The sequence below is a fragment of the Sarcophilus harrisii genome, chromosome 4 (genome assembly GCF_902635505.1).
Source record: "Sarcophilus harrisii chromosome 4, mSarHar1.11, whole genome shotgun sequence".
NCBI classification, from domain to species: Eukaryota; Metazoa; Chordata; class Mammalia; order Dasyuromorphia; family Dasyuridae; genus Sarcophilus; species Sarcophilus harrisii.
In genome coordinates this window covers 454,392,402-454,534,472 of record NC_045429.1, presented here as the reverse complement: position 1 = coordinate 454,534,472, position 142,071 = coordinate 454,392,402, and the positions used below count along the sequence as shown (strand labels likewise).

General features: G+C 48.9%; 2 protein-coding genes and 2 long non-coding RNA genes across 8 annotated transcripts; 1 reads left to right on the top strand and 3 right to left on the bottom strand.

The window, feature by feature from the left end:
• Positions 1–15,934: 15,934 nt before the first annotated feature.
• RNPEPL1 (arginyl aminopeptidase like 1) lies at positions 15,935–44,987 on the bottom strand. The gene is made up of 12 exons (XM_031968761.1): positions 44,614–44,987; positions 44,186–44,369; positions 25,597–25,737; positions 24,597–24,748; positions 22,843–22,960; positions 21,278–21,406; positions 20,774–21,077; positions 20,468–20,580; positions 19,716–19,824; positions 19,114–19,344; positions 18,592–18,734; positions 15,935–18,329 (listed from the first exon to the last, which is right to left on the bottom strand). The coding sequence occupies exons 1-12, from the start codon at positions 44,943–44,945 to the stop codon at positions 18,051–18,053; spliced, it is 2,235 nt and encodes a 744-aa protein (XP_031824621.1). The 5' UTR covers positions 44,946–44,987; the 3' UTR covers positions 15,935–18,050.
• A 24,709-nt stretch (positions 44,988–69,696) lies between these two features.
• On the bottom strand, positions 69,697–72,833 carry LOC105750561. The gene is made up of 2 exons (XR_002770330.2): positions 72,466–72,833; positions 69,697–70,224 (listed from the first exon to the last, which is right to left on the bottom strand). It is a non-coding gene; the product is annotated as an uncharacterized LOC105750561 (long non-coding RNA).
• A 5,481-nt stretch (positions 72,834–78,314) lies between these two features.
• ABCC5 (ATP binding cassette subfamily C member 5) lies at positions 78,315–128,986 on the bottom strand. Of its 5 annotated transcripts, none has more exons than XM_031968123.1 (30): positions 128,805–128,986; positions 124,674–124,857; positions 112,354–112,514; positions 111,996–112,151; positions 111,292–111,439; positions 106,666–106,899; positions 106,382–106,555; positions 105,887–106,034; positions 104,071–104,219; positions 103,353–103,460; positions 101,806–102,159; positions 100,085–100,156; positions 99,190–99,314; positions 98,992–99,064; positions 97,391–97,594; positions 96,447–96,590; positions 95,423–95,525; positions 92,424–92,608; positions 91,800–91,946; positions 91,189–91,318; positions 90,455–90,608; positions 90,215–90,343; positions 89,492–89,678; positions 86,080–86,169; positions 84,083–84,272; positions 82,200–82,359; positions 81,278–81,356; positions 80,901–81,014; positions 80,529–80,693; positions 78,315–79,691 (listed from the first exon to the last, which is right to left on the bottom strand). In XM_031968123.1, exons 2-30 carry the CDS (start codon positions 124,800–124,802, stop codon positions 79,590–79,592), a joined length of 4,314 nt encoding a protein of 1,437 aa, XP_031823983.1. In that variant the 5' UTR covers positions 124,803–124,857; positions 128,805–128,986; the 3' UTR covers positions 78,315–79,589. The 5 variants fall into 5 exon arrangements, with proteins under 5 accessions (XP_031823983.1, XP_031823984.1, XP_031823981.1 ...); XM_031968124.1 differs by having other exon boundaries at positions 112,354–112,511; XM_031968121.1 differs by lacking the exon at positions 128,805–128,986 and adding an exon at positions 128,267–128,369.
• A 7,211-nt stretch (positions 128,987–136,197) lies between these two features.
• LOC116423790 lies at positions 136,198–140,710 on the top strand. Its single transcript, XR_004234312.1, has 3 exons — positions 136,198–136,434; positions 138,478–138,547; positions 140,510–140,710. It is a non-coding gene; the product is annotated as an uncharacterized LOC116423790 (long non-coding RNA).
• Positions 140,711–142,071: the final 1,361 nt, after the last annotated feature.

The following is a 142,071-nucleotide window of genomic DNA, read 5'->3' as shown; positions in this document are numbered from 1 at the left end:
ATATTTCATATTTGTTTCAAAGAGGTATCTTTCCTTCACAGTCCTTAATTTTTTTTTTCACATTTTATTATCCTAAATATAGCAATTAGGGTTTCTGTATGAGAACTGAATGGAACAACAAGTCACATGGTGGCAAAAATGATTTGCCCATGGCTATCCAATGAATGGAGAATTCAGGGAGGGAGAGATCATAAAAGAGAACTAAATTCTAGCCAGGCCTTCAAAACCAGGATTAGGCTCTGATACTCTTTAATCAAGGATTTAGGGAATTTGGGAAGTACTTCTCATTCAAATAATGACAAGTATTTGAAAATTAGCCCACTAGGGGCTTATATATGCAATTGGGGAATTCTTTAAAGTTACGGTTCATTAATAGAATATTACTGTATGTATTTTCTTCTATAAGAATTATAACTATAATGGATCTAGAAAAGCATGGAAAGACGTGAACAGATTCAAAGTAAAGTGGCAAAAATCAGGAATATCATCCATATAATGAATATAACAATGAAAAATAGAGAAGGGAATACAATAAGACAACCAAAACTGAAAGTTACAAAAGTATCATGATCAAATTGGATCTCCTAGAAGAGACATGAAAAGCACCAAGAAAAGTTCTTGATCGAGGTTGGAGAGGATGAATGAATGAAGATTTATTAAGCACTATGTTCAAAGCACTGTGCTATGGGTTGGGGACACACATAGAAAAGTCAATGTGTGTTCTCAAGGAACCTATGTAAGAGTAACAGAGAAAACCCAAATGGAACGTTCCAGCTGTAAGTCAGATGGCAAGGTCCGAAAGTCCTCGGACTTTCTTCTTTATATTTTTTCACTGATGAAATCATCAGTTTCCTGTATCTTTGCCAAGAAAACCCCAAATGGGGTTATGAAGAATCAAATACAGCTTAAAAAAAACCCAAATGGAATAGCAAGGATGGTAGAGGGATGCATTGTAAAATGTAGGTGATATAAAAACAAACCATAGCAATAAAATATATCAATAAAAATATAGCAGGACAATAAATGTCTAAGATGGCATAGTCACCCCTCAACTTGTTGCTTGGCCAGATATGATAATAATTTTCATCAGCACGAGGTGGTATTTCTTTTACTTTTACAAAGGGACATTTACTTAAAAGATTTTTCAATAAGAGGAAGCATATAAAAATGTCTCCCAAAACATAAAGACAAAACCTCCTTTTATTACTCCTCTCTCTGTAGGATAAATAAGCCCGGTCCCATGAACCTTATACTCAGATACAGCAGGACTGCCAAATGATCCTGCAGCTCAGATCAGCACGAGTTCTAATGTAATCCAGGAGTGTGTTTGGATATTTCTTGATTAATCACTAAGGTTGCAGCTTCTTTATTAATTAATTTGATGTCAAAGAGGGCCCATCCTACTTTATCAAGTATTTACCAAACCAGAAAAACTTCTTCCCATAAACACTTGTCATATTCTTTCCAAAAACCCTACTCTCCCAAGCTTCACTGAATATCAATGTTACTGACTATACAACTGATTAACAATGTTTAATACCACCACAACATACATATTCATGGTGTTTTAGTTATGAGAAACATCACATCTAGAGTTACCTTCAGACATCTTCAGCTGTAAATAACTGCTCCTCACTTCTAGGAACAAGAGTCCCACAATTTGGTATACTCAAGATATCAATTAATACCCTTTTAAAAGAACTTTTCAACCTCCTCATGAGATAATAGTTCAAACATTTTTCTCAAGAAAAGAAGTTCTCTTCGAGCCCTTTCTCTGTGTCTTCCTACAGTGGCTCTCAAAACATTCTTTTTAAGATAGTATTTTATTTTAAAAAACATCATTCTTAATGTGCTTCCTAGACTGATAGTTAAATTGTACCTATCTATGTACCATTCAAAAACCCTCTTAGGGTGATTTCAGTAGGAGAGGCCATTTAATCTGGTTTTATTCAAATTTGCTTTAAAAAAACACGGTTGATTTTTAAAATTTAATGATCTGAATTTTTTGTAAATCCTTTTTTACGTCTTCTCCTGTTGTTTCAGAACCCAAATTCTAAGATAAATTTTGCAGATTTCACAATTTCTCAGCTCTCACCTGGGTTACAGCAAGTAGAAGTAGAATCAGATGACTTCAAGGTGAATTTTGATCATATCATCCTAGATCTGAAGATAGGTGTCCTTGATCATGTAGGGTTTTTTTTTTTTTCACATTCTATAATGGGTTAAATGGAGACCTTCTATTCTACTTCTTTGATTCATGGTTAATAGCTGCTAAAACATAAATCACAGATTGGTTCTTTTCTTTTTCCTAATGCAATTGGGGTTAAGCGACTTACCCAGGGTCACACAGCTAGGCAGTGTTAAGTATCTGAGACCAGATGCTGCTCAATCCTAGGTCCCTAGGTAGGGACCACCTAGCTGTCCCCACAGGTTGGTTCTTTCAGAAAACAACCACACAGGCTGAAGGTCTGGCGTTAGGGAATAGAGAGGGACCACAATGGATCCGTTCTGGATCTTCAGTGGCATAGGAAGAAGGCATCTCTTCTGAGAGTTGGCCACATAGGTGACTTTAAAGGAAAAGAAATGGTTTGGAGAAGGTGCCGTGAGAAATGTGACAGAATGTGACCAACGTGGATCAAAACAAAGTGGTAGAATTAGCATGCAGGAGCTGCGGTTGATGTAATATAATAATGTCTTCCTGATCTTTGTGGAGGGGGGCCACCTGGCCTGTGGATCCCCCCCACCTGGATCTCCTTTGGGAAAGCCATCTGGTTCCCACAGGAATGTCCCACTTCCAATACATCTGATATCACTTTGGTCTAGGAAACAATCACGATCCTTTACTGAATTGAAAATTAGTCCCTCAAATTCATCTGCAGATCACCTATCATCCCAGGGTCATAAAAACCCAATATAATCAAAGGCTGTGCCCCAAACCTTTGCTAAAACTCCTTTCAGCATTTGGCCCTCTGGGAAATTGTTTGTCAATGTAAACCCATCTTTGCTAAAAACCTACCTTTGCTAAATTCCTTTGGAACTAGCCCTCTGGGAAGTTGTTTCTCAGTGTAATAAACCCAATTTTTAAAATACCCCCCCCAAAAAAAAAGTTGTCTGTATTCGGGGCTGTGAATTTTTTCACAAAAACCTGCGACATCAGCCTAGGGATCTCTCATTCCTCATGTCTCACATCTCAACATAGTGAATCACAAGATTGTACCGAACCCAGTTCACACAGTAGTGCAATTTCCTCCACTATCTAGGAGTAGGAGGAGAGAATGTGGGTTGGAGAACAGAAAGGGATGAGTAACAGGACAAGGAGACAAAGGACTCGAGAAGAAAAGGCAGTAGAAAGTTGAACTGATTAAAATGTATTGATATTGAAGGGACCAAAGTGATTCCAGAGCAAGGGTGAATGTTTAAGGAAGTAAAAAGAAGCCAGTTCTCAAGAAAGAAAAAATGACAACATCTTCTGAAGAAATGCTGGTTTCTGTCCAAAAAGTATCAAGAGATCTTGGTTGAAGGGGATTCTATTAAAGAATGAATCAAATTCGAGAGGATACTTTAGACCGGGAAGACAACAGAAAGACATGAGAGATGAAAATGGGGGAAAGGAGTTGGATGGTCTGTACTTGTAAAACTATATAGCGGGCGGACCCCCACTGGTGAATGAACCCTTACTCTTGTCAGTCAGCAGAGACAATTACTTCAGAAAAAAAAGCCTTCATAAAAAAAAAAAAAAAAAAAAAAAAGAGGCAAAGCTTTTATAGTGGAAGGGAAAAGGGGGAGAGAGGTAAGTGAGTGAACAACATAACAAACATATTCAGGAGGGGGATAGAAATCTATCTTACCGTGCAGGAAATTAGGAAGACAGTGGGATATGGGAAGTGGGAGAAGTGATACCATTCTTCCAGCGACCCACGTCTGCAAATTTGGGGTCATCTTCAACTCCTTACGCTCGTTCGTGTCGCATCCAAATTGTTGCCATATCTTGCTGTTTCCATCTTTCCAGTGACTTTCTCCTATGTCCCCTTCTTTCCACTAATGGGACCATGACACGAATTTGGGCTGTAATCCTTCCTTGCCTAGACTATTGCAATGAACTATTGCACATCCCTCTCTTCTCCAATCCATCCATCCATCATGTAGCTGGCAAACTTATTTTCCAAAAGCACAGATCTGGCCGTGTTACTTCTCTACTTCCATCTTGGATAAAAAATAAATTCCTCCCTTGGACATTCAGAGCTTTCCATGACTTTGTCTCATTCTTCCTTTCCAGTCTAACACTTTTTCCCCTCCCTGCTCTCTATCGAATCCAGCCATTCTAGGCTATTCATGCTCTGCACATACAAAGATCATCAAAGGTTCTCTTTTTGCCCAGAATGCTCTCTCCCTCTTTGCCTCCACCTCTTGAAATTCCTACTTATCTTCAGAACTCAGCTCAAATGCACCTTCTGCATGAGGTTTTTCCCAGTCCCCCCCCTTCCCAGCTACCCAGTATAGGGTGAGCGTAGGATATCCCACATCAGGTTCTTATTGAAAGACCAGGATACTGGCCACCTAATGGGAAATTTAAAATAAGTAAAATTCAGGGCCCCAATAGGGAACTTTATTATTGAAAATTGTGTCAGACAGGAAAAGGTAATGATAAATAGTTGAGGGGGTGTGGGAAAACGGAAACATTAATGAATTATTGGTGGAGTTGTGAAATGATCCACCATTCTAAATCCAAAGAGCTATAAAACTATGCCTTTGACCCAGTAGTCACTGGGTCTGTATCCCAGAAAGATCATAAAGGAGGGAAAAGGACCCACATGTGCAAAAAATGTTTGTAGCAGCTCTTTTTGTGGGGTAAGGATCTGGAAACTGAGTGGATGCCCATCAATTGGGAATGACTGAATGAGCTGTGGTATATGAGGGTAATAGAATATTATCGTTCCATAAAAAATGATGAACAAGCTGATTTTAGAAAGGCCTAGAACGATTTAAATGAACTGATGCTGAGGGAAACAAGCGACCCAGGAATACATTTACACAATAACAATTAGACTGTGCAATAATCAACTAGGAAAGACTTGGTTCTTCTCAGGGTTTGGTGATCCAAGGCAATCCCAAAAGACTTTGGACAGAAAATGCATCTGCATCCAGAGAGAGAACTAAGGAGACTGAATATAAATCAAGACCTGCTTTTATTCACTTCTTTTTTCTGTTTTTTAAGATCTTCCCTGGTTTTTCCCTTTCACTCTGATTTTTCTCTCCCAATATGATTCATAAAGCAATATGTATTTAAAAATAAATAAATTTCATAGAAAAAAAAGAAAATTGTGTCAGAAAGAGCTTTAGAACTACAAATATGGATTCAAGTGATGACTCCTTAATTTATTAGCAACTTGAAGTCATGTGATCCTGGGCAATCCATTTTTCTTCCTGAGAATCAATTTCCTTGTGTATAAAATGCAGGTATTTGACCTCCAGACCTAGAGCCAGGAAGATTTGCTTTGTGAGTTCAAATGTGTCCTCAGACACTAACTCTTGGGAAAAATCACTTAATCCTGCTTGCCTCAGTTTCCTCATCTGTAAAATGACCCAGAGAAGGAAATGGCAAACCATGCTAGTATCTCTGCCGAGAAAACTGCAAATGGGGTCAGGAAGAATCATATCCTACTGAAAAAATGAATTATTGTTGCAAGTGACCGTCCTGTCTGAGTGACATTGGGCAGGTCACTCACCTCTCTGGATTTCCATCAGAAATGAGACCAAATTCCTGAGCCTCTGCAGGACCACATTACAGTGTAATTGGAAAATATTAAACAAAATAAATAAAATACAACACGACATAGAAAATGCTAGTTTGTGGTTTTCTAAGTCAATAAGCTACTCATAAGGATCCATTTCCATTGGAGTTTGACAGCACTGGACTAAAAATTCCCTCAGCTTCCTTCTAGCTCCAAATCTTTGTGAGAGGATGGCAAGGATGTGCTCACCACACCCCCCAAAGGCAGATAAGTAAATTGCACCATCGCATTGTGGGTAAAAGTCAATTCTGGATAATTAATTAATTTAGACATAAGTTCAGCAAGCAGGCAGGGAACAGAGGCAGTGCGTGTCAGTAGTTAGTGACCAGGGTTAGTCAAGGAAGCTAAAACAAAGGGCAAAGAATATGGTTCCAAACAAGGGGAATGTTGCAGTGATCTTCGGAGATTGAGTAATATTGCAGCAACCACGGGGCACAACGTGGTGGCGCGATCTATTCTTGAGGGATAAACGGTCTTCTCTAAGTAAGTCCCAGGGCTTCTGGGGCAGAGGGAGGTCCTGGCCTGTAGGTTAGGAGGGAGAAGAATATGTCACAAAGAAAGAGATGGAGGATTAGACATGGTGGACTAAGGAAGAGTTATCAGGATCTTTCCATAGAGGAGGGTTCTAAACTTTTCCCACTCATGCCCCTTTTTGGCCAAGAAATTTTTACAGAACCTTGGGAATTTGGATATATAAAATGGGGCACACAAATCAAACATTTACTGATAATAAATCATAATTTTGTGAGCCTCACATTCAGTTATGTGACCCACATATAGGATCACAACTGACTGTTTAAGGAGCTTTGCTATAAAGGGAGTGTGGGAGCTGCAACAACTCCATGAGAAATGGAGTGAGGATATGGATCTGTGTGGCACACAGTAGGCACTTCATTTATTGGCTGACTGAGAGCTGTTCCTTGAGAAGCCACATAGGATTTCTGCCTAAGAAAGGTTATGATGCCCAGGGATGGGGAGTTGGACAGAAAGCAGGAAATGGAAGCCTAAGTTGGATACTTACAAACAGTACAATCCACAGAAGCAAGCAAGCTCACTTCCCTGAGCCTCAGTTTCTTCATCTGAATCATCGGAAAGCATCTTTGCAATAATAATAGCAAAAATTTGCATAGCATTTAAAAATTTGCAGATCATTTAATATATATTATCACAATCAATCTTTACAGCACACTGGTGAGGTGGGGCTGTTATTAGTCCCATTTTACAGATGAGAACACTGAGGCTGAAAATGTTAAATGACTTTCCCAGTCATACAACTAGTATGTGTGAAAGGCAGGATTCCAACTCAGGTTCCATGCTCTAACCACTATATAGCAAGGCTTCCTCATTTAGTCTCGCACATTTTAAAGCACAGCATGTCACTATTATTATTCTTATTAGGATCATGGATTTACCCTTGGACAAAACCTCAGACATCCCAAGTCCAATTTTCTCATTTTACAAATAAGGAAAACTCAGAGATTTTCAGGGATTGTTCAGAGTTGCACAGCAGTGTTAGCAGTATAATTTGAATACCTGACTCTTTAAGCTAGATCTTGCATCTTATGCCAAAATTACCCAGAGAAACCCGTATCCTAGTCCCAGGATCCTAGAGCTAGGAGATATGTCAGAGGATATCCAGTCCCGCTTTCTCATTTTGCAAGCCAGGAAGTCAGTAACTTTGCCAAAGTCACACAAGAAGTAAATGTCAAAAGTAGGATTTGAACTCCACTCCATTGCAGGTCAGAAACATTTAAATTCAAGCAAGGTTTAGGGTAGGGTGATAGCAGTGGGAGAGAGGAAAGCAACAATTGGGGGAAATTCGCTTTAGAATAAGCAAAGTTAAAATACAGTTTAAAAATAAAAGTTAAATTAAATTAAAGCTGTAAAGAGTGTATATGTTTCTATCTCCCATTCTCAATCTCTTGTCTATCTGCCTCTCATTATTTCTTTTTTCTTTTTCTCTCTTCTCTGTCTTTCTGTCTGCATCTCTCTGTTGCTGTCTTTCTATCTCTGTCTCTATATGTCTCCCCCACTTTCTCTCACTCCATTTTCTGTCTCACTCTATCTCTCTGTCTCATTCTGTCTATCTCTATCTCTGTCTGTCTCTCTGTCTATATGGCTCTGTCTCTGTCTTTATCTCTGTGTATATGTTTCTGTCTCTTACTATGTCTCATTATCTCTTCTTTTTTCTCTCTTTCTCTCTCTTTCCTTTCAATCTCCCTCTGTCTCTGTCTCTTTCACACACACACACACACACACACACACACACACACACACACTTATTGTGATATATAACGGTAATGGATAGTTTTAGAAGACCCTGGGAAGGCATCTGTGAATTAATGCAGAGTGAAACAAGCTGAAAAAGATCAGTCACTAGAGTGATAACATTATAGAGAAAAACAACTCGGAAAGGCTTCAGCATCTGATTAATGTACTGATAAACTATAAATTCAAAGGAATGAAAATAAAACATTGCACTCACCTCCTGACAGAAGTGTTGAACTTAAAATGCCGAGACATCCATTTTTCAAACATGATTTCTTTGTTTTGCCAGACTATCCAGATATGTATTGAAGGCTTTATTTTTCAGGATTTTAAAATATTTGCTCAATGTGGGAGGAGACAGGGTGGTTGGAGGGACAGACGGATCAATTCTTCAAAATGCTTAGTTGAAAAAAAAATTTTTAAGTTCATGCCCATTCTCCCCAGGGAGGGAAGATTGTGCTCCCAGTTTAAGACACTAAGGAGGACACACAGATGGGAGCTCTTAAATAATGGCAGCAAGCCTAGACCCCAGGTCTTTCCTGGGAACCTTGAGGGAGATGCTGACATACCTGACATGTTAATGCTAGTGTGGGATGGGAATTGAAGCACAGAGTCTATATGATCCACACTGTCAAAGGAGTTAGTGACATTTTGCTTGGATAAGAAAACATTCATTTGGGGGGAGATGGTGAAAGCTGTCAAGGATTCGAAGAACTGTCACATGGAAGAGGGAATAGAATCGTTCTGCTTGGCCCCAGAAAGCAGAACTAGAAGTCAGGGTGGAAGAGATAGAAAGACAGACTTAGTCGTGAGGTGGGGAAAATTTTTCTGGCAATTAAAATTGTCCCAAAGTAGAATGGACTTTCTGAGGAGATGGGGAGTTCCCGCTCCTTAGAGATCTTCAAGAAATTGGATGGCCACTTGATGGAAATATTGTGGAGCTTCTTATTCTAGTAATAATAGTTCATAATAGTAGCTAATATTTCTAATGCACTTATTATGTGTTAAGTACGGGGCCTTAGCATTTTAAAATTATTACCTCACAACAACCAGAAGGGGAGGTGCTATTTTGACCCTCATTGTACAAATAAGGAAAATGAAGTAAGTGAGTAAAATGACTTGCCCAGGATCATCCAATCAGTATCTAAAATCAAATTATAGGTAAATTGGGATAGTTTCCACAGCTCCTTCCTATTCTCAAATTCTTTTGACTTTACACTTACTCTTATTAAATTGTCATACATTTATCATGGAATATTGAGTATTAAAACTGCTGAAATTTCAGGTTTTTGACATAGATTATAACAACAAAATCTGTCACATGCATCAAATTTCTTGGAGAGTATCACAATAATATAAAAAATGAAGGGGATGAATTAGCTAACCTTCAAAGTTTTTCCTGACTAAATCTATGACCCTAGGAATCTGGGAAAATAATAATTAAAAAAAAAAAAGATTTCCTTGATATAGAGAAGTCCAGGGATCAGGACCTTCTTTGGCAACTCCAGATCTTAGTCTCCAAAGGGGTTTGTGATCAACCAACCAGAGGATAGGAAGATGGATCCACCTTGTCTTCGACACAAGAACTCCTATCCTCTTCCTACCTGGTGATGATATGTGGGTCAGGGTTGGGACTTAATCCAACCCCAACTTCCTCAGCTATCCTGCTACAAGTCCTTGACCTTCCCCCTTTTCTCCTCTGCCCACCTCAGGGTGTCCACAGCCTGACCCCTATCTGTTCTGGGGGATAAATCTTCACATGCTCCTCATTTGAAGGAAAGGAGTAGTTAGGGATGAGGAGGTCCCCTCCCCCAACCTGTCCCTAAGATGTGGGTCAGCCCTCTAAGGTATTGACAAAAAGAAATGTCTATCGCTGAAGACTGGAACCATGGAAGGCTTTCAAGGTCACAATAAGAGAAGCTGCAGAATATGGAACCCAAAGGGCTATCAAACTGCTCATACCCCACCCCCACCCCATTCCTATTAAAAACACTAGAAAGCATAGGAATGGAGTTTTCCTTAAAATGATCAGTAGCATCTATCTGATACCATCAACATATTATGGAGCTAAACTAGAAGCATTCCCCAAAAGTTTAGGGGTAAAACAAGAGTGCCCACTATCGTCACTGCTATTCAAAGTGTGCATAGTCAGACTTCTGGCCAAGATGGTGGAGAGAACGCACACGTCTATTTAAGCTCTGTCTTGCTTTCAGAATATTTTTTTTTCATGATAAGGCCTTGGAATTAGTGCTTGACTGAAAAAACCCACAAATAATAACCAACAGAAGACATCCTCAAAATTCACCAGAAAAGATCTGGTTTTGCTCTTGGGCAGGGATGGTTAGATCAGTTGCAGACTGAAGGGAGTCAGTGAGAGTTGTAGAAGGCAGCTCATGCTGAGCAGACCTGAGAGGGGTGGGATGTGATCTCAGCCATCTCTTCGGGGAGAACTTTACCACAGTGTGGCTACTTTGCCCTGGCAGTAAGCCAGTAGATCAGCAGAGAAGGTATAAGCACAGAGGGTAAAGACTATAACCCCGAAAAGCTAGGGTCTCTTGGGACCTGGCCACATCTACCTGGAGTGACTCAGCATGCTCTCAGTCTCAGAGTGCAGACGCAGTGCAGCCATTACTGTCCTGCTACTGCCTCACTGCTGCCCCTGCAGTCTGTAGAAGAAGGCTCAATAATACCATCCAGCCCCCCCCCCCCGCAAAAAAAAAAAAGCCAACTGTGTTTTGTTTTGTTTTTTGTTAGTTTGTCTTCTTTGATTCTTCATTGAAAAAATGAGCAAAAAATTAAAACGGGCTGTAACTATTGATAGCTTCTATATAGATAGAGAGCAGACTTTAAACCCTGAGGAGATTAAAAACAAAATGTCTCCAGATGAATCCCCAAAGAGGAATATGATCTGGTCCTCAATACACAAGACTCTCATAGAAGAAATGAAAAAGGCTCTCACAAAAGAGCTAGAAGAAAATGGGAAAAGGAAAGGGAAGCTTGGCAAGAGAGTCTGGATAAGTCAGCCCACTCATTTAAAGATGGAGTGGATAAAGAAATCAAATCCTTGAAAAACAAAATTAGTGAATTAGAAAAAGAAAATAGTTCTCTAAAAAATAAAATTGGCAAAATCGAAAAAAAATCCATAGAACAAAACAACTCACTTAAAAACTTAATTGGATGACTCAAATTTATAAGAAATCAAGCCGTTCTCCAACTGATAAATGGTCAAAAGATATGAACAGACAATTCTCAAGAGAAGAAATTGAAATCATTTCTAGCCATATGAAAATATGCTCCAAATCATTATTGATCAGAGAAATGCAAATTAAGACAACTCTGAGATACTACTACACACCTGTCAGTTTGGCTAGAATGATAGGGAAAGATAATGCGGAATGTTGGAGGGGATGTGGGAAAACAGGGAAACTGATACATTGTTGGTGGAACTGTGAACACATCCTGCCATTCTGGAGAGCAATTTGGAACTATGCTCAGAAAGCTATCAAACTGTGCATACCCTTTGATCTAGCCCTTTGGACTTATACCCCAAAGAAGGGAAAGGGACCTGTATGTGCCAAAATGTTTGTGGCAGCCCTGTTTGCAGTGGCTAGAAGTTGGAAAATGAATGGATGCCCATCAGTTGGAGAATGGTTGAGTAAATTGTGGTATACAAATGGTATGGAATATTATTGTTCTGTAAGAAATGACCAGCAGGATGAATACAGAGAGGATTGGTGAGACTTACAGGAACTGATGCTGAGTGAAATGAGCAGGACCAGGAGATCATTATATACCTCAACAACGATACTGTATGAGGATGTATTCTGATGGAAGTGGATTTCTTCGACAAAGAAAAGATCTAACTCAGTTTCAATTGATCAAAGATGGACAGAAGAAGCTACACCCAAAGAAAGAACACTGGGAAATGAATGTGAACTGCTTGCATTTTTGTTTTTCTTCCCGGGTTATTTATACCTTCTGAATCCAATTCTCCCTGTGCAACAAGAGAACTGTTTGGTTCTGCACACATTTATTGTATCTAGAATATACTGTAATCTATTTAACATGTATAGGACTGCTTGCCATCTGGGGAGGGGGTGGAGGGAGAGAGGGGAAAAATCGGAACAGAAGTGAGTGCAAGGGATAATGTAAAAAATTACCCTGGCATGGGTTCTGTCAATAAAAAGTTATTTAAAAAAAAACTCAATTGGACAATTAGAAAAAGATAGTTTTAAAAAGTGAGTGAAGAAAATAATTCATTAAAAATCAGAATCGATGGCTAAGGAATAGATTAGTTGATCAGTGGAACAGGTTAGGTTCAAGGGACAAAACAGTCAACAACTATAGCAACCTAGTCTTTGACAAACCCAAAGACCCCAGCTTTTGGGATAAGAACTTACTGTTTGACAAAAATTGCTGGGAAAATTGGACACTAATATAGCAGAAACCAGGCATTGATCCACATTTAACACCGTACACCAAGATAAGGTCAAAATGGGTTCATGACCTAGGCATAAAGAATGAAATTATTAATAAATTAGAGGAACACAGGATAGTTTACCTCTCAGACCTGTGGAAGGGGAAGGACTTTATGACCAAAGCAGAACTAGAGATCATTACTGATCACAAAATAGAAAATTTCGATTATACCAAACTGAAAAGTTTTTGTAAAAACAAAACTAATGCAGACAAGATTAGAAGGGAAGCAATAAACTGGGAAAATATTTTTACAGTCAAAGGTTCTGATAAAGGCCTCATTTCCAAAATATATAGAGAATTAACTCTAATTTATAAAAAATCAAGCCATTCTCCAATTGAAAAATGGTCAAAGGATATGAACAGACAATTCTCAGATGAAGAAATTGAAACTATTTCTAGTCATATGAAAAGATGCTCCAAGTCATTATTAATCAGAGAAATGCAAATTAAGACAACTCTAAGATACCACTACACACCTGTCAGATTGGCTAAGATGACAGGAAAAAATAATGATGATTGTTGGAGGGGATGCGGGAAAACTGGGACATTGATGCATTGTTGGTGGAGTTGTGAACGAATCCAACCATTTTGGAGAGTAGTTTGGAACTATGCTCAAAAAGTTATCAAACTGTGCATACCCTTTGATCCAGCAGTGTTACTACTGGGATTATATCCCAAAGAGATTATAAAGAAGGGAAAGGGACCTGTATGTGCACGAATGTTTGTGGCAGCCCTTTTTGTAGTGGCTAGAAACTGGAAACTGAATGGATGTCCATCAGTTGGAGAATGGCTGAATAAATTGTGGTATATGAAAATTATGGAATATTACTGTTCTGTAAGAAATGACCAACAGGATGATTTCAGAAAGGCCTGGAGAGACTTACACGAACTGATGCTGAGTGAAATGAGCAGGACCAGGAGATCATTATATACTTCAACAACAATACTAGATGATGACCAGTTCTGATGGATCAGGCCATCCTCAGCAACGAGATCAACCAAATCATTTCTAATGGAGCAGTAATGAACTGAACTAGCTATGCCCAGAAAAAGAACTCTGGGAGATGACTAAAAACCATTACATTGAATTCCCAATCCCTATATTTATGCCCACCTGGCATTTTTGATTTCCTTCACAAGCTAAATTGTACAATATTTCAGAGTCTGATTCTTTTTGTACAGCAAAATAACGGTTTGGTCATGTATACTTGTTGTGTATCTAATTTATATTTTAATATATTTAACATCTACTGGTCATCCTGCCATCTGGGGGAGGGGGTGGGGGGAAGGAAGGGAAAAATTGGAATAAGAGGATTGGCAATTGTTAATGCTGTAAAGTTACCCATGCATATATCCTGTAAATAAAAGGCTATTAAATAAAATAATAATAATAATAATAAAGAAATGATCAACAGGATGATTTCAGAAAGGCCTGGAGAGACTTACACAAACTGATGCTGAGTGAAATGAGCAGGACCAGGAGATCATTATATACTTCAATAACAATACTATATGATGACCAGTTCTGATGGATCAGGCCATCCTCAGCAACGAGATCAACCAAATCATTTCTAATGGAGCAGTAATGAACTGAACTAGCTATGCCCAGAAAAAGAACTCTGGGAGATGACTAAAAACCATTACATTGAATTCCCAATCCCTATATTTATGCCCACCTGCATTTTTGATTTCCTTCACAAGCTAATTGTACAATATTTCAGAGTCTGATTCTTTTTGTACAGCAAAATAACGGTTTGGTCATGTATACTTGTTGTGTATCTAATTTATATTTTAATATATTTAACATCTACTGGTCATCCTGCCATCTGGGAGAGGGGGTGGGGGGAAGGAAGGGAAAAACTGGAACAAGAGGTTTGGCAATTGTTAATGCTGTAAAGTTACCCATCCATATAACCTGTAAATAAAAGGCTATTAAAAAAATCAGAATCGAACAAATAGAATTGAATGACTCGAGGAGACACCAAGAATCAGTCAAGCAAAACCAAAAAAAATGAAACAATGGGAAAAAATGTCAAATACCTTCTTGGGAAAACAACAGACCTGGAAAATAGCTCTAGGAGAGATAATTTAAGAATTATTGGACTTCCTGAAAAATATGATGAAAAAAAGTGCCTGGACACTAATTTCCAGGAAATTATCAAAGAGGTTTGCCCAGAGGTTATAGAAACAGAGAGTAAAATAGACATTGAAAGAATTCATCGATCTCCTACTGAAAGGGATCCTAAAATCAAAATTCCAAGAAATATTGTGGCTAAATTCCAGAACTATCAGACCAAGGAAAAAATACTACACGCTGCTAGAAAAAATCAGTTCAAATATAGAGGAGCTACAATAAGGATTACTCAGAATCTAGCAGCATCCACATTAAAGAATCAAAGGGCCTGATATCTGATAATCTGATATTCTGAAAGGCTAAGGAACTTGGTATGCAGCCAAGAATAACTTACCCAGCCAAAATGAGCATTTTTTTTCCAACGAAGAAGATGGACATTCAATGAAATAGGTGAATTTCATCTATTTCTGATGAAAAAAACCAGAACTAAACAAAAAGTCTTATTTCCAAATATAGAAACGATGGGCAGGATTTCAGAGAGGGCTGGAGAGACTTGCAGGAACCGATGTTCAGTGAAGTGAGCAGAACAGGAGATCATTGTACATGGCAACGAGATTAGATGCTGATCAATTCTGATGGATGTGGCTGCCTTCCACAATGAGGTGATTCAGACCAGTTCCAATAGTCTTATGATAGAGAGTCATCTGCACCCAGAGAGACTGTGGGGACTGAGTCTGAATCACGACACAGCATTCTCACTTTCTGTTGTTTTCGGCTTACTTTTTATTTTCGTTCTCATTTTTTTTCCTTTTTGACCTAATTTTTCTTGTGCAGCATAATTGTGGGAATATGTATGGGAAAATTGCACATGTTTAACATACATTGGATTACTTATTATCCAGGGGAGGGGGGAGTAGGGGGAAGGAAGGGAGAAAAAAAATTTTGGAGTGCATGCTTTTGCAAGGGTGGATGTTGAAAACTATTATCTATGCATGTGTTTCGAAAATTAAAAGCTTTACAAGTATAAAAAACGAGAGAAAGAAGCTGTAGATAGCATCTGAGGTGACCAATGCAGCAGAGATGGAATAGCGGAGTCTCAGAAGCCAATGAGCACCTATGTGGGAAGGGAAGTGCTTATTAAGCACCTACTGTGTTCCGAGCACTTTTCTAATCTCATCAGGCCCTAGAGTGATCCATAACAATGTCATGAGAGAACAAAGAGGAGGAACATGGAGAAATTTCAGATTAGGAACTGGAAAGCCTCCAGGGACCCTGGAGCAAGCAAGGGGTTTCTCAGAGCAGCAGGAAGACCAAGGATGAGGAAAGTGTTTAATTCAACATTTATTAAGCACCAACTGTGTGCAGAACATGGTACTAGATTCCGTGGGAGATACAAAATTTAGGTAAGACACAATCTCTGCCCTCTTGGAGCTTACAGTCTAGTAGGAATTGATGGAATAGAGAGGGACCAGCAAAGCCCACTCCCTTGAAAGGTTTGACCCGGAATGGAAGGGCAATGCTGAGACCAAGGGGCTTTTGCACTCTTGGGGCTTTCTGTCTGGGACAAGCAGGGTTAAGGAAAGTATATGGCCCTGCCGGAATCCCAAGAGGAATTAAGAGGGGAAAGCTCATAGCTCTGTAAACCCTGGAGCCATCCGCTGTGGCCGGAAGCTTCGCCACCGCCACCCCCTGAAGCCTGGGCCCTTCTCACCCTTCCCTTCCTGCCTATCCCCTGCCCTCAGGAGGGTGCCAGGCCCAGGGCCCGGGGTCTGCAGCAGGGCATGGGCAGCTCCCACTCAGGTGCTGCCCACCTCCCATCTTCCCCATGCCTCCTGCCCCCGGCCCCCAAAGCAGCAGCTGCACAGTCTTAGTGGTCATAAGCCTCCTCCAGGAGGAAGCGGCGGTTCTCAGGGCCAGACCCCTGCCCTCAGGTCAGGGCTGGCCGCCAGTCTGCGCCCACAGTCACCCCACCGGGCGCCCGAGGAGACGCAGATCCCGCTGCTGAGTAGGATGGGCCGGGCCAGGGGTGGGAGGCCACAGAGCGGCCCTGAAGTGGACGGTGACCGGGGCTCTCATGCCAATCTTGCTGCCTTAGTCCTAGGCTGGTGCAGGGTCCGCAGGTCAAGGTTCCGGGCAGGGCACGGCCCCTGCAGTGGTGTCTGGGGCTTAGACCCCTCAGTGGTAAGGCCGGGCCTGGGGAGGATGCACCTCCCCCCAAAGTCTCTATTCAATGGGGAACAGCAAGGCCGAGTCGCACGTTCCCCTCCCTGACATGATATCCCTATAACAGGGGAATGAAGTCAAACAGTCATCACAGGGTTGGTGCAAGTTGGGGGAGTTGAGGGTTGGGGGTCAGGGGAGAGTAGCATGGCTGGGGAGGAATCCTGTGGGGACTTGCGGGGGGGGGGGTCTTATTGCTTTCACCGCAGTCCGGCTCCCAGACGGGCTAAAGCCGAGGTACGAGAGAAGAGGCAGGGGCGGCTCCCCGCGGCATCCCTGGAGCTCAAACTCCCGGAGGCCCAGGCTCCTCCTGCCTCCCGCTGCACCTGGGGCAGCTTCCCTGTCTGGGCTGGGTTCTGGGGCTGGGCTGGTGGCTGCTATCCTTGCCAACCCCCCCTGGGATCCTCTGCGGTGCCGTCCCCTTGCTAGCTGCCCATGGGGGGCGGGAAAGGTGGAAAGTCGCCTCCTGCGGGCAGCCTCTCTGCCAGGGCCCTCATTCCACCCCCGCTCCGTGGGCCTGGCCCCGGCCCCTGCCTCTAAATCACCCCGAAGGACAGTCAGGAATGGAGGGGAGGGAGTCGGGAGCCTCGGCTCCCGGGGGGCTGAGGGGCGTGACTAGAAAAAGGCTCATCCTACGCCTTCTCGGGCAGACGTAAGGCACAGTGTGGTGGTCGTCAGGTCAGGGAGGGGCCGGGCGGGGAGAGCGTCCCTGCGGGAGCGGCCAGAGGAGGGGGGTCGCTCTCGGCTGCTGTGCCCCCATGGCGGGGGCCGGGCCCCCCCTGCAGACTCTCCAAGTGCAAACTCGGGGCAGGCCGGAGGCTCCGGGCTCACGGGGGCCGCCCTCCTAGCTTTTCACCACCCCAGGAAGTGGTCATGAGGTTGCTTGTTTCCCAAGGGGCTGAGAATCCCCCCGGCCCCTAAGCAACCCTGAGCCCTGAGGTAAAGGGCCAAGCGCCCATGACAGAAGCCTGTCGCTGCTGGGAACTTTTCAGAGGACCGAGGAGCCCCCTCCGGGAGCCCTGCCCACGACCCCCGCTCTGGGCCGGGGACACCCGCGGCAGGGCCGACACTGTGACTCCCGGACCCCGTCCGGCTCACGCTCGGAAAGACCCAGAGCCCCATCCAGGATGGGCCGGGAAGGCACATTCAGCTCGGTGGCTGGAACCGCCAGGCAGCCCCCCACCTCCCAGCGGGGGCCGGGCCGCTCCAGAGCGGGGCTAGGCAGACACGTTGACGTCCCTGAGAGAGATGGCACCATTTGTGGCTTCGGGGGGCTTGTCCTCCAGCAGCAGCGCCGGCGTGTCCGTGGCAATGGCCAGAGGGGGGGTGTCCGTGGGGGCGGGGGAGGCCAGGCCCTGGGCCAGGATCTGCTGGATGGTTTTACGAAGGTTGGGGTGCAGTCGGCCCTGGGTCTGGTAGAAAACCTCCAAAGCGAAGGACTTGAGGGCCCCCGTGCAGAGATCCTCGTAGAGTGGGATGGTGTACATGCGGGACATCTGCAAGGCAACAGGCTCGGCTGGGGGCCCGTGGGAAGGCCGGGGAGGGGGCTGCAGCCGGGGACCCTCCGGCCTCCCCCGGGAGCCCACCACGAGGACCAGCCAGCCCCGAGCCCCAGAGGTATCCCCAGGACGAGAGGTCCCCTCCCCCGGCCCAGCCCCTCCGCTAGCGCCCCAGGCTCCCTCCCAGCTCCCCGAGTCTCTGCAGCCAGTCCCTGCTCCGCCTCTCAGACTCCTCCCTCTGCCGGAGGCCTTCGGGTACCTGGCTCTCCAGGAAGCGCCGGACTTTGTAGAGGTCGGGGTAGTAGTCGTTGCGGACGACGATCTGGAGCCAGCGGATGCGGATCTCGGCATTCATGGAGTCCAGCAGCGACGAGTAACACTTGGAGAGCCTCATCACCACCTCTGAGGGGCCGCACAGACGGGGCTCAGGGGGACATCCCCTCAGGGGCTCGGCCCGGGACAGGGCGGACGCCCTCGGCCCAGGGACCCTCGGCCACCAGCCACCAATCTCCTCGGGCCGACATGGGCCCGGGGTCACGCTTGGCCAGAGCTGCGATCTGAGCCCCCAGGAGCGGGACACATGGAGACCCCAGGCACCCAGGGCCCCTCAATCGGGGCCCACTCTGGGACCATGGAAACCCCCACCCAGCATCCCCAAGGGGAAGCGCTCCCCCGCGCTGTGAGGACCCTCAGCACTCGCCATCCCAGCCACCCTCTGCTGCCCCCCCCGGGCTCCCGGCTGCCCCCGTCGCACTCCCTGGGGGCCCCTGGGCAGACTCACCCTGGGGCAGCGGGGACCCGTCCAGGAGGCGGTCCAGGAAGAGAACCGTCTGGAACGTTTTCCACTTGGTGATGTCGATGCTGCTGGCCGAAGCGGCCGCCTGGTCCAGGGGCTCCGCCGTCCACAGGTGGAAGAGGGTCTCCACGGGCCTGGTCAGGCTGGAGCCCTGGGAGAGGTCTGGCTCGGCGAGCGGGGGACCCGTGGCATTGAGCCAGCGCTCAAACTCCAGCCCTGAAGGAGGGGGCAGGCGAGCAGTGAGGAGACAGGAGCCGGGCCGGGCCGGGGGCAGCAGCCAGGGGCAGGGGCTGGAGGACTGGGACGGAGGCAGGAGCCAGACAGGGGCAGGGGCTGGGCTGGGGGCAGGAGCTGGACCCCGGAGGTGGGCAGGGGGCCTGGGGCTTGCGGCGCACTCCCGGTGACCCCCATCTGGAACCCCCGGATGCCCTGGGCCCCGGCCGCCGCCCCCGCTCTCCGCCCAGCAGCAGGAAGCTCCCCGCCCCTCCCTCGGCCTGGAGGCCGGTCTGTGGGCACCAGGGACAAGAAGTGTCACCACTTCCCAGAAGTGGGAAGGACGGAGCCGGGAAACCGGGGCTGGCCCCCACCTGCTTTGCTGTCCACGCTCTGTTCCTTCAGCTCGGGAAAGAAATTCAGGAAGGAATCCAGGAGATCTTGGGCCACCACGCTGCTGAACTTGTACTTCTCCACGTAGGCCTGAGGGGGGGGGAGGGCAGTGAAGAAGACCGCTGGGTCTCAGTGGGGCAGTGAAGGGGGGGCTTCCTGAGCACAGAAGGGAGGCCTTGGGAAGCCAAGCCATGTGGGAGGCTTGGGGAGGCAGGACACGCGCGGACCCTGAGCTTGGGCGCTGGTGGAAAAAGCGCAGAGAGCGGCAAGGGCCCGCCTGAGGCCGCAGTGACCCCCGTGACGGCTCCCCGGCCTGGGGCATCTCGGCCCAGCCCCCCCCTGAGCTGTTGGCTCCGCGGATACCCGGGGAGGAGGGACGCCATTGGGGGAGCACTCTGCTAATACGGCTCCTCCCTGTCAGGCCTTGGATCCCAGCTTGGATCCGATGGAGTCCTCAGGGTCTCCTGGACAGGCCTTAAGGACCCTCATGCAAGGGGCCAGCACAGAGATCCCCCCGAGCCAGAACGGCCGAGAAGGCACTGCATTGACTCTGGTTTCACAGAGAAGGAAAATGAGGCTCCAAGAGAGGGTGGGACCTTCCAGGATCCCAGAGGCAGAGAGGGCCTGGCCTGGGACTCCTCCCCCAGTCCTCCCCCGTGCTTGGGGCCCTTCCCCAGCTCACTGCCCACAGGGTGGTCCCCGAGGCTGGGGGGGGGGGGGAGGGAGCACTAACTCGGAGGAAGGAGTCGAAGTTCTGGGGGTCCCCGCAGAGCTGTGACAGGTAGTAGACGAAGCAGTAACCCTTCTCGTAGGTGAACAGGTTCATGAGGTTGCTGGGGTTCACCCCTGCAAAGAGAAGGCAGCCCCTGAGGACAGCCTTGCCCCCACCCTCACCGGGGGGCACCAGGAATGGGGGGAGGTGTGTGTGGAGGTGCCGCAGACCAGGGGAGACGGGGGGTGAGGTGGGAGGAGAGGGCTGGGGACCGGGGGAGACGGGGGGGGGCACAGGGGGCGCCAATGTGGAAGGCCGGCACGCTACCTGGCTCCAGTTTGACCTGCAGCTTGCTGACCGGGTTGTCCTCCCCGAGGAGCTTCATCTGTCGATGGAGAGCGTCGAGGCGGAACGCGGTCTCCAGGCACGTGAAGGCGGCGCCTAGGGCAGGGAGGGGTGGATGGTGGGCGAGACCCCGGTGGGGGGGGCAGGCGGGGAGGAAGGGCAGCAGAGGCCGGGGAGCCTCGGGCACCAGGGCCTGCCCCCCCCCTCCCTCAGGCGGCTCTTGCCCTGCACCTGCTGTGCTCCAGGAGCAGCAGACGGAGAGAAAGCTGCCCCCAAAGCTACTGTGCTGTCAGAAGGGGGCACAGAAGGCAAACATAAAGGAGGCGCCTCCCGGGAGAAGGGCCCGGCACCGGGGAACAAGACAGACTCCGAGGCAATGAGACTTGCACTGGGGAGGGGGAGGGTCGGAGGGGAAGGGCCCGCGAGGAGGAGGGACGAGGAGGAGGGCACGTGGGCTCCTGCAGAGGCGGGAGCACCGGACCCCACAGGAACGGCCTCGGGAACGAGGCCTCCCACAGAGGCGGCCGAGCCGTTCAGTCGGGATTTCTGGGTTTGGGCCCCGGAGTCCCGGAGGGAGCCAGTCAGGGTGGGCCCTCGGGCTGCCCTTGGGACACCCTGGACAAGGCCGGGCCGGAGACGGCAAGAAACCCCCAAAGCCGGCGCGGAGCCGCGGAAAACTGATCTCCTGGCGCTTCTTCTCAGGGGTGGGAGGGGCGAGAGGACCGGGGGCTCCAAATTTTAAAAGAACGTTAAAAATGAACGGATGATAAATTAGAAAGTTTCGCCAGGCCCAGAGCCCCAGAGCGGCCGCTGGCAGGAGGGCCCGCTCCGACCTGGGCCCCCCTCCCCCACCGGGGTCCTGGCCCAGAAAGAGGCGGGGTCCCGAGGGGAGGAGGGGGTCCCCTCGCCGACCCCCCCGCCAGCCCCACGCCGCACTGAGGTCCCCGGGGGGATCCGCCATGAGGTGGCCGCCCTCGCCACACCCTCCCACGTAGCGGGACCGGCCAACCAGCCGCGCCCACCGTGGGATTGCAATGATGAGAAACTACCTTCCAGGATGGACGATGAGAAGGCAGGGCAGGATTTCCATGGCCAGATCGAAGGAGGGGGGAGGAAGAATGCTCCGCAGGAAGAGGATTGGGAACCAGCCCACCCCCAGGGTCCGGCCCCCGGCGGAGCCCCCAAAGTTGAGAGCTGGGGCGCAGGCGTCGGGGAGACCCAGATTCAGATCTGCTCTCGGACGCAGACGCTCCCCGGCCAAGCCACGTCCCCCACCCCTTCCCTTCTCTGGGCTTTCCCGCAGCACTGACGGGCCAAGTGCGGGCCTCCCCTCCAAAAGCTCCACCAGGACTTCTGCCTCAGTTTCCTCAGCTGTGAAATGGGGCCGATAATAGCATTTCCCTCCCAGGACTGTGAGGATCAAATGGGACCATAGTTATAAAGCACTTAGCACCGTGCCTGGCACACAGTAGGTTAGCCATTATTCCACTACAAGCTCCCGAGCACTGGCTGAACCTCTCAAAGGCCTCTGGGGGCTCCAGGGCTCCCGCGGCTGGCTCCTATCCTTCCACTATAAACACGTCAGAAGCAGGGACACGGCCCCCCTCCCCTCTGTACTCCCCCAGAGCTTTGCACAGGGTTACGCACACAGTAGGTGCCTAATAAATGTTTGGCTGAATTGGGATTTGTCACCGAGCTGATCCCCAAGAGGAGCCTGAGAACGCACTTCCCTCCCTTGGAGGAGGTGGCGTCGGACGGCAGGTCCGGCGCCTGCTGAGTTTTACTGTTTCTTTTTTCCAAGTTTGTGTTGTACGAGATAATTCTCCAGAGGGTGAGGGAAGAGGGGCAGAGGGGAAGGGAGGTGACATAACATGTATCGACTGCGATGGAGCAGATTAAAGAGAGAATCCTTTTTCCTGAGATTTGTGCAGCGCGCCCATCCTCTGGGTGCATGATGGCGGTGCCCTCCCCTTCCTCTAAGCTCTCCCTCCCCCAGGAGATGCCCGGCCCCACCCCTTCCCCAGGAGGCGCCCCACAGCCCCCTGCACTCACCTGCCCCACAGGTAGGGCCCGTAGAGCTTCTCGGCTATGCTCAGCCACTGCTCCACCAGCCCCGACAGTTTGCTCGTGGCCGTCGACAAGAGACACGGTTCGGCCCACACTCGGCTCCTGCCAGAAGCAGCAGCGAGACTCGAGGTCACGGACCCGGATCTGCCGCCAACCCCGAGGAGCCAAGAGCACCCCCAAGAGGCTCCGAGTTTGACTCTGGCCTTGGCCCCCAGCTGGCTCTGGGCCGGGGCGTGGTACCCCCGCCTCTCGGAGACCCCGTTTCCTCATGGGAAAGCAAAGGTAAAACTGCCTGTAGAAGCTTGGCCCCAAACACGTAAAGATACCTCTTCTCTCCTTAGCAGAAGTGGGGGGCTATGGGTGGGAGATGCTGCATACAAGGCAGAGGTGGGGGACTATGGGTGGGAGATGGTGACCATTGGTTTCACTAAGCTGCTCTTTTTTTGGGGGGGCGGTCCTGGGAGAGGAAGAGGAGGAGCAGGCAGCGATGGAGGTGAACAAAAGCAAAAGATGAAGATCATGTTCAGAGAGCCCCGCCACTCATCGGCTCTGGAGGCGGGCGCCTGACCTCCCTCCTGACCCTTAGCATGTTGCTGCCCGGCTGAGGAAAGCTCCTCCGCCATCACGGCCGCTGTCTCCTACAACCTCAGAGAGCTGCGGGAACGTTGATCTCCTTGGTCAAACCCGAACCCGGCTTTCCTATTTCCCAGGGGTTCTGTCTCTCCAAGCCTCTGCCATCCTCTCTGGCCCCCTTTGGGCACCAGGCCTGAGTCTCGTTCCCCAGGGAGTCAGTCAGAGAGGGCCCATTGGGCTTCCCGACCAGCTGGTAACCGGGTCCCCTGGTTACTGGGGAAAGGAAGTGCCCGCCACGGGGTGTCCGGCAGATGCCCTCGCTGCCCCCTGGCAACAATGGGCATGAGGTCATTGGGGGGGAGCAGCACAGACTGACATGGGGAGGAAGCCCAGAGTTCAGAGGTCGAGGATCTAGGAGAACATGGGAGACCCCATGAGGCTCACCCGGCCTCTCCATCTCCTTTGACCTGACTTGATGCCCCCCATTTGTGAGGGAGAGGAAGGGGATGACTGCCCCTCCAGGGTGACCAGTCACCCAGGCTGCCCGTGCCCCAAGGTCACGCCCAGGAGGGAAGTTCTAACAGTCAGAGATGCGCCTCCTTCCAGGTGTTCCTTCAGGCTGCTCTCACAGGGAGACTGGCCCCCCTCCCCAGGCTTTAGCTCACCCGGGGTCCCTAGCCCCTCACTCCAGTCCTGGGAGAGCAGGAAAGGCTGGAAGCAAAGGGCCTTCATCAACCGGCCCATGGGACCAGGAGCCTCGGGAGCTGGGAGGGCCTCAGATCCTCCTCAGAGGAAAGTGAGGTCCGCGATGGTCGGGGCTTGCTGAAGGGATCAAACTCAGGGTTCTTCTGCCCTCTCTCCCCCAGCCCCCTGGAAGTGATGCCCAACATGGCACAAAGAGTTAAAGTGCCTTATCTGAGCAGCCTTGGAGGAAATCACCAGCCTCAGTTTCCTCATCTGAAAATTAGGTTTGGACTGAATGACCTTGAAGTTCCTCCCCTCTCTAAACGTCACGGGGAGTCCCAACTCCGCTGCTCACCAGCGCAGGGACCCTGAGCGAGGCACTCCCTGCCCCCTCCCCCCTGCCTCAGTTTACTCCTCTATAAATGAGGGGATTGAACCGAACGACCTCCCGGCTCCCTGCCAGTCTGGCAGAGTCTCTCACCTGGGCCCGATGTCGGCTGGCACGAGCTCTCCTGCCACCAGTGCCACCAGGTAGGCGGGCACTGGGTACTCCATGTGAAACTGGTACACGCCCTCCTTCTCCAGGTAGGCACTTTGGGTGGCGCTCATCAGCACCTGGACCCCGGCGGGAGCCTGGAAGATACCACCAAAAGCTAAAGCCGGTGCCCACTCAGGGCCAGCCCGCAGCATCCCAGCAGCAGTCGTCGGTGGGCAGTCAGCACGGGCCGTTGGAGGGACCCCCAGGGTCTGCCCCATGCCCCTGTCTAGCGCTGCCACCTTTACAGGCTTCCTTCCTATCTCACCCTCCCAGAAAGCTGGCCCGGTGCCACTCCCCGTCCCTGATGCTGCCTCCAGTCCCTGTGACTCTGCCCAGACGGGGGCCCCTTTCTGGAATGCCCTCCCTCCCCTGTCAATCCTGTGCGGCTAGCACCCCCTTCAGGAGACCATCGGGATTGGCCCCCAGCCTGCCCCCCGGCAAGGATGTGGGGGCTCCCTCTGCACAGACTTTGGGGTTTTTCGGCCATGTCCAGGAGACTCCAAGCTCCTTATGGGTCAGGATGTGCCCCCAGCCCACTTGGCAGGTATTTATTGTCTCCCTGGGATTCAGTCTCCTCATAGAATAACGGGATTGGTCCCTTCTAGCTGTGGCTACGACCCTCTTCCTTCTCAGGCCTCAGTTTCCCTTCCCAGGTCACCATCCTTCCCGAGGATCTGGACCACACGTGCAACGGGGGACCGCCCGGGATCCCTGAGCCTGGCACGCTGGGCTGGTTCCCACCTCCTGGGGGCCCGGGTGCGTGGGGGGCCCGGGATTCTCACCTCCTGGGGGCCTGGGTGTAGGGGGGGGTCCAGGTGCGTGGGGGTCGCTCTTGGGGAACAAGGGGCTGGTTCTTGCCTCCTGGGGGCCCGGGTGCGCAGGGGAATGCTCTCAGGGAACAAGGGGCTGTGACCCGGCAGCAGCCCCCGCCCCCCAGACTCACCTTGACGGTGGCGGAGTAAGTGCACTTCACCGCGGGCGTGTCGAAGCAGGGGAAGAAGGAGCGGTTGCACACGGAGTGACCCTGGGTGAAGACGAATGGCTTGGAGTTGGAGTAGGTCAGCTCGGGGTCCAGCCACCAGATCTGGGAACGACAAGAAGGCGGGGCAAGGGCCCGGTCAGGAGCGGCATCACTCACTGTGGCCGGAGCTGGGCCACGGCCTGGCCAGAAACACGCAACTCAGAGGCCCAGGAGCAGAGCCCGGGTCAAATCCCACCTCAGACTTCAGCCAAGTACGTGACCTCAGCCCCAACTCTATGAAATGAAGGGGCTGCACCAGAGGGCCTGAGGTCCCTTCCACCCTGCTGAGCCTCGTGCTGAGACACGATTTGGTCGCCCGGGCCATCTGCCATATGATGTCTGAACCTCACTTTCTTAATCTGGGAGAATGGACTAAAAAACATCCAAGGCTCTTCCCATTCTACTTCGGTCCCAAGGACCCAGGGCAGCCGGACAGACACCAACCTAAACATCCAGCCCTGAGGGTGAGGCCCGGGATTCCCGAGAGTGGTTCTGCCCAGGCCCGGGGACCCCCCAGGCCCTCAAGGGCTGCCATGAACGCCCCCGAACCTTTTCTTAGGTCGGCTTCTTTCCAATCACTAACTTTATTTATGAGGAACTGCTAAAACCCGCAAGTGAGCCGGTTGCACGTCAGTCAATCAAGGGATGCCCATTATGCGCTGGGCACTTTGCCGAGCAGTAAAGAGACAAAAGAGGGCAAAAGAAGCCCCTGCTCTCCAGGAGCTTACGGTCTAGTGGGGGGACAGGGAGCAGAGAAGCTCACACAAAACCTAATACAAGATCCACACACAATAGGAGAGAGAAGGCACCAGAATTAAGGGGGATTACTTCCTAGCTGTGTGACCCTGGGCAAGTCACTTAACCCCAACTGCCCCAGCCAAAAAAAAAAAGAAGTAAGGGGGGGAGTGGAGAAATAAAAGAATGGATTTTATTTGGGACTTAATGTCAAGGAAGTCAGTCATGTGCAGCGGAGAAGAGAGGGTGTCCCAGGCCAGGGGGACATGCTCCGAGCCAAAAGGGGTGGGGGGAGGGTGGGCCAGCCAGGAGGTGGGCGCCACCAGCTCCAAGAGAATGTGAGAGGGAGAGAAGAGTAAGAAGGTGGAAAGCTGGGAGGGGATGGCTTATGGAAGGCCTTGAATGCTAAACAGAATTTCATCTGGGAGCCTGGAAGGGACAGGCAGCCCTGGAGTTTCCTAGGTGACCTGGTCAGACTTGAGCTTCAGGAAATTCCCTTTAATAGCTGAGGGGAGGATGGACTGGAGGGGGGAGAGATTGGGAGCAGATGGATTTCCCAAGCAGGAATAGTCCAGGTGTGTGAGATGGGGAGGGTCTGCACAAAGAGGCGGTCATGTGAGGAGAAGAGGGGGCCTTTGAGAGAGGTGCTGAGCGAAGTGGACGGAAGCTATCTCAGGGAGACCTTGGTACCCTGTGGGATACAGGAAGTGGGACAGATGAGACGTCCAGGAGGAGGCTCGGGTGGGGAGCCGGGGGGGCTGGGAGAATCAGGCGTTCTCTGCGTTAACAGGGAAAATCAAGAAGAGGCTTTAGGAAAGACAATGAGCTCTGTCTGGGGCATGTTCAGCTGAAGACGTCACCGCACGGCCAGTCTGAGATGTCAGCAGAGAGTGGGGGGGAAAGTGTGTGAGAGAGACAGAGACAGAGACAGAGAGAAGAGAGAGAGGGAGAAAGAGAGTCAGTGTGTGTGTGTGTGTGGGGGGGTGCATTCTGCCCGATGTGATGTGCCAGGAGGAGCCTCTTCCCAACTTGGCCCAGAATGGCCGCCTTAGACCTCTGGTGGCAAAGCCCAGTCTTTGGAGGACAGGGAGAGCTTCAGCGGCCGGGCCCTCCGGGGCAGGGCGGGGGCCCCCACAGACTCGGTGGCTGATCCCGTTTGAAACCCTTAAGTTCTCAAGTATTTCAAAACAAAACAAAGGACCTTCCCCAGTCTTGTCTAAGGCCGAAGTGGCCGATGATCCAGTTAAGGTCAATTCAACAAGAACCGCTGCCGACCCCTGGGCGGGACAATAAGGAAACCGCCCCTCCGTCCACGGGGTCCAGACCAGAGTACAAGGAGACACAGTGACATACAGACAAAAAGTGCTCATGGAGAAAGTGCCAATAAACAGCAAGTGGGAGCTGGGCTTTCCAGGTGCTGGATGAGGGGGGAGACTGTGGGGGTGGGGGGGGACAGCCCGGCTCAGTGCCCCTGAGGAAGAAGACCAAGGGGACATAGAGTAGGGAGTGTGTCCCTGCCCCGGCCCATCAGCCTCACAGCAAGAGAGTGACAAAGGAAGCCGGCCGTGGGGCCGCTCAGCAGAACAGACCCTCCATTTCCAGGGCTAGGCTCCCCATAGCGATGGTGTATGTGGAGTCACTTGGATGTGAAATCGAGAAGATCTGAATTCAAATCCTGCCTTTGACGCTTCCTCCCTGTGTAGCCAGGAGCGGGTGGGTCACTTCTGCCTCTCTGAACCTCTATTTCCCCATCAACAAAATGCCCAAAGTGCCAACTTCTCTGAAACAACAATCTACCCAAATCTCTCTTCTCACTAGGACTCACATCTTGTTTTGGAGTCAAAGGAAGGCCCTGAGTTCAAATCTCACCTCAGACACCCCCTCCCTATCTTCCCCACACTCACCTGCTAAGGCTGTAGGTCTGACCTCTAGAACTAACCCCAAGGAGCCTCTGGCGAAGGGAAATGAAAAGGGGATCATTAAGAGCCCCACACTCACACCCTCCAGCCCGGGCTCCCGTCCCTGCAGCCCACAGTCAGTTGGCTGACACAGAGAGCTTTGGAAGCGATGCGCAGGCCCCTCAATGTGCCTCGTGGGATCACAGGCCCGGGGGCGGCAGGGAATCAGAAGCCACTAACCTCACTGCGGGTCGCTCGGCAGCTCAGCAGGCCCGGGGACAGGAAGAACTGACTTCTAATCTGCCCTCAGACTGTGAGACCAGGTTTAATCCTCACTCCTCATTTTCTACCTGTGTGACTCTGGACATGTCCATCACTTCCACCGTCTGTAAAGTCACTGAGTAAGGGAAGTGCAAATGGAAAACTCGGCACAGACTCACAAAGTGGACGCCGTTTGTGCCGGTGGGGCCAGGGAACGAGAGGCCACCGACGTAACGCGGGCCGGGGGAGGGACGATCGCACAGCGACTCGACTGCTCTCCCTTTGAGTTGTGGGGAAGGAAATTTCTCATCCCTCTGACGACCCTAGAAATAACCAGGATGCTCAAAGCCAGGCGTCCCCGCATCGCTGCTTGGCCAGAACCAGATTAAAATGTAATTAAGGAACATTTAACCACAGTAAAACAATATACAACACAGACGATGGTCATTTGTGATTTTCTAAGTCAACAGGATGAATCCAGTTTGTTAGGGCCACTGACTTAAGCACCAGTTGGGTGGGGCCAGACCCAGCAGATGTTTGCCATGTTCTCATGAGACTGAAGAGGAAGAAGAGGAGGAAATCGAGTCACAGGACTGGTCCAGGGTCATGTGATAATGTCAGAGGGAGATGAGCCCGGGGCCTGAGTTCCAAAGCCAGTGCTCCAGCCATGGTCCTGAACAAGGTCACCCTAACTTTGAACCACTGAGTGTTGGAGCTGGAGAAAAGTCTTCCCCAGGAATCTGATCATGGGAAACACTAGCCCCGGCTCGGCCTGGTTTCCTGTCTTCTGGTTTCCTAGTTTCTGTCTGCCCCCCTCTTTTTCCCCTCACTCTCCCGGCCCCCTCTGTTCCCCCTCACTCTCCTGGCCCCCTTTTCCCCTCATTCTCCAGTTTGTTAGGGCCAGGCCGATGACAGGCACATTCGGGGACCCATCAGCTCCCAAAGCTTTGTCCTGCGCCTGCACCCCTTGGGCCAAGCCGGCAGAGCCTTAGCAGTCCAGGGACTAGGGCTCACCCTGGACAGCACCGAGCTAACCGGTTCAGGGATCAGGCCTCCGAGCTGCGGTTCACAGACGGCACCCACCCGTCACAGCCACGGGCCGGCCACGGAGCCGGGGCAGCCGACGGACGCCAGCAGAGACGCGGGAGGTCGGGACCTTGTTGAATGTCTGGGAGCCAAATGGCTCTCATGGAGCGGGTTTCCCCAATCTAGTTCTGTCATTCTCAGATTCCCTAAAGATTCCCAGGAGACAGAGGGGACAGTTGGCTCCATGCGGGCGGAGGAGATGTGAGGGGAGGCTCAGTCTCACCTCCCTGGAATCACGGGACAGCCCCCTCCCATCCCTCCCGCCGATAAAGCCAAACCCTCTGGCACTGGCCCAGCAGCTCTTCCAGCACACGGGCCTGGACTCTTTTGCCAGGCCCCGGAATAATCCTCCTTGAGAGCTGATGAAGTAACGACCAGCTCCTTCATACAAGAGGTATTTCTGTCAATAGAACGTGAGCTCCCTCAGGGCCGAGTCTGTTTCTCTCTTTTCCTTGTATCTCCGTGGCCTAGAGCACTACCTGACACCCAGAAGTAAGTAATAAAGGATGCTGGGGGAAGCTGGATGGCTCAGTGGATAGAACACTGGCTCTGAAGGCAGGAGGAACCAAGTTCAAATTCAGCCTCAGATACAACATTTACTAACTGTGTGACCCTGGGCAAGTCACATAACCTCATGATAAATGCCCGTAACAATAATTCACAATATAGACAACAAGAAGGATGTAGATGGAAAGAACCTGCCCCCCAATGAACCCGGTGCAATTATAATCTCCCAAAGAAGGAGAACTCTACCTCCCTCTGCAGAGGTGGCGCCGCAGATAAAGAACAAGGCGTGCTGGGTCCCACTCGTGCTGGGTCCCACTCACGAGGGACTGATTCATTTTGCTCCAAGGCTTTTCATCTTTGCCTTCCCTTCCTTTGTAATCCTTTGTGGGGAGGGACCCGCGCCAAGGAGGAGCAGGGAGATATTTGGAGAGGAACAAAAGATTTCAATTAAAATGTTTTTCAGCCTTAAAGGCGGCTGGAACTGGACCATCCGGATGCTCCCTGGAGGCCGGGGTTTCAGGCTGAATCAGACAGAGAGGGCAGGAGAGTGAGAGGGAGAGGAGGGGCAGGAGAATGAGGGGAAAAAGAGGGGGCCAGGAGAGTGAGGGGGAACAGAGGGGGCCGGGAGAGTGAGGGGAAAAAGAGGGGGGCAGGAGAATGAGGGGAAAAAGAGGGGGGCAGACAGAAAGAAGAAAAGCCGGGGAGAATGAGTCGTTCTGGGCAGGGGGGATGCGGGGGTGCCCTGGATGGATTCACGGCCCCCTTGGAGCTCCCCAGGGCCTAGAGAGCAGCAGCTACTTCCGGGAGTAGAGGGAAGCCTAGAGGAGGCTGGGGGCACCTGGGGGACCTCTGGGGCGCCTGTTGCCAGGAGGGAAATCACCAGAAGAGCCGTTGCTGAGGACTGAAGCCCAGGGTTTCAGCCTGAGAAGCCAGGGAGACTCTGGGGGGAAGAAGGGGACCAGGGAGGGCTCTGGGGCTAAGAAAGCGTTGGATGGAGGAATTGGGGAAGGGAGAACGGGCTCCCATGGCTCGAGGTCAGAGGTCCCAGCTCAAGCACCAGCCGCTCACTGGTACCTGAAGGAGCCAGTATAAATAAGCTCCTGGGCTTGGCCCTGCCCGGTCTGGCCCCCACCCACTGAGGCTTTGCCCATGTCTGAAATGTCCTGTTCCTTCACTTCTGCTTCCCAGAATCCCTTGCTCCCTTCATGACAGCTCAACTGTCATGTTTCACGCTCCCTTCCCTGGCTATTATTGCTTCCTCCCCAAGTTCAGATCAAGCCAACGGGCATTTATTAAGTACCTGTTGTGTCCCAGGCATGAAGCTACCCGACAGACAAAAACTACAGTCCCTGCCGCTGAGGAGCTCCCGTCGGGTGGGTTTGTGCTAAAGCCCCGATCTCTGGGTTTGTCCAACTGCCTTTTTTTTTTTTTTTTTTTTTAAGATATTTAAAATACTTTTATTTTCTTCTGAACAAAAAGAAATGGGAGCGAGGGGAACAACATCCCCCACTGAATTATGGGACAGGGATGCGTGACTTCGAAGCTGCAGATCCCAAACAGCTGGGTTCCCAAATCCAAAACAGGAATTATAGTCTACTAATGTCACATGTGCTCTGGGACCCTATCATCTCCCTCAGTGCCTGCTCCCATTAAGTGGGGGAGGTGAGAAGCAATTATTAAGCGCCTACTATATGCCACAGGAAACCTCCCCCAAGCCCTCTGAATGCAGCGCCTTCCCTCTCTCAATCCCACATGTGGCCACTTGGGACATCTCTGTCTGCTTGTTTTCTCTCCATTAGGTTATGGAATCTCTTTGTGCCGGCACACAGTAGGCACTTAATCAGTGTGGAAGGATGGAATGGTTGGTTGGTAGGCACCTCAAAATATGATCTCATCTGAGCTTTCCAACAACCCCTGACAGGTAAGTACTATTTTTATTTTACCCATTTGATGGATGAGGAAACAGAAGCAGACGGATTAAGTGACTTACCCCCAATCCCGCCAATGTCTGATGCCAAATCTAAATTCAAGCTTCTCTGTGGCAAGACCCGGCGCTGCCCACTGAGCTTCCTGGCTACCCTGGGGACAAGTGCCTACAAAACTCTGAGCTCTGACGTCCTCCCCTCACGGGCCTGGGCCCCTTGGCACAGCACCGTGCCCGAGCTGGATTACCCCCACACTCACACAGCATCACGGCCTAGCAGAGCCAGCCTCCAAGCCAGCAAGACCCCCCCTTTGATTCCTGCCCCTGGACTTGCTGGCAGCGAGATCCTGGGTGAGTCACGGCCCCAAGCGCTCAGAATGACTAACTCTAAGGCAGGAGCCACAGAGGGGCTGCCCTGCCCTGGAGGAGGAAGTTTCCACTCTGGGAACTCCCTGGTGAGGAGATCACAGCCCCGGGGCTGTCTCTGGGATCTCCATCTCCACCTTCCTCCTTCCATCTTGGGCCCTCCTGTCTAAGGGGCACGAGAGACATTAGGAGAGGGCCCAGAAGTGGGCCCGGGGCCCCGGCATTGCCCCTCGATCCTTACTTAGCTCCCTCCAAGCCGGCCACATGACGCAGCCAAATACACAAACAAAGGGTGTGCAGGCCGCCCGGGCCAGGGCTCTCCTCCGCACCCTTGCTTTCCACATGTCCCAGGAGCCATCACTGGCGCTGAGACACAAGTGTATTTGAGAGGCTGCTGACCTCATTCTGTCATCAGGCATTTTCCCAAACAGAAGTGACAGCAGAGGCCCGGAGGCCCACGAAACGTTCTGAGGTTCAACCGGGGCCACAGATGTCGCCGGTCCAGACCAACCCTGCGGAAGCCCAGTCTTTCTCAAATGGAGACCATGGGATTCAGTGGAATGAAGCTGTTTCTGCAGGCCCAGGGTCTGGGTTCAAATTCCACTGCTGCCATTATGAACAAGACCCTGCTCACCGTTGTGCCTCAGTTTCCTCCTCTGGAACATGAGGAATTGGACAGGCCAGATGAACCCAAATGTCCTTTCCGACTCTAAATCCACAGTAATCCTCCGATTATCCTCCCCTCAGTCCACCTCTCAAACCAACTTAGCTTGTGCTTCACCTCGGCCGACCTCCCTTCCTGGCTCAAGTCGCCCTTCTGTCCTCTATGACTATTAGTATGAAACACTTAAAATACAAAGAAACAAGCTTCTGGCCAGGGACGGACGGGATCTCCCGAGGGCCAGAAAGAAAAGCGCTGTCTGGCAGTTCGGAAATCTAATCAGAGGATCACAGATTTGGAGCTGGGAGAATCTTAAGAGTTTGTCTATAGTCCATCCCCTTTGATGCACAGATGAAGAGTCATCTATCTTCCCGAGTTCAAATCTAACCCGGATCCTAACTAGCCGTGTGACCCCGGGCAAGTCACCTAACACTGTGTGCCTCAGTTTCCTCATCTGTAAAATGAGCTGGAGAAGGAAATGGCCAAGTACTCCCGTACGGATGTCAAGAAAACCCCACATGAGGTCATGGAGAACTGGGCACACCTGCCAAGAAAAGGAAGTGGGCAAGTGATTTGCCTAAAGTTACATAAGTAGCTTTAGAGCAAAGAGCCCTCTGAGATCACCTAAGGCCACACTTTTCTTTATACATAAAGGAAGTGAGAGGAGGAGGAGGAGGAGGGGCTCTGCCCTGAAAGGGAGAGAGGGGGTCTGACCTCGGGGTTTCAGCCTCCAAGGCCAGCATCTTTGCAGCAAAGCCCAGGGCCTCCCCCAGGAGCTGGAAGGAAAGGGGGGAGGCCCAAATGAGATTAGGCCAGCAAGGAACCCCTGCCCTCAAATGTCTCCACCAACTGTGCAGTGAAGGACAAGGAAGATGGACTGGGGCGGGGGTGTGTGAATTTAGCATGGGACACATCACAGAGCTACGACGTGACAGAAGTTTAGCTGAATTATGGCTTAGGCGATGCCCAATTACCCAGGAACAGATCTGCGTAATGGAAGATTGCTACAAATCACGAATAATCAACATGAATGGAGGGAACAGTGGGTTGCAAGGGACTGGGGAAAGGCGGGCCCTCTTGCTCATGGGAAAGAGGGGCCCATTCACTCATGGGAAAGGCGGGCCCTCTCGCTCATGATGAACACGCAGCTCCGAGAAGCAAGACAGACAGAACAGCACCAAGAAAGCCGGGAAAAGGTCACCTCCTCAGACACAAAGGCACGGCCTGGATCGTGTCCCCACGGAGGGCAAAGATACGGTGAGGAGGGAAGAACCCCACGTTTCTAGGCCACTTTCTGTGGTAGTAAAGGAGTCCACACCCACTGAATGGGGACAGCTACGATGAGCCGGGGCACTCGGCTGTGCTGGGATATCGCTGTTCCTCGAGGGACCAGAAACATGCAGGACAGGAGGGATGGGACGGCTTCTATCCACTCACACAAAGGCGATGGAACCCAAAATAGACAGGGTTACACAGAAAGAACCAGAGCAAAGCAAAACTGAGCCTTGTGAAGCTCTAATGACTGAGTCTGACCCCAAAGAAGAGATATGAGAGTGCTCCTCTCCTCCACTTCGGGGCTGGGTAGGGGACTAGGGGTTCTTGATTGATGTGTGAATTAGTTTTGCTGAACTGCCCCCCACTTTGTTTCCTATTTAGCTTTCAGTCTAGATGGCTTTATTAGGGATAGATCACAGGATTGAAGAACTGAATTCAAATCTAGCCTCAGATCATGTTTGTGACTAGAAAAATCTCCTAAACTTGTCTGCCTCAGTTTCCCCACCTAGAAAATGAAGATGATAATAGTACCTATCTCTCAAAGTTGCTGTGAGGATAAAATGAGATGATTATTGTAGTGTTTTGCAAACTTTAACGCATTCTGTAATGGCAGTTAGCCTTATTTTAAGGAATGGTTAGGAGCAGGGCAATTAGGGAATAAAGGTGATGTAAAAACAAAAAAGATTGAATTTGAAAAAATTAGAAATATAATTTACAAAGGGGAAGAGAGAGACAAGACAGAGAAAGACAGAGACAGAGAGGAGACAGAAAAGGAGAGAGGGGAAGGAGGGAGAGCGAGAGTGAAAGACAGGGAGAGACATAGAGGGGAAGAGAGAGAGATAGACATAGAGAGAGAGAGACAAAGGGAAAAAGGGGAAGGAGGGAAAGTAAGAGCAAAAGATAGGCAGAGACAGAGAGAGAAAGGGAGAAAGGGAAAAGGAGGGAGAGTGAGAGCGAAAGACAGAGAAATAGAGAGGAAGAGACAGAGCGAGAGAGAGACAGACAGAGACAAAGAGACAAAAAGGAGAGAGAACGAGGAAAGACAGAAACAGAAAGAAAGGAGGAAGGAGAGAGAGGGAGAAAGAGATAGAAGAGACAGAGAGGAGAGACCAAAAGATAGACATAAAGAGAAAGAAAGGGGAAAGGAGGGAGAGGGAGAACAAAAGACAGAGACAGAGAGAGGAAGAGACAGAAAAAGAGCCAGAGATATAGACACGAAGAGACAGAGACAGAGAGGAGAGAGATGGAGACAGAAAGGGAGAAAGTGGGAAACAGTGAAAGACAGACAGAAAGGAGAGACAGACTGAGAAACAGGGAGAGAGTGTTGTGGAGGGAGGGAAAGCACTGATTCAGCCTTAATTCATCTTCCATTCTCCCCTGTTCTTTTCTGATTCTTTCCATATTTCAGCTCCTTCCTAAGACGCCGCTTCCCTAGCTGCCATCTTCAGCGTTGGATGCTTCTCCTTGATGTCCCTGGCCTCGCTGAGCCAGGAAGAGGACTTGGCTGACTTCCTGTTCTTTCCTGCACTTCCAGACCCCCCCCCCCGGACACCATCACTTAGCAACCTCTCTTCCTCGGAGGCTCAGACCATCTGTCTGTGTCGGCCCACTGGGATGCTCCGGCTGAGATCCACAGGCCCCGGGTCATGGCTCTCCCGCCCTCCTCTATACCTGCCCAGCCGTCTCTCCCCAGCCCGCTCCTCGCCTTCCTAACTCGCCGTTTCAATCTCCAAATTGATCCGCTCACGATTCTCTCGGTCTCCTGGCCCTCCGGTCCCTATGGCTTCCCTCAAGCTGGGCTGCCCTTGGCAGTCAGGACCGTGTCACCTCCAGTGACAGGAACTTGAAAATAGCCTTCTCTGCCCGGTGCTGCCTCCGCCTTCCTTCTCCTAAACTGGTTCTCTAAAATGTCTTCATCTTCCATCCTCCATCCTGCTCCCTATCCATTCTCCTCAGTCTGCTTTCACTTTTCTCCCTTTATTATACATAATTGATATATTTTTAAAATTAATTTATTATTTCTTTATTTTTAACATTCTCTTTCTAAAATTCTGAACCCTCTTCTTCCCCCCCAGTCCCGGCACCTGCCATCACAAAGACAAGCAATCTGAAAGTTCCCTCATCCTAAACATGCCAGTCAATATGCGACTGACTAATTCACCAGCAGGCCCAGCTCCGGTATTGCCTCGTTTTCCCCCCTTCACACAGGGGCTTGAACTGCTTCCCAGCTCAGAGGCTCACACAAGAACAGACTGAGACCTGCAAAGGGTCGTAGAAGCCACAGAGTCTGAGTCATTTTACAGAAGAGGAAACCGAGGAAGAGAGAGGTCAAGCTCCTGTTCAGGATCCCACGGCTATGAAGTGCCCGGGTGGCCGTCTTTTGGCCTCCGTGCCAGGGCCAGGCTCTCTGCTCTGCCACGGCACCACCTCCGGGCACCCAGAATCGCTTCTTCCGCGTCACCATTGGAGGAAGCAGCAAATCTGCACTGGTCAGGACTCATCCTTTGTTGCTCTGTGATAAAAGCTGTGTTCCTCCTCCCTGACTGGCTCCATCCAAGCCCCCTGGTGTCTATTCTAAGCCTGCCTGCTTAGCTGATGCCACCCCTGCCACCGCCTGCTCTCAGTGGGTGTCTAAACCTCCCACTTACTAGCAAAATAGAAGCATGTTCTTTATGATGTGTCCCATGCTCCCACCTGCCCATCTCCTTCACTCTTCTAGGTCAGGGGGAGTCTTGCAGGGCCTCCTCTCCTTCCTCCCTAGAGCTCCCTCCTCCTTGCCTCAGCCGATGGCTTTTGGCTCGCTCTTTACCTTCCTCGACTTCTCTGGAACTTCCATCCCTTTTGTCGGTTTCCCTGGCACCGCTTCTCTTGTTTCCTTCCTTCTTCTTTCATTTCTCTTTTCCCTCTTTCTCTCCTGTCTCAGGAATCTCTGTGGCTCCCACCGATTCAATCAGGGTCTCTCTGCCCATAAGATCCAGGCCCAAAGCATCAGCCCTAATCTCTCTGCCGCCCACTCCAGGCCTGGTGACCGGTCTCGCGTGTCCTGCAGGGGATGCCAACCAAGCCTGTCTGGAGCACAACTCGTGACCTTCTCACCAGCCCTCTGCCAGACTCACCTCGCTCCCCTCACAGTCCCCTAGTTCACAAGCTGGAGCCATCCTTGACTCCTTCTCCGATACCGCCTCCATCCAAACAGTTACCGTCTCATCGGCTCTAGAGTCAGCAGAGAGAGCTCTGGCTTTGGAGCAAGAAAGACCCATCTCGATTCCCATCTCAGACACTCACCAACTGCGTGACTCCAGGACAAGTCCCTTAAACCTCTCTGTGCCTCAGTTTTCCTAATCTGTAAAATGAGGGGGCCACCCCCAAAGGATTCCAAACGTCCTTTCAACTTTAAGCTTATTATTTCATTCTATTTCCTATGAGCCCCACCATCCAGTCACAGCATTTCTTACATCGCTCCCCTTCTCTGCACTCACAGGCCCACCACCCTCCCCTAAACCCTTATCACTCCTACCTGGTCTCCCACACTTTTGTAACTGCTAAAAGAATCTGCTTGTGGCACAGGTCTGACCATGTCACTGTGGCTCCCCATTGCCTTGGGGGTAAAATACGAGGTAGTCAGCCAATGGAGGACCCCATAATATGCTTCCATATTGGAGCCCTCCAAGAATGCTCCATTCTAGACCATTCTCTATGTCTGTGATCACACACACACACACACACACACACACACACGCTCCCCTGCCACTTTTCAGAAGCAATTTCTTGGGGAAATCCCCTGATAGATCATGGCTCCAGAGGAGAAAGTGAGGCTGGTGACTTTGCACAGTCTCCCATGCATCTCACGGTCATCCCTGAGAACGAGGGACAAACAAAAACAAGAACCACCTTCTCTGGTTGTGCTCCCTTCTCTCATTTTTTCCCCTCCTACTAGATTTGTTTGGTCATATATTCTCTCACACTCCCCTACCCGCAGCAGAGAAGTGAGCAAAAAGAATCTCTCTGGGTGTCTGTCTATCTTTGTCTCTCTTTCTCTGGCTGGCTCGGTCTCTGTCTCTGATCCTAGCTCAGACTCTTTACAATCATGTAATTAAACCAAAGATCTGCTTCTGTGGAGAAATCCAGAAACCGAGGAAGAAAAGCATTGTGGAGAATGTTCGGGTTAATTAATGGAGGTAAGAATAGTACTGAGACTGTCACTGGGATAGACTGGGAAGAAACGTGAAATTGAGGAGAAGTTGAGAAAACAGATCACAAGCCTGGATGGGATGGACAGAGCCATGAGAGGGGGCTCCCATTACCTGTACTTCCCCAGGATGGAGTAGATAATCAGTTTGTGATTTGCTTTAACGTTTTCATCTTTCAAAAGACCAAATGAATCCGCCCAAAGAAATAAGTAAATAAAATATAAGAGAGAGAACTGAGGGCCCATAACAGAGGCTGACCCAGGCCTGTGAGAACAGTGTCAGGTATAATAAAGCACTAAGGCTGGTGAAGAAAATTAATAACATCAAGGCAGGGGGATGGGAGGAGGTAGGTTGAAGGAGGGTTTGAGCTACCCTGGAGAAAGGGGCTCTGAGGAGGGACGGGACACCTCCCCGTGGTGAAGAGGACAGTGGCGATGGATGAGGAGAAGGCAGGGCTGCTCAGTGCATAGATCATTCTGGTTCTCCCTGCCAAAAGGATAAAATAAAAGCAGATAACGGGGAGATGAGGTTCAAGATGAGCAGAGAGACAGAAAGGGAGCATCTGACTTCCCTTAATGATTTCAAGTGAACTAGATCCCAGGTTACTGAAAAAACTGACGAGAGAACACGGGGCCAAAGAAGAGTTTGGAGGAAGATTAAGGCACCAATTTAAAATTGTTTTTTAAAGGAGAAGAAAATGGAGGCTGCAATTATAGACCATCGAGGGTGACTTCAAATACTGGAAAAATTCTAGAACTTATTAGAAAGGGATGGTCAGAGAACATTCAGGAAGGGAAGTGGCTTAATCAAGGCCGGGTCGTGCCAGACTAACTTTATTACCTTTTTAAACAGGGGAGATTAGAGAATGCCATCTAGTCTACTTGGGCTTTTTCAAAGCATTTGATAATTTCTCCTGCTGTCCTAATGGAAGAGCTGAAGAGACGGCAGTTTGTCCAAAAAGACTCAGGACATAAGGAGTCTGATCCAGGGGCTGAAAAGGGAAAAGGAAAGCGTTTCTGGCAAGCAGAGCTGTCCCGAAGTGGAAGTGGACACAGTGGATTCCCCTTCACCAGAGGCCTTCAAGCAAAGGTCAGAGATCACTTGTTGGGAATATTGCAAAAGCGGGCCAGCTCTGAGCTCCCTCCGACTGAGGGTTTGTGGCCCTTTCTCTCCTCTCACACCGACTTAATTGTCGGTAGCAGCTGCACGGGACGCTTTTGGACGGTGAGCAAGTCAGGAAGCCAGAAATGCTCTTCGTGGAAACCCACGCCTGCAATATCGCCCTCATCCTGCATACTCCTCCCTACCCAGAAATCTCGTTCCCTTCCAGGGCCAATCTCTGCCGTCACGGGTGCACTGAAGGCCACACAGCCAGCGAGGCTTGGCACAAGCCACTGAACATTTACCGGGTAGTGCCAGCCCTTACTGCTAGCACAAACCAAGGGCCTGGCACTGCCACACTGTCCCAGAGAGCCTCAGGACGGGGAACATTATGCTTTTAAGAGGCTGGCCACAAAGGCTCTGGCTTCTAGGAATGAGAGGAATTTTTCCACTTTCAAGGAAAACAACAAAACAAGACGCTGTATCGTCGGCTGAAGGGAAGGGGTCGTCAGCCTCCGATTGGTCCAGATTCGGGAGGCCGAAGGTCTCCGTGGAATCCGGAGAGGCTCGGAGGGGGAGCGGAAGATGTGTGCCAGGGGACTTGTGGAGTCATGGAAGGGATGGGCGGCAGGCCTACTTACCAGCAGCCCCACCTATCCTTTGCCTTTGGGCACACGGAGGGAGTGGTGCCCAAGACCAAACGAAAGTAGGGTGGCGGCAGCAGGGAACATGAAGCCTGCCCCCGGCGGCCACGTGGCCGTGTCTCATGACTTCTTTTCAGACCATCAGAAGGGGCAAAAATGAATTCCTCTGAGCCAGAAAAGGAAGGGCCAGGCCGTGTCTTCCATTAAGAATATACCAGCCATATGGGGCCCAGGAGGGAAAAAGAAAACCAAACTCTAATAGGTACCAGGAACACGGAGTATCTAGAAAATTGTCTGCTCGGATGCTCACCAGTCATGTGACCTTGGACTAGTAAGTTCCAGTCCTTGGGCCTCAGTTTCTCTATCTGTAAAATGACAGAATTGGGTCTTCTGCACTATCACACTCACCGGCCTGAACAATGCTAAGCCAGATTTCCTTAGCTATAAAGTCTCTCTCCTGAAATGACGTTTTATCACTCTGCATAGATTTAGGTTTTTTTAATAGTGTTCTCCCCTAAAGACAGGATGTTTCAGTTTTTGTCACTGTATCTACACACCAAAGTATCTGGATCCCGGCAGGGCTACATAGATGTTTTGTGGTTGAGCGCTAGGTGGGCAGAACCTACACCCCTCGCAGACGGGAACGGTTTCGCTCTGTCCTCGTATCTGGGCACCCAGCTCACCACCTGGCACAGCGCCCAGGACGAAGTGATTGGAAAACCACCCTTTCCTCCCAAGCGATCTGGGCCCGTCGGGAAGCCTCCACCATCTACACCCGAGTCCACCTCACATTCATTCCTGATATTAGCTTTTATCTGTGCACCGAGACCCCTCCTTCCCAAAACACCTTGAGAGGGTCAAGCTCAAGTTCTTCCCGTACGAGAGTTCACCCAAATGTTTGTCAGCATCTGCCCGGTCCCCGGTGTCTCCCGGTCGGCCCCTGGAAAATGGAACTGGGGTCTTACGGTCCAGGGTCTCCAGGCCCCTCCCTTTTGAGAGCCTTTAAAAAGCTTCTAGTGAACAACATACGACAAATTCTGGGTGGCCACCCTCCTAAAGGAAACAAGATCTCTCCTCCCTGCTTGGGGTGGCCCGCGCCAGGCAGGCACGAATGCCAGAAGCAGCTGGGTACCAGAGACGGGTGCCCCCTAAACCCCGAGCAGCTCAGAGGAGCCGAGCCACCAAAGGAGCCCAACCCCCTTTCTTTTGTCAGAAGAAGAAGGAAAGGGTTTGTCATGCACGAGGGAGCTGTCCGAGATGCTCAGGACTACTGAGGGAATTCATCAGGAGGGCCTATTTCAGGGTGAAGGCTTTTGTTTTCTAAATGGACGGCTCAGTTATTAAAACCTCAGACCTGGGATTTTTACATAAGCAACATTTATGTGAAGAGGAGCCAGGCCCAGGGCAAGGGCCCGCCAACGCCGGCCGGACCTGAGCCCTGGCCGGCAGTCACGGAGCCCGGAGGACACTTGGCTGTTACCTTCTCAGTGTTCTAAGACTAGAAGCTGCTGCTGTACCCGGGAAAGGGAGTTTCCTTAGCAGCAAACTCACTAAACTGTCCGACTAAAGGAAGAACCCCTGTGCCAGGCGCTAGCACAAGGGGGATGCGGGCGGGGGGAGCCTCATCTCAAGCCGCGACTGCTCAGGGGGTGCCTTTTACAATATTTCAGAACTTCAGGCTCCTCCCCCCGGAATGAGAAGGGACCTTGGAGGCCATCAAGTTTTACCATCAAGTCTGAAACACAGATGGGCCGAGGGGAGTTAGGAAGACCTGAGTTCGAATTCGGCCTAAGGTGTTTATCGGCTTTGTGACCCTGGACAAGATAATCGTGTTTCGGTTTCCTCAAGAGTAGAGCGGGGATAATGATAGGGGCCTCTAGGAGTGAGATGAGGATTAAACTTGCGGACTTCCTCCCCTTCTCCCTCTCCACATCCGGATTTCAGTGGGTCCTTCCTGGCTTGGCCTGCCTGGTCCTGGAACGCAGAGCCGGCGGAGCGGAAGAAGCGACGGGGCCACAGAGGCCAGCGGAGGAGCCGCTGGTCGGGGCCTGCCCTGCCCGGCTCGGAAGCTGCTCAGCCCCCTCCGGACCCGCTGCCACTCCCAGGGCTGCCCAGCGCAGAGGCCCGACCTCGCCTGCTCGCTGGCCCCACCTCGCTGCCCGGGACCGGGCTGCCCCTCTCCCAGACCTTGCTCCTAGGCCAGCAAACCCAGAGAAGGCTCCTCCACTCCGGGGCGAAATGCGGCAAAGCGTCGGGGCCAAACCCCGCCAGTTGCTCCCCATCTCGGTGAGCTTAAACCGCTGGGTCTCAGCCTCCCTGTCTGCAAAGTGAGAGGAACCTTCTGGCCTGGGGCCCAGCTGCCCCGCCCCCAGGACGCTGCCCCTGCTGGTTTCCCACCGGTACAAAGGCGGGTCAGATTTCCGTGACCCCCAAACCCCCTGGGGGGCTCCTCCGCTCCAGCGCCCCGGCCCGCCTCAGACCCACAGCCTCCCCGAAGCTGCCCCGCTCGGGACTCGGCGCAGAATCCAGCCCGCGGGGGTGGGCGCCAGCGGCCGCAGGAGGGTCCCGCCCCGCCGGTGTCTCCGCTCGGACGCGGTGGGTGTTGCCCAGGCGCCCCGCCTTCCAGCCCACGCCAGGCTAGTCTAGATGGGGGCAGCCGGGCCGCGCTTCCCCACGCCCGAGGAGGGCCGGGCCGGTACCACCCGGCGCCTCCCCCTCCAACAGCAAGCCCTTCATAAAACCCTTCCAGTCTGGAGAACGGCCCGGGGGAGGGGCGGCCCAGGCTCCCTCCCTCCCCAGGGAGCCAAATGCTGCCCCCTGCCCCCCGCTTCCGAGAAACTGCGAGCCCCAAGTCCCCCCATGGAGGTCTGAAACCTGCCTTGGGGGCGGGGACGCCCCGGGAGGGCTTTGCCCCCATGGAGGGGGGCTGGGGCCTGCCTGGCTCCACCGGGCCCTCTCAGGCCCAGGGGAGGCTGGGATTGCAGGAGGTCTGTTTGCCCCCGCCTGCAAGGCCCTGGGGATCCGGGCAGGGGAAGGCAAGGCACCGCAGGCCTGTCAAAGTGCGACGCAGCCCCTCCCCTGCCCCTTACCCCTGGGAGCCCGGGCCTCCTCCGGGCAGGGGCAGGAGCGGCCGCAGCGAGCCCTGGGCCCTCCCGGCTCCGGGGCAAACCCAGCCCCGCCCAGGCCAGAGAGCCCCGGGACTGGGAGCCAGGTCCGGGGCTGCTGCAGCAGCTGCCTGTCTGACCTTCAGGGAGCCCCCCACCAGCGGGCCTCCCTTTAAAAGCCCAGGGCGCGGCCCCCGAGGCCCGGGACGCTTAGTCGAGGGCCCTGGCCTTCTCAAAAAAACAGGGGCGGGGCGGGGGGGGCCCGGCCGCCGAGAAGGGGAGCTGGGTCCAGCGCCGGCCGCCACCCCCTCCCCCCCGCGCCTGGAGGGAGGGGGGCGCGCCCCGGCCCCCCAGGCCGGTGCCCCTCCCCCCCGCCCCCCGGCCGGGCCCCCTCCCCCCGCCCCCCGGGGGCCCCCTCCCCCCTGCCCCCGGCCGGTGCCCCTCCCCCCTCCCGCCCCCGGCCGGGCCCTTCCCTCCTGCCCCCCCAGGCCGGGCCCCTCCCTCCCTCCCCAGCGCCTGGGAGGGAGGGGCGGTCACTGCCCGGCCCCTCCCGCCCCCCCCCGGCCGGTGCCCCTCCCCTCCCGCCCCCAGGCCGGGCCCCTCCCCTCCCGCCCCCCGGCCTGCCCCCCCTCCCCCAGCGCCTGGAGGAGGGGCGGGCTGCCTGGCCCCTCCCCCCCCCCGGCCCCCCTCCTCCCCCAGCGCCGGAGCGAGGGCCAGCCGGCCTGGGACCCCCTCCCCCAGGCCGGTGCCCCTCCCCACCACGGGGGGGCGTGCTGGGTAGCGCACCGAGTGGAAGGGCTGGTGGGGCTGCAGCGCGCCGGGGAGGCTGATGGTCAGCGACGAGCCGTAGTCCGTGAAGGGCTCCACCCGGAAGAGCAGAGGGTGGCAGGGCCCCGGCGGCGCGCCCGGGAAGGTGGGAGGGGGTGGGGACCCGGGCGCAGGGGCCGGGATCCGGAGGCAGGCCGGCGTCGGGGGGGCGTCCGGGCGCGGGGTCCGGCGGCTGGCCGGCGTCGAGGCAGGATCCGAACGCAGGGTCGGGCGGCTGGCCGGCGCCGGGGGGGCGTCCGAGCCCGAGGCCGGGCGGCGGGCAGGCGTCCGGAGCGGGTCCGAGCGCGGGGGCGGCCGGCTCGGCGCGGTCCGGGGCGCAGCGGGGCTCGGGGCCCAGGCCCGGGTCCGGGTCGGGCGCGAAGGCGAAGGCGCAGGGCGGCTGGCCGGGCGCCGCGGGCCGGTAGGCGGCCGAGTGCAGGCGCACGGCGGGGTGCACGTCGAGCACGAGCGCCGGGGGCCCGGGCCGCAGCGCGCACAGCTCCAGCACCAGGCAGCCGGCCAGCTCCCGCGCGGTCGGTCGCAGCTCGAGCCCCAGCTGCAGATGGCGCAGGCGGAAGAGCTGCGAGCTGGCGGCCGAGGCCACGTCCGGGGCGGCCGCCGGGGCCGCGGCCGCCGCGGAAGCAGCCGCCGCCGCTGCAGACTCGGGCCCCGCGGCCCCCGGTCCCTTGCGGCAGCAGCACTGGGCCGCCATGGGCCGGGGCCGGGACCGGAGCCGGAGCCGGGGGCGCGGGGCGGGGCGGGGCCGGAGCCGGGGCCGGGGCCGGGGCCGGCGGCCGGGAGCGGGCCGGGGCCGGCGCTGGCGTGAAACCCATGGGCGGGCAGGGCCTTCCGGAGGGAGCCGGGGCCGGGCCGGGGCCGGGGCCGGGCGGGGCGGGGCGGGGCGGGGCCGGGGGCCGGGGGGCGGGCCGGGAGGCGGGGGGGCGGGGCGCGGGGCGGGCTGCTGGCCTGCGGGGTGGGGGAAGGGCGCCCGCCGGGGAGGAGGAGGCAGGGGCCGGCCGGCCTGCTCAGACCATCCCGGGCAGTCTGGCGCGCAGAGATGGATCCGCTCCGGGCCCGGACTCCCGGGTCCGCTTCCCCGCGGAGCTTCGTGGCCGCTCCGCTCCCCTGGGCTCCTGCGCGCGCGCCCTAGTGGGCGGACGAGGGAGGAGGGAAGGAAGGGAAGCAGAAGTGAGCGAGCGGGAGGAGGAGGAGGAGGAGGAGGCGGGAGAAGTCCAGCCTCTGGGGAGGCGCGTCCGGCGCCTGGCCCACTCCCACGGCTCCACGTTCGCGGACCGGCCCCGAAGCCCGGGGGTCTCCGAGAGTGGCTGCTGGGGCCCTAAAGCCCCGGGACTTCTGAGCTCGCAGAACCGGAAGTTCCTTAGAAGCCTCCTGGGGCCAATCTGGCCTCGGGGGCCGCCCGGGGACGCGGCCTGGCCCGGGGACGCGGCCTGGCCCTGCCGCCTCCTTAGAGGGGTGCCCGGAGGCCTGGCTCGGAGAGCGGCCGGGGCCGTCCTAGGGCCGGGGGACCTCTGGCCGTCCACAGCAAACTCTCCCCGCCGCCCGCCGGAGGCGCGCTGCGAGGGCCGGGGCCAGAGTCCTGGTTCCGCTGCTCGGGGAGGGGTGTCTGGTCCCGCTCTCACCGGCCCGGCCTTTTACGCGGACCGGAAGCGACCTGCTCCGAGGCGAGCCGCGAACGAGCCTCCTGGGGGGCTCCCGGCCTGTGGTCCGCTTCCTGGCCTCCTCTCCCCGGGCTTCCCCTGTGACTCCCCCCCACGGCCGGCTGAAGTCGCTCAGAACCCCGCTTCTGGGCCGGAAAGCGCCCTGGCCTTCTGGGGCCTGCTCGGCTAGTTTTTCCTGCGCCTGAGACAGTGAGGGGGGCGGCCCCGCTCCCGGAGCCCGAGCCCCAGCCCCAGGGACTCTCCCTTCCCGCAGACATGTGGCCCCGGCGCAGATCCCTCAGAGCCTCGTCCCTCGCCCGGGAAAGGAGCCACACAAACCCCTCCTGTACAGCGCGGGACCAAACGCTCCGGGTCCGTCAGCGCCTGGCTCTCCCCGGCCCCTCCGCGCTTTCTCGCACAGACCCTGGCCGGGGTTGCTAGTTCCTTCCGGCCCGTTTTACAGATGAGGAAACTGAGGCAAACGCACGCTCGGGCCGGCGCCATGCAGTCTCGGATCTGACTCTGGAAAGCGAACTGCTGGAGCTGCCCGGGGAGAGGCAGCCACGGCCTCCTTCCTCCCTGCGGAGCCAGAGTCTGGTCTCTGGGGTTCAGAGCCCGGCGTCAGGGGCGGGGCGGAGTCCGGGGCTGCCTTAGACACATAGTGACCGGTGGCGGATCCCGCCCGGGGAGGGCCTGGTCACCTGTTAAAGGAGAGGACTAAGCACGTAGGGGAGACCCCGGCTCCGGGCCTGCCAGGCTCCTTACAACTATTAGACCCTCACAGCAGCCCCGGGAGGGGGAGTATGGATTGTCCCCTTTTACAGATGGGGAAAGTGAGGCAGGCGGATCATGGGACTCGCCTGGAGTCACCCGGCTAGGAAAGGTAGAGGCTGGATTTGTGTCGGGACTCCAAGCCCAAGATTTTAGGCCGCCTCTGTCCCTGTGAGGCTGATTTGCAGGAAAGGCCTGACAGGCCGGAGTGAGGGAGATTCCCTGGCGGGCTGTGGCTCCCTCTGCAGACTTGTCTGGCAGACACAGGCCTGTCCAGCCCTTTCCCATCACTGGTTCTGGGAGAAGTGAGTTCTCCTAGTGAAGGGGTCACTGGGGGAAACCCTGGAGACGCCGCTCCGCAGGGTCTGACTCAGCTGTTTCCTAGGCTGTAAAACTGGGAAATCCCTGAGCCTGAGATTGTGTGATGACATCACGCTGTCCTTTAATCTCTCTGAGCTTCGGGTTCCTCCTCTGCCTACTTCCTTCCAAGGCCCCTTCCCGCTCACCGCGGCATCTCCCCATCCGTGGGGCGTCCAAGGGACTTGTCCATGGCTGCCCTTTCCAACCTCACTCCGACCTGCTCTGACCTTTAGGGAACGACCTGCTCCCTCCAGCCACCAAAGCTTGCCCAGATTCCTGCTGTGGCCAGGGCGCTGCCCGGGATGGGACAGGAGAGAAGCGGCCCCTCCCCCGCCTCCAGGCCCAGCATCCCCAAAGGAGCACCCCCACCCCTCCCCCACACGTGTACCGAGTGACTTTAACGGAGATCTTGGTGAGGGTGTTTCTGGAATTCAGACCCCAGCTACATGCGTGATCTCGCGCAGGGCCTGTGACCTTCTTGGGCCTCGGTTTCCCCTTTTATAAAAATGAGGGGGCCAGACTAGATGGCCGGAGAGCCATCTTCCAGCTCTTACTCTAGGATCTTGATAATGAAGCCTCCTCCAGGGGTCCTCAAACTTTTTAAATAGGGGCCAGTTCTCTGTCCCTCAGACTGTTGGAGGCTGGACTAGAGTCCACTTTGTTTTGGGGCCTTTAAAAAAAGAAACTTCCTAGCCCTGGGTGAGGGGATAAACGTCCTCGGCTGCCACATCTGGCCCCGGGCCGTAGCTTGAGGACCCCTGTGTCCAGGTATTCTAAGAGCAGATGTAAAGACGTCTCCGAGAGTGGCTCTGGAAAGTGGGAGCAGGGAGGGATGAGGTTGGAAAAGGCTTTTTGCCACTGATCTGCTTGGAGTTGAATCTTGGAGGAGTCGGGAGGCAGAGATGAGGAGGGAGGGGCTGGGGCAGCCATTTTGGAGTGAGGTGCTGAAAGGTGCAATGGGCGGGTCTTGGCAGCAAGTTGGCCATGAGGGGGGAGAAGCCCCCCAAGTTCAGCGTTTGCAAGCACTTCTGGTCGTCCTGAGGCATCTCCTCCAGGCCGCCTCCCTTCCTTGGAGGGCTCCCGATATCGCCTTTTGCCGTTCTGGCTCCCTGACTTCTGCACACTCTCCAGCTGATCAGCAAGATGCAGCCCTGGCTGGAACGAATCCCCGCTTTGTGGGGCAGCACCTTCCTTTCCTGGTTCTCTCTTAGGGACCTAAGAGCCCGGTTAGTTCCGGCAGCTTCCCCTTCACTCTGATTCACCTGTGCTTGAGGCCATAACTTTTCTGGCCTTTTCAGAATCCTGCCTCCCAACCTCGGACTTGTGAGGGGGAATGATTTTTATTGTTTTTTGTGGAGGGTTTGTGTACGTGTGAGCGTGCATGCCTGGGGGTATGGGGGTATGGGGGGGGTGTCAGTTGGGGTTAAGTGACTGGTCCAGGGTCACACAGCTAGTTAGTGTCAACTATCTGAGGTCAGATTTGAATTCAGATCCTCCTGACTCCAGAGCCACATGAGGGGAATTTTTAAAAATCCAAGTATAAGACTTTTAAGTTTGTCCCCAGAGTAGGCCACGTTATTTGGTTCAATACAACGCACTAATCCAAACAGATTATTTTGGACAGAGACTCGGTCATCCAACAACTTGCCCTAGTTTTTCATCTGCAAATTCAATAATGAGTTCCATTCATTCCTTTATCCCAGTCCGTGATAAAAATATAAAACAAAAACGGTGAAAGACAGAATCTTAGGACACTAGAGGCCTTCCGAGATGACTTTGAACTCCTCTTTGGGTCCCTCCAGTGAATCTTCATTATTTTCTTTTTTATTAATAATAAAATTATTAATAATTTTTATTATTTCTTTTGTTATTCTTTTTTTATTATAATAACTTTTTATTGACAGAGCCCATGCCTGGGTAATTTTTTACAACATTATCCCTTGCACTCACTTCTGTTCCGATTTTTTCCCTCCCTCCCTCCCCCCTCCCCTAAATGGCAAGCAGTCCTATACATGTTAAATATGTCACAGTATATCCTGGATACAATATATGTGAGCAGATATTTCTTTTGTTATTTTCAAAACATATGCACGGGTAGTTTTTCAACATTGGCCCTGACAAAACCTTGTGTTCCAAATGTTTACTCCTTCACTCACCCCCTCCCCTAGATAGCAAGTAATCAAATATGTATTAAATATGTACCATTCTTCTATATGTATTTCCAGAGTTATCCTGCTGCACAAGAAAAAAAAAGATCAAAAAGGAAAAAAAAAAGAGAAAGAAAACAAAATGCAAGCAAACAACAACAAAAAGAGTGAAAATACTATGTTGTGATTCAGTTCCTACACTCCTTTTTTGAGTGTAGATAATAGCTCTCTTTATTACAAGACCATTGGAACTGGCCTGAATCATCTCATTGTTGAAAAGAGCCACAATCTTCCTTTTTTCCCCCCCTGAGGCAATTGGGGTTAAGTGACTTGCCCAGGATCACACAGCTGGGAAGTAAGTGTTACTCATTAGAGGCCAGATTTGAAGTCAGGTTCTCCTGACTTCAGGGCACCAACTAGCTGTCCCAATCTTGATTATTTTCTAACCTACATCTTTCCATCAAATTCGTCAGAACAAATCAAATGTCCATAAAATGAAAGAATGCTCCAAATTACTAACAGTAAGATAAATGCAAATCCCAACAACTCTACAGTTCCACCTCACACCCAGAAAATAAAAACAAAAGATGGGACTAGTTTATACTGTGTAGTTGTAGAAAGAAAAACCCTATTGCATTATTGGTAGAGTTGTGAATTAATAAAACAGTCTAGGAAGCAATTTGAAATTAAATGTGACTAAATCACCCATACCCTTTGACCAAGAGATGCCAGTCCTAGGAAATGGAAGGTCATTGACTCTGTATATACCAAAATATTTAGTGTGACCCTTTTTGTGGTAGCAAAAACCTGGCGGGGTGGCGGGAAGTGATGCCCAGTGGTTGGGAAATAGCTGAACGAACAGTGGGCTGTGACTGTGCTATAAGAAATGATGAATACAGAGAAGCTTGGCAAGATTTGTATGAAAGTGATGCAAAGTGAAGTGGGTAGCACTAGGGAAATAATATATACTGTGGCTCCCACCCTGTAGCCTGAAAGAGCACAGGGACGGGAGCAGGCCAGTTTAGTTGGATCACAGAATGTAGAGCATTCATGGGTAATAAGACTGGAAAGGTGGGTTGTAAAACAATCCATTGATCTCAAACCAACTTCTCTTAGAGAAGAGGAAGTGGTTGGGGGTCAAAGGAGACTATAAGAAAGAGTAGAGTATAAATTTGAAAGGAAAAAGAGAGGAAATCAAAAGGGATGAGGGATCAAGAAACAACCAAAGAACCCTGGACTCAGTAACAGGGCCTGTCCACAGCACCCAGCTGCCTCCATCAAGAAGTCCTAAAGAGAATCCCTAAAGGGATTCCCAATGGGGTCCATGGACTATTTTTTTAATTGATGGCTGTATTTCAATAAAATTGGTTTTCTTGGTAATTTTATTTTAAGCATTTAAAAAACATTGTTCTGAAAGGGCTTCCCCAGGATGCCCCAAAAAGAGCTGAGAGCTTACTTCTGGACTCTACGGAGAAGGGATTAAGAAAGGAACTATGGTGAAAAAGGGGCCTTCCAAATTCATCTCAGAGAAGAGGGGAAGGACAGGGAGATGAACATAGAGGAGTCAGTACTGCTCTTTTCGGTGAGTTTGCAAGGGAACTTGTGTTTCCAAGGGAGGCCCTAGCTTTCAGTGTAGTCTAACATTATTTAAGCTTTATTCTTTCTTAATTAAATGCTTTCTATTTGATGTGTAGTTTTTCTATGGTCTAAGAGTAGAAAGCATTGTCCCGTGGGGATTTTGACCGTGATTTGCTTGCTTGATTACCCAAAATATCCTGCTTTCAACCTAGTAAATGTAGGAAAGGGTTTCAGGGCTAGAGTTCTCAGGAGGCTTGTAAGAGACTCGCGTTACACAAGATGTAATTCATATGGGTGTGGTAACCAGAACTCATCAAAGCAGAAAGGACAAACAGGTCCCCATTACATCAGCACTTTTGATCCCGTGACACTATAACCCACTTTCTCCAGCTCTGTAGACTAGACTTCAGCATGGTGGTCCCCCACAATTACCCAGCCAAGGCCTCTTTGTACCAAAAAGTCCACCCTGTGGTTGCCTGGAGAGCTTCGTGTAAGTCTGCAATGACCTGGAGCGCTTCTGGGACAAGATAAAACTGGGCAGATAACAATGATGGACTTGCAGGAGCCATTGCAGCATAACACGTTTTGACAGGCAGGTAAAGTGAGGCAGCCTAGTGGACTAAAGTCCTAAAACCGGGCCCAGCTACTTAATGTCTCTCTCACCTCAGAAAGGGCCACAGATAGAGTCCTGGGCCTGGAATCAAGAAGACACTTTCCTGAGTTCAAATCAGGCCTCAGATACTCAGTAGCTGTGGAACTCTTAACCTCGTTTGCCTCAGTTTCCTCCTCTGTAAAGCGAGCCAGGGAAGGAAATGGCAAACCAGTCCAGTGTCTCTGAAAAGAAAACCCCAGGTGAGAGTGAACACCAACACAAGGAAAAGCTAATTCCTCTTTCTGGGTCTCCACTTGTTATGTAGAATTAGAGAGTTGGTTTGCATAACTTCCAGGGTCCATTTGAGTTATAAATTCTAAGATTCCTAAGGTCATTGTGCTTCCTGAAGCAGCATTAATAGTAATCAAGGAGCAGATTGAGGACCAGAGAAGATCTTAGAGGTCAGTGTTAGTGAGGGACCATTGCTCCTTTCATCCACCTGACACAATTGCCTCCTATGGAAGCAGAAAGAGGCAGAATGCTGCGCCCAGAATCGGGCAGGTATATTGAGTCTTCAGGATGATAAACCCTCCTATGAACACTGGTCAGAACCTCTGACCCAACAGCCCCACTACTAGACACATACCAAAATAATAATAGCAGCATTTGTGAGTGTGTGTTTGTGTGTGTATATGTTTGTGTGTGTGTTTGTGTGTATGGGTGTGAGTGTGTGTGTGTGTGTGTATGGGTGTGAGTGAGTGTGTTTGTGTGTGTTTATGTGTGTGTGAGTGTGTGTTTGTGCGTGTGTGATGGGGAACAAAACAAGACAACTAGAAACAAAGCAGGAACTGTCCATTGGAGCATTTCTGAATAAACTGGGATATAGGATGGTGTAACCCATGGCTTAGGTTTGCCCAGAGCTGGTTCGAGCAAGCCTTGTTGATGTTCAGCCATCTCATTCATGTCCAACTCTCTGTGACCCCATTCGGGGTTTTCTTGGCAAAGATACTTCTTCAGCTCTTCTTTCTTGTTGTTCAGTCATGTTGGGTCCTTCATGATCCCATGGACCAGAGCACACCGGGCCCTTCTATTTTCTATTCTCTCTTGAAGTCTGTCCAAGTTCACATTCATTGTTTCTGTGATACTCTCTATCCATCTCATCCTCTAAGTTTAAGAAGGACTTGAAAGAGCTTCTTTCCAGAACACAGGACTTTAGTTGGGGCTTGAAAGAAGCTGGAAAGTCAGCAGGCAGACATGAGGAGTGAGAGCATTCCAGGCATGGGGCACAAGCAATGAAAAGGCCTGGAGGTAAAATGAGGAGATGAGACCAAAGTCTTGGGCCTTGACCCCCTCCCCAAAACAAAACAAAACAAAAAAACAGAACATTTTTCATCAGGAATTGGAGAATAATCCTAAATAAAAGTCTAAGAACTTCCCGGTCTTATCTATGATATAAACCTTCCAGTTTTGTATCATTTGAAAATTGGATGTCTCAATCAAATCACTGGTAAAAATGTGAACTAGCCCTGGCTAGTGACAAAGTCTTATGACATACCAGGAGAGACTGCCCTCAGGCTGGAGAGAATCATTAATCATTACTCTGGTGAAAAACATACTTTTTTTACTTTTTTTTTTTTTTTTGGCTTTTGCTTCTTTTTGCAACATGACTAATATGGAAATATATTTTGCATGATTTCACATGTATAATTAATGTCATATTGCTTCCATGGGGGAAGGGCTTGAGGGAAAGAATTTGGAATTCAAAGTTTTTAAAGCTGAATGTTTAAAAATAAAAAATACATTTTTAAAAAGAATAACTGCTTAACTAGCTCAACTGTAAAATCCACCACAAAGTAGCATAATCCAACAGCGGTCCATATTTAACCACTTTGTCCACAAAGAGAACATGAGAAACTTCAAAATACACTGCTGGAATCAAGAATATCTTAAATCTATGGCATTCCCCTGATCCATCAGCTCAAGAAGTCTACTTTTAGCAAAAGAAAGGAGGCTAGTTTTACTTAAACTGCTAAAAAATATTTGAAAAGATTGCACAACTTTTGCATAAACAAATTCAATGCAGCTACGATTAGAAGGGAAAGTTAACTAAGGAAGAAAAAAGAATGCTGACAGCAAGTGAAAAGTGAAAGAACTCTCTAAATCACTAAAAGCAAGAAAAACATCAATCAGAGCAATCTTGAGATTTCATCTATCGCCCAGCAAATTGGCAAAGATGATTTTCATTTTTTGTTTGTTGTTCGAATTGTGAAATAAAGTAACTAAAATACCTGTGCCCTTTAACTCAGATTCCAGTATACTTCTTGGACTCACTTTTAAGAAGAAAGTGCTCATGTACACCATATACACAAAAAGTACTGCTACACATCCATACACATCCATGTTGTGGTAGCAAATACAAAAATGAAGAAGGTATTGGTTGGGGAATGACTAAGTAAACTATGGTATATGAATATATCAAAATGTTTTACCATCTTCACATGTAATTGAAAAAATAAAATACTATTTGCAAAAAATATATATTATTTGTTACATAGGATGGCTCTTTAGGAAGGTGAGAGGGAGAGGTAAAAGGGAGAAATCTTAGTGACAAAAAGATATCAATAAAAATTGATTTAAAAAAGAAAATGCATGGAGTTGGGCGTTGGGGTGTCTTGGATGAGATGCAGCAAGCAGCCCAGATTGTAAAGGAAAGTGAAAGATAAGAAAACTAGAAGGGTTGGAAGGGGACAAGTTAGGAAGGATTTTAAAAACCAAACAGGGGATTTTATATTTGATCCTGGAGGTAATAGAGAGCCATTGGTTGACATCATCAGATAAGAGCTTTAGGAATATCAAATTGGCAGCTGAGGGGGAGATCGAGTGAAGTGAGGAGAAACTGAGGCTTCCTCCCCCACCCCCAAAGAAGGCTATTGCAATAATAATTCCAGGTGCACCAGGGAGTAGCTAAAGGGTTCCCTATTCCCACTTTATCTACTAAAGGGAATTGATAGCTGAGGTTTCCTCCAGCTCTAATTGGGGGGGAACAGGGGGGAAGAGTGCCAAGAAAGAACAAGTATCGGTGGTGGTACCCAGGCAGTGCCTTGAAAGAAGCCAAGACATATACTAATATTGTATTTAATTTATACTCTAACATATTTAACATGTATTGGTCAATCTGCCATCTGGAGGAAGGAAGGGAAAAATTGGAACAAAACGTTTGGCAATTGTCAATGCTGCAAAATTACCCATGCATATAACTTGTAAATAAAAAGCTATAATAAATTTTTTAAAAAAGAAAGAAAAATTTTCAGGGGGGATTTTCGGGGGTCACCATATTTCTTGGACCAGGTCTTCACTACTCACTTATTCCAACCATCCCTTCTTTGTCCAGTCTTCTTTTCTAAAGGGAGGAGAGGAGTGACTCACCAGAGCTCTCCCAAATTCCCTCCCCCCAATACCTTTAAAACATTGCCTCAAAATAAATTCTGGAGGGCGAAATCCATAGAAAGACAAGGAGAAACAATTTTCCAGGCCAAGACAGCCCAGGTCAGTGGGAAAGGTCTGTCCCATCAGAGTGAGAATGGAACATGGACCATCTCCAGCTGTGCTGGAGCAGACCAGGCCAGGATCAAGCAGGCCTTGGGGGTCAGTGTCAGCACTGACAGTGGCTGCTTCCATCTCTGCCCACAGATAGTAAAAGGGGGGGGGTCTACCGCTGCTCAGAAGAAGATTATAGGGGCCCTTTGTCGGTCCTGGGGCAGGACTCTACAGCACAGCCCATACGAGGCAGTCCCAGGTTAAGGAAGAGCCATAGCAGACCAGAGCTTGCATTGCAAGGGAGGAGAGGATCCTATCACAGGTCCAGGCTATTCCGGAGTGCTGCTAGTCATTCACAGACCAGAGAGCGGGAGTGGAATAAACCCAACTCTCCTTAGACCAATGCACCCTGGAAGAACTGAAAACTCACAGACCCCCAGAATTGGCTCTGAAAATAACTGCACAAAAACTCTGATGCGTGGGATGATACGCCCTCCGCCTAGAAGCAGAGACCTCTGCCGCCATAGAGTTAAAAGTGAAAAAATAGGCTGGAAAAATGAGCAAACTCCAAAAGAAGGAAGGCTTTTTTTCCCCACTCTTCCTCTGAGAAATTATTTTTCTCATTAGTATCAGTAACTAAATCATTATATCAAGACCAAGGGCTTTCCTCTTTTCTACTTCCTCATCCAGAAATCAACTCTCTTCACTCTTATCCAGCTTAATCAGACAGTAAAAGAAATTCTAAGTTTCAATCAATGGGTCCATTACCGCTCAATGTATTTGCTGGGGAAATGTGGTTCCCCAACCGTCATACAGGTGATATGGAAACTGATGTCTCTTTGACCCAGATTTGGGTGAGTCAAGTCACATAGCCCCGAGTCCTCATTGTAATCGAGCCCATTCTCTCAGTATAACATCCATTTTTTCACTAATTGTTAACCAATCAGAGTTGACCATCTGAGAAACATCTCCTCTTCCGAGAACATTCTAACTGTGAGCCAATGGCCATGAGGGGGTCTCTGGTCTAGGGGAGACAGCCAAATGATCATTCTTTTGTTAATAAACTTGCTGCTCTTACTATTAAGGTAATTAAATCACCCAGAAATGATTTTAATTTTTTTAAGCATCACATTCTCTACTCTAAATGTAAGTTCCTTGAAGGCAGGGATGGCTTCATCTTTGTCTTTGTATATTGTTAGTGCCCAGCACCAGTAAATATTTAGTAAATGCTTGTTGGTTGGTTGACGTACAGCTGTGTGTAGTTATTTGGGGGCATGTTATCGGCCTGAGATGCTGCGACTCCTTGGGAACACAGGCTGATGGCATCCCCAGCTCTGACCTCTTCATGGAAATCACACTGGTGTTTTTGAGGCCACTTGAATGGCGAGTAGAGTCAGGAAGAGGGGGTCAGAACGTCCTTCTGGCACTTCTCGGTTGCCCAATCATGGGCCATTCTCTGAAGATCCCCAGTCGGGAGCACATTCCAAGATGAGAAGTCATAGAAGGCACGTGGTGATGGAGGTGTTTCCAAGTCATAAAACCACAAGCTCTGCTGCACTGCGGGTGGACTGATGGGCCGGTTCAGGGAGTTTCGGTGAAGCTCAGATGATGTAACGTGCACAAAATACTTTGCTTGAAGTAACCATTGTTATTATCCCACTGGCATGGGTATTTTTTCCCATGCAAAGAGTGTTGCTCCATATTCTCCTAGAAATTCTCCATAAGGGATCCACCCAACACATTAGATGCCTCCCCTTATTCTTTTGTTGTCTCAGGGAGTATCAATGGTCTCTAAGGTCCCCTCAGCTCTAAATCTATTCTGCCTTTCCCCCCTTTTCTGTCAGGTGTTGGAATCCTTACAAAGTGTTAACTCTAGAGTTGATAGAGACCATAATTATCTAATTTACCCTGGTTCAGTATGATTGATCTGATCCTACGAGGAGATGTTATGGGCCAAAACTTGAAACAAGGACTAAGTGGAACTGAGGACACAATGTTTTAATCTAGTTTAGCATTGATTTAATCCTACAACAAATAATGATTTCCCAGTGATGTAATGATTGGTGTGTACCCAATGAACAGCATATAAGCTAGAAGCTCTCAGGGACAGAGAGCACTCTGGGAGACACAGAAGCACACAAGTCCACTCTTGAAGGCGAAGTCAGATTCATTCCATCTTCCACCTTTGTGCTGGCTGGAGGCTGAAGAAAGTAGAGGCAAAGGACAAGCGGCAAGAGCTCTTGGAGAAAATAAACGTATGGATTTTATCAGCTGGCTGCATTTGGAGTGATTATTACTCTGAACCGAAACAAAGGCTGCCTCCAGAAGATCTCCTGAAGAAACCTGCTCCCAGAGAAAACGATTATATTATACAAAAGAAGAGAACACCACAGTCAGGAGTAAGAAAAGCTACAGCAATGGGCCCAAGAAAGTCAGGTCCAAACCTGGTAGGGTTCTCAGCAACATCCTTTGGACATCAAAATTTTTTACTATTATACTTTTACTTTTTCATCTTTTACTATTCATCTGCCATCCACAAAAAGCCTTATGTCTAATAATATCCAGCCTCCCATTTTCCTTCTTATTCTTTTAATCAATGACCAAATATAACCTGGGACCCTCATTGTAATCTAGCCCATCTTCTTATTGTAATATTCATTGTCTCATTAATTGTAACCAATCACAGTATAGCAGACAGGTCAGAGCAAACATTTCCCAGTCTATGTTCTCTCATCTCTACTTTCCTCAATCCCATCTTCTCCACCCATATCCTATTATTCAGCTTCTTCCACTTCCTATCCTTCCACTGTGCCCTTTAAAATTCCCTTCCATAATCAACAAATTTCCCTTTTTTTGAGACCTCTTTCTCTCATGCTCCTCCTTTCCCTTTCATGGTATAATATCCAGGGCTCTCCTCAAAACCCAAACCCTTAACTCTTTGTCTCTTCTAAACTTCCCATCATCATCCCAACATCCTTCTCCATTGAAGTTCACATTATCAAAAATTCTCACCCAATCCAGATTATGATGGTCCTTCCAAGTCCTTCCCCCTTCCTTTCCCAAGGATTCAGTACCCAGCTTACCATCTTCCTCTCCGCCCCAAATCCTGCCGTTAAATTAGGACTTCAACATGCACAAGGCTGCTCTCTTAACTGCCTCCTGAAGGCCCCTGACTTTCCTTTTACTTCAGCCATAGAGAGTGATGCTCAAATCCTGGAGGCAAAGACAGCCACAAGTACTCCCCTTCATTCGTTAAAAACTCCGATATTCCTCTCTCTGACCAAAGGCTCCAATTGGGTGATTTCTCCCATGGCTCATCCCATACTTCATCAAGATCTCCAGGGCTCTTAGTAGGCATTATCCCTCCTCTTGCTTCAATTTCCTTCTTTTCCAATTTTGACTCTTCCACATCCTCCTGCAACCCTCGATGCCTCAGGTGCTTATTCCTCTCTTGCTCAACTTTTCAAGCACTTTAAAGGTTCTCTACTCATTCAGCACATCAAGGCCCAACTCCTTGGGGTGCCATTTCAGAGCCTCTAGGATCTGGTCCTAGACTCCCTGTTTATACTGATTTACTTCCTGCTGTTTTCAGCCCTGGTACTGATCATAAAGTTATAGCCTCGAGCTGGGAAGGAACTTGGCCTTGAATCAGGAAGACTTATATTTCTGAGTTCTAAACTGAGCTCAAACACTTACTTGGCTATGTGATCTGGCAAGTCACTTAGCCCTATTTGCCTCAGTTTCCTCGTCTGTAAAATGAACTGGAGAGGGAAATGGCAAACCACTTTAGTACCTTTGCCAAGAAAACCCCATTGGCGTCACAGAGTTAGATATGATTGAAAATGAACAAGTCATTTTATAATTGAGAAAAATAAGGTACCGAGGAATTATGTGATCTGTCCGAGGTCTCCCTGGGAATGCCAGATTCCTGATTCCAGCTCCAGTCCGGACTTGCAATCTCATGCTGATTGGGTTGCTCTCCTCCCTCTGGCCTTGTCTTTAGGGCTCACTCTCCCTAACTATTCCTCCCATTTCATGTTTTCTCGATTCTCCTCCTTCCCCCAATTCCCCATCTCTCCGCTGAGTTATGTCTTTCTCATAGAACCTGATGGCATGAGAGCAAGGCAGTTTGACAGGAATACAAACAAATGAACAAACAGAAATTGGAATTCAAATCTCTTTTTGTGCATCTTCTGGTTGAGTGAAATTCAGTAAATGAGACCTGGAAGTTTCTTCCTGGGTAAAATGGGGGTGATAGTATTAGCACTTAGCTTATAGGCCTAGAGTGAGAGTCAGGTGAGATAATGTGTGTACATTTATAAAAATTGAAAGACTACGTACGTTCAATACCATTAGAAGTGGAAATTATCTTAAAATCACCTACTCCAACCCTTTCGTTTCATTTTATAGATGGAAAATATTGAGTCCTTTCAGTCACGTCTGGCTCTTCGGGCTCCATTTGGGTTTTTCTTGACAAAGATACTGGAGTGGTTTGCCATTTTCTTCTCCAGCTCATTTTACAGATTAGGAAACCGAGGTAGACAGGGTGAAGTGACCAGTCCAAGATCACACAGCTAATAAATGTCTGAGGTCAGATTTGAACTCAGGAAAGTGGGGCTTCTTTCCTCCAATCCCAGAATTCTGTGCGCTATGGCACCAACTAGTGTCCAGCAGATAGAACGACTGAAGTCCAAAGCAGGGACTGGACTCATTCATAGCTACTAATATGAAGCAGTTCTGGGTCTCCGACCCAAATTTAGCATCCTCAAGTTTAAGTCCTAACTTATGCTGGAAACCGTCCCTCATTATTCCAGGTATGAGCTGGCAAATGTTTAACGATTGGCTTTTTGGCAGAGGGTAAAGGGGAGGAGAATGTACCTTTGACACACTTTTAAGTTTAATCTGCATTAGTTCCATTTTCTCCATCATTGTCTTAAGTCTAGACAAGCAAGAAAACGATAAATCAAGTCCTGAATTGTATTTGGCAATACCTGCCGTGTAAACGCTCACAATGAAAATTTAACAACCAGCTGGCTTCGGCATGCCCCTGATTGTAGCTCACACACACTGTTGCCTCGTTTCTCTGTCCTCGATGGTAATTATACTTGGTACCCATAACCAAGTGTTGCATTGTAATTTTTTGGTAAGTTAATGGGAGATTTTCAGATTTTAGCAGACTTCCAATCTAGACGGAAAACTCCTGGAAGGCAGGGATTCTGTCTCACTACCTCTTTGACCCTTCACATTGCTGACCACATCACCAACATCCAGGAACTTTAATAAATAGTGGTGGAATAATATTTGTCTTTGCTAGAATTTTTATCGTTTTTGCGCTTTCTAAATGTAACCCAGCTTTTAAGCCTGGAGAACTTAACTTTCCTAACTGAGGGAGAGGATGATTCCTCAAAACTGTGAGAAATGGATGAGAAATGGAACTGGTGCAAGAACTTTGGAGAACAGAGATATTCCTGCTTGAGAGATATGGAATTCCAGGCTCTTTTTAGGGAGAGACACAGGAAAAAAGAGGGGAAAAAAGACTAGGAAGTGGCAAGAAATAGACATAGGCCAGTGCTCAGTAAATCCCAGATTTCCAGCCTACTTCTCCAGGGACTTTGGGGATTTCTCCTTGGGTAAGATGGGGGCCTCTCTCTGTTGAGTTGAGATAGCTAGCTTCCAGGGAGGGGAGCTCATTCACACTCTGTATCTTCTGTATATTCTAATCTATATAACTTTTCCAGTTTCTGCTTGTTGCTTGCTTGGGTAAATGAGTTTACTCACTATTTCCTATTAGTGGTGATTTTTTTTGTGTAAGTAGCATTTAGTAAAAAAGAAGCAATCTAGTGGGTGTAAGCTTTGGAGTATTCTCTGCTTTTAAAAAATAGCAGTTAGGGAAATTATTTGTACCTAAAAACCATCTTCCTAGATCCAAAGTATTTAGGGGAGCAGGGGGCTATAATTCTAGTCTGGTACCTTTTCTCAAAGAAAAAAAAGGGACTGGCTTTTTGGCCCTTTCTCTCGCTCTACTCCAGGCAGGAACCAAAAACTCTCTTCCAGAGAGGAGGGCAAGATTGCAGCGATTTTGGTCATCCCTCCCCACAGGCTCCATTTGTACAACTCCCTGGACACACATGTCTTCTCTATTGTAAGACACTCCCCGCATGGCACGTAGGGCAAGCAGGGCTATCTGCTTTTTGCAGACAAGGCAACTGACTTAACAGTTTCCTTTGATCAGTGACTTAAGTGGATAACAGAGGTGGATGAGGTCTCTAATAGTTGAAAGAGTATTGGCCAACTGGGCATAGGCTTTGATCCCACAGTGTCTCTACTGGGCCTGTATCTCAAAGGGATCATAAAAAAGGGAAAAGGAGCCATATGTGCAAAAATGTTCACAGCAGCCCTTTGTGTTGTGGCAGGGAACTGGAAACGGATGCTCATCAGGTGAAGAAATGGCTGAATAAATTGTGGCATGTGAATGTTATGGAATATTATTGTTCTGTAAGAAATGAGCAGCAGAAGGATTTCAGAAAGGCCTGGAGAGACCGACAGGAACTGAGGCTGAGGGAAACGAGCAGGACCAGATCATTATACACAGCAACAGCAAGATCATACAATGATCAGCTTTGATGGACGTGGCTCTTCTCAACAATGAGATGATTCAGACCAGTTCCAATGGTCTTGTGATGATGAGCCACCTGCACCCAGAGAGAGGCTGTGGGAACCGAGTGTGGATCCTATGATCGGTGCTGCTATGATCATATACTTTATCAGGATTATCATGGATGAGTCACTGTGGATGATCATATACTTTATTAGGAGTATCAAATACCATGAAAAACACAGCTGGACATTCAGGCGATACACAGAAGGCCTCAGTGAGTGACACAGCAGGACTTGACCCTCTATTCTTTCCTTTCCCCCCAGATGGTCTGAAGGAAGTGATGGAGAAAGAATTGGGATTTAAACCCTGGGTAGAAATTTCCCCAGCACAAAAGTCTAGGAAATCACAGTGGGGGGAAAGGAGTTTTGGAACAGACTCCCTGTACCTCATCATGTGATTTGGTCTTATATGCTCTTGGCCACTTTGGCAAAGCTCAGTCAGAAGAAACTCAGTGCTCTCAGCGTTGTCAGCAAGGGGGAAATGTTCTCTGAGAAAACTTCAGCTTCGCACGGGAATACGTTTGACGTGACGACATACATCTAGACCAATCGCTTGCTGTTTTAGGGAGGGAGAAGGAAAGGAGAAGCCCAGACGTGAAAAGATGAAGGGTGAAAATTGTCTTCGAATGTAATTGGAACAAGAAGATGCTAATGTAAAAAAAGAATGGAAGCTTAAGACTTGGGCAACTTCATACACACACACATATAGACATATTCATACACACACTCACTCACACACACACTCACACACACACCTACAAACACACACACATATAGACATATTCATACACACACTCACACACACACACCCTCACACCCTCACACACACACTCACACATACACACACACACCTATAAACACACATATATAGATACACTCATACACACATATAGACATATTCATACACACACTCACACACACATATAGATACACTCATACACACATAGAGATAGACTCACACACACACTCACACATACACATATATACACAAACACACACACTGAGACACATACACATTCTCACACACAAACGTTCACATACACAGAAACACACACACACTCTCACACATCCTCTGACCTTCCTCGGCTTCCATGGCACTGCTCTTTTTTTGGTTCTTCCCTCAGAACGCACTTCTCTGTTTCTTTTGTTGGATCACCATCTCTCCTCCATCCATTAATTGCTGATTCAAAGGTCTTGTCCTGGACCCTTTTCTCTTTCTCTCGGTGGCTCTATGGCAAAGAGAGTGCCAGGCCTTGAGTCAGGAAGGTCTGAGTTCAAATTTCATCTCAGATACTCATTATCTGTGTTACTCTGGGCAAGATACTTAGTTGCTCTGTTTGCCTCAGTTTCCTGATCTGTGAAATGGGATAATAATAGCATCTACTCTACAAGGTTGTTGGGAGGATAAATAATTATAAAGTGCTTAGCCCAGTGCCTGACACATAGTAAGAACCATATAAATATTAGCTTTTTTAGTTATTATATTATTATTAATTATACTTTCTCCATGGCTTCACCAGCTCCCATGGGTTTAATAATCAGCTCTATGCAGATGGCTCCCAGATGTAAATATCTCAGCCCAGTCTCCATCCCGAGCCCCAGTATCACATCGCCAGTTGCTGCTCCATCAAATCCTCCCGTTTCTGTTGAGGGCACCATCATCCTTGCAGTCATTTGGCTTCAGATAATGGATGACCGGCAAAGTGAGGGAGGGAGAGCCCTTGAAGCTGGTACAGATGCTCCCTGATTGGCCCAAATCCTCTGCCCATTTCCAATCCAATTCTCGGAGAAGGCTTGGGGGGCTGAGGAGGTGGTACAAGCAACTTCCATGACCTTCTGGGTGAGACAGAGGTCACAAGCTTCTCTCTCTACCCAGACACCACCTCGGTACGTGGCGTCTTTATTTCTTTGGGATTTATTCTTCCTAATCGTTGGTGATTGAATATTCTAAGAGGAGCGGCCTGTACAACTAGGAGATTCATCGGAAGCCCCCGAGGGACGCCGGACTTGGTGGCAGAGTCTACCGAGCAGAGAGAAAGGAAGTGCCTACAGAAGGGGGTGGAGGAACAGTCCCCAGCATGGTCCAGCTTCAGAAACCAAGGTCCCTCATCACAGGAACAGGCTGGCTACGGGCTCTCGAAAGCAGTGATACCCGAACGTGGGCTCCGAAACCCTGCAGAGAATCAGACCTAACTTTGGCTGGACGCCACAAAGGAAGAAAGAGACTTCCAGAGGGGCCGCTTGGCTCCATCTGTCCTTTAGGCAAGTGCCAGAAAATGTGAGCTCGTTTCCTTCAGGGACATGATATATGGGGGGGGGGAACCACCTCAGTTTGGGGACTATTTGTTATACTTTCTCAGGAAACTCCTTTTCGAAAAGTTAATCGAGTTCTATTGATAACGGGCTTTGAGTGATAGTGTGAAAAGCCATAATGCCTCAGGATTTTCCCTACATCCATGGTGGGGTCAGTAATCAAGAGGGTCCCCTGGCAGTGGGAGTTAGGAAAGTTAACCCTGAGGAGGATACGGATGTTTAGTCATTTAGCAGTTGTGTCCATAAGACCCCATTTTGGCGTTTTCTTGGCAAAGATATTGGCATGGTTTGCCCTTTCCTTCTCCAGCTCATTTTACAGGTGAGGAAACTGAGGCAAACAAAGTGAAACGAAGTGCTCGGGGTCACACAGCTAGAAGAATCTGAGGCAGGATTTGAACTTAGGAAGATAAGTCTTATTCACTACAGTGCCATGGGGATGCTTGATGTGACATTAAGTCCCATTTATCCTACCCTACTTCCTTCTGTCATTCCCATAGCTACTAAGTACCCTGGGTCAGGCACTTTCATATTTCCTTACATTTTTATCTGAATGGAGGAAATAGCTTTTCTCTACCTGATTATTTTGTCTGTTGGGGAACTTTCTACTCCCCTTTTTGGGACACCCAGACATAAGATAAATCTGAGCATTAAATGATTCACTCCCCTGTCCTAGGGTGAATGCGTAAAAAGCCGGGAAGTGGGGAGGCCGTGTGGTGGGGGGCAGGGAGAGGGGAAAAGAGATGCAACCTCTCTCTTCAGAGACCAGAACTGAACCCAGTCAACAAAGGGATCCCAAGCTGGGCGCCCCTTAGTGAGAGAAGGAGAAGGAGAGAGGAACAGCTTAGGACCCTCGGGCCCAGCAGAGGCAGGCTCATTGCTGTCTCATAATCCCAATATCTGGCTCAGAACCTGCCTGGCACACAATAAGATTTTAATCATTGCTTATTCAATTGAATATTGTAACAGAATACAAGTTCCTTGAAGGTAAGGATTCTTTCATTCATTCTTCTCTCTCTCTCGCTCTCTCTCTCTCTCTCTTTTTCTTTCTTTCCTCCCTCCCTCCCTTCCTTCCTTCTTTTCTTTCTTTTTCTTTCTTTCTTTCCCTCCTCTCCCTCCCTCCCTCCTTTCCTTCCTTCCTTCCTTCCTTCCTCCCTCCCTCCCTCCCTTCCTTCTTTATCTTTGTACCCTCAGCCCCTAACTGCAATGCCTAGAACTAGCAAGAACTTAATAAATGTTTGTGGAGTTGAGTTACAGGATGAAAATAATCTGAAGAACTAAAGCAGAATCCTGACCCCGTTCACTAGAGGCTTGGGGACATGATGTAATAGAGAAGAAAGGTCAAAAGAAGCTCAATAAATCTTTGTGCCATACCTATGGGCTTTCCCCACTCGTGCGGAGCTGGATTCCCACAAGCACAGGGCAAGGGCATCCTGTAATTACCACGGGAAGAAGAGACAAGTAATTGTGGTTGGTGGCTTCCTCTTGAGAGGAACATGGGAGTTGGTCACACATGTTGACTTGACCTAAATAAGAAGTTCTATTTCCTGCCACCACTATCCAGCCACCACCTCAGTACGTGGCGTCTGTATTTCCCAGTGTTTAACACAGATTTAATAAATAAACACATCAATAATAAACAAATTTAATAAATAAATAAAATAATTAATTTAAATGAATAAATGAATGAATGAATAAGCAATTTCTAAGCACCAGAGCTTCTCGGAAAAAGTTTAAAACAATCAAAAGAGGTGGGCCCTGAGGGTTATGGAAGAATTGGGAAGGGAATTAACTGTCTGGCAAAGAGATAAAAAACACTGCTCAAACCACAAACTCTCTGAAAATTAGAATGGGCTAAATAGATGCCAATTACTTCACAAGGCAACAAGAAATATTAAAGAATAGCCAGAAGGCTGGAAAAGAAGAAGAAAATATAAAGTAGCAAAAACAACTGATCTGGAAAATAGATTGAGGGGAAAAGAAATTAATCATTGAACTATTTGAAGACAAAGACCAAAAAGAGCCTATTCTATATTTCAAAAAAATCTTAAAACAAAACTGCCAAATTGCTAAAAACCAGAGGACAAAGTAAAAATAGAAAGTATTCACCGATCACCTTCTAAAAGAAATTATAAAATGAAAAATCTGAGTCAAAATCCAGAGTTTCCAGGTCAAAAAAAATTTACTGCAAGTGGCCAGAGAGAAAGGATTCAAATACTAAGGAGTCATACTCGGGATCACATAAGATTTGGCTGCCACAACATTAAAAGAATAGAGAACTTGGGGGCCATGATACTCCAGAAGACCAAGGATAAAGGTTTACACAGCCGAGAATAATCTACCCAACAAAATTGAACATATATGCTATACGGCAAAATGAACCTTTAATGAAATCAAGGACTTTCAAACATTCAGGATAAAAAGAGCAGAGTTGTAGAGAAACTTAGAAGGTCAAACATAGGAGAGATGAGAAACATAAAAAGGCAAAAGTAAATGAACAATAATAAAAGACTGAAAACTGTTTATAATCTCCCCCCACACAGTATTTCATTTTTTCAAATTACACGAGTTTTCAACATTCTTTTTTTAAAGTTTATTTTTTATTAAAGCTTTTTATTTACAAAACATATGCGTAGGTAATTTTTTCAACGTTGATCTCTGCAAAACCTTTTGTTCCAGATTTTCCCCTCCTTCCCCACCTTCTCCCCTAGTTGGCAGGTAGTCCAATACATGTTAAATATCAACATTCATTTTTGTCAGATTTTGAGTTCCAAGTTTATTCTTCCTCCCTCTCTTAACTCCCCATCCCCAAGACAGCAAGCAATCTGATATAGGTTATTCATGTACGATAATTTTAAACATATTTACGTATCAGTCATGTTGCAAAAAAAAAAAAAATCAGAACAAAAGGGGAAAACTGCTTCTAATCTAACTCTAATATGGAGAGATGATACCTGTTTCTCTGTTGAACCCTACTATCAGCAGAGTCCATAAGGGAGTTCATTTCAAGAAAGCTTGAAGTGATTTTGTTATGTCTTGGTGATATTAAGAAAAGAATGAAAAGAAAGGGAAGGAGATGGGTGGGAAGGCAAAAATAAGGTTAAGGAATGATCACATAATCAGGGTGCAGAAGTAGGTATTTATATGAAAAAGGAGAAGAGGGCAGGGGGGAACAGCTGACACTTGAAAATCATTTTCATATGAACTTATCAAAAGAAGGAAGAAGAAAAAGAGAAAGGGAGGTTAAAAAAATACATTTCACTCAACAAAGAAACAGGAAAGAGGGAATCAGAGGAAGAGTAGATTAAGAGGGCAATTTTTCCTAAGCAAAACAAACTCTAAGAATGTACAAAAATATTTATAGCTCTTTTTGAGGTGGCCAAGGAAGGGAATCTTGGGGAGTATTTATAAGTTGGGGGATGGATGAACAAGTTAAGAATATGCTGTATATATTATGTATATAATATTATGTATATAAATGTGATAAAATATATTGTGCTGAACTCATAAGCATAATGAACAATCAGATTCCAAGGGACTAATGAGGAAAAGATAGTATCCGCCTCTTGATGGAGAGCTGAAGGACTCAGGAAACAGAATAAAACAAATATTTTTCTGGATACAACCAAAGTGGAAATTGCTTTGATTGACTGGACTTGTGTGTAATGGGGTTTGTTTTTCTTGGGTTCTCAATGAGGCGGGTGAGTAAAAAGACTGATTAAACAAAATGCTTCTCTAGAGTTTTTTTTAAGCTACATAGAAGTAAATTTAGATTTGATGGGAGAGTAAGGGGGACATGGATTTGCCAGAGCATGAAAGTTTGCCACCTCCGCCCCTGCGACTACCAAGTGCTTCTCTGAGGTTTATCAAAGTTTGGAGTAATACATCACATGCTAATTTAATTAGTAATTGGTAATTTGTACTAAAGCTATGTCAGGAGCTGAAAGAAGTTCTCTCACCCTCATTCGGCTAGGAGGGAGAACTAGAGACTTTCTGTGGAGGGGGAATCATTTTTTTAAGGTTTTGGTAGCATTGGAGAGAGCTCCAGCAGATGGCAGCATCAGAGCAGGGGAGAAGTAACAAATGGCAGCTTGGGAAGCAGAGCAGGATCAGCCCGGCTTGGTCATTGGGCCCAGAGTGAATGTAAATAGCGATGGTTTTTGTTTTGGCCAGAAATGCCGAGGGGCTTCCCCTCCTCGATTTTATTTTATTTTCTTTTTTGGCTAGATAAAAAAGGCCATTTTCTGCCTCGTTTTTTACGGAGCCTGAATCACTGAATGGGTGTTGCTTCAGTCAGACTGAGCCCTCTTGGGGACCTCAGCTTAAGAAGGCCGATGCTCGGCCTCTGCATCGGGGCCCTCTCCGGTCATCTTGCTATATCTGGCCGCTGGACCAGATGCTCTGGAGGGCTGATCTTGCCCAGCCCAACTCTCACCTCAGTTCAACTTACTTGCATCACCTCGCTCACGGCAAGAACAATCAGCAACAAAGGTTAATGAGTAATGTCCTGATAAGTGTTCGGCCTGGTCTCTTCCCTTTTGATGTCTGCGGTGACACACACACCATGACAAGGCAGCAATGTCACTTGTGAAAGAAGCGTCCTTTCTTCCACCAATAAAGATTTCTTGGGGAGATTGTACCATGGGAAAAATGTGGGAGATTATCCTGCTATTTGATTTTCCATGTTATTTATGGAAAGGTGAGGGTTGGGCAGTCAGTCAGCTCACCCTCCCTCCCCTTAAACTTTGTTCCTTTAACCAGGTGAAAAGATGTCTCTTGAATCCATCAAGCAAAGTATGATCTTTGACCTTAACAATATAATGTGAATAGAGTAATGATGATATAATAGGTTTCCTTTATAATTGTAGATTCAGTGGCTAAGAGTGCTGAGCCTGAGTTTAAATCTGACCTCAGACACTTACTGGCTGTATGACCCCGGATCGGTCACTTCACTCTTCTTGCCTCAGTTTCCTCATCTATGAAATGAGATGGAGAAGAATAGGGCCAACCACTCCAGGTCTTTGCCAAGAAAACCCCAAATGGGATCATGACGAGTTGGGTACTACTGAAAAATGACCTAACTACAATATAATCATATTCTTTTATTTTACACATTTCAAAACATTATTCTGAAAAGGGGTTCACCGGACAATGGACACGCAAAGTGTAAGGTGTCCAGTTTTAGACTAAATGGGAAATCTTTCTTTGGTTAATTTAGAAGTCCTTGAAAGTCATGGGATGAAATGCAATAATGTTGCCCAGGAAGGATTTGGCTTGGACCAGGCGCACCCTGTGTATTTACAAAATAGCAAGCTAACTCAGAGCTCAGGAAGTTGGGCATTTGCTATCTTACGGCTGATAGGGCACTTTGTGCTTTTGGAGAAACACCAAATGTTGGGGTTTGGTCCCCCCAAGAATTTCCAATGGCTATTCTCTTAGGTAAAACCTTTGGTGAAAGGGTTATTTAAGAGAAGAGATTACAGACAAAATGAAGGGATACGATAGACCCCAGGAAGGGTAAATATGGAAGCATATAGTTAACAAGAAAGGGGTTTTACCGATTAATGATGGAAAGGGCAAGTTCCCAAATGGAACTCATGATTACCCAGGAGAAAGGGGTTCACCCATGAGGAGGGGCTGCAGGCTAAATCTTCCTGATAGAGAGGGAGGTGATTTGGGGCCCTCAAAGAGTTAGCTAGAAGAAGGAGCCCATAAGGCACAGTAGGGTTTGAGAGAAGCATGAAGCATGGTGGGGGTTGAGGAGACATCCTGTAGCACAGAAGGGAAAGACACCAGGAGGTAGAGGGCCATGGTGGACTGACGCAAGAGCTTCAGCAAAACTGGCATGAGCCATGGACAGATTTTATTTTATTTTATTTTTCCTACTGGCTAGATTTCTTTTTTTATTTATTTATTAAAGCTTTTTATTTACAAAACATATGCATGGGTAACTTTTCAGCATTGACTCTTGCAAAGCTTTCTGTTCCAAATTTTTCCCCCCTCCCCTAGATGGACAGGTTTCATAAGGAAAATTTAACCTCAGGGACATGATAAGGATTTCTTGGCTGGATCCAGCAAGATGGGGCTGGAAGGTTAAACTGATCCCTATCGGTGCCTCAAGGCAATACTTCAGTCTTTCTCTGTTAACAGCCTCCAGCAGTCCAGGGCCTCGACATTAGGGTGGAATCTGGCAGCCACGTCCCAGAGAAGGAATTGCTAGGGGGTGAAGGGCTAGAATGGGTGTCTTTTCTGAAGCCCAACCATGTTTAACTCAACGCTGATGTTGTCAGCTTTTAGAGAGCCCGAGAATTCTGGACTTCTTCTCCAAGTCTTGGTCCCAGCAAGGTCCTTGGAACAGCTGACAAAAGTCTGCACTGGGACCTAAGGACAAATGGAGGAAAGAGAAAAACTACATTAAATCCAAGGGCAAAAGGATGGAGAGTGTGACGGACTTTGAAAAGCATATTTTGTACTGATGACTCTTATTACTTGACTTCCTAAAAAAAAAAAAAAATCCCTCTAATAGCTGGGTGTGACTGACAAAAAGAATCCCCAAGAGGGAGATCAACAATCAGCCATCCACACACAATTCAGCAGCGTTTGCCTGTTCTTCTGGTGTCAAAATGGTGGGTCTTGTTAACATTGACAAAAATCACTGGGTCCCAGATCTGAAGCTGGAGAGGGTCTCAGAAGCCACTGAATACAACTCTCTTCTTTTACAGATAAGGAGACTGAATCCCTGCTGAGCTAGAAAGGACCTTCATGGTCCTCTAGACCCGTGCAGATAGTGAGTGCCTCCGTGTGTATTTCCAGCACGAGCCCGGCACACAAATGCTTATTCATTGACTGGGCAGGATCCAGAGCAAGGCCGGGACTCCAAGCCCAACATCCCCAAGGGACACTCAGACCATTCTCTCCAGCACATTTTGAGACATGTCAGAAGTTCTCTTTTTGAATATGTCTAAAGCCATAAAGTTGCTTACTTTGCAGCCAGTGCCACCAAGTGCACCTGGAAAGGGTGCCCACAGATACGATCCGGGAGAAGTGGATAATGCTGAACTTGAAGCCAAAGGACCCGGGGTTGAAAACCTCCCACCGATAACCACAGCAAAGCCAGATTTAATTTACTCCCTGACAATAGTTATGGTCTTGAATGAATGAAACAAACATTTTTGGACATGGCCAATATGAGAATTTGCTTTGCTTGATGACATATATTTGTTAACAGGATATTTTTTTCCTTCTTCAGTAGGGAAGTGGATGTGATGGGAAAAGAAAATAAATGCTATTAAGTTAAATTTAAATTTAATAACATTTAATTTAAAGTTTTTAATTAAAAAGAACAAATTTGCCATGAAGCATGAAAGAGAAAATCAGGAAATTCCAAGCTTTCCAGATCTTCCCGGCATATAAGACCTGATAGTACCTCAGGCCAAATGTAGAGCAAGTAAAAATCACCAGAAGTTGGGACAGAACAGTGGTCCTCCGGGAATAACCAGAGGAGAGCTGGAGAAAGATCTCCACTGAGGTTTGGCCTCCAGGCTAGTTCCGCTGTTCAGTGAGCCTCTGAGGCTGGGGGCTAGCCGGGCCGAGGGGAAGCCAAGGCCCCAGTGACAGGAGTCCTTATCTCCTGGACAGTGTGGAAAGTCTGGCATCTGAGCCAGGGAAGACTGAGGAAACTTCTGCTGATAAGGGCCCAACTGGGCTGCTGAGATATGACCCCGGAGGAGAAGGAACCAGCACAGGCCAGCTGAGTGCAGACACGATTCGGGCCTGGACGCTGCCGGCTGTGGGCACAAGTTCTTGGTTTCAGTTCCAAGCCAGAGGGGAGAGCTCAAGGAGGACCTGAGGCTAGAGGAACCATCCTGGCTCTCCGCCCCACCCCAAAAGAGGTGATCTTATTAACAGGCTCCTATTGATTATTTTTTGAAAATAAAATAAGCTATTTTATTCACTTAAAGATATTCTGATGGACGTGGATTTCTTCGACAAAGACAAGATCTAACTCAGTTTCAATTGATCAATGATGGGCAGAAGCAGCTACACCCAAAGAAGAACACTGGGAAATGAATGTAAACTGTTTGCATTTTTGTTTTTCTTCCTGGGTTATTTTTACCTTCGGAATCCAATTCTTCCTGTGCAACAAGAGAACTGTTCACTTCTGCACACATACATTGTATCTAGGATATACTATGACATATTTAACATGTATAGGACTGCTTGCCATCTGGGGGAGAGGGTGGAGGGAGGGAGGGGAAAAATCGGAACAGAAGTGAGTGTAAGGGATAATGTTGTAAAAAAAAAAAAATTACCCTGGCATGGTTCTAGCAATAAAAAGTTGTAATTATTAAAAATAAATAAATAAAGATATTCTGAAAAGTGGTTAATATGTTTCTCCAGGCTGCCAAAATGACCCACTGAACACCCAAAAAGTTTAAGTACCTTTGTTCTACAATTTAGGTTGTATCACTCCTGATCTAAAAAAGCTTCATCATTGGTTGCTTATTTAGTTATAATTTATTCCTAAATCAAGTCCAAACTCCTTAGGATTAGAAAGCTTTTTTTTTAAAGACCACAATTTATCATTTAAAATGAATGAACAAATATTTATCAAGCACATACCGAAATGGACACTGTCCCTAACCTGCTCATGCGCTCCTGAGACCAGGAGAACATCATTTCGATCTCAGCTCCGTCTGCAGTCAGAACGATGTTGCCAGCTCTTCACTCCCTACGCAGGTGGTGTTTTCTGCTTCCAGTTGCAGGCACGCACAGCCCCCAGATATGCCGCCTTAAGGCCTTGACAACTTGACAAATATAAAACTTAAAGAACTATTGCCTGTCTGGGAATGTAATTCTTAAATGTGGTAACCTTTGCCTCCTGTCTGGGAAAGGAACCGTATTATTATAATGGAAGCTTCCAAGAACTCTTTTGTAGAATTTTCCTAGAGATATGTTTCTGGAGCCACTTGATACCGACCCCTCCCAGTCCTGATGGGGCTCGGTCCTGGCCAGTGACAATAAACGCTCTTAAACTTTCGTTATTTTGGCTGTCCCGTATTTTCTCCCATTTGGGCACTTCGTTACTACATGCTAAATACTGAATATCAATACAGAAATATCAAAGCAAGATAGTTCCTGAAGAAGTTTAGATTGTAAATGGACGCATATAATGCATATAAAGGAGTTTTGGCTTCAAAAATCACAAGGATTGTGAATAGAGGCTTCTATTTTTTAAAAAAAAATGAGCAAAAGAGTTAAGAACTTAACCATAGAAAGCTACTATGGGGATAGAGAAGACTGAGGTTTGTTTTCAGGAGACTGAAGCAAAAAAAAGTCTCTACTATCCCAAAGAGGGCTGTCAAATGCCAAAGAGAATTCATAGAACTTAAAAAGACTTTTAAAAATCAAATAAGAGAGAGAATTTTTTTAAAAAAAGAGATAGAATTTTTTAAAAAAGAACAAGAAAAATAAGATTATGAAAAGTCAATTAACTGGAAAAAGAGGTCCAGAATCTTAAGGAAAAAAACGATTTCTTGAAAACTAGAATTGGAAGCTAATTGTACAATATTTCAGAGTCCGATTCTTTTTGTACAGCAAAATAACTGTTTGGACATGTATACTTGTTTTGTATTTAATTTATATTTTAATATATTTAACATGTATTGCTCATCCTGCCATCTAGGGGAGGGAGTGGGGGGAAGAAGGGGAAAAAATTGGAAAAAAAGTTGGCAATTGTCAATGCTGTAAAATTACCCATGCATATAACTTGTAAATAAAAAGTTATTAAAAACTTGTAAAAAAAGAAAAAAGAAAACTAGAATTGGGCAAGGGGGAAGCTGGTGAAGTTATAAGATAGCAAAAAAAATATAACAGAACAAAATACAAAAAATGAAAAAAGAAGAGAATGTGAAACATCTTATTAGAAAAACAACTGATCTGGAGAACAAATCAAGAAGAGAAAAAGTTAGAATAATCAGACTACTTGAAAGCTACAATCAAAAAAGAATCTTGCTACAATAATACAAGAAATAATTAAATAAGATTATCTTGAAATGTTAGAACAAGAGGGAAAATTACAAATAGAAGAAAAAAAATCTATCGATCATCATTTGAAAGAGAATCTATGAGGAAAACCTACAGGAACATCATAGCCAAATTCCAAAACCTCCAGATCAAGGATAAAATATTATAATCAAGAAGAAAAAACAATTCAAGTACAGCTGAAGCACAATTAGAATCATACGAGATTTATCAGCAACTACATGAAAAAGCTGCTGGTCTTGGAACACTACATATCGAAAAGAACTGGGGTTGTAATCAAAAATATATCAGCAAAGATAAGCATAATGGGAATGGGGGAAAAAAAAGGAATATTCAATGAATTGTCAGACTTTCAGGATTTTGTTGCAAAAAGCCCTGAACTGAATAGAAAATTTGACATATAAGATCTAAGAGAAATATAAGGCAAACATCAAAAACTAATTACAAGGGAGTCAATAAGGACAAATTACTTATTCTATATGGAAATGGAAGCCATATGTCTGAGATTGTCATTAGTAACTGATAATTTGAAAGAAAGATTTGAGTAAAGCCGAGTATGATTTGATTAGGAACATAAAAAAGAGTTCTAATACAAATGAGGTGCAAAAGGAAGAAGTGACACAGAGGAATTAGCTAGAGAAGGAGGGCTGGTAGTTTCCAGAACTACTCTTATCAGGAATGGTTTAAAGAGGGAACATTACAGATATAGCTAAAAGAGGACAAAAGTCTTCTAAATCCAGAAAGGAACAAAAGGGGGAAAGATTGGAGGAAAGGATAAGGAAGGAATCCTTGAAGGGGGAGGGGTTAAGTAATAGAAGGACAAGGTAATGGATAGCAGTACAGCAGAGAAGTCAGGAGCAAAAGAAAATAAGAGCACAAAAAGGAAACAAAGGAGCACAAAAGGAAACACAAGCACAAAATAAAGAGCAGGAGTAGACTTCATTAGGTTAAAAAAAAAAAAGCAGAGGGTAATAATCATGATCTCAGTCTAAGTTAAAACTAAAATAGGTTTAACAAAAAGAAAATTAGGCAAAATTATCTAGTCAGCCGTGTTAATCAATATTGTTTTAGACTAAAATAATTGGGCAGTATAAGGTTGGAATATTGCTTTGGTGTAGGAAATGCTGAGCTATTGGAAAAATAGGGAAAGACTTGGACTTAGGAAGAAAAATGTAATCAGCCTTCAGAGAATTAGAGAACAATTAAACATAGTAATAGATGCATATGAATGTCTATGTAGGATTGTAGAGACCTACGTGTATACGTATACATGTACTTGTGTGCACGTATGTTTGTGTACATATATACATGTACATAAATGTGTGCTTAATTGGAGCCTTCTTAGGGTGGGAAGAAGGAATGGGAGAAAAAAGAATAAAGTAGAAAGTGCACACGAGAGAGAAAACCTACAAGGAAGCAAAGACGGACAGCTCTGACACGTGTAGTATTCATTATATACGCTTTCTTGAAATAGAAATGTATTGTTTTATATTTTGAATCCTCTCATGTTCTGCTATGCTCCTAGCAATGCTTTTTTCCCCTCCTATTTCATATTAAAGTTTAAAATAATTTTTAGAAATTAAAAAAAAGAACAAATCCCTCTGATGCTTATGAACTATGTGATTTTGAGCAAGCCACTTAAGCTTATGAGCCTCTACATCCTAATCTGTCAATGGAGACCATGTCTATAGTCACAACCTCCTAAGTTTGTTCTGAAGCAGCCAGATGGCACGATGGATAGAGTTCTAGGCTTAGAGTCACCAAGACCTGAGTTCAAATCTAGTCTCAGGTATTCTGACATTTGCCATGTGATCCTGAGCAAATCAATTAACCTGCTTGACTCAGTTTCCCCAACTGTAAAATGGGTATGATAATAGCAACTTTCCCCCAGGACTGATGTAAGAATCAAATAAGATAATATTATTAAGTGCTTAGCAAAATGCCCGGCACTTTTTGCAGAGTAGGTACTTAATAAATGCTTGTTCTTTTTTTCCCTCTTGATATAGGTAAAACAAAAACTTGACATCATTGTCTAAATGTCAATTATTATTTGCTACACAAAATATAGCACTAATGTGTAGCCTTGGTATTATTTTTTGCACACTCTGATGAAGTCACACAGCTTGGGTTTAGGGCTAAAAAAGACCCTCGGGATGGCCTTGTCCAACACAAGCCAATCCTGAATTGCTATTGTCAAAGTTTAAAAAATCGGGCAATGCAAGATCTGGGTTCCTTCTCCCCCAGGGTCATATCCCATTTATAGATTGTAAAGTCCGGCCCAGCTCCCTGGAGAGTCAGGATCAATCAAAGTCCTTGGTCTTTAGGGGGAGAAGTGAAGGAGGCAGGAAAGCTGCCATGGGACTTGCCAAGGATGTATCCTGGATTCTGGAGTCCGGAGTCTCCAGCCTCTCTCCTCCTCGTCCTGCCACCAAGTCCTTCTGAGCCTCCCCCACTGCCCTCCAGTCCTTGCCTATAATTACTTCACTACCCAACATTCAGCAAGCACAAAGGTAAGGAGAGCCATCATGCAAATAGACGCTAATAGAGCCATTGTCTCACATCACCTAAGCAGCCCTAAGTGCTCTCTTGTCCCATTCAGTTTCAGCCCTCTCCAAGAGAGGATGGAACCGAAGCCTTGTTTATAGATGGCGATTTCCTGACCTGAGCTCCTTGAACCCGTAACAATCTTCTCACTGTGCCACGACGCCCCATTTCATTAAGAAACAGCAGCACAAACAGGTGAGATCTCATGCTGCGTTTGCCGTTTTTCAGTTCACCATTTTTTTCTTGGCAAAGAGAGGGGGTGGGGGCGAGAGGGCATCTCCTCCGGCTCATTTTACAGATGAGGAAACTGAGGCAAACATGGCTAAGGGACTTGTCCAGGGTCACACAGCTGGTCTCTGAAGCCCCATTGATGACTCAAGATGAGTCTTCTGGACACAGGCCCTGGCACTTTATCCACTACAGCGCCACTTAGCTCCCTAATGCAGTTTTTAAAAATAATAATCAATTTTATTTCTAGAGAGTGAACCAGTGGAAGTTGGCATAAAGTGGTTTGGATTTTCACTGGAGACTTTATAAAGTGGGGCCATTTTTATTCCTTTTCTCCTCCTCCCCACCACTTATTTCCTGTTCCTCCTCCTCCCAACAATCTACAAAGATCTGATAATTTAGCCGACCTCTTGCCCTCCCATCAGCTCCCCAAGCTCCAGGCTGCATTTTTGCCCTCTGTTTGGGTGAATAAACAATCACATCCTGAGAGACGGAGCAGTGGAAGCCGCCCCATCCCCCCCTTGCCAAGAAGGAGGGACACATCGGCTTTTACAACCTGCTTCTCAGTCACACTCAGCCCGGCCGAGTTAATCTGCAAAAACAAAAGCGAGATCGAACTCCTGGGACTGGATCCCTCTGCCCCACGGTCTCGGACAGGCAGCCCCCTCTCCCGGGCTCTCATCCCCCTCTGGTGCCAGGGTGGATGCCCGTGGCCGGGGCTTCGCCGGCCTCTCGCTCGGCACCCGCCGTCTCCCCTTGCCAGTCCAGCATTAAAGCCTCAGGGCCAAGAGGGAAGGTAGCTCAACGTATAGAGCAGTGAACGTCACCCATGTTCGCTCCCCACCTCCGGGGCCCGGAGCAGTTTTCTGAGGCCTGGAGAAATGGTCCGGCTCTCGTATCTGAGGGGTTTTCAGACGGCCAGCGCCTGCTGCCAGAGCTGTCAGTCCCTTCCCAGCCCGAGGACCTGCCTTCCCATGGCCAGGACACGGCAGAGGCCATCTGGTCAGACTGTGACACCTTGGAACGCTTGCCCATCTCTCTGTTGATAAGTTAGTGTGGGAGAACCTGGTCTGTTCAAGCTAACTCGAGGAAGGACTGCAGCTGTGCAAAGAAAGCCGCCATTTTTTTGGAATCAGATCTGACTAGAGTGGGGGGTGGGGTCGGGAGAGCCACCTGGGCATTTGAAAGATGATCCTAATTGGTCCATTTGGACCAGAGGGCAGATGAGGGCATTGGGTAGAAGAAGAAAAAGTTCTGAGTGACCCAAAGTGGAAGCTGCAGCTGTGGGCAGGACACACCTGCTCCGTTCACTGCTTCAAAACAAGATGGCCAGGGAGGTCAGCCCACTAGGTGAGGGCCCTTCCTTTGGCTCACCCTCCCCGGTAGGGCCAAGGTTTGCCAGGAGGCATGGCCGGGCTCCACCAGCTGCTTCAGGGAAGATGGCACATAAACCCTCAAGCTCTTCTGTCCCCCCCATCCAGGCATGGCGGGCTGAACTTGGTCCATCTGGCCAGGCAGCCCCCAGTCCATGGAGGCCGGTGCCCGCTCTCCCGGCCTGGCCCTTGCAGACCCGGCCGCTCCCACAATGCCCTGTTTGCAGCACCCACCGAGGCGATGTCGGCCGCCGCTCTCCCAGAGAAACCTCACACGCCAAGCACTTTGTAAAACCCAAAATAGTTTTATTTCCCCCCACATCTTTGTCTTCACAAGGAGTTTAGCAAACATGCTAAGGTTACAAATTGTCTAGCAGACAGAAACATGCAGCGCTGATTCCTCAGCCCCACGCTGCTCGGCGAGCAGCCGCCCGTCCCCTGAGCGAGAGCCCCACAGCCCGGGACGGGTCCCCGAAGTGTACTGCAGGTGTGTAGCACGTAGTCGTCAGCCACCAGAGGTAGGTCTCTTGACAGTTAAAAAAAAAGGCAAACAAACAAGCTTCTACTTCAGTGTGTGACGGATCCCGGTGCAGGCTTTGGATTGCAAATCTTGAATTCTATCACAGAGTTATGGAGTAGGAAAGTCTGGGGGGCGGAAGAGCTTCAAAGTACCATCTGACACCGGCTCCCCAGGTTCCCGGTCAACAGCGACAGTGGCGGGCACCCAGCACCGGCCGCCCAGCCGGGAGCTGCAGGAAGAAGGGCACGCGGGCGTGATTCTTCGAGAGAAAAGTGCATCCTCTGCCTTGGGCACTTCTGAGCTTCCCACTGCTGAGGGGAGGCTGGCGCGGAGAGGGTTGGGAGCCCCGGTGGCGAGGGCCGCCCCTGCCCCCCACCGCGGCCGCCGCTCCTTCCACCCAAGCAGCTAAGAGTCCTGAGTGCTTCCAGCATGAGCCCCGCAGCCTTGGCCCCAACCCCGCCGGAGAGGCCGTCGGGCTGCCGTGGGCCTCCGGAAGAGCAGACCGCCGCCGCGCTCGTGCGTCCGTTCTGCCGGGCAGGAGGATCTGCCGTCGCGGAAGGGAGAGACCGGCTTAGAAAAGAGCCAATCGGCCACGTCTCTACAGTCAGAGGGCAGAGTCGGAGCTCGGGACAGCCAACTGTACCAAAGGGGTACAAGAGGCTCTGCCCTCCAGCACAGTGCTCGTTTAATAGAAAAGAAAGAGCGCGGTTTCACTGTCTGTATATAGACTCTGGGCAGGATTGTGGAGAGAGCTACGTGAGTAAAGCTTCATTCTAGGCCTCTGAGACATTGATAATAACGGTTCCCTGAACCTCGAGAGTGCAAGTAAGGACGAAAACAAAGCTCAGTTTGTATGGAGAGGGAATAAATACGATAATTAAAACGTGAATCTCCCTGACGGTGAAACACAAGCCAGTCCTGAACTGCTATGTCAACGTTTAAAAACTTGGGCAATGCAAGATCTGGGTTCCGGGGGAGAGAAAGTGATGCGGGCCCCGCGAGGGGATGTTTCCATGGGCAACACCCAGCCAGGGACATCAGCCCTTGACGGCGACTTTGTTCTCTGCAGCAGCAAACATGGCATAGAATCGGGAGCTGTCATTGGACAGAAGCACAGCTGGAGTGTCAAATTCCACCACCTGGAAGAGAGGAGCAGAGCATGGAGGAGCCTGGCCCGGTTGGAGCCCCAGGCGGAGGGGCAGCCTCCTGGGCTGGAACCTCCCAGAGGGCCGGGGCCTCCCAGGGGGCCTCCGCCTCTCTCAAGCCAAGCCAAGCAGGGGAAAGCCCGCGTCTCCTGGGCATACGCAGCCTCCTCGGCCTCCCAGAACACTCCCAGGGACCTTTGCCAAAGCCTCTCTTCGATCCGATCTCACTGAAAGGGGACAGATCCCCTGGAGCAGAGCTCACAGCAGAGCTGCAGGTGAGCCCAGGCCCCACAGACCTCTCACCCCACATCCTCATCTAGAAAGACTCATTGGTCAGAGTCCTTTTCCACTCCCCAAGGTCTATCCATCTTAGCTCTCTCCCATTAAGGAAGCCCTCGGGGGGCTCAAAGACCCCCTGTGTGAGGGCCTCCATCACTCCTAACTCAGGACACTGCTGACCTTCCCAACAAAGGAGGCCGGAGTCAAAGCGAGTAAAGGAGGACTTTGGGATGCCTGATCTCTTCCAAACCCACATCTGGGCCCCCTGACCACCTGGGAGGGGGGGCACCCAAGCCCCGCCCCAAGGAGCAGCTCCTCCTCTTCATTCCTCTCCTTCCCCCTCCAAGGCCCCTCACCTGCACCCTTGGTCCCAGGTCACCCTATCTTGTGTCAACAGTGACAAAGCAAAGCCTCTCTCTGGGAAGATTCTCTGCCTTCCCCTGCCACCCCTTCAAAGCTACCTCTGTGCCTCACGGAGTCGCCGTCTCAGACCTCTGAGCGAGGCTCTGAGGGGCACCTGTGGGGGCGGGGCCTGGGGGCTTGATGCTCTACCTGACCCTGCATCAGCACCATGATACGGTCCGAGCCCAGGACGGTGTGCAGGCGATGAGCGATCGTCAGCATGGTGCAGTCGGCAAAGGCTTCCCGGATGGTTTCCTGAATCAGTAGGTCGGTCTCGCTATCCATGGCAGCCGTAGCTTCATCCAGTATCAGAACCTACCAATGGACCAAGGGACGGTTATACCGCGGGGGGGACCTCAGGAGTCTTTAGCACTCATTTGCTTCCAGTACAGCAGCTAATCTGGGGTCCCCTGGCAGGGAAGGCCAAAGCCAAGGGCTTCTGCATCAGGGCGCACCTCCCAAACCGCCAGGTCTGGGGGCCCAGGGGCAGTCAGACCTCCTCCAACCACTCGGGGGCCGCACCTTGCAGTGCCGCAGCAGCGCCCTCGCGATGCACAGGAGCTGCCGCTCTCCCACCGAGAAGTTTTCCCCGTTCTCCAACACTTCCGACTCAAGTTTCAGAGGTAGCTGAGCAACCTAGGGAGAAGGAAGGGAAATTCCATCATGGCCAGTGGATGGGCTCCACATCGCCCCCCCCAGCCTTGCCCAGGTCTGTATGGCAGGAGACGGACTGAGAGGGCCGGGAGACAGCCCCACGTGACCCTACAAACACCTGCGCCACAGGGAGACAGTCTGGGAGGGAGCAGGGCACAGCTTCCTGTGAGGGGTCACCGCAGAGGGGCAGCTGCCCAGCGAAGGTGGGGGACGGGACTCCCCCTCTCCCCTACACCTCTACTTACACATTCTTTCATATGTGTCCTTTCTAGAGAATCCCAAATCTGGTCTTCACTGTACTGGTTGAAAGGATCCAAGTTTGACCTGGGTACAAGGGAGGGAGGGTTTTAGAGGCCCAACATGACCCAGTCATGGCTTCCCCAGGTGGCAGGGAGGCCGAGGGCACAAGAGAAAGCCCGCAGAGAACTACTGAGCCAACGTCACCTCCTGGAAGGCAGAAACTTGTCTCAGGACAAGAATCAAGTCCTTGTTCCTGACTAACAGACTCAACTGGGCGGCCTACCAAATCAGGATCCCCTCGGAGGGACGGTGCAAGGAGCCCAAGTTGTCCCGGACCACAGTCCAGGGCTCCCGCAAAGAACAGTGGTCAGCAACCCAAAGGGGCTATAGCAATAAGCAGGCTTGCCTTGCCTGCACCTGTTCTGAAGACCACCGTTCTTCCTAACCCCATTGCCCGGCACACGAGCCAGAACACACGCCCTACTCTCCACGGCTCCTTCAACATCATCTCTGCCCCTGCCCCTCAACGAGCTTTTCAGAAGTCGGTACAATCCATTAACAACAGAATCACAGACACGTCCCTCCCATTCCCAGGGCTGCCCTCTCCTGACCTCAAGGCCCTTCCCAACTTTCTCCATTAAGGGCTCCAAGGGATCACCAGGTCACCCTCAGGCCTTGCCTCATCCGTGCAGACGATCCAGTGAACAAACCCCTCTGTCCTATTTCCCCTAAACCCAGCCTTCCCAAACCCCACCCATCATTCAAGGCTCACCCCACCTAACAGAAAGATACCCCAAGCAAGACCCTGTCCAAAAGGCCCACCCCAGAAACATCTGGAAATGGAGCCTGGAAAGGCTCAGAAGAAAGCACAACCACCTGCCACCTGCCCAGGTTCCTGGGGTGACTCCTCGGGACCCCCGGTCTCACCTGACTGTACCGCTGAACAACACGGGCTCCTGAGGGATGATGGAGAGCTTGCTCCGGAGATCGGCGAGCCCGATGTCATGGATCTTCACCCCATCGATTTGGATGCAGCCTCCCGAGAGCTCGACCAGCCGGAACAGGGCCATGCCCAGAGAGGATTTCCCTGGGGAGACAAGTACCAGAGCTTAATCCCCACAGCGTCTGACAAAACCAGAGGGGGTTGTAGTTCCAATGTCCTCTGTCAACCATTTAACAAAGGCTCCAAGTATCCAAAGTAGCCCAGCTTCCACTTTGTAATGGAGGTTAGTCTCCAAGATAAAGAGAACCTGGGAGAGACCAAACACAGGGAAGGATTTGTCTCCTTCGTCTTCTGAAGATCAAGAGGGGAAAATCCCGATTCACGAGGAGAAAGACAAAGGCTTCCTGCTCCACAGCTTCTGCAGAGAAGGAGGCAGCAGGGAGCTGCAGAGGGGTGAGGGAGAAGAGATTTTTTCATGTCCATCATCCTGCAAAATGAATCCTCTGGCCCCCGAGCACGCAGCTGGCTGAGGCTACCCCAAAGGCTTCCACAAAACTCAGCAGAGGTTGAGGGGGAGGAAAAAAAAGTGAAAGAAAGATACTGATAAACCGATCTGATAAAACAGGAGGGCAAGCTCATGGTTCAGTCTGAGCTTGAGGAAAAGCTCATGGTTCACAGCTCAGACAGGGTGACCGAGGGCTGCCTGGCAGGTGGTAAAAAGGCCTTCTCTATTCAAATCAGTTCCAACTGATCAGTGATGAACAGAACCAGCTACAGCCAGTGAAAGAACGCTGGGAAATGAGTGTGGACCACAACATAGCATTTGCACTCCTTCTGTTAGTTTGTTTGCATTTTTGTTTTTCTTCCCAAGTTATTTTTTAGCTTCTTTCTAAATCTGATTTTTCTTGTGCAACAAGAGAACTGTATAAATATGTACAGATATATTGTGTTTAACATATTCATTAACATGTTTAACATGTATGAGACTATTTGCATCTAGGGGAGAGGGTGGAGGGAAGGAAGGGAAAAAGGGGGAACAGAAGCAATTGCAAGGGACAATGTTGAAAAACTACACATGCCTATGTTCTGTCAATAAAAAGCTATAATAATTAAAAAAAAAAAAACAAGGCTCCTCTGGCACTGACTGCAAAATCGACCCACGGCAGCGCAGGTATAGGACGTGGAGAGCAAAGGCCCGACTAGGAATCCCACTCTGACAAATGGGTCCTCAGCCTCCACTTCCTTCCCCACTTACAAGAGCACGCCGGAGCTTAGCTCCTCTATGCTCAGTGGGAACAGAGGAAGCTGAGGAGTGGGGGGCTGGAGAGAATTTTCAGAAAGCACAAAGAAAGGCTGTCAAGAGCTGTTTGAACCAATACCTGATTCACAGAAATGCTGGACAGAGCTGAGGGTTGGTATTCAAGCCTGAAATCTGGGTCTCCAGGGACTTGTCTGGGCTTTTGGGGTTGTCTCAAGGTGGATGGTGAATATGTGTGTGTAGTCTGTGAGTGTATGTGTGTGTGTGTATCTCTATCTGATGGGGAACAGGGAGAAAAGTCAGAAGACAAGCACCCTTCCCCCCCAGGGGAACAGGCTTTGGCCTGGGCTTGCAGCCTCCTGTTCCATCTCACAGTGACACTGCTTAATTTCTAGCTCTGGCTGTTGGCTTCTGCAGTTTATGACAGACCTTCTATCCTGTCTCTTGTTACCTTTCTAGCCAGATCCTTTTCTTTTTTCTGATACACCCCCCCCCCTTCTTGGTGTTCTCCTATGGGGAGCTGGACTGAAGACCTGAAAGGCCCAAGTGGGGCAGCAGGACCAGAGCCCAGAAGGTAAAGAGAAGCTCCCACTTGCTGTGGTTCCTCACCTGAGCCCGTCCGGCCCACGATGCCGATCTTCTCCTTGGGTTTGATGGTGAAAGAGACTTTCTTTAAGACTAGAGGGAGGTTCTCTCGATACCGCATCTCTGCATTCTCAAAGACAACTTCTCCTTCCTGGGGCCAGTCTGGAGGGGGAGCCTTGTTTTTAATTCGAGCAGGTGCTTCCAAGGCGAGAGTCTAGAGAAACAAGGGATGCCTCAGAAAAAGCCACCAGCCCCTGGTCTTCCCCACCTCAGTGAAGTCAGCACTCGAGGATCGCAGCCCACTCAAGGATTCCCATCAAAGAACAGATTCTCCCATGATATAAATGACTTTACGTTTTTTTTTGGCCACAGGATTATTAACATAACAGAATGACCTTGCTGGGCAGCTCATTTATTACTGTTTTCTAGTCTTGATTCTCTTCAACTTTTGGCCTAAATGAACTCTAATATTCCTCCCAACACCGAAATCCTAAGATTTGTAACTGAAAAGGCAATCCTTTTCATCAACAATATTTTAGCCACTGGTGTGGTTCCTGAAACCACAGATTTCACATCATAAAAGCCTCTGTGGCAGCAAGTCCTTTGACCCAAGGGTGGAGAGAGGTCGGAGGCACTGAGAACTAGGGCCTCAAATCTAGACTACAATACTAGAGGAGGAGATACAAATCAAGTGTGTGCATATGAGTCCTTTCAAGTCAGGCCTGAGACTAGCCAGGTCAGAGAAAAATATATCCCTGTGCTTGTTCTGACAGGCAAAGGTTTGCTGATTTAACAGCTTAGAAATGGTACGCAGAGAGAGGAACAAATCTGCAATTCTCTGTAGAGAGTAATCACCAGTTAGCTTCTATCAAACTTGTTTTTAAGCAACAAGGAATGATCCCCTCTTTCCCAAGATGTGCAACAGGTGCAAGTCACCCCCAGGTATATCTCATTTATCCCTAAGAGTGTAATTTAGTTCCACAAACACCTACAACGTGCACAGCACTGCAAGGCACAAAAATGTGTGACCCCAAGCGGACACGTTTAACATAAAACAGACAAACACAAATCTAGGTCAAAGGAGAATGGACAGTGGGTTTGCAAGCTGGCGATTTCCAACTGGGAATTATGTTTCCTCCAAAGTCATACAGAGTTATCAGGTTTCCAGGTCTACTTCAATTGAACTTAACCCCCATTCCTAACATTGTTCCCAGGGAAAAGGCGGTCTCCATCACAACTGTAGATCTAAACATGCATCCTTCCCTTTCTTAGCATCATTTTGGAAAATACACACATCAATGATATGGTACTTTGAGAGTTTCCCAGGAGAAGGTTCCTCACTATGGAACAAAGGATTCTTATCCCCCAAATGGAGACAGCTCCGGGATCTAGACACCTTTATATATATATATATATATATATATATATATACTTCATTTATAGACCAGGTGCTCAAAAGAAAGGGGTTTTTTAAATGCCTATGAAATTACATTCATAAAACACCTGTGAAACCTAAGCACTGATAAACAGATAATGAAAGGCTGTTATCAGGGAATAACTTTTAAATTTACTAATTCTACTGACTACAGTCATGCCAGAGCCTGTATAAGTATAAGACAATTATTGCCTGTTGCTTCTCAGTAAAATAACCCATGTAGGCTAAGAAACAGAAATCTGAAGTGGGAAACAGCTGACATTTAGTTACTGGCTAATTCAGACATCGGTCACTGTCAACACTGGTCAACACTGGCTAAGATTCAAAATAATGTTAGGGAAAAGATAGCTTTGGATATTGTCATTTAAGGCAAGTTACATAAATTCACATTAGTCAGTCAAACCCAATCTTCACAGATTATATAATGTTGTATAGGGCTCTTCTCTGAGACACAGATCATGGTTATGGCAAAATATGGCAGAAAAATCTCTTTTCCTCTCTACTTAATTTATGGTGACCAAAAACTGTATAAGCGACTTTAGGTAGGCCCACAGGAAAGGCAGGACCAACTCCACGGCGATCGAACCTTAATGTAGTGATTAATCCTCTCCACTGACGTGAATCGAGCTTCTGTCTCTGAGGCCAGTCGAACCGTAAATTGGAAGAGCCCTGTCAGCTGTTGATAAGAGAAAACAAGAGAAGTGAAGGGGATGGTTTCAGAAAAACCTGGGAAGACTTCTAGGAATTGACGCCAAGTGAAATGAGCAGAACCAGGAGAACAATCCCCACAGCAACAACAATATTATAATGATGATCAACTGCCAAAGATCAAAGGAATCATGATGAGATGAGCTGTTCACCTCCACAGAGAGAAGGGACAGATTCAGAGGGCAGACTGAAGCATATTTTTTTCCTCTCTTACTTTTCTTCCAGAACCTGGCTAATAAGGAAATAATGTATTTGCATGACTTTCTATTTGTAATGGGCTTTATTTTCACGACTTCTCAATATATGAGGGAGGGAACAGGGAAATAATTTGGAACTAAAAATAAAATTCAATTTAGGAAAAAAAAAGACAATAGAAACGAATCTCTTTACAGAGATGGGGCTCTGCTGATAGAGGAAGTAAGTTTGGAGAAGGAGAAGCAGACAGTAGAAGCACATGGATTTTCGAGGTCTTGTTATTATTTTCGTCACTAGTCTGGAGAGCACTGACTTCCTGTGTCGACTCACATGCCTATTTTCCCAGTTAGACACTGAATCACACAAACTTTCTATAACAAATTGCTTCTTATTAAGTTGCTTTTTTTAAAGCTATTAGAAATAATCCACAACTTTAGCAAAGCGGCAGGATACAAAATAAATCCACATAAATCATCAGCATTCTTACACATCACTAACAAAATCCAACAGCAAAAGATACAAAGAGAAATTCCATTTAAAATAACTGTCAATACATATTTAAAATGTAGAGGATTGCTTGCCATCTGGGGGAGGGGATGGAGGGAGAGACGGGAAAAGTCAGAATAGAAGTGAGTGCAAGGGATAATGTTGTAAAAAATTACCCAGGCATGGGTTCTGTCAATTAAGTTATAATTATAAAAAATAAAAATAAGTAAAATATGATAAAAACGTAAAAAAGAAAAAGAAATATCACCACTAAATAAAATTTAAAAAAATATCACCAACTTAAAAAAATAATAATAAAATAAAATAACGTCAACAGTATAAAACATTTGGGAATCTACCTGCCAGGGGAAAGTCAGGAACTCTATGAGCAAAACTACAAAACACTTTCCACACAAATAAAGTCAGATCTAACCAATTGGAAAAATATTAAGTGCTCTTGGATAGGGCGAGCAAATATAATAAAGATAACTAAACTAGTCTTTTTATTTAGTGCTATACTAATAAGACTCCCAAAAAAATATTTCAATGTCCTAGAAAAAATAACAACAAAATTCATCTGGAAGAACAAAAGGTCGAGAATTTCAAGGGAATTAATGAAAGAAAAATCAAATGAAGGTGGACTAAGCTGTACCTGGTCTAAAACTATATTATAAAGCAGCGGTCCCCCAAACCATTTGGTATTGGCTAAATTGCTTTTTTATGGATGTACTTTGTTCATATACATGAACTTCTTCATGAGATGAGATCTCTTATAATAAAAGAAAACAGGCAAGATTAATAATAGTCATCCCAACTGAAAATTTTTCATTTTCTTTCACTCCTACCTATCCCTCCACTCAATTGAGGAGGAAGAGATGAGGAAGAAGAAAAAAGAAAATCAGTTTCTTACAACAAATATACATAAACAAGCAAAACAAATTCCCTGGACTGTGGTACATTTATATGTCATCCCAGATCCTAAAATCCCTCATCTCTGGAGAGTGGAGAATTTCATCTGTGATGTTTTGGAATTATGGCTACCTACTGAACTACTTACTCTTGTTCTAAGAGCTTTCTGTTCATTGTCTTTGCAGAAAGGATCTTTCTCACTTTTCTAAAAGCCCTCCAGACTGTTCACTTCTATAATTCTGATGTTACAGCATAAATGGTTCTTTGGTTCTGCTCATTCACTCAGGACAGTTCACCCCAGTCTCTGCATGTCACTCTGAAATCCAGGGTTTCCTCATTTCTCACCACACAGTAGACTCCATCACATTGACAGAGCACTGTTAACCATTCCCCAATTGCTGGGAATCTCAATTTCCAGTTTTGTTTTGTTTTTTTTCCGCCATCACAAAATGAGCTATATTCTAAGTATCCTTGTACCTTTAGGACTTTTCCTTCATCCTTTAACCTCTTCTGGACATAGGTCCAGCAGGGGTGTAGCTGGATCAAAGGGCATGCTCTATTTAGTGACCTTTTGTAGAGAATTCTAAATTGTTTTCCAGACTGGTTGTACCCATTCACCAGTCTCCCAATAATGTAGTAACGTGCTCATCTTCCAAGGCCCCTCCAATACCGATCATTTTCTTTTTTTTTTCCCCACTTTGCCACTCTGATGGATGCGAAGTAGAATCTCCGAACTATTTTAATGTGCATTTTGCTAATTATTAATGATTTGGAGCAATTTTTTAAATGGCTAGAAATAACTTGGTTTTATTTCCTTGAGGGTTGCCCGTTCGTATATTTAAAGCATTTATCAAATTGCAGAATGGCTTTTTCTTAGAAATTTCAATTAGTTTCTCACAGATCTTAGAAACAAATGGGAAAAAGCTGTTGCAGTTAATTTAACTGATAAAATTAATTTTAACAACCACAATGGCAAGGCCAAGCTGCTCTAGCTGGAGATGGCAGGAAAATGAGAAGCAAGAGGTTGGAAGTGAGGTGGGCTGTACCAGGGGTCCAAGCAAACTGGGGTCTGATGTGGCGTAGGCTCCCACATCACAAGCAAAGGAAGCCGTATCTGGGGGAATGCTAGGGGCCTCTGGGGATTATCTCTACTTCTCTGTCCAACAGGTTTCCAGGTTGTTTTTACATTAGCTACCACTTGGGGACAGGAAGTGCCTGGGCCTAATAACTTGCTTTCAATCTTTCTGTTTTTATTGGAAAATACAAATAACAAGAAAACAAAAATCATGTTGAGGATGTATCCTTTAGGAAAAAATGTGGGAAGAGGCAGATAATAAAGGGGGAAATCACGGAAAAGGGAGTTTCCATAATAAAAATATACCAAACACCATGTTTTTTGCAGAAATCTTTCTGCAAGTTATAGACTTTCTAATAGTCATTGAGCCATCTTGTTTCTAGGAAAACTTTGGCCAAGGAACAAGTGTTTGTTCGCTGCCGACTAAGGTCAGCCATAGTTGCAGCTCTTAGACTCAGCAGCTCCTGAGCTTGTCTGCATTTGGGAAGATCACTGGAAAGGAAGGTGCGCTTGGGAGATATTCTGCTTTCAGAGACACAAAACTCAGTGACAAAAAACACTCTATCTTCCTGAACAAGGAGGGAGGGAGAGAGGAGCCGTGGGGGCAGTTTCCTTGGGCACCAACCTGGACAGCGTAGGAGATGGCGAGCCCTGCGTAGGCCGGGGGGATCTGGCCATGCATGAGGACGATCATCAGCCCCGTGGTGGTGATCAAGGCGATGCTGATCACGTCCAGCCGCACGGCCAGCCACCGCATGGCACAGGTGAAGAGGAAGAAGGGAGCCTGGTTGTTGTCCAGAAGCTCCTGGTACCTGTGGGCCAGAGGACAAGCATGTCAAGCACATGGCCCGGCCTGCTCCCTGAGCAGCTTTGTGATCACATCTGCAGCCTGAAAACAACAGGCATGGGGACCAGGCTCCAAACAGGGGAGAGTCTGGAGGCCAATGACCACTTGCACGGGAACCCCAGGCCAGACTTTTGGTAAACAAGAAAACAAAACACGTGAGGGCGGGGAAGCTGGACTCTGCAGGTGGGTGGCCTTGTCAGTGCAAAGGCTGGACCTCCCTGCAGCTGGCCTCGCAGGTGGGGTCATGAGGTCCATCCCTCTCTCAGGGATGTGGCCATGTGCCTGGGCCTTTCCCAGCAGGGAGATTAAGATTAAGCAGCCTGACCTCTCCCAGGGCAAACCAGGATTTCCCTCCATTATTTGTTCTGAGATTCCTGCAGGGTAATAGAATCTGAATGGGAGCAGGCTCATCCCTATACCCGTAGGTCTCCCCCAAGCTTTGCAACTAATGTGCCAACCGAGAGGGCGACCGGCTCTCTCTTGGCCCCACGTGGCACTAACCTGTGCAGAAATTCCTGCCCTCGGTTGTAAGCATGAATGGTGGCCAGGCCCTGGATGCTGGAGGTGATGTGGGACAGAAAAGGAGACTGGGTGATGTTGTCCAAGCGTTTGAGCTCTCGAATCAGGACCCTGGAGAGGACACGGGGCAACCGTCAGGGAGGGCAAGGCCACCTTGGCAGCCCCAAGGCAGCAGGGAGGCAGCCCGGGCCTAGTCTCGGCAAAAACGAGAAGCCAAATTACCTGGACAGAATGTGCAATACGGCAAAGAAAACCAGGAGGGGCATGACTGCCACCAGGAACCAGGGGAAGACCCCCGCGATCATGCCAACACAGAAGAAGACCAGGATGACATTCTGGATAAACATTTCAGCCTGGAATGGGAGGCGGACATCAACTGGGGAGAAAAGTCAGAGAACAAAGGATGACGCACCCACAGGGCCCAGGGAGGCTCCAGCAGCCCGGCTGCACCACAGCCCTTCCTCTGGATGGTGCTCAGACTCGGAGTCTACCGGGGTGCAACCAGGCGGGGTCTGGCGGCCAGGGCCCACAGCCTGGCACAGCTGCCACCAGGGACGCCAAAGCTACACTTCGAGCCGACGTGCAAACTTCAATGTGTTCTTTTCTCAAATTCTGTACCCTTGAATTACTTATCGAAAGTGACAAGGGAGACAAACTTTCAGCGTTCCTAGACATGGGAGGGAGCTGCTGGCTGTCGGGTTGGATGGAAGTCATGGCAAAGGCTATGAAGGGAAGGGAAAAGGAAGGGAAGGGGGAAAAGGGAAGTGAAGGGAAAGGGGAAAGGAAAGGGAAGATGGGAAGGGAACAGAAGGGAAGGAGGAAGGAAAGGAAAGGGAAGGGAAGGAGGGAAGAGAAAAGAAAGGAGGAAGGGAAGGAAGAAAAGGGAAGGGAAGGGAAAGAGAAAAAGGAGGAAGTCAGGAAGGAAAGACCCAGGTCAAGTTCTAGGAAAAAAATACCTTCATCCATGTCCTTTGAAAATCGATTGAGGATCCTTCCCGTGGGGGTTGTATCAAAGAACTTCATGGGACTTCGAAGAATCTTTCGAAAAAGCTCATCATGGAGCCTGGAAGATGCCCTCAGTGTTCCCTGGGCAGGAGAGCACAAGACAAAGATGGGCTGGGGGGAGCTTGGAGAGTCATGATCCTGGGCTCCCCTGTCAAGGCTGAGGCCCCACTCTAGGTCAAAGCTGAGGCCCCACTCTAGGTCAAAGCTGCCCCTCACCTTTCCCTCAGTTCCCTGGGGTCAGCTAGGTCCCCCCCAACCCCCCGATCATGCTTCAGCTCAATCAGGGATGCCCGGATCCCCAGCACCTATCAGGAGTCCTGCCTTTTGCCTGGCTAATATGGGCACTATTCTATCTCCCACTCTGCACTTCTTGCTCAGGGAACAACAACTCCATAAAGATGAGCACAGTGACTGAAAGAGGCAGGCCCGAGAGCCTCCTGGGAAGCCAAGCCCTCGGCTCATTCAGTAAAGGAGACCCCCAAACTAGGGAAGCCACAGTCCCCAGGGCCGGGGCAGGCAGAGGGCTGGAGAGCCTTCCGCACATGAGAGGGCGGGCGTCTACCTTGACAAAGACGATGCCGCGGATGGCCTTCAGGATCAGCATGATCACCATGGAGAGCGAGTAGATCCTGGCGTAGTAGTGCATGTGAGGGTTGTCCTTCATGCTGTCGCTCAGCAGAGTCACGTTCCCCCTCGTCACCGTGGTGTTCTGTTTGGACACAAGGCCCCCCGGGTTAGGCTTTCACGGGCCGCTTCCCTCCGGACTCCTGCGGCCGAGAGCTCTCACTAAACACTATTCCCATCTCAAAGTGGGGCAACGCCTCGGGGACTTGGAGGTGACAAACACAGGGCAGGGTTAGTGATGCCGTGTCGCCCCATTTCTCTCCCTGTTCCTGGGTGAGGGCAGATAAGATTTTAGGACAAGCTCCTGGGAATCATCTCTCAGACCCTCCAGCTGGGGAAAACTGACTCCTGGCCTTGTTTCATACTTACTGGGAACTCTGTTCCCCATTAGCTGGTCGGTGATTTTTCTGCCTCGTGAGTTTAGGGCCTGAGCTCTTCCGTCCTGGGGAACCCTGGCCATTCGCTTCTTTTAAATGAAAACCAAAGAGGGTTCCCTCCTAAGGAATGCCTTAGATGGCTCCTCTCCTAGCCTCCCAGCTTCCACAGCTCCGTGTGCCCTTACCCCACTGCCTTGTTTGATCCAGTAACTCAACCACCAGGTGCTGAAGGCCGTGCTGCCCACGTTCAGGATGAAGAGGGACAGAATGAGCAGGAACGCCAAGGGGCCGCCTGCGGCCTGGATGTAGGTGCCGTACACAGACCAGGGCAGAGAGCCCTGCCCCTTCTCCTCTTGCTGCATCAGACGTCCTGGTTGAACAGGAAAGGAGACACGTGAGCCCCGCCCAAGGCCGGCCTTCCCCAAAGCTCGTTCCCAAGGTTTGGTGCCCAAGCTGAAGGTCACGAAGGCAACCGCCCTTTCTATCAACCGGCTCCTTCTCTACTCCCGCCTCGTCGGGGCCTGCCCATCATTAGGACTTACGGAGCCCGAGTGCTTTGCCACCACGGGCCATTTCTGACCCGGCCCAAAGACACCCCCAACCCTCCTCAAGACATGAGACAGTCTAACGGGCACCGTGGCCAAACCCCTGGCAGGCACAAGCTTCTGCCCATCTCTGGCGGGTCCTTGGTGGGCAAGGCTGTGCCCTCCCTGACAAGAACCTGACAGGTGCCCGCAACCCTTGAGGGCGACCAAGGAGAAGCCAGGACAGCTTGGACAGGAGGATGAGGATGGGGGCTCGGGATCACCAGCACAAGCAATCAGTCGATGTCATTAAGCCTCCACTACGTGCCACACTCTGGGCCAACTGCCAGAGATGCAGAAAAGGCAAAAGACAGTTTCTCGAGGAGCTTATAATTTTGTGAGGGCGCCAATATGCCAACAAATACGTACAAAGAAATGTGTGTAGAGAGTTAAGGAGACACCAGAAATTAAGAGGTTTGGGGAAGGCTTTGGGCCAGGAGGCAGAGGAGGGAGGGTTCCAGGCCCGGGGGAGGGACAGTCAGAGAGAAAGCCCAGAGTGAGACAGTCCCCCCTCAGATTACTGCTGGGGGTCAATGGGAAAGACCATCCCATAGGCAACCACCAAACTCCAGGGGCCACAGCAGAAGCAGAGGCCTCTGGGAGGCCATGGTATTGGACTGTACTGCAGAAAGTAAGGAAGACTTTGTTAGGGGCAGAGTTCTCTGGGAAGGGGGAAATGTAAGGGGAAATTGGACTATATAAAGACAAAAACTACCAATAAGATTTTGTTAAACAAATAAAACCTAATTATCATCTCAAGAAAGGGAAGAGCTTTAGCTTGCCTAGAGACTAGGCAAGTCACTTAACTCCAACTGTCTCAGCAAAAGAAAAAAGAAAAGAAAGGGAAGAGCTTGAGAAAGTTCTTCCTAGAGATGAGCACCAAAAATGCTTGAGTGAGCTGATACCCCAGGAAAGACCCTCAAGAACCCTAAGGCCCCAGTCACTAGCAATGGTGTCCCATAAACCTTCAGGCACTGCTGGGCGAGGTTCTTTTCCTTAACTTACTTATGTGCCAAAAAGAAGAGAGGGCTTCTATGTAACCCAGGGTGTGTGTGGGGGTGTATCTGTGTACATGTTTCTGTGTATGTGTGAATGTCAATGCGCCTGTATCTGTGTGTGAATGCCTGTGTCTCTGTGTCTGAAAATGAATGAGTAAATGTCTGTCTGTGTGAGTGTCTATCATGTGTGAATGTGTGTGTTGAGTGCGTCTGTGAGTGTAAATATGTCTGTCTGTGTATATCTATGTGAATGTAAATGTACGTGTGCATGTGTCTGTATGGAAGGTGTGTGTGTGTGTGTGTGTCAACATGAATGTTCCCGTGTCTCTGTGTGTAAATGCCTGTGTCTGTGAATGTGTGTGAATACGATTGTGTCTGTATCTGTGTGTGTGAATGTGAATGTCTGTGTCTCTGTGTATATCTGTGTATGTCAATGTGAGTGCTTCTGTGTCTGTGTGTGTGAATACATCTGCGAGTCTGTGTCTGTAAATGCATTTGTATCTGTGTGTCAATGTGAGTGCTTCTGTGTCTGTGTCTCTGTGTGTGAATGTCTGTGTGCAGGTGTCTGAATATGAATATGAATATGAATGTGGCACTGTATCCCTGGGTCTGTGAGAATGTGTGTGCATGAATGTGAATACATCTGTGTGTGAGTCTGTGTCTGTGACTGTGTGTGAATGTCTGTGTGAATACGAATGTGTCTGTATCTATGTGTGAGAATGTGAATGTCCGTGTGAGTGTGTGTGTGCGCGCACGCAAGTGAGTGTGTGTGTGTGTGTGTCTCTGGGTGTGTAAGATGGTAAGAGTGATCAAGGGGAAGACAGACGAGGGTTAGGGAAGAGACGTACCCAGGCATCTCAGCCTATCATGATCAAATAAACATAAAAAAAGTAAATCCAAGTTTTTTCCACCAATCTCCTTTTTCTATTCTTTGTATATGGAAATGGTTACGCTTGTAGATGTTAGAGTTCATAATAAAACTATTAATCTAAACTAAATCTCTGATAATTTTGAAAAACTAAAAAGATGAGACCACAGATGCCCCAGTGTGGCCTTTCTGTATTGCCATCCTAGTGCGCCGAGCCTCCCCGGCCTTAACATAACAACACTCACCCCAGTCAAAAGGCCCCTTTAGGGCTGGGACACCGGGCCGCGACCCACCCTCTTGGACTCCCGGCCTTAAGGCTTGTGGCCTCTTAGGAAGTTATTCTAGAGAAGCCCCTGTGTCCGACCCACCCCCCACCTCCAACACGTGATTCTCAATGCCGTCCTCACTGTGCCCAAACCCTGGCTCTGAGACCAGGAAGAAGCCCCGATGACTGAGCTGCGGACCCGCTGCAGACTCGATCTATAGTTGCTCTGATGTGACTCCTTCTTGTCCTTAACAACATCAGACAGACGGTGAGGAGCCATTTGCCACTGGGTCTGGCTGACATTTATGTTTAGAGGGAATAGCAGCGCAAAGACAGAGATGGGCTCCCGGGACCCCCGTGCCAGGTCCCAGACACACAGAGCGCCTGTGCCCCAGAAGGCAGAGAGCGGCAGTCTGTGGCCAAGGATCCAGGTCCAGTTAAGAACTAAAACCCGGACAAGGATGGTTACCTTCATCAGTCTTCACCACTTTGTCCTTCTTCAAGGATCCCACTTTAGGGCCCTTCTCTTGTGGCTTTTTCTGAGAACCGCTTGTCTCTTTTTTGGAGGTGATCTATTGCAACAACAAAGATCAGCCCATCATGCCATTGCTGGGCAAATACCCACAGGAAGGCCGGAGAAAGCACCAAGTAAACTGCTTCTCTGAAAAGCACAGACCGCCCAAAACACCTTCTCTGACAGCCCTTCTCCATCTCCCTCTCCCCCACTTCTGGTACCTCAGGGGCTGGCGGAACGGACCAATCCGTGGTTTAAGGACCAGCCCCCGCATGCAAACCACGTCCTTTCTTTAGTAGGAGGCATGAATAAAACTCATCTAAGCCGGGACTTCCTACCAACCCTCCTATTCTTTCTTCACATGTTTTTTAATCTGCTTCTCCTCCCTCCCTCCCTCTCTAGAGCTGTAGCAACATTTTGAAGATGCCAAAGTGCTCAGAGACCCTCCATAAAAGGACAGTAGAGCAATCAAAACCGAAACAGAGAACTGGTCCCCAGTGGGATGACCAGAACAGAGGCAGTCAACAGGGATGGGGTGGGGAGTGAAGGCTTACACACTCGGGCTGAATTAGACAAGTTATTGAAATGTCCAGACAAAATCGACATTTCCAAGGTTTTGTTTCTATGCTCGAGGAGGCCATCAAACAAACCCCCCCCCCCCCCCCCCCGCCCAGAAATGTCCGTGACAAAAGCTGCCGTGTCTCCCGGTCTTGACTTGGCCGGACCCTCCCTGGGACTTTTGTAAATGATATTCCAGGTTATGAACTTCCATCCCCTCCACCAGTGATCATGACAGGATGGCCACTTTGCCCCTGCCCAGCTAATGGGGTCCCTCTGGCAGTGACATCCCAGCGGGATCCCAAAATAAGCCTAAGACAGTGCTGGGCACAAGCTACAGGGACTGGTTTCCATTTTAGCTTTTTTCTGACCCCCTAGAGCCCAAGACATCCCAGAAGCAACAAGAATACAGACGACTCACCTCAATGTGGGGGGTCTCTCCCAGAAGCAGGTTATTAAAAATGGCCGCATAGTCGCCATTCAGATCCATCAACTGCTCGTGGCTGCCACGCTCCGTGATACAGCCCTCCTTCATAAAGATCACTTGATCACAGTCAACCAGGTACTGAAGAGAAAACAAAGGAGAGCCGGGCATCAGACCCGATCCCAGCCCAGAGCCCCCGAGGGTCCTCGTCAGAGGGTCTCGATTCCCTGGCCTGGCCCCAGCCATCTTCTTGGGCTCTCCCCCCCATCACCAGACAGTTCCTTCTCCCTCCGATCGAGCCCAAGTTGCCATCCTGCCTTCTGCAGGGGCCTTTCCCAGGACTCCTGAATCTTGGGGCCGCCCCCAGAATTTCCCATCTACATCTTGATCGTATCCGGTTGTTTGGAGGTGACCTCCCCCATCAGACTGCCATCTCCTCGAGGGCAGGGGCAGCCTGTCCTTTGCCTTTTTTCTCTCTGACCCACCCCCCCCACTTGGCACAGTGCCCAGTTCTTGGCCGACCGCCTTCCTGACAACGAAGGGTGCTGGGCTGGAATGCCTCCTCCCCCGCCGCACACTACAAGTGCGCATTCAGGTAGACTGGGGGGGAGGGGAGGCCCTCGGTTTTCCTTCATCTCCCCAGCAGATGATGATGTGTTCAAACATTTACAGAAAACAGCCGAGTCTGCTTCAGAGATGCCACATGGAGCGAGCGGCGAGACGGGCCAGATTTGGTTTCCCCACTATGAGTTCGTACAGGCTTGCCAAATGTTCTCCTGCCAGCCCCCATCCTGTTCCCAGACTCCAGGCCCTTCCCTGAGGACGCCTGACTCGCGCCCTCCCAAGCAGGCTTTTCATCCCCCGGCCCTGGGACTCGGAGGCGATTGACGAGGAAAAGCGAGAGCACGAGACTCTCCGTGTCACTCGGGGGCGCCCGGTACCTGGAGCTGGTGAGTAACAAACAAGACAGTCTTGGACTTGAGGTATTTTCGGATGGCACTGTTGAAGATGTGGTTGCCCACGTGGGCATCTAAGGCACTGAGAGGATCGTCCAGGATGTAGATGCTTCGGTCACTGTACAAGGCTCGGGCCAGACTGATCCTTTGGCGCTGGCCTCCACTCAGGTTGGCCCCACGCTCACCGATCTGGAACCCGAGAAAGACGTTCAGGCCGGCCTCCTTTCCAGAACGGGACCAAAAGGCCAGGCCAGGAAAGGGTGGTGGAGGCAACAAATATTTACTAAGCAACTAAGCGCTACAGAGAAATCAGTGCAACTACGATGATGACTTGGCTGACGGCTCTGGATGTGATTGAAGCTGGCCCCTTGAGCCCAGAGCTGAACCAAGCTCCCTGCACAGGTCTCTCTCCCCTGCCGCACAAAATCCAGAAGAGGGGGTACCGGGGTCCCACCTTGCCGGGGAGGGGCCCACTTCAGAAAGAAGACCATTCTCCTTTCCTCTCTTGGGGAGTAAAGAGCAGCTTTACTTCAGGAGGCGAGTGGGCCCAAGACACCAAATCACACCAAAGGGGCCTTCCTCACTGGGGGGCCTTAAAGGAACCCACTTACGGGAGAGAGAGGCAGCTAAAATCCAAATGTACCAAAGGCAGAGAAAGTCCCAGAAAACCAAAGGGCTAAGAAACCACACTGGTCAGCTCCTCCAGGCCTCTTATCTGACAGAAGGACAGGAGGGAGAGTGGGAGGAGACTGGGCCCCACATTTCACCCACTCTCTGGGCCTTGCTTTACTCATCGGCAGTGCAAAGATACTATTTTTCCCCTCTTTAAAATTTTATTTCTTCCCCAATTATATATAAAAAGAATTTGTAACATTTCATTTTTTTTTTTTTTTAATTTTTAGTTCTAAATTCTCTCTTTCCCTCCCTCCTTCGCCCCTGGCTCTAGGTTATATGTAGGCAGCCATGGGGAAAAGGCCAAGAGCTTTTCATTAAGATCATTTTCTAAATCTCAAGTGCTTTGAGGTCCCAAAACTCACTGCTCTGTTCCAAGTCACAAAGCAGAGACAGGGGCTAAAGCCAAACGCTTCCGCCACCATTTGTTCTAGGTTTGGGGGCCTGGCTCCTCCAGAATTTGCCCAACCTCATCCATGGGGGGCATGGGCCCTGGGCCCTTCACTTTCCTTACAGCTGCTCTGGGAGCTGCTGCACAAAGCACCCTTGTTCCTGTTTTAGGGATGGGAGAACGGAGGCTCTGGAAGAACGGATGGTCCCCATGACTGCACAGGCCAGAAGGAAGGGACTGAAGGAGAGGCTGGCCTGGGTGTCCAGTTTCCCCATTGGGCCGCCTTCCCCTCAAATGGTGGCCTGAGGTTTGGCCTTGCTCTGGCCGGGCCTGCCTGGACCCCCTCAATATCAGCTGGGGGGGCCACACCTGCACAGGAAGAGCGCCTGAGAGTGAGCGGCCCAGAGGGCCACGGCTCTCAGCCGGCGCAAGGGCTGCCGGTTCCTACTTGGGGGACTCTGGGACAGAGCCGGGACTCCCCGCAGCCTAAGCCAAACGCCCGCGCCTCCCTCCCTTTGGGTACCTCGGTCAGGTCGCTGTTGGGAAGGATGGCTAGGTCAGGCCTCAGACAGCAGCCATTCAGCACAGCGTTGTATCTGGAGAACACAAAGGGGCCGGGGGTCAGAGACGGCCTGCCAACGGCGCCAGCGCTGGAGGCTGTCTCGTCTCTGCTGACCCCAAGAAGGCGAGTCAGGAAGGTCAGAAACCAAGCATTCCTTGCCTTTCTTCATCAAACTCCTTCCCAAAGAGGATGTTGTCTCTCAGAGTGGCATTGAGGATCCAGGCCTGCTGGGCCACATAAGCAAAGGTCCCATTAACAGCAATGCTGCCCTCTAGAAGGGTCATCTAAGGGGGAAGAGAGAGACACTGCCAAATGGCATCACGCCCAAAACGACAAGCTTCGCTCAACACACCCAACATTTCCTAAGCGCCTGCTGCGTGCCGAGGATTGGCTGCGAGGAGGCAAGGGCCCTGCCCCTCAAAGAGCTCACGGCCTCCACGAGGTCAGAGCACGTGTCATCACAGCCCAGGGGAGTCCAAGAGCTCGCTAGGGGGTCACACTCTGTGGGAGCCCCTCTCGCTTTTATGGACGCCTGTGATTCAAATGCACGTGGGGACCTTTGCCCAGCAGCCTGTCGCTTTGCTGACATCCTAGCAGCCCCAGCAGGCCCAGCCCACACAGAGGAGGCCGCTGTCACACAGGCCGAGGCTCCGGGTCAGGAAAAACCTCACCTACAAAACTGACCTCCAGCTGCGCCAGGGAACACGGAAGGCTCCTGTCTCTGCTCCCCCAGAGCCCACAGCCCCCCCAACACCAGCCTCCCTCCATGGAAATTCCAGAGGGCACAAGTAGGAGCATAAGGGAGGGGGACACGGACAATGACTGTGGAATAATGAACGGCTCTGCATGCAATGAAAACTCTGGGTGACTGCGGCTTTGCAAAGGGCAGACGGGAAGCAGGGTTGCTACGATCTCAGGGGGCTGCCATCCACGATGGGAATCGGCATGCAGGATGCCCCCGGCTACCAAGTCTTTCAAAGAACAACTGGGAAATCAAGACTTCCTTGAGGCAAGTGCAGGAAGACAGAGAGGGTGCCCTGGGACAGAAGCTCACCTGGCCCAGGATGGCAGAAATCAGGGAGGTTTTCCCGCTTCCCACGCTGCCACAGATGCCAACCAGTTTTCCCTGATCCAATGCAAAGAGAGAAACACGGTCATTAGGAGACAATGCTGCACCCCTGAGATTCCACTTGTATAGGAAGCACTGTAGCTCCCCAGGAGCAATCATGACCCCAGTGTAATAACAGCATTAATTAAAAGCCTAATCTCCTTCCCAAACTTGCTGGGGCCACTCTCTCCCCCACAAATGGCCCCACGCCTTCTCTGACAAGTACAACAGTGAGCGTGCTGGTGAAGCGCAGAGCCCCGTCCCAGGCAGACCCCTTTTCTGGGCCTCTGCTCCCCACGTCTTCATCTGGGGACAAAGGAAATGAAGCCACCAGATGTACAGCCACGCAAGGCTGGGTCAGCTGCGCAACTGACATTTTCCTGCCTCGATGGTCTGAGCCCTTTAAAAAAGCCCTCACCAAAAATCTCGGCTTCTCTACCTCAGCAGCTCATCTCGCCCAGCTTAGAAACCAGACGGCACCTGCCGCAGGAGTGGGCCGGGGCCTTGGATTTCAGCTCCCCGGCCTTGGCAGGAGGCTCTCCCTGGGTCCGAGAGCAGCTTCCAGCTCCTAGCTGCCTCTGAACAAGCCAGGCCCCTCTCTGAGTCTGCTTCTTCCTCTACAAAAGGAGGGTCCCGGGCCCCCTCTGAGTCTGCTTCCTCCTCTTCAAAAGGAGGGTCCCAGCCCCTATCTCTCCACCCCAGGCACAGATGCTGCACGGACCTACTATGCGCCACTAGTCTGTGATGCTGCCTCGGGGACCAGGATTCCCAGGGAGCTTCCTGTGTACCTCTCGATATACTGACTACGGATTCTTGGATCTCTAATGCAGTGAACCTATGTAAAGCTGGAGGCTTTAAAGTGCAGGCTGGTTATTTCACCTTCCCCTTAAATGCTAGTAAAAGAACTTTAAAAAAACTCATATTCATCCTTCCCTCCCCAGCAAAAGAACAAAGCAAAGCGAGGTTTCAAAGTGTACTTTTCCTCTGATGTCTGGGGAGCCTCTCCTTGATTTCACTTGCCTGCATTTGAGGGCAGAACTGCTATTTTAACTGCCAAGCCCACGCTGGGACAACTCCCTTCTAGCGCCAGACACGGAGGTACCGGGACAAGAGCGACAAGCGTGCTCTGAATGGATAACTTTCCCAACAGGGACAAGAAATGAGACTGAACACAGCCTTTGGATAAGGGAGACTCGTTACAAAAGGGCCTGCTCCACGGCTAGCGCGCTGACACTACGCAGGAGGTGAGAGGGGAGCGAGTGCACAAGGATCCCCTCTGGGAAGAAATGGGCTAATTTCTGAGGAAATGACATTCCGAACCCCAAGCCAGGAGTGGGCTGTTACTGGAGCCTGGGCTCCCTTCTTCCTTGAATAATTCCTTTTCCTGTTGGAAGACTGGGAGAAGCAACTTGCTAACTTTCCTTTACTTGGGAAGATGTGGCAACAACACGTATGCTCACAGACTTTCCCAATAGGTAAGGTAAACTAAGGCACTGCTATGAGAATCTGGAATTGTCCAACTGGAAAACAAAGTTCTATCCTGAGCTATGGCAACCAAGGAGAGGCCCCTGGGCCCCATGCTGGGCTCCTGCAGCCAAAAGCCCTTCCCGACCACCTGGCCCCCCCGAAGCCCCGCTGGCCCCCCCGAGTCCCGCCAATCCTCTCACCTCCTCGATCTCCAGGTCGATGTTGTACAGCGTCCTCTGAAGGCGGAGGCCGGCCAGGCGGATGGGCCGGCCCTCTTCCTCCGGGCTGGGCCGATCGTCGCTGTCCACCAGCAGGTGCCCCTTCTGCTCGGCCAGCACGGCCTGCTGCTGGTCCCCATGCGGCAGCTTGGCCTTCTCACGCCTGCCCTTGGCGGATCTCTTGCCCTTTTTCACTTTGGGGCTCAGTTTTGGCGAGTTCTGGATACTGGAGTGGGAGGAGTCCCACGCCAAAGTGGCATTTCTCACCTCAATCGTGACGTGAGGACTGGCGGGTTTGTTCTTTACCATGTGAACCTCTTCCATTAGAAATAAACTCTGATAGGAGTTGTGAGAGAGGTGCAAAGATGGAACACTCAATCAAGACCAGGGACACAAGCCTAGGCGCACACTCATGAAGCAGAACACAGCGCGTTAGAGAACGGGAAGAGGCTCGAGAGCAAAAGGCCCCGTCGGGGGACACTAAGCGCGGGCCTGCCGCGGGCCCCAGCTCAGAGCAGAAGGGGGCCCGTGCCGAGCCCGAGTGCTAGGGGACGGCAAGAGGAGGCCGCTGGTCATCGGGCGGGGCAGTATGGTCGTTGGCTTCTCTCACGGACAAGCGTGAACGATGCAGGTGACATGCTACAAGAGCAAGGGATGAGATCAGCAGGCAAGGACAGTCCAGACCGCCAGCAGGCGCGAACTGGGGCTGGCGGGGGGGCGGCCTGGGGGGGCCGTCCTGGAGGGTGGGACGTCCCAAGCTTGCTTTCCTCCGCCCCCGCCTGCCTTGGACCTGCTAGGAAGGGTGGGCCCTGGCCTGGCCCAGGCCGTGGAGAGAGAAGAAGGCGGCACCCTGCCAGGCCCTGGCTAGCCTGCCTCCTGAGGCCCGAAGCAGGAGCTCAAAGCTCGACCCTCCCAGGGCTCACCAGGCCTGTCATGGACCCAACTCACAACTGAAACTCTCCTTTGGGACCTGGGGTCCTAACTGTCTTCCCCTTTCTCTCCTTAAAACTAACTTTCCTGCAACACTAAGCTTGGTTCTCAAATGCTTCCGATCAGTTACAGAGCGATGCCGCGGCCCTGCGGGCCCTGGACGAGCCTCCTAGCCGCTAGCCTCAGCCGCCTCATAAACAAGGGGTCCAGGCATCTGGTTGATCTCCCCCTCTCCTTTAGCTGCTGCCACTCGCTGGGGTCCTTTCCTGCCAGGCTGGGCCAAACAGGGCATCTCAGAGCCTGGGCTGCATCAGAAGCCCCAGGCCGGAAGGTCAATGCCCGCGCCAGCCACCCCGGGACCAACTGGCCAGGCCTCCTGCTAGGGGAGGAAGGGGGAAGAGGGACAGAGCATGGCCAGTGCCAGAGGGCTCAAAAGAGTCAAGGAAAGCAATGAAAGGAATCGGGAGATTAGCTTCCCTTGGAAAAATCCGAGGGCACGTGATCCAAAGGGTTGGACCAGAGTGACGAGGAGGAGAAGGCAGAGGCCGCTACCTACGACAGTGGCGCCAAGGGAAGACGAGATGGAAGAAGCCACGTACCTTAAATCTCTCAATAGACACGGATGCCTCCGAGAGAGACTTCACTGAAAAGGGGGTCACTTTCAAAGCGAATGTCATTGAGTTGAAGACAGTCACCACTGTGAAAGCCTAAGAACAAGAACGTAAGAAACATGAGAACACGAGCTTTACCCCTCTAGGACCCGGAAGCAACTGAGACTCCCACGTCCACGGGCTAGAGACCCCTTCTTAGAGCAATGCTTTTAAAAATTTATTATTTCATCAAATACTGCCCAATTATATATATACATTTTACTCACTTTTTTACATTTTTATTTCCAAATTGTCAGAACAATTTTTTTTTCTTATTTTATTTATGGAGGGCAAAGGCAATCAGGGTTAAGTAACTTGCCCAGAGTCACACAACTTGTATCAAGTCTCTGAGACCAGATTCGAAGTCAGGTCCTCCTGACTCCAGGGCCAGTCAATTCTCAGAGCAATGTTTTTAAAAGTCAAGGACTTGGGATTACCGAGGAAACCAATGATTCTGAAATCCAGTTATTGAAAAACGATCAAAGCAAAGTTCATGAATGGCAGGTTGAGTGATTGCTGTGGAGGATGAGAAGGAAACTCTTGCCCTCACCTCTGTGCCCTCTCACTGGGCCTGGGCCTGTGCCCACAGACTATGTCTGTCCTTTGGCTGTTGAGCCTCAAAGCATGGCAACACTCAGTTTCCTAAGCCTCAGGAGAGCCCGCTCACCTGAGCAGCGGTGAGATCGTAGCCGCAGATCATGTGCACAGAAAATGTCACCACACTGGCGATGACCACCACGATGGGGGCCACTCCCACAGAGATGCTCTGGAAGTATCCAGCCCGCTCTAGAATCCTGCGCTCCTCCTCTCGGATTTCTAGCAAGATCAAGCCAAGCATCAGAATACCCGGAGCGCAAAAGAGATGTGGGGACACAGGTCTGCCGATCACGCCCAGACCGTCTATCTAAAGGTCGTGTGCCAAAGACTCCATGAGGGAAAACTCTTGTCGCCCAGGGCCCACATAAATCGACTGCCAGAGCTGGAAGGGGCTTTCCAGGTCATAACTACTGAACTTTACCCCTCAGGAAACCGAGGCCTATCAGCATTCAGGCAGGTCCTGGACACCCCTCCCCCCCCCAATTAGCCCTCTCTTTCCACCCCTCCTCAATAGGAATTGGTCAAGGTGAATGTTTTGCCTCACTGGGTCCCCCCTTAACAGAGGAAGCCCTTTAGATACAGAACTGAAGAGGCCCAAGGTCCGCCTCATCTTCCACTGCTGTGACCCAAAATTTGTTCTACATCCTCTGCCTCGGTGGAGCTTTGTAGGGTTTCCACCTTAAGTAACGTCAAGACATTTCCTATCACATCCACGTCCGATTAGTCTGCCAACCTTAAAATGCAGAACTTTACGTTCCTAACTGGCCACTGTCACCCAATATATTCACTTGGCTTCATCCCAAATTCTGACAGGCAGGCCAGCGTGCTTTTGACCGAGTTCAGAGAAATGCCAGACAAGGACAGGGCAAGGGACGGTGACGGCCGCCACAAACAACCCAAACCCATCAACGCAGAGGGCTGTTAGAGACACCCTTGACAAATGGCTTCCTAGAATTTCCACCCTGCTTCTCCAGCTATCAGACAGATGTTTAGAAGGGGCGTCCTCCCAATTCTGATGGAAGTAGCTCTCTTTGATAATGAGATGAGACCAGTTCCATGATCTTGTGATAATGAGAACCCTCTACACCCAGAGAGAGGACTGTGGGAACTGAGTGGGGATCACAACAGAGCATTCTCACTCTTTTTGCTGTTGTTTGCTTGCTTTTTGTTTTCTTTCTGTTTTCCTTTTTAATCCGATTTTTCTTGTGCAGCAAGAGAATTGTATCTATGTATATGTATATTGGATTTAACACATATTTTTACCATGTATAACATATAATGGATTACTTGCCATCTAGGGTAAGGGATGGAGGAAAGGGGGGGAAAATTTGGAATGCAAGTTTTTCAAGGGTCAATGTTAAAAAATTATTCCTGTATATGTTTTGAAAATAAAAATAAAAACAAATCATTATTTAATTATAATAATAATCAATATATTATATATTACAATATAATTAAAAATATAAATAAAATAAAATATTAAAATTAAAAACTAATAAAAAAATTTAAAATTAAAAATAAAATTAATAAATAGACAGATAAATAAATTAATTAACTTAAAAAAGAAAAGAAGAGGCCTCTTCTATGTGGTTGAATGGTGGAAGAGAAAGGTCACCAAAGAACAAAGTTCTTAATCTTTTCAGTAAATAATTAGTTCTGTGACCTTCTTTGTAAAACAAGGTAGGAAGATAGAAGCCTCTTCGAGGATACTTCTCCCCCTACTAAGGGTCTCCAGTGCCTCTAGAATTCCCAGCTCCCAACCAACTGTGAACTCCCTTTTCCCTTGAGTGGATGGGTCATAAACCCCACGACATCTCTCCCCCACCCCGCCCCAACAAAGGCCTTCCTCCAACTGCGGCCTATTAAACCCTCATCTGGATACTCACTCTGGACATTCTGAGAAAACGCTTTGACCCAAGCATACATTTTAATAAATTTAATGTAGTTGAGAACTTCATTCATTTTCTGTACTCGATGATCTGTGGCAGCCACAGCTTTTCTTCTGAAGTAGGCAGTGAGCCGTGAAACAAACATCTGAAAGGAGACGAGATGCCAAGTCAAGCCAAGCGCCAACAAAGAGCAAAGTCACCACGGCCCCTGCCGGCCGGCCCACCCATCTCAGGGCATGGCTGGCTTGGGCTGAGCTTCTTGAAGGGCAGGTCCGGCCACCGAGGCGTTCCTCCAAGGCCTCCCTATTTCTGCTTAGGGCAATATTCTTACGCTAGAAGCCCCAATCAAGGAGGCATCTGCTTCTGGGAATTCCCAATCCAATCACATTAATGGTCTCAAAAATGGCAAAATCCAATGAAAGCAACTGAATCCACAATGAGAGATCACCAGAATAAAGAGCGGGGCCGAGTACAGTAAGACTGTTCACTCACCATTGCTGGGTAAAACAGGAGGAAAACAAGGGATCCCAGGATGGCTGTTGGTCCCAGAACAATGACATTATACACCATGCCCAAGATGGCCACGATGGGGCCACCCGCTAATAAGCTGCCCACCGCCGCTGCCTCGAACATCCTCAGGCCATCGCTGGAACACAAGTTGATGAGCTGAGAAACAATGAAGCAACAGAGGGCGCAGTCAGAAACAAAACTTATAGATGGGTGAAAACACAGAAACGCCAAGCGTGCGGGCGCTGGCGGAGAGGCAGGGAGCTCACCTCCCCCAAGGACTTCTCTTTCATGTTCTTCAGCTTCAGGATCTTCTTAAATGCCATGGTCAGGATGGCCCCTCGAAGGCGCACCCCGGTTCGGTAGTTCAAGGCCCACGTCAACGTCAGCGACCAGGACCGGATAACTTCCGTCAAGAAGAGGCCCAGGACTAGCAGCAAACTATACGGGAGGTTGGACTCTGTGCCCTGAGTGTACTCCAGGAGATGTTTCACCATAAAGGCCTACAGGGAGAAACACACGCCCATGTGAACGTCCCTTCGGGCCTCCTGTGCAACTCAACAGTTTTGTGTTAAGTTAGAAAGAGTGGGGAGGCTCTCACTCAAGGCAAGAGAGAGAATCCGTCCCGGAGACCAATTATCCTGTGGGAAGACCTCCCTGACCCCAGGAGATAGTTTAGGGCATTCCAGAGGGGCCGGAGCTACATCGGAAACCCGGTTGCTTCTAGAGAACGCCATCTAAACCTTCACGTCTTCTAACTTAACATAAATCTGTCTGTGAGCCAAAATGAACATTAAGCAGTAAGATCGACCGTATTTTCACACATTAAAAGTTATTTCTTTAAGTGAAATTAAGACCTTCTTTGAATTGTTTCAAACGTGCTTAGTTGATAAAAAGGAACAGGGTACCTACAGTTGTACTGGGGAAGAGTGAGAAGAACATTTGCAAAATATTCCTGAAAATAAACATCAGCAGTTTAATAGAATAGTAGAGAAGGGCAGACAAAACAGACTTCCCCCCCCATCGGCCCGCCCCACTCCCTAGTCCCTCCCTGAAACAAAAACTTGTTACCTCAGGTAGCATATCCCAACCACCACCTGCGGAGGGAAAGCAGGACCACCGCTGGCCAGCTCCAGCTCTGGGGCCTGTGACGCGGGAGCACACGCACACTCACACAAGGCACACTCAGCAGCACTATTAAATACCAGCAACTGAGGAGTAACGCACTTTTATTGAAAATAAAAAAACACAAGGACCATATTCAAAGAGCATCTCACAAGGCTGTACAAGGGGGGAGCATTGCAGTAACATACAGTGTAAACATACAGAGTGTTGTACAGGGCTAGCCAGCTAACAGGAGGCCTCGACACTGTTCTTTAGCTACACACACAGCGGGTACAGAAGAGAACCAAAAGTCCGCGGGGAGTACCCCCTGCTCACGGCCGGCAGGGGCTTGGCAAGAGGCTGGAGAAAGACCCGCTCCCATCAAGACCTCGCTGCAAAGGCTCTAAGAACGCCGCCTCCAGAGCTGCCCTGCTCCCAGTGGCCGGAGCTACTGGTGCAGGTAGAGCCCGAGGAACTCTCTCAGCTGCTGCGCAAGGTCCCCTGAGCTCTAATCCCCGCCCCTCACCAAAGGAGGACCTTCAGAGTCTTTTCAAGTCTTTGCAGCTAAAAGAGATCTTGGGGGAGGAAAAAAGGAAGAAAGAAAAAAGCCACTCCCCAACCCCTAGAGGAAGAAAACCTCACTGAACAAGAAAAAACTCACTACGGTAACAGATAGCTGCAGCTGTGGGCCCCGTGGGCCCCCACGCCCAAGGACCAAGGGAACCGGAGCCACCAGGAGCGGTTTTTCCTGGGGGGGCTAATGTGACGCCCAGAATTCTTCCTGGATAATTTGGTATTTTTCATTAGTGACGTACGTCCACTAGATTCTAGGATACTCCCAAGATGAAATAGGTTTCACACTCAGCTAGTGGACTCCACCTGTCCCCTCCCTGGGTTTCGGGCTGGCCTCCAGTGGTGGGGTCACAGCTCCACACAGCGGGGTCGCGGATTTACTAGGGAGGACATTGGCTTCTTTTCCAGTATTCAATCCAACATGTGGAACTGAGTCACTGAGTGGTTAGGGCCGGAGCCCCTTTTTTCCTCCTGTGAAGTAACTCAGTAAGCGGGCAGGGCAGTAACGCCATGCGATTGTTGCCAACAGTCTCCTCCAAAGGAAGGTGAAATGGCCAGCGGGTTGGTGAATTGGCACTCTTTCCTTCTAAACACCTCTGCCCAAATGCCAACATTCAGCACCTCCCGGGAGCGGGGGAGGGAGGAAAAAGGTGGTTACGAGACACAAATGCTTAGAGCACGTAAAATGTTCAAAGGGAAAAAGAGCAAACAGTCAATTAAAGAAGTTCTAAAACATTCAGGTTTTCAAAATAGTTACATTTCAAACCATTTCGGTATGAGATAAAATGAAAAGTTTGCATGGAAAAAAAATCCAACCAAAACTTAGAAAAAGAAAAAAGAGTCACAGCGTTATCATTTAAACTTAAATAAACTGGAAAAAAGTCGAGGTTTGTTAGCAAGGCTGGCAGCATTCAGGGTCTGGCTCTGGGAAGCATTCCCGGTGAAGAAACAGGACCTTACCTGTACTCTTGGCGAGAGAGTCCACCCAGCTTGATTCTCTCATTCTGATCGCAGGCTACAGCCATCCTGAAAATTCTAGAGAACAGCTTCTGTCATTGGTCCCACTACAGAGACAGCCGCCCCCACCCCCCGCCATCCAGCACCTGACCGCCCCGAACGAGCAGCTAGGGATGGGGGACAGTGGGAGACTTACCTCTAATGGCTTCCCACTCTCCCTCCCCCGAAAAGGCTCCCAAAGGAGAGTGAGCATTCAGTGAGCGCTGCAAGAGGCGGCCCCCCACCATCTACAGGGTGAATACTAAGCCTTTCCACACAAGTGCCTGGGCAGGACTGGATTTGAAAGGGCAAGTGATCCGGAAAGGCTCAAAAAATACCCTCAAGAGCAGAGGCATTAGGCACTGCTGGGTGCCCACAGGCCAGGAGTCAGATCTTACAGACAGCGGCCAGCCCTCCACCCACACTAGTGGACTTTAGAAACACCGGAGAGCGTGAAGATACCCAAAGTGCCTCTGGAGAAGCTGATTAGCTTGGGAAAAGCTAGAGTAAGTAAGCCAGAGGTTAAAAAACACTAGGTTTCATTGTCTTAGCATAATTACTGACTTTCTGTGGCTCAGTGGAGAAAAGGCAATAAACATACTTTGTATGACTGGTAGATTTTTTTTTTTTTTTTTAACACGTTCTACCTTAAAGCTTCGGTTTATTTAAGTTGCCAAAAAATGTGCCCCAAGATCCAAACGGCTGTACCACCAAAAGGGGGATGCTCCTTAAAAGGGCCTATACCCACAGCAGGGCATACTCCTGTGCCCAGTGCCAATGCACATTATTGGCCTTGCTCCTGGCATCTCTCACTGACATTTCTATTTCTCAAAATGTTAATTCGGGTCTAAATCTGTTACCAAATGTTTCCATTAGTTATCCTTTTGAGCATGAGTAATGTGGCCTGGCCTTGGGCTGTTAAGGATTCCCTTCTGCACAGGGATGGGACGGTAGTTAGCCAGCACTTGCCAGAAAGCACCGCTTACCGGAGTTGGCAGAAAAGGGAGAGCTTTCCCCTTCCTGAAAAGTGAGAAGGCTCCTGGCTCACACTGGGGACGGGATGGGCTGCCCCAAAGTTGGTGGCTTAAACCCCTTGGTCTCAGAGAACACTTATGCGAGGGGTCCGAGTCAACTGAACATGCACCAGCAAAGAGTCCCCACAACTCCTGGCTGTCTCCTCATGACCTGTACCGGCCATGCAGCCGGGAGAACCTGCCTCAGAATGGAAGGAGGAGCTAGCAGGATGCCCAGAGTAGGGCAGTTACCGGCCCCTGTAGTGAAGCAATGACAGAAGCTCTTCTTGGGGAAGACGGTCGATCCTATTAAAACCCCTGCTGCGAGTGGTCAATGGCATTACATCGGGTTATGTGGCACCGCGTGCTCTGATTTACACCAAAGTCTCGTTACCGTTCCAGAAAAGGGAACAGGGCAAAACTCTCAGGTATAATTAACAAGGAAAAAACCCTCTGGAACTGCCTGAAGCTAAGGCACCATGCACGACAAGCGGGTACTTACCCAAGCCATGACCCTCCAGTTTAACCCCCCCCTGGCAAAGGCGCACTACAAGCAGTACTACTGCTCCCGAGGCCGCCAGGCAGGTTGGTAGAGAAAAAACCTAATCAAGGTCTCCAGTGTAAATCAGCACGGCATAGCAGGTGCGACAAACGGGCAACAAGAGAGAGGGTATCAGGGTCAAGCTGCCTCGTATGAGCCCACAGCCGTGTGGCCGCCCCTGCCCACCTCTGAGAGAAGTGCCGGCAGCCCTCGCACAGCCACCGCCACGCCGTCTGCCCGCGGGCTCCAGACGGGCCCGGCAGCTCTGGGGAGCCGACGCACTGCGGCTGACTCCGTGGCCACAGGCAGGCACCAACGACGGCCTCTCGGCCCCCCACGAACCCTCAACTCCCCTGCCTTCCAAAACCATGATTTTCACTCAGTGCCAGCACACGCTACCAGAGATCACAACAGAGCCACAGGGCTCCCCCCAGGAAAGCCAGGCTCCCTTCTGCGGCACCACGACCCTTTCATCCTTCTGCCTGTCCATCCAGGAAAGGGTTCGCCAGCCAAGGAAAGACTGCCACTCGCGCCAACCACACTCACTCCCTTCCACAGGCGTCACTAGCTAGCCCAAGCCCTGCAATGGAACTGGAGAAGGTTAGCGCTGGCCAAGAGGTGGGCCCCGCCGGGCCCCGGGTGACTGAAAAAAGATGGGTCTGACTTACTGGTCCGCTGAAGCCAGCCAGCTGTGTGATCATCAGGCACACGATGGAGAGCACAAGCCGGGTGCGGCAGAAGATCCAAACAACCCTTCGAAGGGAGGCAGCCTCCGGCCCAGCTTCGTTCACCTCTTCTTGCCACAGCCTCTCTAGTCTTGACAAGGGCACAGGTCCTGCGTTACCACCTCTCCCACGGAAGGCACGGGCCCTAAGCTCCCTCGGGCAGCGGCCCTCCGGACCGGCCTTCCCAGAGGACACAGTCTCCCCATCACAGGCCTCTCTCTAGACTCTCCAGAGCCGCCCCAGCCCAAAGCCCTTTCCTCCACCCAGCACAACTAGCCCTGAGGGTGATGGGGCTGGGACAAGGCCCTCCTCCTTTCTCCAGGGTCCCCATCCCTTTCTGAAGGATTCTGCAGTAAAGCGTAAAACCATAAACTCAATGTTTATCGTAGCTCGCGGCTACCACCCAATGCAGCAACATAACCTCCCTGCCGACTCAGGAGAAGCGGGGCTGAGAGAGAGAGAGAAAGCCCTTGGTTAAAACAGAGAGAAGAGCTGAAGAGGAGGTCACGAAGGTCACAGCAAAGGTCCCGGGGAGCCCCCGGCCACCTTCCCCCCAACCCCGGGAGCGGCTAGCTTGACTGCTAAAGGCCCAAGGACTGCAGCCAGGTGCACGGGAGGGAGCGCCAGGGCGGACCAGAGGCTCCTACCTCCTGCAGTTCACATCAGAAGACTCGTGCTGGGACAAAGACCACACATGCTCCATTAATAACTCCCCCTTCTTGTAAGCCACGACGGCCAGAGGGCTGAGCCAAGAAAAGGTCATGTAGGAGAAAAGCCCAGCGTTGTCGACTGGGTGCTGGTGTCTGTGGGGAGAGGAGGTTTACGTGACTCACCAAACTGGCCAACACGCACCGACATCCCTGGCACGGCAGTGCCAAGCCACGTCCCCGACTTCGGACAAATAACCGAACACTGTGCCCAATCGTCTAAATATAACTAGATTTTTTTTTTTAAATGAAAGTTGAAAAGCCTTTGCAAAAGGCCTCAGGTGCTCCAGAGACTCACTTGGAAGTGGTGCGGAAGGGCTTCAGGACGCTTAGACCATGGTGGTATTTCCCCTTGGGGTACTCCCTGTCGAGGAACCTCAGCTGAGAATGCATGGAGACATCCAATGAGAGACCTTCGGCTCGGGCTGCCGTTTCCAACGCATCCTGGCACTCGACCTGCTTGCAGACACAGGGAGACAGACGAGGCAGGTTCTCAGGTGTCAACAACAGCAAGGGATGCAGAGAAAGCGAACAGAGCAATCAGGACGTTGCCTAGACGGGGAGCTACGAGCCGCCAGCCGAAGGGGCAAAGGGGCTGTTTCATTTAGCATGGGACCTTAACACCGTGTCGATGTCAAACCCGATTTCTAAGCCTAACCTTTGTGTTTGAGGGCATGGGGAGAGGGTCTCATTACATCCATGTGCAAACTGATTGCTCCTCACTGAAAGAATGAAAAATCACACAAATAAAGTGGAGTAAAATCAAGTGGACTCTGTATCCCCCTACATGACACTGGAGAGGTCTCCTTAGTTTAGGAAACCCATCCAGATTCCTCGATGACTTTTTTGACTGCCCCAAAAACGGGAAAAGCACTAGCTCTAGATCCAGGAACCTAGAGTTCTCCAGCCCAATGAGCCACAAACTTACTGGATGACCTTTGTCCCTCTGGTTTAAAGGTCAAACACATCTAACAAATCTAGCACATGATCCAAGGACATTCAGGAAAAATTGGACTCAAATTCAAAGGGAAAGAACAGAAAACATAATATAGAGCTTGATGTAGGTCTCAAGGCAAAATTTCTAAACAGATTAATAAACAGCAAGTTTATAGACACTTAATGGAAATCAGTCAATGTGAGCTCAACATGAATAAATCTGCCAAACTAAACCCGTTTCTTCTTTATATAACAGGTCAACCACGGAAAAAACCCTTTTCCAGTAAACAAGCTTCAGCACTTACCAAATACAAAATCAAAAATGATCCAATCCCTGCCTTCAAAAGCTTACATTCTACTAGGAGAATCCAACCTAAAAAAGTACAGATATGCTTTGGTCACAAAATATACAGGAAATCTGGGAAGGCCTCTTGAAGGAGGCAGCATGTGAACCTCCCTTTACCTTGTTGAGTTAGGAAATTCCCAAAAGTAAAGATAAGATGCTCAGCGAACATCCCAGACACAAAGAGTGATCAAAGGGAAAAGAAGGCAAGTGGGGTAGAAAGGCCTATCTCTGCAAGACCAAGACCAGCCTGGCTGGGGAAGAAAAAGAAATGTTCAAGCTGAAGGGATAGGCAAAGTTGACCAGGAAAGGATGTCAAGAGTGAACAGAAGCCTTCCGCACAAAAATGATCCATCTGGTTAGCCTCATAGTCTGGCACCTCCATGGAAGAGAGACTGAAAACAGGCAAGGAGACCTTGGAAAAGGGTGTTGCAGGATGGGCACTTTCCAGTCCCTAGGAAGCAGGGAAAGCTGTGCCCCATGGAAAGGGATCCGGGGTATGAAACCCTCCTCGGCTGAGAGAGACCAGAGCAATGGCCAGATGATATAGGTCACATTAGTTTGAAGAAAATGGATGGCAGACATCATTAATGAAAAATAACCACACAAATAATGAAGGAGGAATGGCTGCCCAGAAATAATCACGAAAGCGGCTAACTCTGAAGGGGAAGAGAAACCTACCAGCGTCTCTGTCGGGGTTAGGAGTGAGAAGGTCATTGACAAAGCCTAAGGTTACCTCAGGAAAATCGAGCCTCCCTTTGGAGTGAGCTTAGGGGTGGTCTTGGAGAGCACATGCTCAGTAATGGCCCCAAAGTGATGGTGAAAAAAGACCAGAGTCTGCAAACTGTATACTAGTGATCTTGATTTCACTTCTAGATAATGTTCAAGGACAAGTTAATGAACACATAGAAAGAGAATCACCTCAGAAAGTCCTGGATCCCCAGAGAACAAATTCCCCTAAGCTGGATCCCACATCAGCAATATCTCATTTGATTCATGTGAGTCTATACTGTACAGTGGGAAGCCCCCAAAGTGATGTGACAGGAAGACCACTTTACAAGAGGGAAATGTGAAAGGGAGGGGGGTTGCTTTCTCTCCTTCTTGGACCACATACGCAGTCCTGTGCATTCTAAGGGGACGTTGTTATACCAGTAGGCACAGGGACAACAGCCGCCATTTACCAGCTCAGCAACCCAAGCAGTCTTGTATCACTCCAGCCTTCAGGATCTCATTGGCCAAAAGGGAGGAAGTGGCTTCTGAGGTCCCTTCCAGTGCTGGATCTAAATGCTTCTGACTCTAATTCTTATCCACAACCAGAATACTGGGGAGCCTTGAACTCAAACCACAGGAGGATCGGTTGGGTGAGTGGAAGGGAGCACACAAGAATGCCGAGAAAGATGAGAATACTTGTTGCATCAACAGATAGAATGATTAATTAGAACCAGAACAATAATGTAAAAGGAAACAACACTGAAAGGAGCTTCAAAAATCCAGCTTTAAAAAGAACTAAAAAACCTTGCTCTGCTTGGCCCCAAAAGAATGAATTAGGAACAAAGGACAGAAGGGCTAAGGAGGGAAACTCAAGCATAAGGAACAATTTCCTAAAAACCAGAGCTTTGCAAAAGCATAATGGATCACTTCCAGAAGCCCTCTCTTCAGGAGGGTCTGAAGTAGGAGTCCGAGGAGATTCTTGGTCACATAGGGACTGACCTAGATGGTTTCTGAGAATCTTCCAATTCACAATCTGTGACTTGGTGAATCTATAGGGCACAACAAATCAAACTGAGTTTATGAAAGAAAGGATATGTATGTGCACATGAGTCAGGAGAGGGACCAATGGACAATGACTTCCAGTCTGGGAAAGCAGAACTGCCCCTCAGGCCCCTTACACACACTCAAGCAAGGGCTTTCAAAACTTCCCCATTCTAGGGAGCATCATTGAACCATTAGGTTCTTAAAGCCAAACATTACAAAAAGGTCACTGGATTGGGATCCAATCCCACTTCAAACACTTCACTTCAAACAAAACAATGAAGCAATAGTTCTACCGTAACTCAAAGTTGCCAGGAAGCTGGCCATCCTTTACCCTTGGTGAACCATGATGTAGGAGCTGAAAGGGACCTTTGAGATTATCTAGTTCCTCCCTTAAAGAGAAGGAAAACTGAGGCTCAGCAAGGTTAGATGGCTTGTTCTCCAATTGAAAAATGGTCAAAGGATATGAACAGACAATTCTCAGATGAAGAAATTGAAACTATTTCTAGTCATATGAAAAGATGCTCCAAGTCATTATTAATCAGAGAAATGCAAATTAAGACAACTCTAAGATACCACTACACACCTGTCAGATTGGCTAAGATGACAGGAAAAAATAATGATGATTGTTGGAGGGGATGCGGGAAAACTGGGACATTGATGCATTGTTGGTGGAGTTGTGAACGAATCCAACCATTTTGGAGAGTAGTTTGGAACTATGCTCAAAAAGTTATCAAACTGTGCATACCCTTTGATCCAGCAGTGTTACTACTGGGATTATATCCCAAAGAGATTATAAAGAAGGGAAAGGGACCTGTATGTGCACGAATGTTTGTGGCAGCCCTTTTTGTAGTGGCTAGAAACTGGAAACTGAATGGATGTCCATCAGTTGGAGAATGGCTGAATAAATTGTGGTATATGAAAATTATGGAATATTACTGTTCTGTAAGAAATGACCAACAGGATGATTTCAGAAAGGCCTGGAGAGACTTACACGAACTGATGCTGAGTGAAATGAGCAGGACCAGGAGATCATTATATACTTCAACAACAATACTAGATGATGACCAGTTCTGATGGATCAGGCCATCCTCAGCAACAAGATCAACCAAATCATTTCTAATGGAGCAGTAATGAACTGAACTAGCTATACCCAGAAAAAGAACTCTGGGAGATGACTAAAAACCATTACATTGAATTCCCAATCCCTATATTTATGCACACCTGCATTTTTGATTTCCTTCACAAGCTAATTGTACAATAATTCAGAGTCTGATTCTTTTTGTACAGCAAAATAATGTTTTGGTCATGTATACTTATTATGTATCTAAGTTATATCTTAATATATTTAACATCTACTGGTCATCCTGCCATTTAGGGGAGGGGGTGGGGGGGTAAGAGGTGAAAAATTGGAACAAGAGGTTTGGCAATTGTTAATGCTGTAAAGTTACCCATGTATATATCCTGTAAATAAAAGGCTATTAAATTAAAAAAAAAAAAAAAAAAAAAAAAAAAAAGGTTAGATGGCTTGCCCAAAGTCACGTGAACAGACTCCAAAATCCAGCATTCTTTCTATCATAAAATGGGGAAGAGAGGAACATCTTCATCTTTCCAAGGGATTTTTCTATTAAGTGTAAATCGAGGGAAGTAGTGACATCAATAAAAAGAAAAGCAAGATTTGTTGTGGAGAATCCCACTGTGTGACCCAAAGCGAAACCATTCAAGCAAGCAAACTCACTGAGATAGCCTTGAGCCCATCTATTTCTTAATATCAATGAAATGTTCTTATTCATGGTTCAATACCTTGAAAATCAGCTTGAAATTCAGAATGATTTGAAGTTCTATTGAAACAGAGAATTGTGACCAATTAACAAGGCTTTCAATTACAACTTCCTAGTATACATCATAAATAACAGACAAAACCATGTTAAATGCTGGAAAAAGAATGGGTCCCTGTATTACTAAGAAGATACTGGACAAGATGATCAAGGTTCCCTCCTACTAAGCAAGTTCAGTCAGCAGCTCTTCTCTCTCCATGAGCAGCCTAACTAGGCAAAGAAAAGAACTCAGAATATCTGAGAGGGCCTGATGGAGAGTAACATGAACAGAATCGGAAGAACAATAATGTTATCTACAATGACAATTCTGAAAGACCGATCACTGACCAATTGTGAGACTAACCACAATTCCACAGGGATAGGGGATGAAGCAAAAGACACAAGATGTTCAATGAGAGACATTTGTGAACGTGGCCAGCGTGGGATTTACTTTTGTTGTCTATGTATTTTGTTACAAAGGGAATATTTTTAAATAGGAAGGAAGAAAGGTTAGCAACAAAGTTCCCCCCCCCCAAAAAAAAATAGATCACTGAAACATTTTTAAATAAAGAAGAGAATAGAAGGAAAGCCAGAAGGAAACAGGCAAGCAGGATAATTAGGAAGTCACAGGCTGAACTCATATACTTTATTTTTATTTATTTTATTTATTACATTTAAAAAACATAAAGTTATAAGCAATCAAAGCAATTATTGATCACAGAAGGATGTCACAGTTTGATCACCTAAAAGGATGAAAAATTAAGCAACCCATAGTTTTAAAATAAGAACTATAACACTGCGGCAGAAGTCATAGTAAGTATGAGATCCTGTCACATGAGTGGAAAAACAATGAGATAACATCAGGGAGAAATCATCTGGAGCTCCTGATGGTGCCATTTGGCTACAGAAAGAAAAGGGCAGTTCAGGAGAGGCGGGTGGAAAAGACAGAAACGGGCAAACACAAAGATTTGACGGTCAAGGGACATCCAGAGTAAACCCACATGGCCAGGAGGGGAGCAGAGGCCAAGTCTGAAAAGGTGGCTTAGTGTGCAGCTCTACAACCCTGAAGGTCTAGTCTGACCTCAAAAGGGTGGTTTAGGTGGCTTAATCATTCGGGTCAGATGCCAAGTTAATGAGTCTGAAAGAGCGAATCATCCCATAGGGTAACTGGTAGCCAAAGAAGGCTTCCAACTGAGTGCCTATCAAACAAATCCTAGGGATTATGTTCTATCCCAGGCTTCATCTGGGGTCTGTTTGGTAAAACAAATGCTCATTTCCCACTAAGGCACAGTAACGCCACTATTGCAGCTCCGGCCTTGCCATACTCTGCCTCAACGTCCCTGTACCTGAAGGCTCCATCTACCTCTATGGTCTCACCCAAGCAGTTAAGCACCTGTGTGCCCTTGGGGCCCTGTTTCAGGAGACGGGATCCCAGTCCGACCACAGGTGAACAAAACAATCCCTGCTCTTATCTTCCACTGGCAGGGCCAAAAAACACACACAAAAACCTGTGCCCACACAGCAAGTGGTGACTTGGGAGGCCCGTGATCCAGCTGGAAGGGGGGCATCCCTGGCATGCCCCTCTGCTGGGCACTCACTGATTCACTGCCCAATAAGCCCCCTGTTCCTCCATTCTCCAAAGCACAACTACCATCATCCCTCCCTGAAAGCTTCTGTCCTGTGTGTCCTGTGTCCTGGCCCAGCCCACCTTGTTTCCTTCAAATCCCACCTCAAACCCAAGCTCTCCCGATCTCCTCCAAATTATCTTGTTTTCTATTTTGGACATGCTGATACGGCTATCTGTCCTGCCTGTCATCACCCTCCCTAAAGGAAGGGGCCATTCATTTGTCTCTGTCCCCAAGACCAAGATAGCACTTGGCATAAAATGGACTCCTGGGGAAGCGACAGATCCTCTCAGAGAACTGGCTTTGAGACATGTAGATTCAAGATGTTTGTCTGAAGCCACGTTTTAAACGACTGTTAAGGAATCTCACGCAGATTTCTCAGCCCGGTTTGGCGTAGCTTCTGGGGTTTTGGTAGGTATGAGAACAAAATAAACTTCCTTGTTTTGAAAGGTTTAATCTTATTTAAGTAAATAATAACCTGTTTGCTTTGAGGCACTGCCACAGAATTTGTGGAAAATACCCCCTCCCCCCCAGAGAGCAAATAGCATTCTCTTGTTGGATAAATAAATCACATAAATAAATCCTAGCCTCAAGCTAGGACTGATCATCAGCCCCTAAGTCTTCCCTAGTAATGAATCTAACAGATCCCAGATCCACAGGAAGCACCTGGCATTTCTGAGGGCTTTTGTGACTGTGCATTAACACAAGGTGAGACTTCTGCAGGAGTACCCAATTGTTATCTCTGGCACACAGCCCCCCCCCCCCCCCAAAGACATGGTGACTGGTATTTAACAGCACTCTGGCTCCAATGTTCTCATCAATAAAAGGAAGGAGGAGGCCTTGATGGCCCTTCCTCTTTACCTCAGCAGATCTCCCCAAGGCCTTCTGCTTTCTTACTTTACCTTGTAGCAGAATAATTTGTCCACAGTCTCTCTCACCCCCTCCTAGCCTGTCAATCACATAGGAGCTCCTTGGAGATAGAAGCTGGTTGGGTTTTGGGGGGATAGGGAGAGTGTTATCTCTGGCACACAGCCCAGGACATACCCGGCCCATAATTGGCCTCTAGACCGTTTTGCTCAAAACTCGGGGACCACGGAGGATGAACAGCCAAAGAGCATGTGGCTAGAGCACTGGGCGAAGGGCAGAGATGCGGCCAGCGACAACCAGGAGGGAGGCCAAACGCAATGACCTTCAAGAATGGAATTCTTGGCCAGGCCCTGCGGTGGCTGGTGTTAGAGGCCGCCCACAAAGGTCACTTCCCTGACTGGCCCAGCCAGACCCATGGACCTCTCTGACAGGAGGCCCCCAAGGGCCTGAGGAAGGCCCCTTGACTCTGAGATCACATCACTTCATACAAAGCTTCCCACTTCCTTTGCTGTATGTTCCTTTTCCAAAGCGAGGGACGGCCCCTTCGTTCCCTTTGCTACCAAGAAGGCTTTGTCTCTGCTTCCCCATCAGAAAAAGACTAGTGCTGAGGGGTCTGGGTCAAAGGGTACAGACGGTTCAGTTCTTTTTCCTACATAATTCAAACTGACGACCCAGAAGTCAGGCCCAGTTCCCAGGCCCCATCTTCACAGTGACTGGTTCTTGCCAACTCTGCCAATCTGCATAACCAGTCACCCAACAAGCCTGATTCACGAACTGTACTGGGTACAAGCAAGGAGTTTACAAGCCATGGGGGGGGGGGGGGGGGGGGGGGGGGGGGGGGGGGGGGGGGGGGGGGGGGGAGGGGGGAGAAAGAGAGCACAGGCCACGGGCCAAGCTTAGGCACTGAGCAAAGAGTAAGGCTGCAGAAGGACCAAGGAGCCAAGGCTGGGGGGAAGCCCAGAGTCCTTTTTGCCTGCCTTGGCTCTTAGAGATAGGGAGCAGGCTGTTTACAACTCTTGAGAAAATAATTTCTCCCAGGTGTTTTTGAAAAGCAAAATCTTTTTCCTCTTTATAATACTCAGAATGTGGCCAATTGTTTGTCCAAAGGATATGATTCCCTGCCCCCCTTACTGTCTGCTTGTTGCCCTCTCACCAAAAGCCCCTGTCCTTTGATTACTGACCCAGGATGCAGAAGTGCTACCAGTGACATTTTATAGGTAGCTCTTATCCACTTTGATCTGTGCTAAATCATCATCTGAAATTTCTCTTATTCTTGTTGCCTTTTTTGCTACAGGGAACTGGTATTTAACATTTGGACTCATTTTCTTTCCCCCTACTTGAATATTTTCAATTAAATTTTGTCTAGCCTCCATAATTCATGTATACTATGGCCTTTTTTCCAGTTTATAGTTTGTTTTTTCCTTCTATTTATTTCTATGATCCTACTGACAATTAGGACAAACTTGTTTTCAGGAGAATAAGAGGCTTTCAGCCTCTCTCCAGGTACCTCCATCCTGCAGAACAGACCACTCACTGGGCCCAGCACCGCAGAAGGGCGGCCCAAAGCATGCTTATTTTCCCTGGTCCTGTTCCCCTCCCCCCAACTGTCCTCCTGTGACAGAGCTCCTCATCCTATTCCCCAGGTATTAAATTTCCTCTCAAGGAAAAAAAAAAAAGCTCATTACAGCTAAATCCATCCTTATTTAAGAAGCAGGAAATCAAAGGCACCTGTTGGGTGTGGAGCTAATTAGGAGATAATCCAAGCTTTAGTAGAGGCTGGAAAAATTCTTAATTGCCCATAGGGCTATAAGGTTTCTCCTCCCCCCAACTTCCCCAGCTTGGACTTGGAAAGGAGCCCCAGAAGCTTGTCTGAGGAACAAAGGAGACTGATGAGGAGGGGGGGGGAGGGAGGAAAGATTGGGTGCTCACTTGGAACAGGTCACCTAGAACTTCTGAATCTCCAGGCCAGTATCTTAAGGCCTGCAGGTTCTAGGTCAGGTGGCCTTCTGCCCATTTCCATCCTGGTCACCAGGGCTATGGAAAGAGTGTCTCCAGGTAATAAAGGGACAGAAGGGAGAGTCAAAGACCTAGAGCAGGGGTTTATGGAGAGATTTCTGGAGGCAACACTTTGAATGACATTAAAATTACATCTTTATTTCCACTAATCTGTATCAGATATTTAGCATTTCTTTCAACTACAGTAGCACAGAGAAGGGTTAAGAAGTCTGTTCAACCAAATCAGTTCCAATGGAGCAGTGGTGAATTGAATCAGCTACACCCAGGGAAAGAACTCTGGGAGATGACTAGGAACCACTACATAGAATTCCCATCCCTATATTTTTGCCTACCTGCATTTTTGATTTCCTTCACGGGCTAATTATACAATATTTCAGAGTCCGATTCTTTTTGTGCAGCAAAATAACTGTATGGACATGTATACTTATACTGTATTTGACTTATACTTTAACACACTTAACATGTATTGGTCAACCTGCCATCTGAGGGAGAGGGGGGAAGGAAGGGAAAAATTGGAACAAAAAGTTGGCAATTGTCAACGCTATAAAATTACCCATGCATAGATCTTGTTAAAAAAAAAAAAAAAAAAAAAAAAAAAGCTATAAAAAAAAAAAAGAAGCCTGTTCAAGAGCTTCTCAGAGGCAAGTCCTCTGGGTCTGAGGGATGAGCCGGATGTAGGCCTGATGGAAGATCGAGATGAGCTCAAAGCAAGCACGTCTTGGGAGGAAAAAAGGAAACTTTGTCCAAAGGCAGGATATGGCCTGAAGAAACTGCCAGAAGTGACTAAAATGTCCCAAACCTACGACCCAGAGTTCTGCCAGGAACATACCAGAGGGGGCTGAGACACAGACACCCCCTTGCACACAATATTCTCACTCTGTGTGGCAGGAAAAAAAGTGAGGGGGAAGCAGAGCACTACAGAGCCAGTGGCTCACATCAAAGTAACTGAATGTCCCTGGGCTGTACGGAACAAGGGCTTCTATAAACTGAGGCAGAGCCAGGATGATCAAGAGCTGGGCTCCTGCCCAGAAGGGGAATGCAACCGGCGACCTTGAGCAGGTCCCTCCGAGGGAGGTGGCAGCCAACAGCCTGCGGACAGTCAAGAGCCACAGAAACCCAGTCCCTTTCAACTTCCCATTAGCCAACGAACCAACCAACATTTATTAAACACTCGCATGAAATAAGGCAGGCATGGAGTGCTGGGGGACCCTTGCCCTCAAGAAGCTTACACTCTAATGGGAGACAGCAAGGCCTTGGTGAAAAAGAATCAGATCTCTGAGAAGTGCTTGGAGGCCACATAGGAAGGAGGGCCCTCCTGAGCACGGGGAGCAGAAGCAGAGGAGGTGTGACCGAGGCCGAATTGCAGCCCAGCTGGCTGCTTCAATGAGACCCAGCACTTTCTTAATTTCAAAGAACAAAGTGCTGACTTCAGTGTTTTTCCATCTTAGCTGGCAAGCCACATCAGGTCTCATTTCCCTTCAAATTGTCCTTCCTCGCTGCTACATAAAAAGGTGCACCCGTGATCCAGAGCCATCCCCAAAGGCCCCTTTGCCCTGAGCCTCACTTTGCCCAAGCCTTTCCCCGAACAGTCCCCCTGACCGCAGGGCGGCCAATGGGAGGCCAGGTTCTGGAGAGGCATTCTGGGTTGCTTAAGAGTTGCCGGCTCCCAGGGCCCCGGGGATGTCTGCACTTGGAAAAGGCCATTCGTCCTAAGAGCTGTTCTGCTGTGTCACTGGTAGCAGCTAAAAGATAAAACTCAGGATCTCCCCCCACCCTCCTCTGCTGGGGACAACAGGGACACTCAAGATTCTGGGCCACGAGGCATTGAGGGGCTTCGCCCCGTTCTCATCCTGGGCCCTCCCAGCACGGCGGGTCACTGGGCCTGGAAATAATTCACTTGTCAAACACAGCGAGACAGACTGAATCTGCCCGGAGCTGAATGCTGCATTTCAAAATGAGCATGGGGAGAATCCAGACAGATTTTCACCATTTAAAGACAGATTTTTACTGTCCATTTACATAACTACAGGGCCTGGAGTCAGAAAGACCGAGTTCAAATTTAGCCTCGGACACTTAACGTTTCTAGCTATGTGATTGACCAAGTCACTTAATCCCAATTGCCTCAAAAAGAACAAGGTAAATCTGGGGAAATGTCCTCTGCCAAAGCTCACTGGAGAAAGGACTTGAAAATAAGATTGATTTAAGCCTTCAAATACATCTTGACAAGTCAGCCTCTCAAATCACAGCCCCACCCCCTGGCTGATCTGCACAGGGAGAAGTCGGAGTATGGTGGGGGGTAGGGATGGGCCACCCCAGGGAAGTCCCAGGCTTTCCCCTCCCCCAAAGAACTCATCTGTACCAGGAGAGTTCAGTTTGGGGGAGGGGGCCTCCACCAAGGAAATCACATGCTTCTCCCCTCTTCCCCATGCATCTTCCCAAAGCCAAAAGAAAACCACAATCCCCCTCAGAGCTCAGAAGTCTAATTCGTGATCCTCATACACAAAAAGAGGCCATTTAACTAAAGAAAGCTAGATCTTGCCCCTTTTTTCAAATGCTTCACTATCAAACCACCTGTAGCAGACCTTGGGAGTCAAAGTTTGATTTTACTTAAATGTGGCCCTGGCTACATAACGGGTCACATCTGATCCTAATGTAAACCTCTCATATACTAAAAGAGAAAAGGAGCACAGAACAATTGTGGTGCAAGTTTTATTAAACTAAATTTGCATTTTATAGATGTTCCTCTGTCCATTCCATTTTTTGTTCCTTAAATTAAAAATTTGAAAAATTAGGCTTCAGAGATTTTATTGCTTTGATTTGGGGGGGGGAGGGGGGAAGAGGGAAAGGAGGCATGCTAAGGAGGGTGCTGGTAGCCACTTTGTAAGAGTTTGGCCTTAGTGGACAGTGACTGGTAATGGGCAGGGGAACACACTGAAAGCCAGAAGGAAGATCTGGAGTCAACAGGTCTCAAGCTTGACGCTGACAGATGGGATAAACCTGGCAAATGCATGGCACAGTGTCCCCGGCATCTCTATGACTGGGGCACAACAGAGGCTGACCTGCATTGGCAGGAGCACTTCCCTCCAATGGGACAAAAAGAAAAAACCAACACGGGATCTGTATTTCGCATCCTTCCCATGAAAGGCAAGCCCAAGTTTAGCCGGGTGGCCTGTTAAAGGTTTGAAACATCTGTTAAAATGCACCCCAGAGCTTGGACTTCTCGAGTCCCTGGAGACTTCAAGAGGAGAAGGGGAGCACTCACCGGATGGGTCTGCTCATACATGGCTGCTTCCCGCTCTCCATGCTGTCTAGAGGAGCCTGTTCTCTCCCTGACATTCCCGTAGCCAGGACTGGGAATAACGTACTCTTTGCCCATGTCAATATCCTTCATCTTCTTAGACGGAACGTCCTGAGGTTCATCGACACTTAGCTTTGCTTCAGAATTTCTGAAAAAGATCCCATTAAAAGTGGTATCTGTTAAAGCTCCTAGCAAATAAATAAGGTTTGATAAAGCCTTTCCACAAGAAAAGCTGATACAGTTGTGCTTAAATAAATTTTCCAACTTCTGTGTGTGTGTGTGTGTGTGTGTGTGTATAAAATGGAGAGAAATGGAGCTCAGTGATGAAGATAAAATTAAATCTAATTACATGAATCCCAATTAGGTAAATACATTTTTTTAAAAATGACATTAATAAATCGGGCAAGGTTGTAGGGGATGCCAACTACCAGTGGAAAAAAATGGAAAAATATCTAGAAAACTCCCAAATCTCATTATTTATGCATCAGCATATTTGAAAGACTGAAATAAAATCGGCCTAAAGCATGACTAATGGTATCATCCTGAGATGGAAAACTACCAGAGGCTTAGCTTCCAGACCCCAGTCTCGGAGCCGGCCAGCGGGGCTCAGCGCTCCCTGAACACTGTGAGGTCTCTCTCCTGAAACAGCTGGAAAAGGGCCCCCAATGGCACGCTCAAGCCTAGTGAGGCTCGCCTTTGAGGGCTGCAAGACAGTTTCTTTCACATTTCTTATGAAAAGGAGAAGAGAGGGAATAGAGGATGGGAGTCCCCAAAGCTCCCATCCAGGGTAGGCTGCTTTCTGGTTACAGGTTCCCCTTGATCCCCCCAGCTCCCCAGCCCCAAGTGGGGCTCACTTGGCCCCAAAGCCCAAGGTTAGGAAAAGCAGTGCCTCTCCAAAACAACCCTTGATGGACCAGGAAGTACTTGGTGGCACTCGGCTTCCTCGTTCCACCGTGTCTTGGAAGGGACAGGAAGCACTCTTTTCCCCCAATTCATGCCAATAAAACATAAAACAGACCACACGACAAAACTTCAGAATGTTTTCCCTCAAAGAAACGGTGTTGGACAGCAGCAAGAAGGGAAGTTTCCCTTTCAGACCTCAGGGCCAAACGCTGCGATCTGAATCAGTGAAGCTGCCTGTGCCTCCCTTACAAAGGGTCACCTTGGCCAGCCTCCCTGGAGGAGCTGAAGGGCTTCCCAGGATCCCCGGTTGGAGGGCAATGCCAGCGGGCCCAGTCTGAACCCGGCCAACCTGGCAGCTCCAGGTCCAGTAACCCCCAGCTCGCTCCTCACCAAGAAGCCTGCCGGCAAAGGGCAGCTCCTAGTTTCCTTATAAAAAGGATCTCTCAAAATTCTCACACACACAAACAGTTTGTTCTGCAAGATGGAACAAGCTCGCAGATGTTTATCAAGTCAGCCCAGATTCCACAAAGTCCAGATCCTCTCCATCTCAATAAAGAGGGTCAGTGTCAGCTTTCCACACCCCGGGGAGAGAACAAGGGAACCCGGAGGACCAACTCCCTCCCTTCCGTGGCCTCTGCACAGGGTGGGCACTAGTCAGGTCCCTAAAAGCTGGCGAGTTTGCCAAGGGGGCTGCCACGGAAGGCCCCAAGAGGTAGAGGCCTACATTCCCCGGAGAAAAACACATTTAGATGAGCAAATACAAAGTAACTGGGGAATGTGTTTTGTTTAACTATGCAAACAAGGGCTGTCTCTTTTTCCATGGTGGGGAAGGCAGAATCAAATTTAATTTCTAAAAAGTAACTGGTGGGAGAGAGAGGGCACCAGCAACACAAGAGCCCTGGGCTCCCACTGCAGCTGTCCCCAAAAAGGACCCAAGAGGAGGCCCAGGCTCGGAGAAGCCTGAAGAGGTGAAGGTGAGGAAGGAGAGGCACGAAAGGGGCAGCAGGGCCAAGCGCGTGCCCTCCCGCTGCCGGCTGAAGTGCGCCACAGGTGCCAGATGAAGGGCTCTGAGACCCAGAAGCACTTGCCAGGCTGCTTTGAAGAAGGCCTCGCTAGGCGCCGGGGAGACAACCCCACAATGAAAACCAGCCCCCACTTCAAGGCCTTTTTCTCCCCTTAAGTAAGGGGTGTCACTCTAGATGGCTGACCCCCCCCATCATTTTCCCCAACCTCTACACCATGCTCCCCCCCCCCGAAATTGCAGACAAGGCCTCCATAAAGGCTTTCCTAACTAATCCAACGTAAAGCAATCATTCTGAAAGCTCCTAGGTACTAGTCTCCAAGCCCATTAAGGCTGTTCATCTCCTATTTCATCCCCAATGTGTTCACAAGCCTGTAACCATCTTCTTTCTTCTTCCTGGGCACCTCACAGGGGGAAATGGGAAACTCTGGAGTTGCAAAAACGTCGGGAGGTCTGGCCTGGCAAGCAGTCCTGCCTTCAGCTCCCTGCAGGCCCGTGTGCCTCCGGGAATGGCCTCCCTGCACAAGGAGCTTGCCGGGAGGGTGTCCGGGCCGCTCCATCACCCTCAGGAGGGGCCCGCACCGAAGGAGGACAACCACACACAAGGTGGAGCATCTGCAGCTAAGGCTGGCATGAGATCGGGCAAAGCTGAAAGGCTGCCCGGCAATCTGCACCCCGTGCCAAGGTGAAGGTTGCCTCAACCTGACGCGGACACCGAAGTGCCAGAGGCTGGCCCGAGATCCCTGCTGCCCTCCCGGGGCGCTCCCCGGCAGGCCCCTCCCCTCCCCAGTTTGGGGGTGTGAGGGGCCCTCCCCAAGACCCAAGGAACCGCGCAGCAAGGCCCGCCGCCCCCAACCGTCTCAAGCACAAACTGGGGAGGGCGTTTCATGGCTCAGTCCGGGGCCTAATGAGCCCCGGGAGCTAAAGCGGGGGAGGGGCGCGAGTGCGGAGCCTCAGTTTCCTCCTCTGTAAAAGGTCATCCCTGAGGCAAAGGAGCCCGGCTCAAAGCCAAGGCGCTGCCGCGGGGGCCTTCGCTGCCCCCGCACCTCGGATTTCCGCGCCTCAGTTTCCTCATCTGTTAAACGGGAGGGGAGCGCAGGAGGGGCAGAGGAGAGGGGTCTCGAGCGCAGACCGGCTGCCAGGAGGAGCCTCGTGCGCAGCCGCTCGGGCCGGGGGTCGGAGGGGGGGGGCCGGGGTAGGGGGAGCCCTCGGGGCGCGTGCGTGGAACGAGCCCTCGCTCGCACTCCCTCCGCCCCCGCCTCCCCCAGGACCGGCAATGGCCGCGAGCGCGGCGCCCCCTGGCGGCCAAGACTGGGGAGCGCGCCTCCGGCCCCCTTTTTTCGTCTGTCTCCCCGTCCCGGCCCCGCTGCCTTGTCCCAGCTCGAGACCAGGGAGCCCCTAAGCCCGGCTACCAGAGGCCCGAGGCCGCCGCTTTCGCTGCGGGCCAGGGCCCGGCCGGGGGGGGGGGGCTGCTGCGCGGCGGGAACCCAGGCCAGCCCAGCGCCGGGTCCGGCTGCTGCCCCTACCCGCGCCCTCCGCCCCAGACCCTCTCTCCCGGTTCTGCGGGACTCAGCCCGCAGACGGGCCTCGGGGCCGCCCTTCACCCCGCTCCGCCCCGGCGGACGACACCTACCTGTCCCCACCAGCGGCCGTCGGACCGACAGCCGAGCATCAGCCCCAGAGCAAAAACAAGCCCTTATAGCGGCCCCGGCCGCCGATGCCGCCGAGCCGCGCCTGCGCACTGCGCCGAGCGCCCCCCGATGGCTGCCGGGAAGTGTAGTTTCAGAGGGGTGCGGCCTGTGGCTGGTGCGGCCTTTCGCCCGGGGGCTCCGGACTACTTTTCCCAGAAAGCGATAGGGGGGCTGGAGGAGGGGCCTGGGGCCCCGCCCCCCGATCGCTCCGCCCCCTCTCCCCTCCCCTGCTCTCTGGGGAGGGGGAGGAGGGCCGGCTGTTGCTGTGGTGTGAGCAATCTTGAAGCGGGACACTCCTGCCCTAAACCCCAAAGTGCTGGACTTCGGCGTGGGCAGCCCCCTCCCGCTCTCCCCCCCAGCTCCCCCCCGGCGATTTGGCGGTGACTCCGCAGCTCCGGAAGCTCCGTGGCTCCCTATCGCCCTTGGGATGCCCTGGGCTCCCTCTTCCCGTCCCCGCGCGCATCACTTCCTTACACGCACCGGTTCTGGCCAAGCAGCCTCGGGCTGGCGGCCTCAGCCGGGGCGGCCGGGCCGCGCGTTCTCTTCGCCTGGAACTCGTGGGGCCCGGGCTCCCTTCCAGAGCCGGCGCGGGCGCCGCCTCCTCCGGGAAGCCTCTCTGGGTGGCGCCCGGAGCCGTCCTCCCCGTCCCCTGCGCTTCCTGGCTGCCCGCCAGGGGCGGCTCACCTGGGCCAGGAGGGGCGAACCCCTTCCGGGGGGGGCGGGCCAGGAGCCCGTGGCCCTTCCCGGGACAGAGGAGGCCGCGCCCGCCGCGGGCCTGGGCCCTTTATCTTCGCTTAATCCGCTTTCGGGCCGGGGGTCTAAGAGCCGCTGCCGATGTCGGGGAGGGGGGCTGGCCGGCCCTGGGGCGCGCGCCGTGAGGCGGCCAGCGGGAGGGGGCGAGGGCCCCGGCAGCGGGGGCTCAGCCACTCCGTCTGTGAATGGGGTCAATAGCGAGGGGGCCGCCCGAGGCCCGGCTTGTGAAGCTCCGGGCCGGGAGGGGCGCTTCACAAACGCCCTCGCCATCATCATCATCACCTTCATCCGCCCCCTCGCATTTCCCAGCAGATTGCCCCACCCCGCCCCCACGCGCTAATGCGGGCCTAGAGTCTTGCCTACGGATTCATAAATGGCTGTTGCCGACAAACACCCCCTCCCCCCGTGAGAGAGACAAGCGGTGCCTCCTCCCGTCCTGGGACGCGCGCCCGCCCGACTGTACACGCACACCCAGATGGGCCCGCTTGCGGCCTCCGGGAGGGGCCAGCGGCGGGCGGGGTACGTCTGCAGCGGCGCTTTCTGGAGGCAGAGAACTGAAGAGCGGGGGCACCCCGTCCCCGGGGGCTACAGAAGCTGTCGCTACGGCTGAGCGGACAAGCAGGGCGAGGTCAGAAAATGCTGGGACAGGCCATTTTCAGCTTCTGGGTCCGACTTTTCTCGTGCGAGGAGAGGGCCGCACCGAGGTGCGCGCACAGACTGTTTGAGATACACTGAGACATGATTAGCACGGGCGGGGCTGCCTGCCACTTGGGGGCTGGGGAGGAGGAGGGAAAAGTTGGAGCAGAAGTGATCAAAGCAAGGGACAATGTTGAAGAATGACCCAGGCATGGGTCCTGTCAATAAAAAGCTATAATAAAAAAATCGAAAATAACCAAAAAAAGAAAATCCTGGGAAGACTTATATGAACTGATGTAAAGTGACATGAACTGGGAGGACAGTATACACAGTCATAGCAAGCAACACAGTATCGCCGAGGAATGGCCTGCCTTTTCTCAGCAATGAAATGACCCAAGGCCATTTCCTAAGGGAAAGTGCTATTTGCAGGAAAAAAACTGATGGAGCCTGAATGCAGACTAAAGAATACTATTTATCCCCTTTTCTCTGTCTGTCTTTCCTTGTTTTTGGTTTGATTTTTCTTCCACAAAATGACTAATAAGAAAATCTGTTTTCTATGGTTACACATGTATAACCTATATTAGACTACTTATCATCTCGGGCAGGGGGAGGGAGGAGAGAATAGAATTTGGACCTCAACATTTAAAAAAAAACAAGTGTTAAAAGGGAAAGCCACAGGAGATCTGGAGAGAGGAAAAGATGTGGAAGTGTTGCTGTGCAGAAGGAAGGATGAGTTAATAAAGGAAGTTTCATAAGATCGCCTAGCAGCGGTGAGGGCCCAGGTTAGATGGTGTCCCATAAATTTATGGTGAACCCAATTGGAACGGTTGTGTGGTTTTCTCCACTATTGTTTGGCAGCACAGGTGTGGGGGAGGAGGGATGGGGGTGAGCCAAGGCTCCGTCTAATTGGCAAGATGATAAAAGGGGGCTAGGGATTCCGGACAAGAGGACAGTGTGGAATGGAAATGGTTCACCAAGGAACCATCATGAGATGGGGAGGAGAGAAAGTAACTAGTGCAGCTGGTTCAGGAGAGATGGCCTGGGAGAGAACTGAAGGGTCAGGGGTCATGGTGAGGATGAAGAGCAGGATTATATAAGGGAAGGCAGAGGGACAGATGAAAAGCCAATGGACTATCGTTGGATAAGAGGATTTCAGAATCCTTGAACATGAACATAGAGTGTATGGCAAGCTCAAGGCCAGGCCCATTTTTTGTGTGACTGATATGGGGTGAAGGAATAGCTTGTGGGAGTTGAGGTTGAGGGACTGAGTGGTTAGGAAGAATCACTCTATGTTGAAGTTCCCCAGTGTGGGGGTAGGAGCTGGGGAAGAGAGAAAAATGGTAAACCAGGTATTGAATTCACGGAGGATGCAAGGGATTTGAGCTGGGGGTCTGCAGACAATAGCAACCAGGATTTTAATTGGCTCATAGATGTGAATAACATGAACCTCCAAGGAAGAAAAGTTACTGAGTCATGGGAGAAGTGGGAGAAGCTGGAAGCAGCCAAAAAAGGGAGCAATTCCAATTCTCCCTCCTCACCCAGTGAGCCAAGAAGGAGTGAAGATGCAGTCAGTATTAAGGGGGACACAATTTAAGATCGTGTCGTTAAGAAGGAACTAGGTTTCAGTAAGAGCTGGGAGATGGAAGGAATGGAAGAGGAAAAGATTTAGGATGAAAGGAAGTTTGTTGCCTGGAGCTTTCCAGAGGGCGCAGTGGATGGGGTGGGTGAGATTGGATGAAACTTTGGGGTGTTCAGAAAGAGAAAAAGGATGAAAAGAATTAGGTCCATCGTAGAAAGAAGAAACATCAAAGGCAGGTAAATTAAGGGGCAGGATTGCTCCCAGGGCAAAGCACCTATCTTGGATTGGCTGGAGGAGAGGGAAACTGTGGGCTTTTAGAGATACACAAGATTAAAAGTAGAAGATGAGAAATCCTGCCTTTTGATTTAACAATACTCCTTTATAAATTTATGGAACAGAAATCATAAAAGGATGATGATGATATTTCATATTTCTATATTACTTCAAAATTTACAAAGCCTTTTATTCAGGATAACCACATGAACCTTCTTCAAGACCTCCTAGCCTTCTCTCCCTTCCCCCCTTTTTGACCTCCCCTCTTTTCCCTTCCCTCATTTTTCTCCCCTGTTCTTTTGCCCTATATAGAGGAAGGGCTGGACTTCCCACCGGGGAGACAACAAAGGTAAAGGCATCTCTACGTCAACATTCTAATGAGAACCTTTGGGGCCAATTTAGTCCAAGAGCTTCTCCTAACTTAGTCATCCCCCTGTGTCCCCTCTAGCCAGTTCCTAGATACAGTTCCCGTAATCACCAGGATACAGCACTGTCTGAGCAGAAACAACTTTGTCCTGCCGGAGGGACATCTTGTCTCTCTCCAAGTGAGCACCATCTTGACTCAGTTCTTAAAATCTCCTCCTCCTTCTAGACTCGGTCACTTAACTATGCTTTCTCAAATGCTTCGCTATTGTCTCCAGACAAGTCAATAAGCAATTATTAAGCACCTCATATGCTCCAGGACCTGTACTATGCTAGGTACACTAAGAACGGCCTCTTCACAAAATAAAATTACCAGTCCTTGTTCTCAAGTCCCTGTTCACATTCTAATGGGAGAGGCAACATGCAAACAGTTACGTGCCATAGTTGCATACGCGTGTACGGGAAAGATGAGTTGGCTCTTCCATGTATAGGAGACTCAGTTGGCTCTTCCGTGTATAGGAGACTCAGTAGAGGGAAGGCTCCAGCAGTAGGAGCTTGAGAAAGTTTTCTTGTAAAAGCTGAGGTTTTACCTGGGACTTGAAGGAAGCCAAGGGGCAGCAATGAGGAGGAAGAGAGCTCCAGTCACGGGAGAGAACCAGTCAGAAGTCAGAAGATGGAACATCTAGTGGGAGCAACAGCAAAAAGCCAGTGATACTCTAACAAGGAGTACCTGGGGGTGAGGGGAGTATAAGAAGGCTATCGAGAGTGAAAGGGCTTTAAGATTTGAGATTTAATCCTGAAAGCAATAGGGAACCATTGAATTTTAGGGAAGGGTGACATGTTTAAAGGTATATTTTAGGAAGATGAATCTGACTTCTGAATGGAGGATTGATTGGAACGGGAAGAGACTGGATCAACTAGCAGGTTCTTATAACAGTCCATGTAGGAAGTCACGAAAGCTTGCCTTAGAGTGAGGATAGAGTAGAGAAAGAGGAATATAAAAGAGATGTTTCAAAGGGAGATCCTACAGCACTTGGTCACTGATTGAATACAGAAGATGAGAGAAAAGGAAAAGCTGATGGTGATACCTAGGTTGGGATCTTGGTGACTGGTAAAATGGTGGTGCCCTCAATAGAAAAAAAAGGGAAGTATTTAGGGGGGAAGTTAATGAATTTAATTTTGGACGTGTTGAGTTTAAGATGACTCCAGGATACCGATTTGAGAGCCCTAATAAGGCAGAATTGGAGATGTGAGACTGCTGGTCAAGGGAGAGATTGAAGGATGTAGAGACCTGAAAATTAATTGCTTAGAGTTGATAACTGAATAAGGTCACCACGTGGAAATAGTTCACTGGCCACTTCCCCAGCCCTGCCTGTTCTCTGTGGTTCTGGAGGTTTCTGTCAAGCCTTACCCAGTGGTCATGGCCTAGAATAGTGATAAGAGTGAGGAAGGAGAATGAAAGAGATATGGATGGTTTTACCCAGCACTGGAAAAACCTCCTGAGGAGGTGCTGGGGGGTGATGGAAGAAGAGACCGATGCGGACTCTACCCTGAAATGGTGCTGTGGGTCTAGAGGAACAAAAGAACTAGAAAAGGTATAGACTAATATGGACCAGAACTGGACGATCTAGCGAGATCTCTATGAAAAAGAGAGATGGTTGGGACTAAGGTAGAAAGAGCAGCAGGAAAGCATTGAGGAATTCTGGGACCAAGCCAATGAATTGCTGATTCAGGTGATGAACTACAGGAGAAGAGCCACTATATGGAGGATCAAACCAGTATCTCACCCTTTAGTGAGTCAGTGTGAGTCATGAGGGTTGTGTAGGTCCAAGGGAGAAAGAGTCAGTTCTAATGACCCAGAGTTCTTCACCTGAAGGTTGGCAGGAAGCCCTACAGTATCACCATAAATCTAAAGAGACCATGTGGGCCCTTGAAGGAGCAGAAGCATGTGTGACTTGGATTCACTGGCAATCTTAAGTCCTCTTCCCTACACAAAGGACCTCAGCCCCAGGGTGAAATTCAAGGCCAGAGCAACCATACACAGGTACCTAGAAGAAGCAGGACCAACCAGAGCCGAAAGCTTTCTCTACTCTATGGAAGCGTATTTTGGACATTTTTTTGTGTCACTGACACCTTTGGCAGAAGTCTGGTGAAGCTTCCATGGATCTCTGCTCAGAATCGGGTTTTTAAAAGCATAAACTAAAATACACAGGATTACAATGGAAACAAAATATATTAAAATACAGTTATCAGATTTTTTTTTTTAATTCATGGACCTCGGGTTAAGAACCACTGAGGTTACGGGTTCACGTCCAAGGCCTTTCTGTGCATATGGCAAACTTCACTTCCTCTTGGAAGACGAACGTTCACATGGGAGCCCAAAACAATTTGGCAAGAGCCAGAAAGAAATCAGAGAGGAGTATTGATAACCCTTCAAACTTAAACTTGCTCTATATGAACACAGAGAATGATGGATGTTCACAAACATCACTGATTTCTTCCTAAGTTAGAATCACAAGTTAGAGCTGAAAGGGGCTTCTCACATCTCTCCATTTCCCAGTCCTCATTCAAATCTGATTGTCTCCAGAAGTTCCTCCCTTGCACCCTCTCCAATGTTTAGATGCTCCTGCTTTCAGAAACCCTAATATGAAAAGCCAGGAGAAGGAGTTGGCAAAGTTCTTGCCCCTCGCTTCCACTTCCAGACTTCCATATCTGACAGGATTGTTCAGAAATATCTCCCCCTGGAGAGTTTGCACTGTGGCAGGAGTGATAGCTGTCACTGAGGTTAGATGAATTTTCTTTAAATGGTGTGGAAACCATTGGCCTGGAGGTATTGAAGGAGCTTGCTGGTGGCCTACAGAACTACCAAGCCAGCCCGGGGGGCAGGAGCTGCTGCCCCTCAGAGCTGACTAGTATATCCACTTGGCCAACACAGAGGAAGGGAAGCTCAGCTTGGCTGAATCACCGCCGTGTTCTTGCTGGGTATCCTTTCCATGCTATGGCTACATAAGCTTCTTTTTGTTAACTGCTGGTACCTGTAAGCGTCTCTTTTAGTTCCAGTCTCACTGGCCAGAATCAGGCCTGCTCCCCAGAGAGCTGAGGATGGCAGCAGCTTGGCATGGACTGGCTGGGGAAGGCTGGCGCAAAGAAGGCACTGGGGTGTCTGTGCTCGGGCACATGGAGGACTTGTATTTGGGTCAGCGGGAGAAGCAGTGGATGGAAGCTATAAAGGCCCAAAAGGAGGCTGACGTTGGGACAAATTGCCTCACAGGTAAGTTGGAAGAAGGAATGGGTGCCCTCCAGAAGTAATGGGTCCCCCTTCCTACGAGCAGAACTTAGCCAGCCCTCACTGGCAACTCCTTCCTGCCTGGATCTGCCCACATGGCAGCTGGACTCTGATTCCAGGCTCTGAGGAACCCTCTGCATTTCTGTTGGGGTTGGCCAAATGCCTTGAGTCATCTCCCAAGTTACCCTGGGGGAATTAGAAAGAAACTATCTGCTGTATTTTGCAGTAACAGACAAATATAAATGTGCTTCACACTTTTAATAGTACCCTGAAGATAAAACATGGTATAAATTGGCATATGTTATGTTAGATGCCGTTTCTTTCTCCCCCATCATCTGGGGGAGGTCTGGGTTCTCTTTGTGCAGCGCCCGTGATTTGGCAGTTTTCTAGGACCTGCGCTCCAGCTACTGCTGGGGACTCTCTATGTGACATTTCAGAGGCTCTGGAGAATTTTGTCACATGGACTTGGCTGGAACCATTGAGGAACGGGCTCAGGAGGAGGCATTTAAAAGACATGCTCGATTCTCTTCAGGAGCCCTGAGTTCTTTCTAGAATTAGGGACGAGAACAAACGTGCCAGATACATCCCAGTCAGCTCGGTAGGGTTGGGGTTGGGGGAAATAGCCCCAGTTTAAGTCATTTTAAAGGAGAGATAGCTTTCTCAAATCAGGACTCTCTTCTCTGGTTCTCGGCAATTGGCCTTTCCCATTGGGCATTAGCTTAGGGAGAAGTGACCCATAGCAATGCTCAGCCCTGCCCAGGAGGGAAGACTTAGGCCACAGGACATGGGGCATTGCTAGGTCTGGCCATCAGAGAACAGGGAGATGGCCCCCGGGTACAAATCCTAGAAAAAGTGAGACTGTGGAGTAAGCTCCAGCAACAGTGGGCAGAGGGACACGCCCCAGGGGAATGGCACTGGCACTGGCACGGGCATTGGTAAATACAGACTCTGAATAACAACCTTTGCCTTCTATCATCCAGAAGTGATCGAGTCCAACAAAGAGGAGGAAGGCAGAAGGGAGAGCGACCAGGGCAAGATCTAACCATTTCTATGAAACCAAGACGCTATCCCAGAAGTAAACTCGTCTGTATTGGAGAACTGAAGGTGAGCGTGGAGCCAAGGAAGGCCAGAGTTGGGGCTGAAAGGGGAGATTTGGAGGAGGACCATGGGCTTTCTCAAAGAAGAAAGTCCTCTCAGGCGGAGAGAAATCCCAAGAAAAGGTTAGTTTTTTCCCCAACTTTCCCTGCGGATCCCTGCCCACAGATACTATAATATAATCTGCTGTTTCATTATTCAAATGTTCCTGTAAACCAAATTTTGCCTCAATCAGAGCTATCTAGAGAGAAATATAGATGCAAGATTAGGCAGAGGGCCCAAGCTCCGGGGAAGTATTGGCTGTTCTACTCAATTGGGACTTGGATCAGTTGTGTTTGAACTCAGAACTTTTCCTATAGAAGAAATTCCCCAAAGCCAGGGAAGAGAACCAGGTGGACCTGAGAGGCCATTACACGTTTCCCAGAGGCTTAAAAACAAGCTAATTATTGTAAGAGAAGAACTTTTGTAGAGGCCGTTTTTATAATATAAAAGAAGTGGAAATAAAATCTATGTGTCCATATATATATATATACACGTGTATCTCTAGATGTATATGTGCACATAACTACATATTATTTATATGTGTGTATATGCAGATATATTTATTTCTAATTCTTTTAATATTCCAAAAGCTGCTGCTATAAAAATTCTTCTGGCGTGCTCTATTACATATATGGGACAATAGCTAGATCTCTAGACCTGAAGTCAAGAAAACCTGAGTTCAAATCCAGCCTTAGACACTACAAGCTATGTGACCCTGGGCGAGTCACTTAACCCTGTTTGCCTCAATCCACTGGAGAAGCAGCTTTGCCAAGAAAAACCTCATGGACAGCATTGGTAAGCTATGGTCAACAAGGACAAGAAAAATTGGACACAGCTCTATGAGTGAATAACAACAGTATATATATATATATATATATATAATATATTACATATATTTTATATATATACATGTTCCTCTATATGCATATATGTATAAATATATGTATATATCCATTCATTGGGGAATGACTAAACAAGTTGTACATGAATGTACTATTACTGTGTAATAAGAAAAAAGGAATATGGGGCCCGGAGATACAAGTACAGAGAATGAAAAGATCCCTATTCACAATGAGTTTATTTCCTAATGGGAAAAGTTGCCTATTACCTGTTCCTAATGCCATATAATATCAAAATCATAGTAATGGATCATGTCTTATTTTTCTATTTACCTGCCCCGTACTTAGCATACTGCTTTGTACTTAGTAAGAGCTTAATAAATGCTTTATTCATTTATTTTGTATATAATAGCTTATATGGGATGTACCCAAAGCCATTATGCTCCCTGACACTTTTGTAGTAGGAAGAGAAAATTGTCATTTTTCAGTTGTAACTGACTCTTTGTGACTTCATTTGGGGTTTTCTTGACAAAGCTATTGGAGGGGATTTGCTGTTTTGTTCTCCAGCTCATTTGATAGATGAGGAAACTGAGGCAAATGGAGTGAAGTGATTTGTGGAAAGAAAAAAATTGTCATTTTTCAGTTGTGTTTGACTCTTTGTGACCCTATTTGGGGTTTTCTTGACAAAGATATAAGAAGGGATTTGCTATTTCTTTTCTCCAGCTCATTTGACTGATGACGAAACTGAAGCAAATGGAGTGAGGTGACTTGTCTAGAGTCACATACTAAATGTCTGAGGTCAAATTTGAATCCAGGTCATCTTCTCTCTGGGCTCCTAGCTTTATCTACTGAGCTACGTTGCTGCCCCACATTTGTGGTACTGACCTCCTCAGCTGACCGGAGAGAAAAAGATTTAAGTCAGGAAATTCAGACTCCCTCTGCATTCATCTATGTCCTTGCTTCTCCTTTTGTATCTCTTTTCTTCTAATCAGCCTGCACACAGCCCGCAGATTCTGAAACACCTCCCATGTCAGGACTGATTGTTTCCTGTTTGTTAATGTCGGTCGACTCATAGTTTTAAATGAAGGGCTGGCTTCTCCAGGAGCAGCTGATGGAGAATCTGATTTCTCCATTTTGGGAATTCCCTATACAGACGTTACCATTATAATTTGGCAGGTAAATGTCTTAAAGCATTGCCGGAAGCTCCAGGAAGTAAAGTCATCATGCAGCCAGCTACTCTACTAAATGTTAGAAGCCGGGTTCTAACTCAAGTCTTCTTGACCCCAGGTCCAGGAACCAGAATGCCTCTCTTCTGTGGAAACTGGGATTGTGATTTCATTTGTGTGGGAAAGTCCCAGTGAGTAAACCCCTGCTTTTTCAATTCTAGCACTATATTCTAGAATTAATTTCTAGTGCCAGGAAGAAAAGTCATCATGCTGCCAGTGACTCTACTAAATGTTAGAAGCTGGGTTCCAACCCAAGTTTTCCAAACTTTCTAATTCTAGAGTCACAGTCCTGTACCTTCTATTCAGTTTTAGAATCACAGTCTTGTACCTTACAAACAGAACTATAGCTCTGTACCTTCCTAACTTTCTAATTCTAGAGTTACAATCTAAACCTTCTAAACTTTCCAATTCTAGAACCACAGTTCTGTATCTTCCAAATTTTCTAGTTCTAGAGCCACAATATATAGCTTTTAAACTCTAATTCTATAACTATAGTCCCGTACCTTCCAACCTTTCCAATTCTAGAGCCACAGTCTGTATCTCCCAAACTTTCTAATTCTAGAACTATAGTCCTATATCTTCTAAACTTTCCAGTTCTAGAGCCAGTCCTGTACCTTCCAAACTTTCCAGTTCTAAAACTGTAGTCCTATACCTTTCCAAATCCAGATGCCCCTTCCTAGCCATCCATATGTGGTGTTCCTCCATTAAACATAAGCTCTTTGAGCACAAGGATTTTTGTTAGAGCAGGTAGATGGCACAATGGATAGCGTGCTTTCCCTGGAATCAGGAGGACCTGAGTTCAAATGTGGCTTCAGAAACTTACCAGCTGAATGACCCTGAACAAGTCACTTAACCATGTTTGCCTCAGTTTCCTCATTTGTCAAAAGAGCTAGAGAAGGAAATGGCAAACCACTCCAGTATCTTTGCCAAGAAAATGGGGTCCCCAAGAACTAGACACATTAAAAAAGTGATTGAATAACAACAGCCAATCCTGGACCTTTCCAAACCAAAATGCCTCTTCCTGGTCCCCATTCCTCTTTTTGTGTTGTTTCCCCCATTAGAATGCAAGCTCTTTACGTTTGTGCCTCCAGTGCTTAGCACAAAATCTATTCCCTATTAGCTTTTGATTAAAACTTTTCACTCATTCTTTTATTCCAAATGACACTGACTCTACGACTTCTAGATTTGGAGAGTCTCTTGAGGCCCAGAGAGGTGATGGATCTTTCCTAGGATCACACATTCAGTGTGACTCACACCCAGATCTTCCTCACTATTCACTCCCCTGCTACCTAGAATTAAGAGCAAATAATGATAATGAGATGATTTAAAAACAAATCTAGATCTCTATGGGAATTCTTAAACAGTGCACTGGAAACTGTCTACACTGTGAGAACAATAACAGATTACTGCTATGACTGAGATCCTCCCATGGATCCATGATGCCATCAGTTGGGATACTGTAGAAGCAATCCCAGCATGCCCTCCCATCCTACGGACCTCACTTCCCTGTCTTCCCAGAAATTCATCACAAAGAGCCCACTAATGACTAGCACGAATATTCTTTTTATTTTGAGAGGGACCAGGGAAGTATCCAAGGGGTCACCTTCACCATATGACCATTTCATTTTTCCCCTCCCCCGAAAGTTTGGGAGATACAGACCCCCCCCCGCCCCACTCATACGTTTTTAGGAACCAGGCAAGTCAAATCACTATTACCTTAACCATCGCCTTTCTTTTGTCCTAATGGAGATAATCCAGGCCCTTGAACTCACAAAACCCTTCAGAATAACAGTAACCTCACACCAGCAGCCTTCTTTCTAGCCCATCCCCAAAGTTATCATGGAGAGGAGTAATCACTATAGAGAAGGATCAAGGTCAACAGAGATACTCTGACCAGCTAGGGAAGAAGAGATTGTTACATTTTCAATGTGAAACTTGACACCATCAGTAAATATTACAAATCCGGGCTCGATTTAGTGTTTTGTGCTGATTGCCTAAAATTAAGAAAATGATAAAGAACATACTAATAATGAAGATTACATATAAAAGTGGGTCCTGCCTTTTCAAAGAATTGTTTGTTAAACATTTCCCAGCACTCCGTGCTCTACCTTCCTCATCAGCACTTCTGCTACAGATGAGCTAGGAAGCCCAAGAGCTCCAGAAGCAGCAACATCTCCCACACCACTGGTCCTATTTCCAGTCCAGCCCCTCCAACCATCACCCTGGGAAGCATTTCTTCTGGACATGTGATCTGGCAAAGACTTCTTTTTAATAAAAGCTTTTTTTATTTTCAAAATGCCTAAAAAGATAATTTCCAACATTCATCCTTACAAAACCTGTGTTCCAAATTTTTCACCCCCCCTTCTCCCCATAGACAGCAAATAATCCAATATATGTTAATAAACATGTGCAATTCTTCTATATAAATATTTCCACATTTATCATGCTGCACAAGAAAATTCAAATCAAAAAGGAAAAGAGTGAGAAAGAAAAAAAGCAAGCAAACAGCAATAAAAAAGGTAAAAATACTATGTTGTGATCCACATTGGGTTCCTAATGTCCTTTTTCTAGATGCAGATGGCTCTCTCCATCACAAGTCTATTAAAATTGCCTGAATCATCTCATTGTTGAAAAGAGCCAAATCTATCACATAATCTTGCTGTTGCTGTGTATAATGATCTCCTGGTTCTGCTCATTTCACTTAAGATCAGTTCCTGTAAATCTCTCCAGGCCTTTCTGAATCATCCTGCTGGTCATTTCTTACAGAACAATAATATTCCATAATATTCATATACCACAACTTATTCAGCCATTTTTCAGTTGATGGGCATCCATTCATTTTCCAGTTTCTGGCCACTACGAAAAGGGTGTCATAAACATTTTTGCACACTGGGTCCCTTTCCCTCTTTTATGATTTCTTTGGGATACAGGCCCAGTAGAAACACTGCTGGGTCAAAGGAAATGCACAGTTTGATAGCCCTTTGGGCATAGTTCCAGATTGCTCTCAGGAATGATTGGATCAATTCACAACTCCAGCTACAATGTATTAATGTTCCAGTTTTCAACATTTATCGTTATCCTTTCCTGTTCTCTCCACCAAAGACCTTGACATCATTCAGTGTTTCAGCATCAGAAAAGGATTAGATTTCCTGAGGAGAAATGGTATTAGAGACATTATTTCTTGTACAAAATCATTAATATGGAAATGTTTTACATAATTGCAACATGTATAACTTATATCTGATGGATTACCATGGTGGGGAGGAGAAGAAATAGAATTTGAAACTAAAAACTTTAAATAAAAGCGCAAAAAAATTAACTAATAGACAAAAAGGAGAGATCAATAGATTAGCTACATATATATGACATCACATCAAATGTATACAAAAATAATGTTTAATAAATCTATGGAAAATTTTTTTAAATGTTAAAAGTTAATAAAATTATCTTGTATCATCCTTTGGAACTTTCTTTTTCGTACAATAGGCATAGTTATGCATTTTTAATAAGGAAGGGTTAATTTTTTTCCACAGAAGGATATGTCACTTTCTTTTTCTAGCATAATAATTTAAAGTTCTTACACACTGCACATTTATCCTTTTACACAAATACTAATTAATGTATCATATTCACGAAACCACATCTAAAAGTTTCC

Coding starts and splice junctions, on each gene's coding strand:
- RNPEPL1 (XM_031968761.1), bottom strand. CDS start 44,945: ATGGCGGCCCAGTGCTGCTGCCGCAAGGGACCGGGGGCCGCGGGGCCC. Junction 21,407..22,842: donor GGCCCTACCTGTGGGGCAGG/TGAGTGCAGGGG, acceptor GGCCTTGTCCAG/GGTGTCCCAAGGGCAGCCCG. Junction 18,330..18,591: donor GGCGCTTCCTGGAGAGCCAG/GTACCCGAAGGC, acceptor GTTGCCTTGCAG/ATGTCCCGCATGTACACCAT.
- ABCC5 (XM_031968123.1), bottom strand. CDS start 124,802: ATGAAGGATATTGACATGGGCAAAGAGTACGTTATTCCCAGTCCTGGC. Junction 112,152..112,353: donor CCCTTCCGCACCACTTCCAA/GTGAGTCTCTGG, acceptor CTCTCCCCACAG/ACACCAGCACCCAGTCGACA. Junction 100,157..101,805: donor TCGACCTGGAGATCGAGGAG/GTGAGAGGATTG, acceptor GCATTGGATCAG/GGAAAACTGGTTGGCATCTG.